The sequence below is a fragment of the Neolamprologus multifasciatus genome, chromosome 18 (genome assembly GCF_963576455.1).
Source record: "Neolamprologus multifasciatus chromosome 18, fNeoMul1.2, whole genome shotgun sequence".
In the NCBI taxonomy this organism is placed as follows: Eukaryota; Metazoa; Chordata; class Actinopteri; order Cichliformes; family Cichlidae; genus Neolamprologus; species Neolamprologus multifasciatus.
Window position 1 is genome coordinate 1,137,366 of NC_140456.1, and position 143,313 is coordinate 1,280,678.

General features: G+C 42.4%; 5 protein-coding genes, 3 long non-coding RNA genes, 1 pseudogene and 1 gene segment (V, D, J or C); 4 read left to right on the forward strand and 6 right to left on the reverse strand.

Moving 5' to 3' along the window:
* iqub (IQ motif and ubiquitin domain containing) overlaps positions 1–9,585 on the reverse strand; it is an 11,138-nt gene extending 1,553 nt beyond the window's left edge. For both annotated transcript variants that reach the window (XR_014870618.1, XM_085140681.1), the window contains exons 1-12: positions 9,451–9,585; positions 9,111–9,245; positions 8,297–8,464; positions 7,857–8,032; positions 6,039–6,194; positions 5,338–5,548; positions 5,076–5,251; positions 3,109–3,279; positions 2,260–2,436; positions 1,931–2,179; positions 1,660–1,845; positions 1–900 (exon numbers count right to left, since the gene is read on the reverse strand). The exon at positions 1–900 is cut by the window's left edge. Coding sequence is in view for 1 of the 2 variants with exons in the window: in XM_085140681.1 (XP_084996807.1) it covers positions 703–900; positions 1,660–1,845; positions 1,931–2,179; positions 2,260–2,436; positions 3,109–3,279; positions 5,076–5,251; positions 5,338–5,548; positions 6,039–6,194; positions 7,857–8,032; positions 8,297–8,464; positions 9,111–9,245; positions 9,451–9,577 (2,130 nt within the window). In the remaining variant the exon portion in view is untranslated. The remainder of the gene's footprint in view (positions 901–1,659; positions 1,846–1,930; positions 2,180–2,259; positions 2,437–3,108; positions 3,280–5,075; positions 5,252–5,337; positions 5,549–6,038; positions 6,195–7,856; positions 8,033–8,296; positions 8,465–9,110; positions 9,246–9,450) is intronic.
* A 2,069-nt stretch (positions 9,586–11,654) lies between these two features.
* On the reverse strand, positions 11,655–14,298 carry LOC146496912 (uncharacterized). The gene is made up of 2 exons (XR_014870743.1): positions 12,321–14,298; positions 11,655–12,167 (listed from the first exon to the last, which is right to left on the reverse strand). It is a non-coding gene; the product is annotated as an uncharacterized LOC146496912 (long non-coding RNA).
* A 13-nt stretch (positions 14,299–14,311) lies between these two features.
* On the forward strand, positions 14,312–25,967 carry LOC146496913 (uncharacterized). Of its 4 annotated transcripts, XM_085140825.1 has the most exons (4): positions 14,312–14,573; positions 15,655–16,053; positions 19,644–19,964; positions 25,363–25,967. In XM_085140825.1, exons 1-4 carry the CDS (start codon positions 14,402–14,404, stop codon positions 25,413–25,415), a joined length of 945 nt encoding a protein of 314 aa, XP_084996951.1. In that variant the 5' UTR covers positions 14,312–14,401; the 3' UTR covers positions 25,416–25,967. The 4 variants fall into 4 exon arrangements, with proteins under 4 accessions (XP_084996951.1, XP_084996947.1, XP_084996948.1 ...); XM_085140821.1 differs by lacking the exon at positions 25,363–25,967 and having other exon boundaries at positions 19,644–23,270; XM_085140822.1 differs by lacking the exon at positions 25,363–25,967 and having other exon boundaries at positions 15,655–15,692; positions 19,673–23,270.
* Positions 25,968–36,830: 10,863 nt separating this feature from the next.
* LOC146496914 (T cell receptor alpha variable 26-1) lies at positions 36,831–45,667 on the reverse strand. The gene is made up of 2 exons (XM_085141060.1): positions 44,935–45,667; positions 36,831–38,546 (listed from the first exon to the last, which is right to left on the reverse strand). Exons 1-2 carry the CDS (start codon positions 44,987–44,989, stop codon positions 38,176–38,178), a joined length of 426 nt encoding a protein of 141 aa, XP_084997186.1. The 5' UTR covers positions 44,990–45,667; the 3' UTR covers positions 36,831–38,175.
* Positions 45,668–47,774: 2,107 nt separating this feature from the next.
* On the reverse strand, positions 47,775–55,352 carry LOC146496915 (T cell receptor alpha variable 3-like). The segment is given in 2 exon segments: positions 47,775–48,630; positions 55,031–55,352. Coding segments are annotated over 2 exon segments (435 nt in total).
* On the reverse strand, positions 51,227–51,919 carry LOC146496916 (uncharacterized). Its single transcript, XR_014870810.1, has 2 exons — positions 51,561–51,919; positions 51,227–51,481 (listed from the first exon to the last, which is right to left on the reverse strand). It is a non-coding gene; the product is annotated as an uncharacterized LOC146496916 (long non-coding RNA).
* A 16,562-nt stretch (positions 55,353–71,914) lies between the features above and the next one.
* LOC146496917 (uncharacterized) lies at positions 71,915–76,360 on the forward strand. Its single transcript, XM_085140936.1, has 2 exons — positions 71,915–73,174; positions 74,749–76,360. The coding sequence occupies exons 1-2, from the start codon at positions 73,003–73,005 to the stop codon at positions 75,531–75,533; spliced, it is 957 nt and encodes a 318-aa protein (XP_084997062.1). The 5' UTR covers positions 71,915–73,002; the 3' UTR covers positions 75,534–76,360.
* A 14,552-nt stretch (positions 76,361–90,912) lies between these two features.
* On the reverse strand, positions 90,913–94,232 carry LOC146496918 (uncharacterized). The gene is made up of 2 exons (XR_014870781.1): positions 94,176–94,232; positions 90,913–94,118 (listed from the first exon to the last, which is right to left on the reverse strand). It is a non-coding gene; the product is annotated as an uncharacterized LOC146496918 (long non-coding RNA).
* Positions 94,233–110,475: 16,243 nt separating this feature from the next.
* On the forward strand, positions 110,476–117,731 carry LOC146496919 (uncharacterized). Of its 2 annotated transcripts, XR_014870627.1 has the most exons (4): positions 110,476–110,947; positions 112,533–112,907; positions 113,838–116,888; positions 116,922–117,731. XR_014870627.1 is itself a non-coding variant. In XM_085140770.1 (3 exons), the coding sequence occupies exons 1-3, from the start codon at positions 110,776–110,778 to the stop codon at positions 114,947–114,949; spliced, it is 1,659 nt and encodes a 552-aa protein (XP_084996896.1). In that variant the 5' UTR covers positions 110,476–110,775; the 3' UTR covers positions 114,950–117,731. The 2 variants fall into 2 exon arrangements, 1 of the variants encoding a protein (XP_084996896.1); XM_085140770.1 differs by having other exon boundaries at positions 113,838–117,731.
* Positions 117,732–136,823: 19,092 nt separating this feature from the next.
* LOC146496920 (uncharacterized) overlaps positions 136,824–143,313 on the forward strand; it is a 35,733-nt pseudogene continuing 29,243 nt past the window's right edge. Inside the window, exon 1 of the transcript XR_014870585.1 lies at positions 136,824–137,664. The product of XR_014870585.1 is annotated as an uncharacterized LOC146496920 (transcript). The remainder of the gene's footprint in view (positions 137,665–143,313) is intronic.

Genomic DNA, 143,313 nt, shown 5'->3' on the forward strand with positions numbered 1-143,313 from the left:
CGAGTATGAGGCTCCAGATGTTCTCAGCTAGTAGAAAGTCTGGACTGCAGGATGGCCAGTTCAGCACATGGACTCTACAAGTACGCTGCTGGTTCCATAGGCACTGAGGCACCACCATTACCTGAGATGCAGGTGTTTGAACTCTGCGCTGATAATGAGCGGGTTGCCCCCCCCCCCCCCCTCCTCTTTAGTCTAATAACACGTCCACATTTGCCAAAAAAAAGTTCAAATTTGAAACAATGGTCCAGAGAAGATTGCTTTGCATGATGGAGCTTTAACCTGCATTTGGACACACAATCTGTAACTGAACAGTTTTTAATTTGTTAAAATCTAAAACCAGTCTGTCCCATATCCCGTCTCCGCTGGGATTCTGCCGTCACTGGTAAGTGTGAGTATCATCATCTAGAAACTGAATGTCTTCTTATGGCGACTTGCGCTGATACTGAATAAGGCCCCACAGTTACCCTGCATACCAGGCCAAACATCAAGCTATGAGTATAAAAGCTTGTTAAGCACATGACTTTTCATAAAGCTGAACATCAAACTCAAAACATCCTTGAGACATTTTAAGATGAGCCTCTCCCTAAAAATCAAATCAGAGAAATAAATGTACAAAAGTCAGAACCAACAAAAGCTTTACTGTAGACTTCAAATGAAAGTTACAAGAAATATCAGGCAGAAGAAATAAAACTGCACAGAGTCTTAATGATCTGAGGTGTGAGTGATGTCTTTGGTATGCTTGACTATTGCCATGGTAATGGCCTTGGAGACAAGTTGGTTGCCAAGGACAGCAGCAGGGTGAGTATCCAGCTGCTCGGACAAAACGGGAACCTGGCTGAAGTGGCGTCGAGCTTTTGCGTGTTTGCGTTCGATCTCGTGGATTAACGTTGTGTCGTATGTCTGAACACACAAACACACACAGGCTTAGAGAATTCATCAAGGTCAAGTCTATTTATACAGCACATTTCCAAACAGTCTTAACAATGTAAAACGCCACCAAAACAAATAAAATGTAAAACAATCAAATGTACATCGGAAAGTATTAGAAAATGTCTTCAATTACAGTGTAAATATGTCAGCTTTGTACAAAACTAAGAACAACATTCTAGCCAGAAACATGAGCAGGTGCCAAAAACCATCTGTAACCGAACGAGTCAACAGCTCTGGTTTGATGGCTTCACGCAAAACGTGTAATAGACACGCCGTCCATCGTGTCCATTTCACACTTCACCTCTCCAAAACATGAAATGGACACGTATGCAGAAGTTGCATTACCAGCAGGGGGAGATAATATATAATATATTTAAAGCCAAGAAGTTGGTAATGAGCAAAAAATGCCAATAAGTACATTCCAAGGTCCTAAATCGTCAGAATCGATTAAGCTAGGGACTAATATGTACTTACATGTAAATGTGTTACTGTCTGTTTAAATTTACATGTTGGCTGGAAACAAAATATCTCCCTTCTGCATGCGTGAACATTTCACGTTTTGGCGAAGCGTGAAATGTCGACGGTGGACTGGACGTGGTAGCATTAAGGAGGTGGATTCAGAAGTGAAACACAGAGTCAGAGTTCCTTCTAGTGGAAACTGAGAGGCAGTCCTAATACAGACTTTCTCTCAACAAAAGATACGTTGATATTGTTCAGACATGCACAGACCGTGTGGACGTCCTCCACCTCTAAGTGGGCTGAGGTCTCTTCTTTGGACAGCAGAATGCAGTTCCAGGGGCTCCAGTCCTTCTGACGATCCCACCGAACAAACACCAGGTTGTAGAGGTCGACGTTGGCGCTGAGGGCCGACCGGGACGCCCACACTGCTTCCACCAAGTACTGCATGTCTTGCACCTGAAATGATGAAGATGGCAGACTTCTGTAGACAAAAGGGTGAAATCAGTGGAGCTGTTCGATATACGCAATGACAGCAGTTCACCTCCAGCAGGAAGGGGATCTGAGCTTCTGCGTTGAGCCTCTGCTCGTCGGCTCTCAGCCTCATCAGGAGGCTTTTGTAAAGGGTGAAGTCATCGCGAGATCTGGCTATGTTGTTGAGTCTGGCGCACTGGTGGCACTGGCGGTTCAGGCTGCCGCTGGCCGACATGATGAAGTCCTTGAGGCGCAGGTAACGGTGACAGTATTGGCAGAGTATCATGTCATTCTTCAGCTGGGAAGGATTCTGGGGAACCTGGGGCACATTTTTAATTTTACACATGAAATCATATTTGAGGTTGTGCTAAACGTGAGATGAGGAGGATGGTTGCTCACCTTCAGCAGCTTGGCCACCTCGGGGTTGAAAGCTGGAGTTTTGATGTACTGAAGTAACAGAGTACAGATCCTCGTCCTCAGGCCCTCCAACTTGGCTGATTTAACCCCTCGAGTCATTAGGTCGACCTCCCTGTCAACCAAATCCACGATGTCCCGGGTCAGCGCACACTCCTGCTCCTGTCCAATGAGCATGGAAGAGAAAAAACTTCAGCGCAACCGCACTGCTCATGTAAAACAGATATTTACAGTATTTTGATGTACGTAAGTATCTCCAGGTCAGTAAAGTTGATGTGTCAAATTATGAACAGGGCAACACCAAGCACAGACTTTTATTCTGAAGGGCACTACTTCATATCGTATATTTGGCATTTTAAGTATTGTTGATTTTGGAGACAGTAAATAGTTTTCTGTTGAATGAGTACACTTCTGTAATAGTCAATGTTTTGGTTATGAAAAGGTTGTTTTATTCTAAAAATAACACTTTTGACCAAGAAGTGAAACTCGTGAGATTCAGAGTGACACGGACCGTTATTATTAACATTATTATTATTATTATTATTATTATATGAAGCTCCCAGAGAAATGAACCCAGTAACCTCTTACTGTGCAGGCAGTGGTCCTTTCCTCTGAGCCTCAGTTTAGGGACTCATTTCTGCTATGAACCGTGCGATTCACTTCCACTTATTTTTAATAAAAACGTAACAGCATGAGCAGCTGACCAACTGCTACAAGTTCCTGTCCCCTCCCCATGACTATGTTACTGAATAAGGCAAAAGGCCCCAAAATAATATAAAACAACAGGACGACATCAGAGTACCGTTAGCTGTGAAAGAACTGTGTGCGTTTTACCTTGACGGTGTGTTTCAGTGTCATGAGGAAGTGGAGCCTCTGCTCCTGGCTGACGGTGGTCAGGCTGATGCTGTTGTACAGATCTCGCAGCTCTCGGGCTCTGATGGTGTTCTGAGTTTCAATCTCAATCAGACGACCGTCCGCTGCTCGCCTTCGATGAGGAGACGCAGACTGGAGCAGATACAGCACAGTGTTAGTAGCTGTGAGACCAAACGCTCCACGGTCACCTGAACCAGCATTTACGGAGAAACCAGAGACTGTATATAAAAGATGGCTGTAGCCACCAGGGTCTGTTTTAAAGTTGAGTGTTTTTGTGATCACGTGTGGGTGGGGATCTGACTCGAAACTGAGGGACCCTCTATTTTCACAAACCATCCTACTTTGGCAAAACATCCTACTGTAAGTCGTTTATGCACATTTCTGCTGTCACAGAGTAATTCCAGCAAATTTACGCAGGTATGACGGTTTGCCACTTAACGTTGCCCATCAGAGTGTGCTTGTAGCCCATAATCATAAAGCCAGGACGGTTTGCCACTTCATTTTACCCGTTAAAGTATGTTTCTAGCTCATATTCACAAGGGTAGGATGGTTTGTCAGGTAGGATGGATTCCCAGAACACCCTCCACTCTTGGACAGTCACTTAGGAAAGAGTGCAAGGTCTCTCCGATTCTAACGAGGATACATTAAATAAAGACTGATCAGGAAAGTCTTTCCTGATCACATGAGCCAAAGGAGTCATTTCTTTAAACTCCTACAGAACTGAACAGAGGAGTCGCCCTCTGCTGGCCATTGGAAAGAATGCAAGATCAGGTTTTCAAACTTAGAAGCTATGCCTCATAACACATGTCAGTACAGCATAAAATATTAGATCTGTGGCCAGAAGTTTGCTTTACATTATGTAACGAAAGCTGAGATTCTTCCGGCACACTTTTAGATTCTGGTTGCAATCGATAATTCACAACGAACAACAAGCTTATTGTCACAGTTGGTGTGAAACACCATAAGAAACCCAAACAAAAACTTTCTTAATCAAGTGAGCCAAAGGATTCATTTCTTTAAACTCCTACAGAACTGAACTTTACAATACATTTTACAACAATTTACAATAATAATAATAATGGATTGGATTTATATAGCGCTTTTCAAGGCACCCAAAGCGCTTTACAATGCCACTATTCATTCACTCTCACATTCACACACTGGTGGAGGCAGCTACGGTTGTAGCCACAGCTGCCCTGGGGCAGACTGACAGAAGTGAGGCTGCCATGTTGCACCATCGGCCCCTCTGGCCATCACCAGTAGGCGGTAGGTGAAGTGTCTTGCCCAAGGACACAACGACCAGGACAGAGAGCCCGGGGATCGAACCGGCGACCTTCCGGTTACAGATACGCTTCCCAACCCCCCTGAGCCACGGTCGCCCTACAAGCAGAGGAGTCGCCCTCTGCTGGCCATTGGAAGGAATGCAAGATCAGGTTTTCAAACTTAGAAGCTATGCCTCATAACACATGTCAGAACAGCATAAAATATTAGATCTGTGGCCAGAAGTTTGCTTTACATTATGTAACGAAAGCTGAGATTCTTCCGGCACACTTTTCACAACAAACAACAAGCTTATTGTCACAGCTGGTGTGAAACACCATAAGAAACCCAAACATTACTGACATCATTAGAATCTCTTTGGAACATTGTGCTACGAAAGCATGTGATGAGTGCTCGTAAGTGTAGCATGCAGCCTTGCACTGACTGAAGTGCCATGAATAAGAATGAAACAGGCTCCGCCTTGTATTAAACATCTAACGAGCAACAAACTGAAGCTGCGTAAAATTCAAATCAAATGAAGATGATGTGACTACACACACTCAACCATGGTTCTCTTTTTGTTTAATGATGACTTTCATTTGCATATAAATGATAAATTATGAAATTGTGTTGAGAGCTGGAGTAGAGGAGGTGGAGCGACCTCTGACCTTGTCCAGGAAGTTCCTGACAGCTTTGTCGTAGTTGTCGCTGTGAACGGCGATGTGATGGCGTCCGATCGCACCGATGAGATCCATCTCCTGGTCCAGCAGCGCGCAGAGAGCTGCTTTCCTCTCAGCTCCTCGCAGGGACGAGCTGATCCTCTGCTCCTCCTCGCTCCTCCACTCTGAGACACACAAAGTTAAAACACGTAACTGCTCTGCTGCATCCACAGACATGAAGAAGAGAACTCCTCCTGCCCCTGAAGCCTACTCTCCAGAGCTTGGTACAGCAGGTTGAAGTCCTCCTGCCTCTTCGGATTCAGCCAGCGGTTTCGGCGGTCTCTCAGCTGCTCCTCTTTCTCCTCGTTCCTCCTCCTTTCCTGCATCTCCAGCCAGGCCAACCGCCGGGCTCGCTCCTTCCTCAGGCGGTCCACCGCCTGCTGGGCCAACCAGCGCCGAGCAAACGTCTGCAGACGGATCACCTGGGTGTGTGACGGGTCATATAATGTTAAAAGCATCACACTGAATTGACTGTGTATATGATAACACAAACTGTTCTTCATCTTCTGTGATGCAGAACGAGACTGAAGACATCGAAACCATTTCAAACACCAAAAATCTGAAAGTTCAAACACCGTGAATCCTCGAGATGACGAAGAAGAGCAAATTTCACTGTAACATCGAGGGCCAGCAGCTTGAAGTTACCAGCCTCAGAAATCTGAGCATGTGTTCCCACCATAAAGCATGCTGAGCTCTAACAGCGCAGCATTGCTGGAACATTTATATTCAGAACTCAAGCCAACACTGAATCATCACTATGAAGCTCAAATGTGTTATTTCCTCGTTTTGATATCTTCAGTTTTGTTCTGCAGAGCTGGAAACAGCATGAAAGAGCAGGTGAGTCCAAACACCTGGTACAGCAGGTCCTCAACAACACTGCACTGTAACCACACATGCTCAGTGTACACTCACAGCGCTCAGCCTCCGGTCGTGGTACTCCTCAGCAGTGGTGTATTTCCCCGGAGTCACCAACCTGTCGTTCATGCAGGAGACGTAGCAGCCGATGCCGGTCATCTGGGTGGAGGCGTTGACCGGACACTGCTGAGCCTGAGACTTCAGCTCTACTGTCTGACACAGAGAAAACCAACTAAATCAGGGGCTGACCGGCTTTAAGAGCACAAACCTATAAACATGCAGCCAAAGTTAAAACCAAAGAATGTGAAAGTTGTGTGATGAGCTTCCAGCCTGCAGACAGTCGTGACTTTGTTTTGTTTGACTCGGCTGCGGAGATGGGCAGTAACGCGTTACTGTAATCTGATTACTTTTTTTCAAGTAACGAGTAAAGTAAGGGATTACTATTGCAAAAACAGTAATTAGATTACTGTTACTTTCCCGTAGGAACGCTGCGTTACTGCGTTACTAAAACCGTGATTTTTTGCGAGAACGTCTCATGACAGTGACGTAAGCGAGTGCGACGTTCGTGACAACAGCTGTGTGCAGATCAACAATGGATCATATATGGAGTGCAGAGAGAGTATGAGCGTGCAGCGTTTAAAGCGTGGAAGTACTGACCTTACTTTGAGTTTGATTCCATAAAAAGTGACAAAAACATTAGTGTCCGTTGTGCGTGGGAAGAAAACTTCTTTTTACAGCGAAAAAACCCTAAACTTCCAAACAAGCACCGAGTAGCTACGACGTAATGGGAAACTCAGAGAAACTCGCGGATTCTTCCACTGACCGCTGCACACCTGCACCAGGGTAACCCTCCGCCTACCCCACTCCTGCTTTACAGGTGAAAATAGAGCAACAGGACCGCTAGTCTTTGACTTTATTTATTTTCTGCTGTGTTTTACTTGCATCTATTTGAAAGACTGAGTGTAAACACACAAAATATTTTATTTTATGTGCTGGAATGTGCAGAAAATAGGTTTAAATGTTAAACTAATTTCTTCAAGTCAGAGAATGTTGCAGATAATTAAATTTTTGCTTGATGCATAAAGTTAAAAGATTAAAACTAATAAAACAAGTTTTAAAAAGAGACTTTTCCATTTGATTACATTTTGTATGATGATTATGCAGAAAAAGTAGAATTGGGCTGAAAGATCTATCACTTTATCACCTATTCAGGTTGTAAATCGTGTTTTTAAAAAGTAACTAAGTAACTAAGTAATTAATTACTTTTGAAAATAAGTAATCAGTAAAGTAACGGGATTACTTTTGGGGGAAGTAATCAGTAATTAGTTACTGATTACTTTTTTCAAGTAACTTGACCAACACTGCTCGGCTGGGTTTTGTTTCAATGTGGTTAATGTAAGTTTTTGATCAAATTCAGTCAAACTAACATTAGACTTGAATAAGATGACTGTAATGTTAATCTCATTGACATTTGGTGTAATAGTACTCAAGTAGTAACTAAATCTGAATTCAAACTGGAACAAATTAAGTATTGACTGTGATGGAATAAATGAAAGGGATAAGAAAAGATCCCCTGTGATGTAAAATTGACAGAAAGCTGCAGCAGTGACCAAATAAAACCTCGAGTGTGGAGAGTTTAAGAGATTTTAACCCAAACAAAAGTAGATGAATGTTTAAATGAGCACATGAGCGCAGCTGAACGCTGTCATCCTCAGAGGTGTTTGTCTCTGTTGGTCCGGGGAGCTCATTTTTAGAATTACATTGTTTCCTTTGAACATGAAGTCTGGGTTTCCTGTGCCGATCTTTTTCATTATTTATGTAAAGACTTATTTAGTCTGATATAAACTGTGGTGCTTTTGAAGCTGTTTTCTGTACCTGTGTGTCGCGGCTGAAGACCGCCACTCCTCTATCAGGTCTCCTCCTGGGCAGCGTCTGGACTGCGGCGTGATGGTACTCCAGCCCCGTCAGCCGATGCCTGTAGCCACCGAGGAAGGCTTTCTGATGGCGTGGGCGCTCAATCTCCACCACCACCTCCTGAAGCACCCCCCCATCTGAGAGACAGTAACTGAAGGTTTTTCAAAGACGGCGTATCTTTGTATGGAAACCTTTAGCTTGGCACCAGGATTAAACCAGGTCTGGCAAACTTGTTGTTTAGCTAAAAGTCGGTTGAAATGAATGCACGTCACATTATGATGATTCTCTCTTATCTTTACAGAGTTATTTACTCTGGAGTCTTATAGTTTTATATAAATCAGATGCAACTCGTGATCTCTTAGTGCTTTCATGTCTAATGGAAGCAGCTTGCGTGTTCGTACCTGCTTCAACTTGGACGGTGATAACATCGGGCATGCTGTCGTGCTCCAGGGGGCGAAGAGGGCGGAGTGGGTGGAAGCTTGGGTCAGTGGAGCTCATTTCCATCCGGGTGGAGCTGTGAGGCCTGACACCGAGCTCCATCAGACTCTTGTGTTCCTCCACCGCTCTGCCTAAAAACACACTGACCCGTTAATCTGTATCCACACAGGCAGCAGCTCGCAGCGACCTGGTGACCAAACATCACAGGAAATGAAAAAAACACTCCTCAACTTGAAGGCAAATAACTGAAGCAAGTCAGGACACTAGTGACTGTCATAGGACAGTAAAGACTTTATAGGGTTATCTAGACAACTGACACCTGTGTCCACTAGTCGTCATCTTCAAAGTGCGACTCTGTAGAAAACTTTATAGCACAACTCAACAACAAGGTGATTCAAAGTGCTTCACAGAGACATTAGAAACAAAAACAAATAAAAAGCAGGATTTAAAATTGATTAAAAAAAAGCAATAGATAAAATCAGGACAGTAGATAAAATCTGATAAAATTTAAGTTTTGAAATTGAATCTTAAAAGTGCAGATTTGGTGTTTTATTCAAATGCAGCTGAGAACAGGTGAGTCTTCAACCTGGATTTAAATAAACTGAGTGTTTCAGCTGATCTGAGGCTTTCTGGGAGTTTGTTCCAGATATAAGGAGCATAAAAGCTGAATGCAGCTTCTCCGTGTCTGGTTCTGACTCTGGGAACTGATAAAAAGCCGGATCCAGATGAGCTGAGGGATCTGGAAGGTTCATACTGGGTCAGGAGAAAGAAACAAACCGTCCAGAGAGATCTGAAGCACGTCTGCTGGGACTCGGAGCTCTGCGGCGAGGTGACGCTTCAGCTCGTGAATGCTGAGCTCGATAGCAAACGCCACCGTCATCACGTGGCCCTCCGGCACCAGCACCACCTTCACTGCAACCACACAGACACAGAGTTAACTATCGAGTCTGGCTGCGCTCAGTCACAATCCAGAAAAACAGCGTTTCAGTATTTCTCCGCTCCAGCGTAATAAAACCTTTGATGTGAGTTGTGCCACACGAGTCTCTGCTGCTGTGGAAAAGATCACATTTATTCCTGAGTATTTATCTGTCAGGAGCTCCAGCCCACCTGGACTCACCTGAAGCCGAGCTGCCGGACCTCCCCTCTTCTCCTCCCGGCTCCCCGCCGTCCTCCTCCGCGGTGTCTCCGCCGGGCTCTGTGTTTGTTTCTTTCTCCTGCTCTTCGTTTCCTCTTTGCGCCGACATGACAGATTTCAGTGACTGAACTAAACTAAACTACAGCTCCTGTTACGAATGAAAATGATACAAAAGCCTTTCAAACGTCAGGTTTTTATAATGTATTTAATGACATTATGTGCGTCCACCTGGAGCTAGCTGCATTAACTGGTTTCCACGCAAAAGCAGTGTTTACATGTTGCTATAGCAACGACTAGCAGTCACTTCCTGTTGGAAGAAGAGTCAGAGGAGTTTGTCCCTCTCATTGGCGCTTGTTTGGGTCAGATAAAAAAAGAGTATACCACAAACCTCATTAAAATAAAAATATGAAACTATTGTCTAAGAAAATGATTCACATCAATCACAATGACTCCTGGTTGTCAATCACAGACCACTAGAATAGAATAGAATAGAATAGAATAGAATAAAATAGAATAATCTTTTAATTGTACCATAAGGGGAAATTTGGTTGTAACAGCAGGAAAAAAAAACCCAAACCAAACACACTTACAAACAAACAGCACACAGAACAGAAACATACACAATGTATTACATATTTACATCATGGACAATAGTTACCAAAAACAGAGTACTGTACAGTTATTAATGTTACATAAAATTAAATACAGATAAGAGGCAAACCCAGGTTGTAGTGTGAGTCAGTTGCAGCGCTGATGTAAACCTCCATGATTGTTGGGAGCAGTTCTGATTGTGCAGTCTTATAGCTGCAGGGAGGAAGGAGCTGCTGAATCACTTCTTCATCCATCGAGGATGCAGCAGTCTGTCACTGAAGGAGCTCTGTAGTTCAGCAACATTTACATGCATGGGGTGGGAGACTCATGTTATTTTGGCCAGAGTCCTTCTGTCTCCCACCACCTGCACTGGGTCCATTCGGTGTGTAACACAAAACAATGCACTATGTAGTTTTCAAAACTGGCAGATCAACTGATGTCTGTCTGAATGGCGTTGAAACACCAGTGTGGCTTTGTAGATATTAGGGAAGTTTTCTGGCGAAAACCTGATTTTGTGAGGGCAGAAGGCATCCAGGTGAGATCTTACTCACCTATAATGTGAGATAGAAGCAAAAAGAGGTGCAGCAACATGTCTTTGGAGTTATTAAAGCCAGACAGACAGCACATGAACAATGTTCTTCCACTGCAGCACAATGACCAACAAATAATGTCATTGGATGAGCTCAACTTCAGTGGGCGGGGCCAGTTTAATAGTTCAGCCAATCAAACAGTTTTGTGTTTCCACAGCAGCTCTGTCTCTGTCTCTGATCTTTACTGCTTCATTTCTCTGTTGTCTTTGTCATCAGTCCAATGACACAAGAATCAGAGGTTTAACAGTGTGTGGCTCCCTCTAGTGGATGTTGTGGAGTATTCTGTTGTCTTTGCTCCAAAGGTTTTTGTACAGAGTTTTGCTGTTTCCTGTCACTGTGGGCCTCACAGCACAGTAGTACACAGCAGAGTCAGTCACTGCAGCAGAGGAGATGTTGAGATCGATTTGTTTTTGATCATCCACAACTTGAACAGACAGTCCAGAGATTTCTTCTTTCATTACTCTTCCTGATCCCAAATGAGAGATCAGGAACTCTGGTGGTTTTCCAGGATATTGTCGATACCAGTAAAACTCGTCACTTCCAGCTGCGTTTTTGGAGTATCTATAGGACAGAGTAGCTGTGCTGCCTTCTACACTGAACACTTCTTTGTTGGTTGGAGTGAGATCTTCACAGCTGACACCTAAAGGAACAGAAACATGTTTTATTCTTTTATAAATCATCACAATTCAAATGTCTTTCTTTAAACACACAGATTGTAACGTACCTGTTAGAATGGTGAGAATCAGTAAAGAAAGTGCAAAATAGTCCAAAGACAACATGTTGAATGAAGGTAAAGTTTATGGTTTGTGTTGAACTCTGTTGAATGTGGAGGTTTCTCTCTCTTCTAGTTCAGTAACAGCTCAGCTCCTCCCTGAATCTCTGCTCCTCCTCTCTGATCTGGATTTGAACTTCTCTCACTTCCTCCTGCTTTACACACTAGTAGCAGCATCTTCACTTTCAGGTGGGAGGAGCTCTAATGTTTTTTTGTAACTTCATCTCAGCCAATCAAACAGTTTTGTGCTTCCACAGCAGCTCTGTCTCTGTCTCTGATCTTTACTGCTTCATTTCTCTGTTGTCTTTGTCATCAGTCCAATGACACAAGAATCAGAGGTTTAACAGTGTGTGGCTCCCTCTAGTGGATGTTGTGGAGTATTCTGTTGTCTTTGCTCCAAAGGTTTTTGTACAGAGTTTTGCTGTTTCCTGTCACTGTGGGCTGCAGAGCACAGTAGTACACAGCAGAGTCAGACAGCTGAAGCTTCTGGATCTTCAGAGGAACTGACTTTTCTGTTTTGTTGATTTTAGCATCAAATCTGTCGTTGTTGAACTCTTCAGATTTATCTGTTGTTTCTGAGAAAGATTTCAGCAAATACTTTGGGTAACTGTTCACTTCTTGTTTGTACCAGAACAAAGTGGGACTGGCTCTTGTTGTTTCATATTTGCAGTGAAGTGTAACTGTGTCTCCTTCAGCAGCAATGACATCTCCTTGTTCCTGGATCACTTTGTCTTCTCCTTTACACTCTGAGGAAGAACAGAACATGCAGAGGAAGACATGGATCAATAAACATGATTGAAGTTATTGAAAAGTTCCACAGTGTAAAATGATGAAATCTCCTCTTTCTGTCCTTGTTGTGAGTCGTGTGCAGAGGAAACATGTTGATGTTTGTATCTCACCAAAGAAAAGAGCAGCAAGAATAATCCACAGCCAATGTTCCATCTGTACAACAAGGTTTAAATCAACAGGAGAAACTAGCTGATGTTCAACATTCAGTCTGAGAATTGTTCTCTTCACAGCAGCACTTATTATTGACACAATGGTTGAACACAGTGCAGAAGGAGAGCACCGCCTACTGGATGATGTCGCCCTCTGTCTCCTCTTTGAGCTTCACTTCTCTCACTTCCTCTTCCTCCTGGTTCACAGACTGTTAGCAGCATTTGAATCACTGTGAGGAGGGAGGATGGAGCACTTTGCACTGTGTGCAAACACAACGAGCCAAATGTTCTCATCACTGAGCTGCTTAATGCTTCTCATGTTCTCTTATGTTTGTTTTAGTATAAGAGCTTTAAGTTTGACATGAACAGCAGAAAGGATTTATCGTGGTTCATACTGGACTGAGACATGAGTCACACGGGGACTTATAAACAACACTATAAAGTAAGATGGCATTTAATGTTTGACAAAACATTAAAAACTGAAAAGAAAGAAGTTGTCAGGAAGTGAAATCATTGGTTTTTATCAAGGAACGTGGTCCCTGGAATTCAAATGCATTAAACCAGATGTTAAATATTTAAGATTTGAATAAACCTGAAATGTAAATTTTTTATCAGTCAAACAACAGATCAAAAATAAATTACTCTCAGCATGCGTGAGATTACAAGGGTCCATGTTTGTGATACATGATTCAGTCTCCAGCCTACAGGTGTATTCACAGTAAACCTGAAGTTTTGTGTTGAATATTTACTCCTAACAGCCAACAGTCTGACACAGCTTATCACGAATAAGAGACGAGGCTGACGATTTGACACCATGTCGAGCTTTGGAAACGCAGATGTTTTGAAACACTCCTGAATACCACGTGACGTTACCGTGGTTAATTGAGGTTTGGTGGCTTACCTGCTGCTTCTAGGCAGGTGAGGCTTGAGAATTGCCTTTTTTTGTGGATCACAGTCATTTGTGCTCTGTCTTGTATTTACTTAACAGATGTTTGATAATACAGCTTATAAATATTACAAGTGGGCACACGTGCATGCTTAAAAGAAACAGTAGCTTCCTTTTTGCTGTTGATTGTGCAAATTGGAATTTTAGCTGTATTTAACAGTCTCAGGGCTTTCACAGGGGTTTCTCCAAATTCACAATAATGAAGTCCTGAGATGGATTTTCTATGTAATCACGCTGTGTGAAAACTTTGCTCTGTGGAAGAAAATATTAACCCGAGTCTGTGGTCTCAGCCGGTGTTGTGCCAAAAACTGATTGCTTGTATTTAAACTGCTATAAATAACTTGTTGATGTGAAACATATGTCAGATGTATCCCTCATTACTGATATCAAGTCATCTTGAGCAACAAACAACATTCCTGTAACAAGGTAGAAGCTGCGATCAGTTTTTGGCAGTGACTTTTATGTGTCCTTTATGTATGCAGTTAAAAAAATTCTTGTTGACTTTAAAGATTTCTCTTTTAAGGGTAATCTGGCCAAGAGGACAGCTGAAATTCCAACAAAAACAAAAATAGTTCTGTAAACATATTTTAAGTGGACAAAAGGGAGCTGATTGATTATAATGTAAGTACAATAACACAGTTACAAAGATACTTGAGAAACAGGTAATTTTTTAATTTTGTATATAACCCCTTTGTAATACCTGTTCACCAAAGTCTATTTAGCAACATACGTAACAATATTACACATAAAAAAAAACACAGGGAAACATTGGAAATCAAGTTTTGGCACAACACCGGCTTATGAAGGTACTGGGTTCAAACTAACAATCTGTTTAAACTGAGAAAACTGATAATTGTAAAGAACCAAAAAGTCAACCAGTTATAAAAACGTTTTGTTTCTGGATGATAGAAAATAAATATGCTCTCCTACTAGAAACTGATTTGAAGCAGAGTGAAATCCTCCGAGATATAAACGGGCGGAACAAAAGGCTCAGTGTTCTTTGTCGGAACTTGAACGTGTAACACCAGGCGGAGGTAAACAAAGGAAACGCGCCAATACTGTTAGCTTTCCTCCTGTGTGAGCTGTGGCAGTAACAATGGCTTCAGTTCAGTATCTGAGAGAGTTTATCAACGAGCGACTAACTGCTGCTGCTGAACAAATATTCTTGGAGTTTGAAAAAACGATCGTCCAGTACGAGGAAGAGATCGACCGTCAGCGCAGACTGCTGGATATCACCTGGAAACCCGAAATCAAGCTGCACAGGACAGGTGAGTGTCCCTCTGAGGGAGGATCCTGATCACAGCTCTGCGGGACGTTTCTGATTGTGAGGACTTTTTGGAGATGTGAGCTAACAAAGAGCAAACAGAGGACAGGACTGCACTGCGCTCCATTCAAACAGCAGGCGCTGAAATCAGCCTGGATTTTAGTGTTCTTCATGTAACAGCAAAAAGTTAGAACTGTGAAGATATTACATTAAAAGTAAATCTATCGTCGAAAATGTAAAGTGTAAATAATCCGGTATATGTGCGTTAAGATGCTGAAGTACAGAGGCAGACGTCTCCCTGTGGGTCTTCTTATATTCTGATTAATCATACAATAAAATGGATGCGTCAGTGTGATTTCAGGTGCAGCTAATGATCGTTTTAATGACAGGTATGATCATTTTCTATTATAACAGATATTATGCTGATCGTGTTCTCAGCTTGGTTTGTTCTGACGGTCTCGGAGCGGCCTTAGCTTTGACCTGCAGTGCAACATTCAGGTGGTTTCTTAGTTACATCATCATCAGGCATCATGACGTTGCAGCCCTCATCATGCATCAGTCAATATACAGTTGAGCAGCTCCAGGCAGGTCCACGTGTCACTGTCGGGTGTTTCATCCACGGGAACAACATCAGCACTGGCAGCACTCATACATCTATTTTTAAAAGACAACCTCTGGATGTGTCTTTGGTCGACCATGGCGACGTTTGTTCTGAACTTGTCCTGTTAAACTGCTGTGTGGTCTTGGCCACTGTGCTGCAGCTCAGTTTAGGGTGTTGGCGATATCGTAAAGCCCAGGACATCTTTATGTACAGTAGAGTAACAAGTCTTTTTTTTTTAATGTCCTCAGAGAATTTGTTGCCATGATGTGCGATTTTAGACTTCCAGTGACCAGTATGAGAGCGAGCAATAACACCAAATTCAACTGTCATATCTTCAATGTTGTCCCATGAAAAGATGTAACAAAATATTTACAAACATGTGAGGAGTGTACTCAGTTTTTTGAGATACTGTATGTACCTACATGTGGTGTTCTGTCATCACCTTAGTTTTCACATTGTTTTTTTTCTCAATTTGTCCCTCCAGACGTCCCACAGCAGCCTGTCTGTGAGGAGGAGGAGGAGGTTCTCCCTGAGCAGCAGCTCTGGAACCAGGAGAGGAGCTCCAGTCTGGAGCAGGAGGAACCAGAACCTCCACAGATTAAAGAGGAAGAGGAGGAACTGTGCAGCAGTCAGGAGGGAGAGCAGCTGGGACTGAAGGAGGAGACGGATACCTTCATGGTGACTGCTGCTGAGGAAGGAGAGCACAGTGAACCAGAAGCAGACAGTGAACAGCTTCCATCTCTCAGCTCTGATAACTTTTTTTATACCAAACCAAAAGACACAGAAAATATTAGAAACAGTTTCCAGTACCAAGAAGAAATCGACCATCAACAAAGGCAGTTGGCTGTCACCTGGAAACCAGAAATAAAGCTCCACAGAACAAGTGAGTCAGTCTCAGGGAGGATCCTATCAGGAGGATCCGAGGAGCAGGTCATTGATCCATGAAGAAACAGTCAAGTGTCTGTAGCTCAGTTGGCAGAGCAGTTCACCTACTAACTGGAAGGTTGTGTCGATCCCCGTCTGGTCCAGTCTCATGCCAAATATCCTTGGGCAAGATACTAACTAAGAACCAGGCCATTTACCAAATGTAATATAATAGGATACTCTCATAGCCTGGGTAATAGGCTATGAGAGTAATGCTACAGAAAACTGTTTATCTTGTAATTTATCATCACAAGCTGCATGCATTTAAACTTTATAGGTTACTCATTGTATTCAGATCTGACATCTGAAATACAGGTCATCTGGAGGGTGGAGCTATATAACTTTTTTTCTAATTTTGGTATTATATCCATCCGTCCATCTATCTTCCTTCTGCTTATCCACGCCCGGGTCGCGGGGGCAGCAGGCTAAGCAGAGAAGCCCAGTCCTCCCTCTTCCCAGCCACCTCCTCTAGTTTGTCTGAGGGAACACCAAGGCGTTCCCAGACTAGCTGAGAGATATAATCCCTCCAGCATTTCCTGGGTCTGCCCTGGAACCTCCCAGTGGGTCATGCCCGGAACACCTCACCCAGGAGGCATCCTTATCAGATGCCCGAACAACCTCACTTGCCACCTTTTGATGTGAAGGAGCAGCGGCTCTGCTCTGGGCACTTCCAGATGGCCGAACTCCTAACCCTATCTCTAAGGGAGAAAGCCGCCACCCTTCTGAGGAAACCCATTAACATTGCTTGTATCCACAATCTCGTTCTATCGGTCACCACCCACAGTTCATGACCATAGAAAGCACCATAGGAAGTGTAGGAACGTAGCTCGACCGGTAAATTGAAAGCCTTGTTTTCACACTCCTCTCTCTCCCAGAGTGGGCATTCCACCCTTTTCCGGCTGAGGACCCTGGCCTCAAATTTGGAGGTGCCGATTCTCATTCCCACCGCTTCACACTTGGCTGCGAACTGGAGGCCATCACCCAATGAAGCCAACAGAACGATGAGATTCTGAGACCACCCAAGTGAAAGCTTTCCACCACTTGGCTACGCCTAGAAATTCTGTCATATTATTACAATGGATTGTAAATAAAACAACTCAGATGCGGTTGAAGTGCAGACTTTCAGCTTTAAATCAGTGGGTTGAACAAAAAGATTGTATAAAAATATGAGGAACTAAAGCATTTTTAACTCAATCCCTTCATTTCAGGGGCTTAAGAAGTAATTGGACAAATTAAACAACTGAAAATAAAATATTTATTTATGTTTTTTATTGAAAACCCTTTGCTAGCATTGGCAACATGAAGTCTTGATCTCATTGACATCACCAGATGTTGGTTTCTCGTTTTTACTGCTCTGCCGGGCCTTTACTGCAGCGGCTTTCAGTTCAGTTGTTTGTTTGTGGGCCTTTCTGGAAGTTTAGTCTTCAACAAGTGAAATGCTCAGTTGGGTTAAGATCAGGTGACTAAGTTGGTCATCCAAGAATATTCAAGTTCTTTGCTTTTATAAACTCCTGGGTGGTTTTGGCTGTATGTTTTTGTCCATCTGTGTTATGAAATGCCACACAACCGATATGACTGCGTTTAGCTGGATTTGAGCAGACAGTATGTCTCTGAACACATCAGAATTCATTCAGCTGCTTCCGTCCTGTGTCACATCATCAGTAAACACTAGTGTCCCAGTGCCACTGGCAGCCGTCCACGTCCAAGCCATCACACTGCCTCTGCCATGTTTTACAGATGATGTCCAGAGATTGAAATCTTTTAGCAAAGTCCAATCTAGCCTTTCTATTCTTGAGGCATTTGAGTAGCTTGCACCTTGCAGTGAACTCTCTGTATTTACTTTCAGTCTTCTCTTTATGATAGACTTGAATATTGATACGCCTCCTGGAGAGTGTTGTTCACTTAGTTGGCTGCTGTGAAGAGGTTTCTCTTCACCATGGAAATTATTCTGCGATCATCCACCACTGTTGTCTTCTGTGGACGTCCAAGTCATTTTTCCTTGCTGAGTTTATCAGTGATTTTTTTCTTTCTCAGCATGTACCAAACTTTTTGCCACTTTTAATATTGTAGCAACTTCTCAGGTGGTTTTTTTTTCTGTTTTGCAGCTTGCAGGCTTGTTTCACCTGCATGGAGAGCTCCTTTGACCGCATGTTGTATGTCCAAATGCAAGCACCACAACTCGGATCAACTCCAGGCCTTTTATCTGCTTAATTGATAATGACATAACAAAAGAATTGCCCATGAAATGGTTTTTGAGTCAAATGTCCAATTACTTTTGGTCCCTTTAAAAAGAGGGTGGCACATGTTAAGGAGCTGAAACTCTTAAACCCTTCATCCAATTATAATTGGAATAAAATGTGTTTCATTTCATCTGACCAGCTCCTTTGCTGATTAAAATGAGAATCTAGGCTTATTTTTACTATTTTCTATCCAGAAAAGAACTCAGGGTGTGACCACTGGATTATCAGACTGGACTGGTGGTACTCTCTTTTAAGAAGGGAGGGTGTGCTCCAGCTGTGTGGGGGATCACACTGCTAAGCCTACCTGGGAAGGTGTACGCTGGAGTACTGGAGAGGAGAATTCATCCATTAGTCAAACATCAGATTGAGGATGTAGAGTGCAGTTTTCATCCTGGTCATCGAACGCTGGCTCTTTATCCTCTTGAGGCTATTCGAGGGTGTGTGGGAGTTTGCCCAACAGTCTACAGTGCTTTGTGGACTTGGAGAACGTATTCGACTGCACTCCTTGGGGTGTCCTGTGAACGGTGCTTTGGAAATATTGGCTATTTTGCCATTGTCAAAGGGCAGTTAGTCCCTGTACAGCTGCCCTGAACTTGGTCCATGTTGGCAACAATAAGTTGGACTCATTCCTGGTGGATGATGGGTTCCAGCAGTGCTGCCCTTCTTCACCAGTTCTACTCTACATTCTACTTTTATATCATCAGGACTTCTTGGTACACCACAGTGGCAGAGAGTCTCAGGTTTGGTGGTCCCAGAATCTTAACTTTGTGTTCAACAGACGACTTGTTTCTTTTGGTGGTGACTTGATGCACTTTGCAGCTGTAAGTCACCTGGTGCAGAGTGTGAAACAGCAGAAATAAGAATTTAGCGTCTCCAAGCACAAGGCTTTTCAGCCGGACAAGGGTGAGGTGGCCAATTCCAGACCAAGGCAGACCCACGACATGATGGCCTGGGAATGCTTCAGTGTCACCTGGAAGAGCTTGAGAAGATGGCCAGAGAGAGGAAGCTCTGTGCTTCTCTGCTACAGCAGTGGATCTGGATACATTAAATTTTTCTGTTCTTAGGTGCATTTAAACATTAATTATACAGCTTACATGTTGAGGAAAACACGATGAGAGGTATAAGTTGGCAACAAATTATGTTCTGCCATCATTAAAAATCTTGATTTCTGTATCTGTTGTTACTCGCACTGATGCAACAAAACGGTTTATGTGAGCAGCATACGCTGTATAATCCATGTGCTTAAGTTTAATTTATTTGTTTATATGTATTTTTATTTCATTGCACTAATTTTCAATTTTTTCTCCAGACACCCAACAAGAGCACGTCTGTGAGGAGGAGGAGGTTCTCCCTGAGCAGCAGCTCTGGAACCAGGAGGAACCAGAAGCTCCACAGATTAAAGAGGAAGAGGAGGAACTGTGCAGCAGTCAGGAGGGAGAGCAGCTGGGACTGAAGGAGGAGACGGATACCTTTATGGTGACTGCTGCTGAGGAAGGAGAGCACAGTGAACCAGGAGGAGACGAGGAGCAGCTCATCACTAACACATCTTGTCTAGCAGTGAGCCATGATCAGGAAGGAAGCACTAACGATGCACAAAACTTTCCACAGAGTCAGTCTAACACTAACACAGGTAAAAAGCCTTTAAAATGTGATGGCTGCAGAAAATCCTTTACACATAAGTCCCACTTTACTTTACATTACAAAATCCACACAGGTGAGAAGCTGTTCCTTTGCACAACCTGTGGGAAAAGATTTAGTCTAAAGGATTCTTTGTTAGATCGTGTGACAGTCCAAGCAGCTAAAACTACACATCTCTGTAAGACCTGTGGTAAAATGTTTTCTTATGCATCACTACTTAAGAAGCATAAAGTTATCCACTCTGATGAGAAGCAGTATTCCTGCAAAACATGTGGGAAAGGTTTTCACTATAAACACCATTTAGTTGACCATTTGAGAGTCCACACAGGGGAAAAGCCATATATTTGTAAAACATGTGATAAAAGGTTTTCAGTATCGTCCTCACTTAAAAAACATTCATGGCGCCACTCGGGTGAGACACCGTACTCTTGCAAAACATGTGGGAAAAGTTTTTCCACCAAATCGTTGCTTAAAATACATTCAAGAAGCCTCTCAGGTGAGAAGCCGTATTCCTGCGAAACATGTGAAAACGGTTTTCCACGACATCATCGCTTAAAATGCATGCAAGACTCCACTCATGTGAGAAACCATATTCCTGCATAACATTTGAAGAGTTTATTTCTAAATCACTTTGAATATCGATACAAGAACTCACACGTGAGAAGTCGTAGTCGTGAACTATTTATAGAGAAGACAAAGTCGAGCTTTTTGACGTCTTCAAACAATCAAGCAGCGATTGTCTGACTTTATTACTTTACTAAGATAATTCTGGTAATACCGGTTTTTCCTTGATGTCAGACTGTAAGGCATGTTAAGACTTTCGAATTCTTCAGTAAAAATATTATGAATCTTATTTTATACTTCTTTTTTTCCAAAATGAAACATTTTCAAATATGTTTTACATTCATTATTAATCATTATTCAGACGCGGTTTGTTTGTTTGTTTGTTTGTTTTGCAGAGATGTCTGCAACAAAAGCTTCTTGTCAGGTATTCTGGTAATTCGAGGTTGATCACTGTGCTATAAACTAAGTTTAGCATGGCCAGACATTTATTACTTCATCAATTCAATTTTATTTATATAGCGCCAAATCACAACAAAAGTCCCCTCAAGGCGCTTCATCAGTGTGTTTCAGCATATCTAAGTGAATGTAACCTTGTAAAATGAGTATTTGTAAAGATGAAACACCTGCCAAAGTTCATGCATTTGTGTCTACACGTATTGATTATTGTAACGCTCTCCTTTCTGGGCTACCAAAGAAAAGTTGTAGAGGTTTACAGATGGTGCAAAATGCAGCTGCTCGTATTTTAATTAAAACTGGAAAACTTGAGCACAGTATCCCTTTACTGAAATCCCTTCATTGGCCACACTGTTAGACCTCTGCCTCACCACTACATATTTCAAATACAACGAAGGCTTCTACAGACAAAAACATGGCTGTGCCATGGGCTCCCCCGTGTCACCTATTGTAGCCAACCTTTACATGGAGGAAGTGGAAAGGAAGGCTCTTGGCTCTTTCAAAGGAAGAGTACCCAGCCACTGGTACAGATATGTAGACGACACCTGGGTCAAAATCAAGACACAAGAAGTGGAATCCTTCACTGCGCACATCAACGCTGTGGATAAAAACATCAAGTTCACCAGGGAAGACACGAAGGATGACTGTTTGCCTTTGCTGGACTGCGCTGTGCACATTGAAGAGAATGGCAACCTCAACATCGAAGTTTACCGGAAGCCCACACACACGGACCAGTACCTCCTGTTTGACTCCCATCACCCTCTGGAACACAAACTTGGAGTAATTAGGACCCTACACCACCGGGCAGAACATGTTCCCTCTAAGCCTGAAGGGAAAAAGAAGGAACACACACATGTAAAGGAAGCACTCAAAACGTGCGGCTATCCTAAATGGGCGTTCTTAAAGTCAGCAAAGAGGCACAGAAAAGAAGATCAGACACCAGCGAGGGAGGATAAGAAGGACAGACGCAACAACATTGTCATCCCCTATGTAGCCGGTGTATCAGAGAAACTCAGGAGGGTTTTCTCCAAGCATGACATCCCGGTGTACTTCAGACCCAGCAACACACTCAGACAAAAACTGGTTCACCCGAAAGACAAAACTCCAAAACACAGACTTAACAATGTGGTGTTTGCTGTACAGTGCAGCGAGGAATGCCCAGACCTCTACATCGGAGAGACCAAACAGCCACTTCACAAGCGCATGGCACAACACAGAAGAGCCACCTCCACAGGACAAGACTCAGCTGTCCATCTGCATCTAAAGGTCAAAGGTCACTCTTTCGAGGATGCCAATGTTCACATTTTGGACAGAGAGGACAGATGGTTTGAAAGAGGAGTGAAAGAAGCATCTATGTCCACTGTGAGCGACCATCTTTGAACAGAGGCGGTGGTTTACGACACCAACTGTCTGCCATCTATAATCCAGTTTTGAGATCCCTCCCCAGACGCCTTAACGCCCACTCACATCCTGGGACATCTGACCTCAGGAAATCACATGATAAGGTGGAGCCAGGTTTCACAATGAACTCACCCGAAACTCTGGCTGATTGTGACCCACACCCAGTTTCACACCTTGGCTCAGGCGATTAGAGGATCATCAGGGGGTCCTTTGTCCCTCTGTGGGGGGAAACTCCCACTAGGTTTAAATCTGGGACTCTCCACCATTTGACCTTAGAACTGAAGAAGCTTCTCGGATGAAGGTGAAACGTCTTCAAGCAACTTAAACAAGTCCAGACACTTTTCTTTCCAAGCTCCTCAGACTTCCCACTCTGAGTGCTGTAACATTCGAGCTGTGAGCCAGCGTTATATTTGTCATCAGTCCATTCAGCCTGTAGACGCATGAAGTAAACCAAACATCTGTTTTCATCTTGAAATACATTCAGATAAATATTCTACAAGATTAAAATATTATTAGGTTAATTTCCTTGACTTGGTAACATTTATTTACTGCAAGTGAATCCATGCAGATGTTTGTGACAGTGCATTTAGTTTGCACTGCTGTAGCTTTAGTGCAGGTCTTTCCTCAGCAGTGTTACTAACAGACTTTAAAATGGGGCAGATAAAGAAAACATTCTTTCAACAGAGACTCTGTATCACACTGTCATTAAAAGTAACTGTGAAAATGTGGTTCTTGTAGCTGAAAGGCTGAACAAAACCAGCTCCAGACCAGGTTATTCAGCAGAAGATGGCGATCAGCCATCTGCTTCTGCAGAATCCTGTGGTTATATATTTATAAGTTAACTAATGAGGCTTTTATTAAAGGTATTTGTGAGTGTGTATTCAGATCCATGTGTCAGATTTGTAAATAAATGTGTGCATAGATATTAATGATTGAAAAGTCTAAACGGTTTGCTTCAAGCACTGAAAATACAGATAAGTCACCAGCCAGCTGTTCAGCTACGTGTCTTTTTACATGACCTTTGCTACATGTGTGCAGTGCGCCCTCAGGCTCACGGCTCAGACTTTGTCCCTCACTCAGTACAGTGTGTACCACCAGGTGGTACTCAATCTTTTTCACTGTGGTTCTGTTGAAGCAATGCAGGTTCAGATGGACAGAACACAGTGGAGTTATCATATGTTTGAAGTACATGTTCATGGTGAAGTAGCTTGTGTTATAATAAATGATATTTGTCACCAGTCTGCCTCTGGGTGAAGTCGGAGGATTTTCTTGAAACTTCTTCTTTTCTGTCTCACCTCCGTCATTTACAAACTGTCATCAATGTCACAAAAACTTGTAGTTTGGTTGTCACAGCAGCTCTGTCTCTGTCTCTGATCTTTACTGCTTCATTTCTCTGTTGTCTTTGTCATCAGTCCAATGACACAAGAATCAGAGGTTTAACAGTGTGTGGCTCCCTCTAGTGGATGTTGTGGAGTATTCTGTTGTCTTTGCTCCAAAGGTTTTTGTACAGAGTTTTGCTGTTTCCTGTCACTGTGGGCCTCACAGCACAGTAGTACACAGCAGAGTCAAACACTGCAGCAGAGGAGATCTGAAGAGTCATCAGTGTTTTGTCTCCACTCACATTAAACGTTAGTCCAGGAACTGGATCTGATATTTTCACTCTTGTTCCTGTGTGAGAGATCAGGAACTCTGGTGGTTTTCCTGGATGTTGCTGATACCAGTAGAAATAATCACTTCCAGTTGCTTCCTTGGAGTATTTGTAGGACAGAGTCACAGTGCTGCGTTCTACACTGAACACTTCTTTGTTGGTTGGAGTGAGATCTTGACAGCAAACAGCTAAAATGAGAGAAATATGCTTTATACAAATGATAAATATTGAAATATATTTATGAATCACTGGAATGAAAAGCAGTTGTTTTTTAAATGTACAGATGTTAGCGTACCTGTTAGAATCATTATAATCAGCAGAGGATGTGTGGAACAGCTGAACGACAGCATGTTGAATAAAGAGGGTTTGTATGGTCTGTATGATGAACTCTGTGTACTGTTCTGTACTTCACCTCAGCTCCTCCCACAGTCTGTGTCTCCTCTTGGTCTTTAGTTCAGGTTCCTGTTACGCTTCCTCAGAATGAAATTCAAAGATCCTGACAGCATGTTAGGTGGCTGCTCAGAACATGTGAAAGGTTCATGGTTCCTTCTGTATGTGAAGGAAACTTCTGATATTGGCATTTTTACAGAGATTTGGAGCTTGCAGTTCAGCTTGTGTGGGAATTTTTCTAATTCTTCTCTGATAGTCTGAAGTTCATGTTCATCAGGTTGAACTGCCAGCGTGCTTCTGTCATCAAATTGCAATAATGTGTACTCTTGGTATCCAACACTTGTCTTTTCTACAGGACGATGCTTACATCACAGCATGTGGATGTGACAGTTTAACCGTAAAGAGATAAACCTCTGTCACTTTATTTTGCTTCAGGTGCTTTTTTGCACCTTCTAACTAATGAAATCTATAAATAATGTTTGTTGTTATAAGTTGTCAGTACATTAAAATTCAGCAGGTGTTGCTTTCCAGTTGCAACAGTTACTTTGTTTCTTCGTGTCTGAACGTTCCTGCAGTTGGTTTGTGGTTGATGTGGATTTGCTGCTCATGTGAATCCTCCCACAGTGTTTCATTAGCAGCTGTAACCACAGTGACTCTGATAAAACAGGAATTAGCAGAATCCATCTGATATGAAGCTGTGCTTTGAATACCACTTCCCTCCTCTTTGAAGAGTAGTCAGATATCTGTGTTCAGGTTTTTGTACAGCCTCTTCTACACTTTGTATCACTGTGTTTGTAGAGCACAGTAGTAGAGAGCTGTGTCTGCCAGGGTTAGGGCTGCTATGGTCAGATTAGTTGATGTAGCTGATGTTTTTGATCCATATCGTTTATCAGGAATATATTGGCGATCACTCCGTGATCTTGCTCCTTTCCAGAGTATAAACTGAGGAGCCTGAAGGTCAGAATGATGTTTGTACCAGTGAAGTAGAGGATAACTTGATGTTGTCTCATAGCTACATGTGAGTTTGACAGATTCTCCTTCTGTTTCAGTGACTTCAGGTTGTTGAGGAGTGATTGAGTCTCCAGCTGTTAGTCCTGGAAAAAGAAAGAAGAAAAGTAGTGAAATGCAGTCTGTATATCTGCTTAATGCAGCAGCTTCAACTAAACTTTAATCCTGTTCTTAAACTCACCTATAATGTGAGATAGAAGCAAAAAGAGGTGCAGCAACATGTCTTTGGAGTTATTAAAGCCAGACAGACAGCACATGAACAATGTTCTTCCACTGCAGCACAATGACCAACAAATAATGTCATTGGATGAGCTCAGGTTCAGTGGGCGGGGCCAGTTTAATAGCTCAGCCAATCAAATAGTTTTGTGCTTCCACAGCAGCTCTGTCTCTGTCTCTGATCTTTACTGCTTCATTTCTCTGTTGTCTTTGTCATCAGTCCAATGACACAAGAATCAGAGGTTTAACAGTGTGTGGCTCCCTCTAGTGGATGTTGTGGAGTATTCTGTTGTCTTTGCTCCAAAGGTTTTTGTACAGAGTTTTGCTGTTTCCTGTCACTGTGGGCTGCAGAGCACAGTAGTACACAGCAGAGTCAGTCACTGCAGCAGAGGAGATCTGAAGGTCCATTTGTCTGTTATTATCAACTGCTTTTACATTTAATCCTGAGACTGGATTTAATATTATCTCTCCTGTCCCTGAGTGAGAGATCAGGAACTCTGGTGGTTTTCCAGGATATTGTCGATACCAGAAGAAATAATCATCATAAACTGCAGCTTTGGAGTATCTATAGGACAGAGTAGCAGTGCTGCCTTCTACACTGAACACTTCTTTGTTGGTTGGAGTGAGATCTTCACAGCTGACACCTAAAGGAACAGAAACATGTTTTATTCTTTTATAAATCATCACAATTCAAATGTCTTTCTTTAAACACACAGATTGTAACGTACCTGTTAGAATGGTGAGAATCAGTAAAGAAAGTGCAAAATAGTCCAAAGACAACATGTTGAATGAAGGTAAAGTTTATGGTTTGTGTTGAACTCTGTTGAATGTGGAGGTTTCTCTCTCTTCTAGTTCAGTAACAGCTCAGCTCCTCCCTGAATCTCTGCTCCTCCTCTCTGATCTGGATTTGAACTTCTCTCACTTCCTCCTGCTTTACACACTAGTAGCAGCATCTTCACTTTCAGGTGGAGCTCATATTTCAGCTCTGTGCTGCTTCAGTCCAAAAATAAGAGAGTCTGCATTGCTGGCAGACTGCAGAGGGCCCGGTGGCGCCAGTGTCCGGCAGCCTCGCCTCTGTCAGTGCGCCCCAGGGCGGCTGTGGCTACAATGTAGCTGCCATCACCAGTGTGTGAATGAATGACTGATTGTAGAGTAAAGCGCTTTGGGGTCCTTAGGGACTAAGTAAAGCGTTATACAAATACAGGCCATTTACCATTACATTCACAACTGTCCCTCCAGCCAAACGGCCACGTCCCTTAGTAGTCACAAGGATTCTGGCAGATTTTCCCTGCCCAGATTCATGCTAATCGCTAAGATTTCACTAAACACCAACACTCTCTCCGTACATCCATTGGTTGATTGTAGAGCACTTCCTGGTTACTCAGCTCAACATTCCCCTGGAACTCCTTCTGGCACCATTACAGGTTTCTGCGCTAAATGGAGCAAAAATCACTAACCAGGCTACTCTCTGGTTCTGTCAGGAAACCATTTTGTTCATCGAGGCTCCTGGTACCCTGTTAGTTCTGGGTCATGCTTCGTTAAAGGTCCATAATCCTAACATTGATTGGGAATGCAATACAATCACCGGTAGGAGTTAGGAGTGGGTTTGGATTATCGATTTATTAAAATCGATTCTGGCTTGGATATCATGATATCGAATCATTAAAATCCTGAATCAATTTTTTTAATATAAATTTATTTCTTTGGACCCGCCGACGGATCAGAATCAGTGAGATGTGACTTTCTCACCCGACGGCACGGACACGGTCGGGGCTGAAAGCGGGTCCTCGCTTTGTGTTTACGCCCTTTTTGCGCTGATTCTAAAGCTGCTACTTTGATGTCACCTGACACCAGGGAATGAACCGCACAATAACATTTTTGCAAGGAGCGTTGTGGTAGCCATCTCTCATGACGGATGTCCGAGAGTCTTCCAGCTCACCACCAACCAGCTTCCTCAGACCTCTTCCAACCCACAGTTCACTTCCAGGTCTGTCAAGAGTTCTGTTCAACCGTTGGCACAAAGTCTGTCTTCCAGTTTACATCCCCAGACAGACGGTCAGACTGAACCAACCAACCAGGAGCTAGAAAACACCCTGTGTTATCTCATCTCTTCCAACCAGATGTTACATCCCCCAGGAGGAAGTCTCTTCTCCCTACTAACCTTTTGTTTTGTCCAGGCTCCACCTCCTCTGTCCTGATTGGATGCTGCGCAGAGTCTGGCTAATTGTTAATCAGCAGAGCACTACTTAAGGCCTGTGGAGCTGTGCTTCTGGGCCCTCTGGCCATTTTGGTTGCCATACCTGTGCAGGCTTGCATGCCTTTGTAACTTGTATGAGCATTGTTGTTTTCATGTTCAGACTGCTTGTAGGGGAGAGCTGCCTTTTGCTTTGAGACCCTGTTTTCTCCTGTTTATGTGTTGTTAGGTAGGTTATGGTTATAGGTTGTATATTTTGTTTCTTTGGAGTTAGGTAAGTTTCTTTTATTTCTACATCAGGGATGTTTTGTTTGTTATGTTGGCTCTCCCTGACGTTACGCCTCAGTATGAACCCATATCTCATCACCAGCATTAAATAAACCTTCTACACTTACCATCTTGGCTCCTCCTTCTCTATCCACCTTTATGTTCGTCCCTTCAACCCCCTAGACTAGCCAGGGGACGTAACACAGACGACCTGGAGCAGCCAGCTCACTTGGATGGAGTCTGCCCGTAACCTCCTCCGCCAAAGGCTACTCTCCATTCGAGACCTCCCTAAAAATACTATAAACCAAAACACATTATATTCATTTATATGATTATAAATATTCAATAACGTGAGCCGTAACAATAATCTTCCAATTCTTTATTTATAGTTCTGTGTCACCTGTCAGAAATTGTCCTTCATACAGGATGTCATTATTTTATAATTGGGTTGCTATTAGTAATGACAACACATCATTAGATGTCTTTAGTAGAGAGACTTTGATCTCGGGTGCTAACAATGAATGTTAAGGTCAAGTGCTTAACCAGCCTCATGTCGTCCCCGGCCTACTATACTATTGTTTAAAGACGATCCATGACACGATGCAGTGTTTACTGATTTACACAGTTGGTGTGACCTTCACCCGATTTTCACCAAAATTAAATCACCTTGAGCTGTTATTGGTAACAACCATCACAGAAAATGTGAAGAGGACATCTTGAAAACTCTGGAAGCTTGACTGCTTGATAACCCAAAACCAGAGAAGTGTAACAGTGTGTGGCTCCCTCTAGTGGATGTTGTGGAGTATTCTGTTGTCTTTGCTCCAAAGGTTTTTGTACAGAGTTTTGCTGTTTCCTGTCACTGTGGGCCTCACAGCACAGTAGTACACAGCAGAGTCAGTCACTGCAGCAGAGGAGATCTGAAGAGTCATCAGTGTTTGATCTTCATTCACATTAAAAGTGATTCCAGGGACTGGGTCGGACATTTTCATTCCTGTTCCCAAGTGAGAGATCAGGAACTCTGGTGGTTTTCCAGGATATTGTCGATACCAGAAGAAATAATCACCTCCAGCTGCTTGTCTGGTGTATCTGTAGGACAGAGTAGCTGTGCTGCCTTCCAAACTGGACTCTTCAGTTTTGCTTGCAGTGAGTTGTTGACAGCTGACACCTAAAGAAACAGAAATCTGTTAAATGCTGTGTTGTATACAAAGAAAGCATCAATAACATGTAAACATTGGGATGAAGCAGTTTTTGACAGATTGTCATGCACCTGTTAGAATCATGATCATTAACAGAGACGTTTCATAACAGTCCAACATCAACATGTTGAATAAAGTGAATCTTCTGAGTGTTGAACTCTGTTGAATGTGGAGGTTTCTCTCTCTCGTCTGTTCTTCAGTAACAGCTCAGCTCCTCCCTGAATCTCTGTGCCTCCTCTTTGGTTTGTAGCTTCACTTCTCTGTTACACCTCCTTCTTTTAAACTTCCTCCTCTTCAATCAGCTTGAAACACAGCAGAGTAGGAGGTGTGGTGGTCAGAAGTTGATATAATCTCATCATGAGCATGAATGTCATGGTAATTCTGGGTCCACCAGGGTGGAATGATTGTTCAACATTCACCTTTATTGACTTTAAAAGACAATAATTGGTTTCACAAGTTTGACTTTATTTTGGATTTTCTCTAATTCACATGGACCCTAAAGTATACAGACAGGCTTAAATAAATAGATTTACATGTAAATATACTAGAGTTGGATGTCTCGAGACCGGTCTTGGTCTCGAGACCGGTCTCGAGACCACTTTTACGTGGTCTTGGTCTCGTCTTGGTCTCGACGGACTTTTGTCTTGGTCTCGGTCTTGGTCTCGCTGTCTCGGTCTTGCGCTCTCAAATCGACATAGTGTTCGGGAGATTTGGAGTCAACCATCAGCGGAGCGGGGGGTGTCTTACTGGGCTTAAGCCCGGGTCATTTTTTCAGAAGCATGGGGTTTTTTGGAGTGTAATTTGTTTGTTAGATGCCTGACTGACAACTGTATAAAACAAAAACAACACACGAAGCACAGAGCGCACCGTCCTAAATTCCCCCTGATTTTGGTATGATCCGAGCTTTGGCACTAGGCGACTGAGCACAGCACCCATGTGAGCGAGGGGGGAGAAGCTGCTGCCTGCGAGTTTGCTGCAGAGGAGAGCTTAAGTTTGACCAGGTACCAACGGAAATCATTCGTACTGAACTAATAATGTAAATATGACGGTGTATCACAAAAGATTGATATCAAACTGATCACTTGGTTGCGTTACTTACTCTTCGAGTGAATCAACAAATGGATAAATAAAAAACCGAACGACAATGCTGATTTTGTTTAGAGAGTCTTAGCTTACATCTCATATTTTCAGTTGTTACCCTCCACGGCTAAACAAACTCTCTAAATCGGTTTCAGTTGTGTACTGATGAACACAACAATGGACATAAGGAGCTTCTTTCAAAGAAAAAACTCAGGTAGATGTTATTTTATATATTATGCTTTGTATGTTGTTGTTGTATGTTCAGTATATCTATGCAAAACAAGAGGAATTTCAATACACAGCAGTATATTCACAGTTGAAACCAGATATTTACACTTTAGGGAGAAAACATAAAACCTTTTTTTTACTGTTAAACATCAATTTAGAGTAAACTTTTGTTTTAGATAAATAAATGTTGCAATGTCTTTTGAATTAGTTAAATGTCAGAATAAAAAGAGGGAGCTGTCTATTTTAATCACTTTCATCAAATGTAGGAGTACATATACACTAAGTTTATTGTTAATTAAGATTAATTAAGAAAACTCCAGATGATTCCATTCTGAGCTTAAGAAGCTTCTGATTGGTTAGTAGAGTCCATGTGGGTAAATTGGTGGCACAGCTGTGGATGCATATGAGGCAAAACACAGAGCCTGTTTCTTTGAAATGGGAAAGTTTCTTTGAAAAATCAAGAGATGTCAACCAAAACACCTGGAAAAGAATTCTGGAAAAGAATTGTGGAGCTCCATAAGTGTGGCTCAATTTTGAATACAATTTGGTGCCATTTACAATTAAGAAATACAGACAGTTTCTCTCTTTACTCTTAAAGTTAACAAATATGTTTTTTATATTTATCAATCTAAAAAAATAAACATTTAGTCTGATTTGATGTTACAATTAAAAAGTGTTTGTGTTTTTATCTGAAGAGTATGTAAATATCTGGTTTCCACTGTATATTTGTGTTTGGCTTGATTGTCAGCACAAAGAGGGAGAGAGAGGAACAGAGAGGGAGAGAGACGACGAAAATGACGACAGAACAGAGATGGAACAAGAGCAGGTGAGACACACATGTTAGTCAAATGGTTGTTTGCCAAAAACTCATCAGAACATGTATCTCGTACCTATTGTATCTTTTTAGATAGCGTTTGTTACTTTTAAAATTCTATATTTATTAAGTTATGCAGGCTTGTTTGCACAACAAGGCTGAATAATTATATAAACTTTTCAGAATCTAAATAGTGTACTTTGGTAGAATTAAAAAATAAGTGTAGTGCAGGTCTAAGATGATTTTTAGTGCTGCTATCATCTAGTTCTGATTCTGGTTCTGTCTTGGCCCGACTTTGTTCTGCCTTGCTGCTTAATTAAAAAACTATATATATATATATATATATATATATATATATATATATATATGAAGTCATTCTTTTTTGAACAAAGCTCAAAACAGAGCCTAATAATCTTTCAGTCATTTCTACCCCCACTTAATTTCCTTTGGCTGCTCAGCTCTCACACAGTGGCTCAGCTACGCTCCAATCCCTCCATATTGTGGCCAATCACATGCGAGGATATAGGATAATATCATTATGTGAAAAACAGAGAGGGTGAGAGACGCAACAGTCAAGTGGAGCATGCGTCAGTCCTCTCAGTGAGTGAGTGAGACAGTAGACAGCGGTGAGGAGGGCTGTGCGAAAGCAAAAACACATAAATATGCCCGAGACCCGTAAACGAAGCAGCATCTGGCTGCAGTTTAAAGACTTTTTTTGTCTCGGTCTTGGTCTTGGTCTTGGTCTCGTCTCGTCTCGGTCTTGGTCTTGGTCTTGTCTTGGTCTCGATACCCTCTGGTCTTGGTCTTGTCTTGGTCTCGGATTAGGCGGTCTTGACTACAAGTCTAAAATATACACATAATAAAGGTCCTGAAGGTTCTACAGTGTCTTTCACTTTGACAAGGCCACAGTTCTCATGAGTGTTTGACTCAAACTGGTAGTTTCTCTTTGCAGCATAAAAAGGATTTGTCAGACAGACCTCATTGGATCCAGAACTTGAACTTTAAACCTCTTAAACAAGACTGAGACCCTCCTGTGTGCTAACAAACCAGAGGTTTAACAGTGTGTGGCTCCCTCTAGTGGATGTTGTGGAGTATTCTGTTGTCTTTGCTCCAAAGGTTTTTGTACAGAGTTTTGCTGTTTCCTGTCACTGTGGGCTGCAGAGCACAGTAGTACACAGCAGAGTCAGACACTGCAGCAGAGGAGATCTCCAGATGAAACTCCTTTTTTTGATCATCATGTATAAACTTCAGCTTTTCTGTTTGCTCTGAATAATCTGCTATGAGAAGCTGTGGATGTGAACCAGACTTCTGATGGTACCAGTAAAGTGAATATACAGAGCCTGAATATTTGCAGGAGAGAGTCACAGTGTCTCCTTCCAAACTCATCACTACATCTTTAGATGGTGTCAGTAAATCCTCAGAGGATCCTGAAAACAACAAAGACATATTTCACCATCATGTTTCTGTATCTTTAAACTTAGTTTATAAAAAGTGAATCAATTCAAACAACATCCAAATATTTTCATGTCCATCATCTCCTTTTACATCTCACTCCATCTTTTGATGACTCACCAGTCTGAAAGGAGACGATCATCATCCAAATGAAAAGCAGCAACATGATTTTCTCTTGGACTGAATGAACAATAGAGAGAACACAGCAGCTCTTCAGCTCCTAAATGAAGCCTTTCATATTCACTGCTGTAGCTCCTCCTCCAAAGGCGGCTTCTTCTGGATCGGCTTGGCCCTGGTTTCTGAGGAGCCTGTAAATAAAGAGAGCTTTGAATATGTGACATATTTAGCAGAATGTAGAATAATCTCACTCATGTATTAAACAGCAGAAGTACACGTGTAAACCAGCATCAACACTGGACTTTAAAGATTCATTTGTAGCTGATTGGTTTCAACAACCTGACACAAGTTTATCATATCAAAGCCTGATTAGAAAAATCCTTTTCCACTGTTTTCTGCACAAAGTGAAGCTTTGGATGTAAAGCATCAGCTGTTGGTAGCTCTTCCTAAATGTCTCATACTTGGCAAGTTATAAATCTGTAGCAGTGAAAATAAATACAGAGTTCAGTATCAGCTCTATTAGATATCACAGGCGTTTCTTTAGACTCAGTAATGATGAAGTTATTGAGTGATGTGCATTACTGGGTAGAAATCATTCTCCAGCTTCCTGAAGGTCTTTCAAAGTTTTCCTTGGACATTGGCTGCTTGTTCACTCATTTTCAGTCCAGTCCTTGTACCTGATCATTTTCAGGGGAATGTTTTTGATTGTCAAGACTCTAAACACTGAGTAATGAATCCTTCAAGCATAAAATGCTCCTAACTCAACACATGAACCAGTGTTTTCTACACAGAACAGAAATAAAGCAAATAACCAGTTTCATGTTGTATATTTGGACTCTTATTTATTCGACTGTGTTACAAAAAAGACAAATATTCACATTTTGTTGGATGAATCTATAAAAAATGCAAAAGATCATCAGTTCAGTTCGACATAATAAAATATTTCTACATCAGTAAGGTGATTCTCAAACAGCTGTTAGCTTGAAATTTGAATTTTATTTAAATATGAGAACAAAGAGTTCTTACTGTTTTTATTTTATACAACATAAATTCTGCAAAAGAATAAAAACTGAGCTGAAGACTTTTAGCTTCATGTGAGAGATTTTAACTTAAAGAGATAAACCTCTGTTACTCTGTTTATTTTGCTTCTGCTGCATTTTTGCATGTCCTCATCCACTAAATATAAAATAGTGTAAATGAGCAGCTTTTGATGTTTGACAGTTTTTATTGTGTCTGAACGTTCCTGCAGTTGGTTTGTGGTTGATGTGGATTTGCTGCTCATGTGAATCCTCCCACAGTGTTTCATTAGCAGCTGTAACCACAGTGACTCTGATAAAACAGGAATTAGCAGAATCCATCTGATATGAAGCTGTGCTTTGAATACCACTTCCCTCCTCTTTGAAGAGTAGTCAGATATCTGTGTTCAGGTTTTTGTACAGCCTCTTCTACACTTTGTATCACTGTGTTTGTAGAGCACAGTAGTAGAGAGCTGTGTCTGCCAGGGTTAGGGCTGCTATGGTCAGATTAGTTGATGTAGCTGATGTTTTTGATCCATATCGTTTATCAGGAATATATTGAGCTGTCTGCTGTTTCCCTCCTTTCCAGAGTATAAACTGAGGAGCCTGAAGGTCAGAATGATGTTTGTACCAGTGAAGTAGAGGATAACTTGATGTTGTCTCATAGCTACATGTGAGTTTGACAGATTCTCCTTCTGTTTCAGTGACTTCAGGTTGTTGAGGAGTGATTGAGTCTCCAGCTGTTAGTCCTGGAAAAAGAAAGAAGAAAAGTAGTGAAATGCAGTCTGTATATCTGCTTAATGCAGCAGCTTCAACTAAACTTTAATCCTGTTCTTAAACTCACCTATAATGTGAGATAGAAGCAAAAAGAGGTGCAGCAACATGTCTTTGGAGTTATTAAAGCCAGACAGACAGCACATGAACAATGTTCTTCCACTGCAGCACAATGACCAACAAATAATGTCATTGGATGAGCTCAACTTCAGTGGGCGGGGCCAGTTTAGTAGCTCAGCCAATCAAATAGTTTTGTGCTTCCACAGCAGCTCTGTCTCTGTCTCTGATCTTTACTGCTTCATTTCTCTGTTGTCTTTGTCATCAGTCCAATGACACAAGAATCAGAGGTTTAACAGTGTGTGGCTCCCTCTAGTGGATGTTGTGGAGTATTCTGTTGTCTTTGCTCCAAAGGTTTTTGTACAGAGTTTTGCTGTTTCCTGTCACTGTGGGCCTCACAGCACAGTAGTACACAGCAGAGTCAGACACTGCAGCAGAGGAGATCTGAAGGTCCATTTGTCTGTTATTATCAACTGCTTTTACATTTAATCCTGAGACTGGATTTAATATTATCTCTCCTGTCCCTGAGTGAGAGATCAGGAACTCTGGTGGTTTTCCAGGATATTGTCGATACCAGAATAAATAATCATTCCCATCAGCAGCTTTGGAGTATCTATAGGACAGAGTAGCAGTGCTGCCTTCTACACTGAACACTTCTTTGTTGGTTGGAGTGAGATCTTCACAGCTGACACCTAAAGGAACAGAAACATGTTTTATTCTTTTATAAATCATCACAATTCAAATGTCTTTCTTTAAACACACAGATTGTAACGTACCTGTTAGAATGGTGAGAATCAGTAAAGAAAGTGCAAAATAGTCCAAAGACAACATGTTGTATGAAGGTAAAGTTTATGGTTTGTGTTGAACTCTGTTGAATGTGGAGGTTTCTCTCTCTTCTAGTTCAGTAACAGCTCAGCTCCTCCCTGAATCTCTGCTCCTCCTCTCTGATCTGGATTTGAACTTCTCTCACTTCCTCCTGCTTTACACACTAGTAGCAGCATCTTCACTTTCAGGTGGAGCTCATATTTCAGCTCTGTGCTGCTTCAGTCCAAAAATAAGAGAGTCTGCATTGCTGGCAGACTGCAGAGGGCCCGGTGGCGCCAGTGTCCGGCAGCCTCGCCTCTGTCAGTGCGCCCCAGGGCGGCTGTGGCTACAATGTAGCTGCCATCACCAGTGTGTGAATGAATGACTGATTGTAGAGTAAAGCGCTTTGGGGTCCTTAGGGACTAAGTAAAGCGTTATACAAATACAGGCCATTTACCATTTAGATTCACAACTGTCCCTCCAGCCAAACGGCCACGTCCCTTAGTAGTCACAAGGATTCTGGCAGATTTTCCCTGCCCAGATTCATGCTATTCGCTAAGATTTCACTAAACACCAACACTCACTCCGTACATCCATTGGTTGATTGTAGAGCACTTCCTGGTTACTCAGCTCAACATTCCCCTGGAACTCCTTCTGGCGCCATTACAGGTTTCCACGCTAAATGGAGCAAAAATCACTAACCAGGCTACTCTCTGGTTCTGTCAGGAAACCATTTTGTTCATGGAGGCTCCTGGTACCCTGTTAGTTCTGGGTCACGCTTCGTTAAAGGTCCATAATCCTTACATTGATTGGGAATGCAATACAATCACTGGTTGGAGTTAGGGGTTGGTTTGGATTATCGATTTATTAAAATCGATTCTGGCTTGGATATCATGATATCGAATCATTAAAATCCTGAATAAATTTTTTTAATATAAATTTATTTCTTTGGACCCGCCGACGGATCAGAATCAGTGAGATGTGACTTTCTCACCCGACGGCACGGACACGGTCGGGGCTGAAAGCGGGTCCTCGCTTTGTGTTTACGCCCTTTTTGCGCTGATTCTAAAGCTGCTAGTTTGATGTCACCTGACACCAGGGAATGAACCGCACAATAACATTTTTGCAAGGAGCGTTGTGGTAGCCATCTCTCATGAGGGTTGTCCGATAGTCTTCCAGCTCACCACCAACCAGCTTCCTCAGACCTCTTCCAACCCACACTTCACTTCCAGGTCTGTCAAGAGTTCTGTTCAACCGTTGGCACAAAGGTGAGTCTGTCTTCCAGTTTACATCCGCAGACAAACGGTCAGACTGAACCAACCAACCAGGAGCTAGAAAACACCCTGTGTTATCTCATCTCTTCCAACCAGATGTTACATCCCCCAGAAGGAAGTCTCTTCTCCCCAATAACCCTTTGTTTTGTCCAGGCTCCACCTCCTCTGTCCTGATTGGATGCTGCGCAGAGTCTGGCTAATTGGTAATCAGCAGAGCACTACTTAAGACCTGTGGAGCTGTGCTTCTGTGCCCTCTGGCCATTTTGGTTGCCATACCTGTGCAGGCTTGCATGCCTTTGTAACTTGTATGAGCATTGTTGTTTTCATGTTCAGACTGCTTGTAGGGGAGAGCTGCCTTTTGCTTTGAGACCCTGTTTTCTCCTGTTTATGTGTTGTTAGGTAGGTTATGGTTATAGGTTGTATATTTTGTTTCTTTGGAGTTAGGTAAGTTTCTTTTATTTCTACATCAGGGATGTTTTGTTTGTTATGTTGGCTCTCCCTGACGTTACGCCTCAGTATGAACCCATATCTCATCACCAGCATTAAATAAACCTTCTACACTTACCATCTTGGCTCCTCCTTCTCTATCCACCTTTATGTTCGTCCCTTCAACCCCCTAGACTAGCCAGGGGACGTAACACAGACGACCTGGAGCAGCCAGCTCACTTGGATGGAGTCTGCCCGTAACCTCCTCCGCCAAAGGCTACTCTCCATTCGAGACCTCCCTAAAAATACTATAAACCAAAACACATTATATTCATTTATATGATTATAAATATTCAATAACGTGAGCCGTAACAATAATCTTCCAATTCTTTATTTATAGTTCTGTGTCACCTGTCAAAAATTGTCCTTCATACAGGATGTCATTATTTTATAATTGGGTTGCTATTAGTAATGACAACACATCATTAGATGCCTTTAGTAGAGAGACTTTGATCTCGGGTGCTAACAATGAATGTTAAGGTCAAGTGCTTCACCAGCCTCATGTCCTCCCCGGCCTACTATACTATTGTTTAAAGACGATCCATGACACGATGCGGTGTTTATTGATTTACACAGTTGGTGTGACCTTCACCCGATTTTCACCAAAATTAAATCACCTTGAGCTGTTATTGGTAACAACCATCACAGAAAATGTGAAGATGACATCTTGAAAACTCTGGAAGCTTGACTGCTAACAGATGGACAACAAACAGAAACAATTACATAACCCAAAACCAGAGAAGTGTAACAGTGTGTGGCTCCCTCTAGTGGATGTTGTGGAGTATTCTGTTGTCTTTGCTCCAAAGGTTTTTGTACAGAGTTTTGCTGTTTCCTGTCACTGTGGGCCTCACAGCACAGTAGTACACAGCAGAGTCAGTCACTGCAGCAGAGGAGATCTGAAGGTTCAGACCATTTCTGTCATCGACCATTCTGACAGAAAGTTTGGAATTTGTTGTGTTTTGTGTTCCCAAATGATAGATCAGGAACTCTGGTGGTTTTCCAGGATATTGTCGATACCAGAAGAAATAATCACCTCCAGCTGCTTGTCTGGAGTATCTGTAGGACAGAGTAGCTGTGCTGCCTTCCAAACTGGACTCTTCAGTTTTGCTTGCAGTGAGTTGTTGACAGCTGACACCTAAAGAAACAGAAATCTGTTAAATGCTGTGTTGTATACAAAGAAAGCATCAATAACATGTAAACATTGGGATGAAGCAGTTTTTGACAGATTGTCATGCACCTGTTAGAATCATGATCATTAACAGAGACGTTTCATAACAGTCCAGCATCAACATGTTGAATAAAGTGAATCTTCTGAGTGTTGAACTCTGTTGAATGTGGAGGTTTCTCTCTCTCGTCTGTTCTTCAGTAACAGCTCAGCTCCTCCCTGAATCTCTGTGCCTCCTCTTTGGTTTGTAGCTTCACTTCTCTGTTACACCTCCTTCTTTTAAACTTCCTCCTCTTCAATCAGCTTGAAACACAGCAGAGTAGGAGGTGTGGTGGTCAGAAGTTGATATAATCTCATCATGAGCATGAATGTCATGGTAATTCTGGGTCCACCAGGGTGGAATGATTGTTCAACATTCACCTTTATTGACTTTAAAAGACAATAATTGGTTTCACAAGTTTGACTTTATTTTGGATTTTCTCTAATTCACATGGACCCTAAAGTATACAGACAGGCTTAAATAAATAGATTTACATGTAAATATACTAGAGTTGGATGTCTCGAGACCGGTCTTGGTCTCGAGACCGGTCTCGAGACCACTTTTACGTGGTCTTGGTCTCGTCTTGGTCTCGACGGACTTTTGTCTTGGTCTCGGTCTTGGTCTCGCTGTCTCGGTCTTGCGCTCTCAAATCGACATAGTGTTCGGGAGATTTGGAGTCAACCATCAGCGGAGCGGGGGGTGTCTTACTGGGCTTAAGCCCGGGTCATTTTTTCAGAAGCATGGGGTTTTTTGGAGTGTAATTTGTTTGTTAGATGCCTGACTGACAACTGTATAAAACAAAAACAACACACGAAGCACAGAGCGCACCGTCCTAAATTCCCCCTGATTTTGGTATGATCCGAGCTTTGGCACTAGGCGACTGAGCACAGCACCCATGTGAGCGAGGGGGGAGAAGCTGCTGCCTGCGAGTTTGCTGCAGAGGAGAGCTTAAGTTTGACCAGGTACCAACGGAAATCATTCGTACTGAACTAATAATGTAAATATGACGGTGTATCACAAAAGATTGATATCAAACTGATCACTTGGTTGCGTTACTTACTCTTCGAGTGAATCAACAAATGGATAAATAAAAAACCGAACGACAATGCTGATTTTGTTTAGAGAGTCTTAGCTTACATCTCATATTTTCAGTTGTTACCCTCCACGGCTAAACAAACTCTCTAAATCGGTTTCAGTTGTGTACTGATGAACACAACAATGGACATAAGGAGCTTCTTTCAAAGAAAAAACTCAGGTAGATGTTATTTTATATATTATGCTTTGTATGTTGTTGTTGTATGTTCAGTATATCTATGCAAAACAAGAGGAATTTCAATACACAGCAGTATATTCACAGTTGAAACCAGATATTTACATACACTTTAGGGAGAAAACATAAAACCTTTTTTTTACTGTTAAACATCAATTTAGAGTAAACTTTTGTTTTAGATAAATAAATGTTGCAATGTCTTTTGAATTAGTTAAATGTCAGAATAAAAAGAGGGAGCTGTCTATTTTAATCACTTTCATCAAATGTAGGAGTACATATACACTAAGTTTATTGTTAATTAAGATTAATTAAGAAAACTCCAGATGATTCCATTCTGAGCTTAAGAAGCTTCTGATTGGTTAGTAGAGTCCATGTGGGTAAATTGGTGGCACAGCTGTGGATGCATATGAGGCAAAACACAGAGCCTGTTTCTTTGAAATGGGAAAGTTTCTTTGAAAAATCAAGAGATGTCAACCAAAACACCTGGAAAAGAATTCTGGAAAAGAATTGTGGAGCTCCATAAGTGTGGCTCAATTTTGAATACAATTTGGTGCCATTTACAATTAAGAAATACAGACAGTTTCTCTCTTTACTCTTAAAGTTAACAAATATGTTTTTTATATTTATCAATCTAAAAAAAAGAAACATTTAGTCTGATTTGATGTTACAATTAAAAAGTGTTTGTGTTTTTATCTGAAGAGTATGTAAATATCTGGTTTCCACTGTATATTTGTGTTTGGCTTGATTGTCAGCACAAAGAGGGAGAGAGAGGAACAGAGAGGGAGAGAGACGACGAAAATGACGACAGAACAGAGATGGAACAAGAGCAGGTGAGACACACAAGTTAGTCAAATGGTTGTTTGCCAAAAACCTATCAGAACATGTATCTCGTACCTATTGTATCTTTTTAGATAGCGTTTGTTACTTTTAAAATTCTATATTTATTAAGTTATGCAGGTTTGTTTGCTCAACAAGGCTGAATAATTATATAAACTTTTCAGAATCTAAATAGTGTACTTTGGTAGAATTAAAAAATAAGTGTAGTGCAGGTCTAAGATGATTTTTAGTGCTGCTATCATCTAGTTCTGATTCTGGTTCTGTCTTGGTTACTGTTGTAGTCCTGTTTTAATTCTGGATCAGTTCTGGGTCTGGTTGAATTGGGGTTTAGTCCCTGTGTCTTGATACAGGCCCGACTTTGTTCTGCCTTGCTGCTTAATTAAAAAACTATATATATATATATATATATATATATGAAGTCATTCTTTTTTGAACAAAGCTCAAAACAGAGCCTAATAATCTTTCAGTCATTTCTACCCCCACTTAATTTCCTTTGGCTGCTCAGCTCTCACACAGTGGCTCAGCTACGCTCCAATCCCTCCATATTGTGGCCAATCACATGCGAGGATATAGGATAATATCATTATGTGAAAAACAGAGAGGGTGAGAGACACAACAGTCAAGTGGAGCATGCGTCAGTCCTCTCAGTGAGTGAGTGAGACAGTAGACAGCGGTGAGGAGGGCTGTGTGAAAGCAAAAACACATAAATATGCCCGAGACCCGTAAACGAAGCAGCATCTGGCTGCAGTTTAAAGACTTTTTTTGTCTCGGTCTTGGTCTTGGTCTTGGTCTTGTCTTGGTCTCGATACCCTCTGGTCTTGGTCTTGTCTTGGTCTCGGATTAGGCGGTCTTGACTACAAGTCTAAAATATACACATAATAAAGGTCCTGAAGGTTCTACAGTGTCTTTCACTTTGACAAGGCCACAGTTCTCATGAGTGTTTGACTCAAACTGGTAGTTTCTCTTTGCAGCATAAAAAGGATTTGTCAGACAGACCTCATTGGATCCAGAACTTGAACTTTAAACCTCTTAAACAAGACTGAGACCCTCCTGTGTGCTAACAAACCAGAGGTTTAACAGTGTGTGGCTCCCTCTAGTGGATGTTGTGGAGTATTCTGTTGTCTTTGCTCCAAAGGTTTTTGTACAGAGTTTTGCTGTTTCCTGTCACTGTGGGCTGCAGAGCACAGTAGTACACAGCAGAGTCAGACACTGCAGCAGAGGAGATCTCCAGATAAAACTCACTTTTGTCTTGATCTTTTCTAAACTTCAGCTTTTCTGTTTTCTCTGAATAATCTGCCATGAGAAGCTGTGGATGTGAACCGGACTTCTGATGGTACCAGAAGAGGTTCCTGACAGAGCCTGAATATTTGCAGGAGAGAGTCACAGTGTCTCCTTCCAAACTCATCACTACATCTTTAGATGGTGTCAGTAAATCCTCAGAGGATCCTGAAAACAACAAAGACATATTTCACCATCATGTTTCTGCATCTTTAAACTTAGTTTATAAAAAGTGAATCAATTCAAACAACATCCAAATATTTTCATGTCCATCATCTCCTTTTACATCTCACTCCATCTTTTGATGACTCACCAGTCTGAAAGGAGACGATCATCATCCAAATGAAAAGCAGCAACATGATTTTCTCTTGGACTGAATGAACAATAGAGAGAACACAGCAGCTCTTCAGCTCCTAAATGAAGCCTTTCATATTCACTGCTGTAGCTCCTCCTCCAAAGGCGGCTTCTTCTGGATCGGCTTGGCCCTGGTTTCTGAGGAGCCTGTAAATAAAGAGAGCTTTGAATATGTGACATATTTAGCAGAATGTAGAATAATCTCACTCATGTATTAAACAGCAGAAGTACACGTGTAAACCAGCATCAACACTGGACTTTAAAGATTCATTTGTAGCTGATTGGTTTCAACAACCTGACACAAGTTTATCATATCAAAGCCTGATTAGAAAAATCCTTTTCCACTGTTTTCTGCACAAAGTGAAGCTTTGGATGTAAAGCATCAGCTGTTGGTAGCTCTTCCTAAATGTCTCATACTTGGCAAGTTATAAATCTGTAGCAGTGAAAATAAATACAGAGTTCAGTATCAGCTCTATTAGATATCACAGGCGTTTCTTTAGACTCAGTAATGATGAAGTTATTGAGTGATGTGCATTACTGGGTAGAAATCATTCTCCAGCTTCCTGAAGGTCTTTCAAAGTTTTCCTTGGACATTGGCTGCTTGTTCACTCATTTTCAGTCCAGTCCTTGTACCTGATCATTTTCAGGGGAATGTTTTTGATTGTCAAGACTCTAAACACTGAGTAATGAATCCTTCAAGCATAAAATGCTCCTAACTCAACACATGAACCAGTGTTTTCTACACAGAACAGAAATAAAGCAAATAACCAGTTTCATGTTGTATATTTGGACTCTTATTTATTCGACTGTGTTACAAAAAAGACAAATATTCACATTTTGTTGGATGAATCTATAAAAAATGCAAAAGATCATCAGTTCAGTTCGACATAATAAAATATTTCTACATCAGTAAGGTGATTCTCAAACAGCTGTTAGCTTGAAATTTGAATTTTATTTAAATATGAGAACAAAGAGTTCTTACTGTTTTTATTTTATACAACATAAATTCTGCAAAAGAATAAAAACTGAGCTGAAGACTTTTAGCTTCATGTGAGAGATTTTAACTTAAAGAGATAAACCTCTGTTACTCTGTTTATTTTGCTTCTGCTGCATTTTTGCATGTCCTCATCCACTAAATATAAAATAGTGTAAATGAGCAGCTTTTGATGTTTGACAGTTTTTATTGTGTCTGAACGTTCCTGCAGTTGGTTTGTGGTTGATGTGGATTTGCTGCTCATGTGAATCCTCCCACAGTGTTTCATTAGCAGCTGTAACCACAGTGACTCTGATAAAACAGGAATTAGCAGAATCCATCTGATATGAAGCTGTGCTTTGAATACCACTTCCCTCCTCTTTGAAGAGTAGTCAGATATCTGTGTTCAGGTTTTTGTACAGCCTCTTCTACACTTTGTATCACTGTGTTTGTAGAGCACAGTAGTAGAGAGCTGTGTCTGCCAGGGTTAGGGCTGCTATGGTCAGATTAGTTGATCGATCTGATGTTTCTGAGTCAAATCTTCTATCAGGGATATATTGACCTGCAGTTCCTTTTCCTTTTTTCCAGAGTATAAACTGAGGAGCCTGAAGGTCAGAATCATGTCTGTACCAATAAAGGTTAGCATAATCCGATGTTGTCTCATAGTCACATGTGAGTGTGACAGATTCTCCTTCTGTTTCAGTGACTTCAGGTTGTTGAGGAGTGATTGAGTCTCCAGCTGTTAGTCCTGGAAAAAGAAAGAAGAAAAGTAGTGAAATGCAGTCTGTATATCTGCTTAATGCAGCAGCTTCAACTAAACTTTAATCCTGTTCTTAAACTCACCTATAATGTGAGATAGAAGCAAAAAGAGGTGCAGCAACATGTCTTTGGAGTTATTAAAGCCAGACAGACAGCACATGAACAATGTTCTTCCACTGCAGCACAATGACCAACAAATAATGTCATTGGATGAGCTCAACTTCAGTGGGCGGGGCCAGTTTAGTAGCTCAGCCAATCAAATAGTTTTGTGCTTCCACAGCAGCTCTGTCTCTGTCTCTGATCTTTACTGCTTCATTTCTCTGTTGTCTTTGTCATCAGTCCAATGACACAAGAATCAGAGGTTTAACAGTGTGTGGCTCCCTCTAGTGGATGTTGTGGAGTATTCTGTTGTCTTTGCTCCAAAGGTTTTTGTACAGAGTTTTGCTGTTTCCTGTCACTGTGGGCCTCACAGCACAGTAGTACACAGCAGAGTCAGTCACTGCAGCAGAGGAGATCTGAAGGTCCATTTGTCTGTTATTATCAACTGCTTTTACATTTAATCCTGAGACTGGATTTAATATTATCTCTCCTGTCCCTGAGTGAGAGATCAGGAACTCTGGTGGTTTTCCAGGATATTGTCGATACCAGAAGAAATAATCATCATAAACTGCAGCTTTGGAGTATCTATAGGACAGAGTAGCAGTGCTGCCTTCTACACTGAACACTTCTTTGTTGGTTGGAGTGAGATCTTCACAGCTGACACCTAAAGGAACAGAAACATGTTTTATTCTTTTATAAATCATCACAATTCAAATGTCTTTCTTTAAACACACAGATTGTAACGTACCTGTTAGAATGGTGAGAATCAGTAAAGAAAGTGCAAAATAGTCCAAAGACAACATGTTGAATGAAGGTAAAGTTTATGGTTTGTGTTGAACTCTGTTGAATGTGGAGGTTTCTCTCTCTTCTAGTTCAGTAACAGCTCAGCTCCTCCCTGAATCTCTGCTCCTCCTCTCTGATCTGGATTTGAACTTCTCTCACTTCCTCCTGCTTTACACACTAGTAGCAGCATCTTCACTTTCAGGTGGAGCTCATATTTCAGCTCTGTGCTGCTTCAGTCCAAAAATAAGAGAGTCTGCATTGCTGGCAGACTGCAGAGGGCCCGGTGGCGCCAGTGTCCGGCAGCCTCGCCTCTGTCAGTGCAGCTGTGGCTGCAATGTAGCTGCCATCACCAGTGTGTGAATGAATGACTGATTGTAGAGTAAAGCGCTTTGGGGTCCTTAGGGACTAAGTAAAGCGTTATACAAATACAGGCCATTTACCATTTAGATTCACAACTGTCCCTCCAGCCAAACGGCCACGTCCCTTAGTAGTCACAAGGATTCTGGCAGATTTTCCCTGCCCAGATTCATGCTATTCACTAAGATTTCACTAAACACCAACACTCACTCCGTACATCCATTGGTTGATTGTAGAGCACTTCCTGGTTACTCAGCTCAACATTCCCCTGGAACTCCTTCTGGCGCCATTACAGGTTTCTGCGCTAAATGGAGCAAAAATCACTAACCAGGCTACTCTCTGGTTCTGTCAGGAAACCTTTTGTTCATCGAGGCTCCTGGTACCCTGTTAGTTCTGGGTCACGCTTCGTTAAAGGTCCATAATCCTAACATTGATTGGGAATGCAATACAATCACCGGTTGGAGTTAGGGGTGGGTTTGGATTATCGATTTATTAAAATCGATTCTGGCTTGGATAACATGATATCGAATCATTAAAATCCTGAATCAATTTTTTTAATATAAATTTATTTCTTTGGACCCGCCGACGGATCAGAATCAGTGAGATGTGACTTTCTCACCCGACGGCACGGACATGGTTGGGGCTGAAAGCGGGTCCTCGCTTTGTGTTTACGCCCTTTTTGTGCTGATTCTAAAGCTGCTAGTTTGATGTCACCTGACACCAGGGAATGAACCGCACAATAACATTTTTGCAAGGAGCGTTGTGGTAACCATCTCTCATGACGGATGTCCGAGAGTCTTCCAGCTCACCACCAACCAGCTTCCTCAGACCTCTTCCAACCCACACTTCACTTCCCAGGTCTGTCAAGAGTTCTGTTCAACCGTTGGCACAAAGGTGCGTCTGTCTTCCAGTTTACATCCCCAGACAGACGGTCAGACTGAACCAACCAACCAGGAGCTAGAAAACACCCTGTGTTATCTCATCTCTTCCAAGCAGACGACCTGGAGCAGCCATCTTACTTGGATGGAGTCTGCCCATAACCTCCTCCGCCAAAGGCTACTCTCCATTCGAGACCTCCCTAAAAATACTATAAACCAAAACACCATCCATCCATCTTCCTCCGCTTTATCCGAGGCCGGGTCGCGGGGGCAGCAGCCTAAGCAAAGAGGCCCAGACCTCCCTCTCCCCAGCCACCTCCTCCAGCTTATCCGGGGGAACACCAAGGCGCTCCCAGGCCAGCCGAGAGATATAATCTCTCCAGCGTGTCCTGGGTCTGCCCTGGGGCCTCCTCCTGGTGGGACATGCCTGGAACACCTCACCCAGGAGGCGCCCAGGAGGCATCCTTGTCAGATGCCCGAACCACCTCAGCTGGCTCCTTTCGATGTGGAGCAGCAGCGGCTCTACTCTGAGCCCCTCCCGGATGGCCGAACTTCTCACCCTATCTCTAAGGGAGAGGCCAGCCACCCTTCTGATGAAGCTCATTTCCGCCGCTTGTATCCGCGATCTCGTCCTTTCGGTCACTACCCACAGCTCGTGGCCATAGGTGAGGGTAGGGACGTAGATCGACCGGTAAATTGAGAGCTTCGCTTTTACACTCAGCTCCCTCTTCACCACGACGGACCGGTGCAGCGTCTGCATTACTGCAGCTGCAGCCCCAATCCGTCTGTCGATCTCCGGCTCCCTTCTCCCATCACTCGCGAACAAGACCCCGAGATACTTGAACTCCTCCACTTGGGGCAGGAACTCATCCCCGACCCGGAGTGGGCACTCCACCCTTTTCCGGCTGAGAACCATGGCCTTAGATTTGTAGGTGCTGATCCTCATTCCAGCTGCTTCACACTCGGCTGCGAACCGTTCCAGTGCGAGCTGGAGGCCCTCACCCGATGAAGCCAACAGAACCACATCATCCGCAAAAATCATAGATGAGATCCTGAGGCCACCAAAGCGAAAGCCCTCTGCCACTTGGCTGCGCCTAGAAATCCTGTCCATAAAAATTATGAACAGAACCGGTGACAAAGGGCAGCCCTGGCAGAGCCCATCACCCACCGGGAACGAGTCCGACTTATTGCCGGCAATGCGAACCAAGCTCTTGCAACGGTTGTATAGGGACTGAATGGCCCATAGCAATGGGCCAGACACCCCAAACTCCCGCAACACCTCCCACAGGACAGCCCGAGGGACACGGTCGAATGCCTTCTCCAAGTCCACAAAACACATGTAGACTGGTTGGGCAAACTCCCATGCACCCTCAAGTATCCTCGAGAGGATGAAGAGCTGGTCCAGTGTTCCACAACCAGGACGAAAACCGCATTGTTCCTCCTGTATCCGAGGTTCGACTAGCGGACGAACTCTCCTTTCCAGCACCCTGGCATAGACTTTCCCAGGGAGGCTGGGAAAGTCTCCCAGGGAACCAAAACACATTATATTTTATATATTTATAGGATTATAAATATTCAATAACGTGAGTCGTAACAATAATCTTCCAATTCTTTATTTATAGTTCTGTGTCACCTGTCAAAAATTGTGCTTCATACAGGATGTCATTATTTTATAATTGGGTTGCTATTAGTAATGACAACACATCATTAGATGCCTTTAGTAGAGAGACTTTGATCTCGGGTGCTAACAATGAATGTTAAGGTCAAGTGCTTAACCAGCCTCATGTCGTCCCCGGCCTACTATACTATTGTTTAAAGACGATCCATGACACGTTGCGGTGTTTACTGATTTACACAGTTGGTGTGACCTTCACCCGATTTTCACCAAAATTAAATCACCTTGAGCTGTTATTGGTAACAACCATCACAGAAAATGTGAAGATGACATCTTGAAAACTCTGGAAGCTTGACTGCTAACAGATGGACAACAAACAGAAACAATTACATAACCCAAAACCAGAGAAGTGTAACAGTGTGTGGCTCCCTCTAGTGGATGTTGTGGAGTATTCTGTTGTCTTTGCTCCAAAGGTTTTTGTACAGAGTTTTGCTGTTTCCTGTCACTGTGGACGGCACAGCACAGTAGTACACAGCAGAGTCAGACACTGCAGCAGAGGAGATCTGAAGAGTCATCAGTGTTTGATCTTCATTCACATTAAAAGTGATTCCAGGGACTGGGTCGGACATTTTCATTCCTGTTCCCAAGTGAGAGATCAGGAACTCTGGTGGTTTTCCAGGATATTGTCGATACCAGAAGAAATAATCACCTCCAGCTGCTTGTCTGGAGTATCTGTAGGACAGAGTAGCTGTGCTGCCTTCCAAACTGGACTCTTCAGTTTTGCTTGCAGTGAGTTGTTGACAGCTGACACCTAAAGAAACAGAAATCTGTTAAATGCTGTGTTGTATACAAAGAAAGCATCAATAACATGTAAACATTGGGATGAAGCAGTTTTTGACAGATTGTCATGCACCTGTTAGAATCATGATCATTAACAGAGACGTTTCATAACAGTCCAGCATCAACATGTTGAATAAAGTGAATCTTCTGAGTGTTGAACTCTGTTGAATGTGGAGGTTTCTCTCTCTCGTCTGTTCTTCAGTAACAGCTCAGCTCCTCCCTGAATCTCTGTGCCTCCTCTTTGGTTTGTAGCTTCACTTCTCTGTTACACCTCCTTCTTTTAAACTTCCTCCTCTTCAATCAGCTTGAAACACAGCAGAGTAGGAGGTGTGGTGGTCAGAAGTTGATATAATCTCATCATGAGCATGAATGTCATGGTAATTCTGGGTCCACCAGGGTGGAATGATTGTTCAACATTCACCTTTATTGACTTTAAAAGACAATAATTGGTTTCACAAGTTTGACTTTATTTTGGATTTTCTCTAATTCACATGGACCCTAAAGTATACAGACAGGCTTAAATAAATAGATTTACATGTAAATATACTAGAGTTGGATGTCTCGAGACCGGTCTTGGTCTCAAGACCGGTCTCGAGACCACTTTTACGTGGTCTTGGTCTCGTCTTGGTCTCGACGGACTTTTATCTTGGTCTCGGTCTTGGTCTCGACGGACTTTTGTCTTGGTCTCGGTCTTGGTCTCGCTGTCTCGGTCTTGCGCTCTCAAATCGACATAGTGTTCGGGAGATTTGGAGTCAACCATCAGCGGAGCGGGGGGTGTCTTACTGGGCTTAAGCCCGGGTCATTTTTTCAGAAGCATGGGGTTTTTTGGAGTGTAATTTGTTTGTTAGATGCCTGACTGACAACTGTATAAAACAAAAACAACACACGAAGCACAGAGCGCACCGTCCTAAATTCCCCCTGATTTTGGTATGATCCGAGCTTTGGCACTAGGCGACTGAGCACAGCACCCATGTGAGCGAGGGGGGAGAAGCTGCTGCCTGCGAGTTTGCTGCAGAGGAGAGCTTAAGTTTGACCAGGTACCAACGGAAATCATTCGTACTGAACTAATAATGTAAATATGACGGTGTATCACAAAAGATTGATATCAAACTGATCACTTGGTTGCGTTACTTACTCTTCGAGTGAATCAACAAATGGATAAATAAAAAGCCGAACGACAATGCTGATTTTGTTTAGAGAGTCTTAGCTTACATCTCATATTTTCAGTTGTTACCCTCCACGGCTAAACAAACTCTCTAAATCGGTTTCAGTTGTGTACTGATGAACACAACAATGGACATAAGGAGCTTCTTTCAAAGAAAAAACTCAGGTAGATGTTATTTTATATATTATGCTTTGTATGTTGTTGTTGTATGTTCAGTATATCTATGCAAAACAAGAGGAATTTCAATACACAGCAGTATATTCACAGTTGAAACCAGATATTTACATACACTTTAGGGAGAAAACATAAAACCTTTTTTTTACTGTTAAACATCAATTTAGAGTAAACTTTTGTTTTAGATAAATAAATGTTGCAATGTCTTTTGAATTAGTTAAATGTCAGAATAAAAAGAGGGAGCTGTCTATTTAATCACTTTCATCAAATGTAGGAGTACATATACACTAAGTTTATTGTTAATTAAGATTAATTAAGAAAACTCCAGATGATTCCATTCTGAGCTTAAGAAGCTTCTGATTGGTTAGTAGAGTCCATGTGGGTAAATTGGTGGCACAGCTGTGGATGCATATAAGGCAAAACACAGAGCCTGTTTCTTTGAAATGGGAAAGTTTCTTTGAAAAATCAAGAGATGTCAACCAAAACACCTGGAAAAGAATTCTGGAAAAGAATTGTGGAGCTCCATAAGTGTGGCTCAATTTTGAATACAATTTGGTGCCATTTACAATTAAGAAATACAGACAGTTTCTCTCTTTACTCTTAAAGTTAACAAATATGTTTTTTATATTTATCAATCTAAAAAAAAGAAACATTTAGTCTGATTTGATGTTACAATTAAAAAGTGTTTGTGTTTTTATCTGAAGAGTATGTAAATATCTGGTTTCCACTGTATATTTGTGTTTGGCTTGATTGTCAGCACAAAGAGGGAGAGAGGAACAGAGAGGGAGAGAGACGACGAAAATGACGACAGAACAGAGATGGAACAAGAGCAGGTGAGACACACAAGTTAGTCAAATGGTTGTTTGCCAAAAACCTATCAGAACATGTATCTCGTACCTATTGTATCTTTTTAGATAGCGTTTGTTACTTTTAAAATTCTATATTTATTAAGTTATGCAGGCTTGTTTGCTCAACAAGGATAAATAATTATATAAACTTTTCAGAATCTAAATAGTGTACTTTGGTAGAATTAAAAAATAAGTGTAGTGCAGGTCTAAGATGATTTTTAGTGCTGCTATCATCTAGTTCTGATTCTGGTTCTGTCTTGGTTACTGTCCTGTTTTAATTCTGGATCAGTTCTGGGTCTGGTTGAATTGGGGTTTAGTCCCTGTGTCTTGATACAGGCCCGACTTTGTTCTGCCTTGCTGCTTAATTAAAAAACTATATATATATATATATATATATATATATATATATGAAGTCATTCTTTTTTGAACAAAGCTCAAAACAGAGCCTAATAATCTTTCAGTCATTTCTACCCTCACTTAATTTCCTTTGGCTGCTCAGCTCTCACACAGTGGCTCAGCTACGCTCCAATCCCTCCATATTGTGGCCAATCACATGCGAGGATATAGGATAATATCATTATGTGAAAAACAGAGAGGGTGAGAGACGCAACAGTCAAGTGGAGCATGCGTCAGTCCTCTCAGTGAGTGAGTGAGACAGTAGACAGCGGTGAGGAGGGCTGTGTGAAAGCAAAAACACATAAATATGCCCGAGACCCGTAAACGAAGCAGCATCTGGCTGCAGTTTAAAGACTTTTTTTGTCTCGGTCTTGGTCTTGGTCTCGTCTCGTCTCGTCTCGGTCTTGGTCTTGTCTTGGTCTCGGATTAGGCGGTCTTGACTACAAGTCTAAAATATACACATAATAAAGGTCCTGAAGGTTCTACAGTGTCTTTCACTTTGACACGGCCACAGTTCTCATGAGTGTTTGACTCAAACTGGTAGTTTCTCTTTGCAGCATAAAAAGGATTTGTCAGACAGACCTCATTGGATCCAGAACTTGAACTTTAAACCTCTTAAACAAGACTGAGACCCTCCTGTGTGCTAACAAACCAGAGGTTTAACAGTGTGTGGCTCCCTCTAGTGGATGTTGTGGAGTATTCTGTTGTCTTTGCTCCAAAGGTTTTTGTACAGAGTTTTGCTGTTTCCTGTCACTGTGGGCTGCAGAGCACAGTAGTACACAGCAGAGTCAGACACTGCAGCAGAGGAGATCTCCAGATGAAACTCCTGTTTTTCTTTCTCGTGTATTAACTTCAGCTTTTCTGTTTGCTTTGAATAATCTGCCATGAGAAGCTGTGGATGTGAACCAGACTTCTGATGGTACCAGTAAAGTGAATATACAGAGCCTGAATATTTGCAGGAGAGAGTCACAGTGTCTCCTTCCAAACTCATCACTACATCTTTAGATGGTGTCAGTAAATCCTCAGAGGATCCTGAAAACAACAAAGACATATTTCACCATCATGTTTCTGTATCTTTAAACTTAGTTTATAAAAAGTGAATCAATTCAAACAACATCCAAATATTTTCATGTCCATCATCTCCTTTTACATCTCACTCCATCTTTTGATGACTCACCAGTCTGAAAGGAGACGATCATCATCCAAATGAAAAGCAGCAACATGATTTTCTCTTGGACTGAATGAACAATAGAGAGAACACAGCAGCTCTTCAGCTCCTAAATGAAGCCTTTCATATTCACTGCTGTAGCTCCTCCTCCAAAGGCGGCTTCTTCTGGATAGGCTTGGCCCTGGTTTCTGAGGAGCCTGTAAATAAAGAGAGCTTTGAATATGTGACATATAGCAGAATGTAGAATAATCTCACTCATGTATTAAACAGCAGAAGTACACGTGTAAACCAGCATCAACACTGGACTTTAAAGATTCATTTGTAGCTGATTGGTTTCAACAACCTGACACAAGTTTATCATATCAAAGCCTGATTAGAAAAATCCTTTTCCACTGTTTTCTGCACAAAGTGAAGCTTTGGATGTAAAGCATCAGCTGTTGGTAGCTCTTCCTAAATGTCTCATACTTGGCAAGTTCTAAATCTGTAGCAGTGAAAATAAATACAGAGTTCAGTATCAGCTCTATTAGATATCACAGGCGTTTCTTTAGACTCAGTAATGATGAAGTTATTGAGTGATGTGCATTACTGGGTAGAAATCATTCTCCAGCTTCCTGAAGGTCTTTCAAAGTTTTCCTTGGACATTGGCTGCTTGTTCACTCATTTTCAGTCCAGTCCTTGTACCTGATCATTTTCAGGGGAATGTTTTTGATTGTCAAGACTCTAAACACTGAGTAATGAATCCTTCAAGCATAAAATGCTCCTAACTCAACACATGAACCAGTGTTTTCTACACAGAACAGAAATAAAGCAAATAACCAGTTTCATGTTGTATATTTGGACTCTTATTTATTCGACTGTGTTACAAAAAAGACAAATATTCACATTTTGTTGGATGAATCTATAAAAAATGCAAAAGATCATCAGTTCAGTTCGACATAATAAAATATTTCTACATCAGTAAGGTGATTCTCAAACAGCTGTTAGCTTGAAATTTGAATTTTATTTAAATATGAGAACAAAGAGTTCTTACTGTTTTTATTTTATACAACATAAATTCTGCAAAAGAATAAAAACTGAGCTGAAGACTTTTAGCTTCATGTGAGAGATTTTAACTTAAAGAGATAAACCTCTGTTACTCTGTTTATTTTGCTTCTGCTGCATTTTTGCATGTCCTCATCCACTAAATATAAAATAGTGTAAATGAGCAGCTTTTGATGTTTGACAGTTTTTATTGTGTCTGAACGTTCCTGCAGTTGGTTTGTGGTTGATGTGGATTTGCTGCTCATGTGAATCCTCCCACAGTGTTTCATTAGCAGCTGTAACCACAGTGACTCTGATAAAACAGGAATTAGCAGAATCCATCTGATATGAAGCTGTGCTTTGAATACCACTTCCCTCCTCTTTGAAGAGTAGTCAGATATCTGTGTTCAGGTTTTTGTACAGCCTCTTCTACACTTTGTATCACTGTGTTTGTAGAGCACAGTAGTAGAGAGCTGTGTCTGCCAGGGTTAGGGCTGCTATGGTCAGATTAGTTGATGTAGGTGATGTTTCTGATTTATATCGATCATCAGGAATATATTGAGCTGTCTCCCGTTTCCCTCCTTTCCAGAGTATAAACTGAGGAGCCTGAAGGTCAGAATGATGTTTGTACCAGTAAAGCTCTGGATATGTATCACTTGTCTCATAGTCACATGTGAGTTTGACAGATTCTCCTTCTGTTTCAGTGACTTCAGGTTGTTGAGGAGTGATTGAGTCTCCAGCTGTTAGTCCTGGAAAAAGAAAGAAGAAAAGTAGTGAAATGCAGTCTGTATATCTGCTTAATGCAGCAGCTTCAACTAAACTTTAATCCTGTTCTTAAACTCACCTATAATGTGAGATAGAAGCAAAAAGAGGTGCAGCAACATGTCTTTGGAGTTATTAAAGCCAGACAGACAGCACATGAACAATGTTCTTCCACTGCAGCACAATGACCAACAAATAATGTCATTGCTAAACTTCAGTGGGCGGGGCCAGTTTAATAGCTCAGCCAATCAGATAGTTTTGTGCTTCACAGCAGCTCTGTCTCTGTCTCTGATCTTTACTGCTTCATTTCTCTGTTGTCTTTGTCATCAGTCCAATGACACAAGAATCAGAGGTTTAACAGTGTGTGGCTCCCTCTAGTGGATGTTGTGGAGTATTCTGTTGTCTTTGCTCCAAAGGTTTTTGTACAGAGTTTTGCTGTTTCCTGTCACTGTGGGCCTCACAGCACAGTAGTACACAGCAGAGTCAGACACTGCAGCAGAGGAGATCTGAAGGTCCATTTGTCTGTTATTATCAACTGCTTTTACATTTAATCCTGAGACTGGATTTAATATTATCTCTCCTGTCCCTGAGTGAGAGATCAGGAACTCTGGTGGTTTTCCAGGATATTGTCGATACCAGAAGAAGGAATCTCTACCATCAGCAGCTTTGGAGTATCTATAGGACAGAGTAGCAGTGCTGCCTTCTACACTGAACACTTCTTTGTTGGTTGGAGTGAGATCTTCACAGCTGACACCTAAAGGAACAGAAACATGTTTTATTCTTTTATAAATCATCACAATTCAAATGTCTTTCTTTAAACACACAGATTGTAACGTACCTGTTAGAATGGTGAGAATCAGTAAAGAAAGTGCAGAATAGTCCAAAGACAACATGTTGAATGAAGGTAAAGTTTATGGTTTGTGTTGAACTCTGTTGAATGTGGAGGTTTCTCTCTCTTCTAGTTCAGTAACAGCTCAGCTCCTCCCTGAATCTCTGCTCCTCCTCTCTGATCTGGATTTGAACTTCTCTCACTTCCTCCTGCTTTACACACTAGTAGCAGCATCTTCACTTTCAGGTGGAGCTCATATTTCAGCTCTGTGCTGCTTCAGTCCAAAAATAAGAGAGTCTGCATTGCTGGCAGACTGCAGAGGGCCCGGTGGCGCCAGTGTCCGGCAGCCTCGCCTGTCAGTGCAGCTGTGGCTGCAATGTAGCTGCCATCACCAGTGTGTGAATGAATGACTGATTGTAGAGTAAAGCGCTTTGGGGTCCTTAGGGACTAAGTAAAGCGTTATACAAATACAGGCCATTTAAAATTACATTCACAACTGTCCCTCCAGCCAAACGGCCACGTCCCTTAGTAGTCACGAGGATTCTGGCAGATTTTCCCTGCCCAGATTCATGCTATTCGCTAAGATTTCACTAAACACCAACACTCACTCCGTACATCCATTGGTTGATTGTAGAGCACTCCCTGGTTACTCAGCTCAACATTCCCCTGGAACTCCTTCTGGCACCATTACAGGTTTCCACGCTAAATGGAGCAAAAATCACTAACCAGGCTACTCTCTGGTTCTGTCAGGAAACCATTTTGTTCATGGAGGCTCCTGGTACCCTGTTAGTTCTGGGTCACGCTTCGTTAAAGGTCCATAATCCTAACATTGATTGGGAATGCAATACAATCACCGGTTGGAGTTAGGGGTTGGTTTTGATTATCGATTTATTAAAATCGATTCTGGCTTGGATATCATGATATCGAATCATTAAAATCCTGAATCAATTTTTTTAATATAAATTTATTTCTTTGGACCCGCCGACGGATCAGAATCAGTGAGATGTGACTTTCTCACCCGACAGCACGGACACGGTCGGGGCTGAAAGCGGGTCCTCGCTTTGTGTTTACGCCCTTTTTGTGCTGATTCTAAAGCTGCTAGTTTGATGTCACCTGACACCAGGGAATGAACCGCACAATAACATTTTTGCAAGGAGCGTTGTGGTAGCCATCTCTCATGACGGATGTCCGAGAGTCTTCCAGCTCACCACCAACCAGCTTCCTCAGACCTCTTCCAACCCACACTTCACTTCCAGGTCTGTCAAGAGTTCTGTTCAACCGTTGGCACAAAGTCTGTCTTCCAGTTTACATCCCCAGACAGACGGTCAGACTGAACCAACCAACCAGGAGCTAGAAAACACCCTGTGTTATCTCATCTCTTCCAACCAGATGTTACATCCCCCAGGAGGAAGTCTCTTCTCCCTACTAACCTTTTGTTTTGTCCAGGCTCCACCTCCTCTGTCCTGATTGGATGCTGCGCAGAGTCTGGCTAATTGGTAATCAGCAGAGCACTACTTAAGGCCTGTGGAGCTGTGCTTCTGGGCCCTCTGGCCATTTTGGTTGCCATACCTGTGCAGGCTTGCATGCCTTTGTAACTTGTATGAGCATTGTTGTTTTCATGTTCAGACTGCTTGTAGGGAGAGCTGCCTTTTGCTTTGACACCCTGTTTTCTCCTGGTTATGTGTTGTTAGGTAGGTTATGGTTATAGGTTGTATATTTTGTTTCTTTGGAGTTAGGTAAGTTTCTTTTATTTCTACATCAGGGATGTTTTGTTTGTTATGTTGGCTCTCCCTGACGTTACACCTCAGTCTGAACCCAAATCTCATCACCAGCATTAAATAAACCTTCTACACTTACCATCTTGGCTCCTCCTTCTCTATCCACCTTTATGTTCGTCCCTTCAACCCCCTAGACTAGCCAGGGGACGTAACACAGACGACCTGGAGCAGCCAGCTCACTTGGATGGAGTCTGCCCGTAACCTCCTCCACCAAAGGCTACTCTCCATTCGAGACCTCCCTAAAAATACTATAAACCAAAACACATTATATTCATTTATATGATTATAAATATTCAATAACGTGAGCCGTAACAATAATCTTCCAATTCTTTATTTATAGTTCTGTGTCACCTGTCAAAAATTGTCCTTCATACAGGATGTCATTATTTTATAATTGGGTTGCTATTAGTAATGACAACACATCATTAGATGCCTTTAGTAGAGAGACTTTGATCTCGGGTGCTAACAATGAATGTTAAGGTCAAGTGCTTCACCAGCCTCATGTCCTCCCCGGCCTACTATACTATTGTTTAAAGACGATCCATGACACGATGCAGTGTTTATTGATTTACACAGTTGGTGTGACCTTCACCCGATTTTCACCAAAATTAAATCACCTTGAGCTGTTATTGGTAACAACCATCACAGAAAATGTGAAGATGACAACTTGAAAACTCTGGAAGCTTGACTGCTAACAGATGGACAACAAACAGAAACGATTACATAACCCAAAACCAGAGAAGTGTAACAGTGTGTGGCTCCCTCTAGTGGATGTTGTGGAGTATTCTGTTGTCTTTGCTCCAAAGGTTTTTGTACAGAGTTTTGCTGTTTCCTGTCACTGTGGGCCTCACAGCACAGTAGTACACAGCAGAGTCAGTCACTGCAGCAGAGGAGATCTGAAGAGTCATCAGTGTTTGATCTTCATTCACATTAAAAGTGATTCCAGGGACTGGGTCGGACATTTTCATTCCTGTTCCCAAGTGAGAGATCAGGAACTCTGGTGGTTTTCCAGGATATTGTCGATACCAGAAGAAATAATCACCTCCAGCTGCTTGTCTGGAGTATCTGTAGGACAGAGTAGCTGTGCTGCCTTCCAAACTGGACTCTTCAGTTTTGCTTGCAGTGAGTTGTTGACAGCTGACACCTAAAGGAACAGAAATCTGTTAAATGCTGTGTTGTATACAAAGAAAGCATCAATAACATGTAAACATTGGGATGAAGCAGTTTTTGACAGATTGTCATGCACCTGTTAGAATCATGATCATTAACAGAGACGTTTCATAACAGTCCAGCATCAACATGTTGAATAAAGTGAATCTTCTGAGTGTTGAACTCTGTTGAATGTGGAGGTTTCTCTCTCTCGTCTGTTCTTCAGTAACAGCTCAGCTCCTCCCTGAATCTCTGTGCCTCCTCTTTGGTTTGTAGCTTCACTTCTCTGTTACACCTCCTTCTTTTAAACTTCCTCCTCTTCAATCAGCTTGAAACACAGCAGAGTAGGAGGTGTGGTGGTCAGAAGTTGATATAATCTCATCATGAGCATGAAAGTCATGGTAATTCTGGGTCCACCAGGGTGGAATGATTGTTCAACATTCACCTTTATTGACTTTAAAAGACAATAATTGGCTTCACAAGTTTGACTTTATTTTGGATTTTCTCTAATTCACATGGACCCTAAAGTATACAGACAGGCTTAAATAAATAGATTTACATGTAAATATACACATAATAAAGGTCCTGAAGGTTCTACAGTGTCTTTCACTTTGACAAGGCCACAGTTCTCATGAGTGTTTGACTCAAACTGGTAGTTTCTCTTTGCAGCATAAAAAGGATTTGTCAGACAGACCTCATTGGATCCACCAATACTCAGAACGCTACAGATGAACAGATTCAACTTTCTGAGATTTCCTTACCTGGATGATTGAGCGTGCATCAAGACAACCTAATGGATTCTTTTTAAGTCATGAAGAACTTTGTGCTTTATTGTGAAAAATCTTTCACTTGTTTCAGTTTCAGACAAATCAAAACTTCTGTGATGCTTTAGTGTCTGAAATCAGGCTTCACTCATCAACAGTTTTAAAATATCCTCAAACTGATGTGTATTTTTTTTTTCAAAGTGACCATAGTGAAGAGCTTGAACTTTAAACCTCTTAAACAAGACTGAGACCCTCCTGTGTGCTAACAAACCAGAGGTTTAACAGTGTGTGGCTCCCTCTAGTGGATGTTGTGGAGTATTCTGTTGTCTTTGCTCCAAAGGTTTTTGTACAGAGTTTTGCTGTTTCCTGTCACTGTGGGCGTCACAGCACAGTAGTACACAGCAGAGTCAGACACTGCAGCAGAGGAGATCTCCAGATAAAACTCACTTTTGTCTTGATCTTTTCTAAACTTCAGCTTTTCTGTTTGCTCTGAATAGTAGGCGATGAGAAACTCTGGATGTGAACCAGACTTCTGATGGTACCAGAAGAAGAAAGTGTCAGAGCCTGAATATTTGCAGGAGAGAGTCACAGTGTCTCCTTCCAAACTCATCACTACATCTTTAGATGGTGTCAGTAAATCCTCAGAGGATCCTGAAAACAACAAAGACATATTTCACCATCATGTTTCTGCATCTTTAAACTTAGTTTATAAAAAGTGAATCAATTCAAACAACATCCAAATATTTTCATGTCCATCATCTCCTTTTACATCTCACTCCATCTTTTGATGACTCACCAGTCTGAAAGGAGACGATCATCATCCAAATGAAAAGCAGCAACATGATTTTCTCTTGGACTGAATGAACAATAGAGAGAACACAGCAGCTCTTCAGCTCCTAAATGAAGCCTTTCATATTCACTGCTGTAGCTCCTCCTCCAAAGGCGGCTTCTTCTGGATAGGCTTGGCCCTGGTTTCTGTGGAGCCTGTAAATAAAGAGAGCTTTGAATATGTGACATATTTAGCAGAATGTAGAATAATCTCACTCATGTATTAAACAGCAGAAGTACACGTGTAAACCAGCATCAACACTGGACTTTAAAGATTCATTTGTAGCTGATTGGTTTCAACAACCTGACACAAGTTTATCATATCAAAGAGAATAAATGGAACAAGCATGAGATGGTCTTCCTGGTTGGACTTTTATCTTCATGTGAGAGATTTTAACTTAAAGAGATAAACCTCTGTTACTCTGTTTATTTTGCTTCTGCTGCATTTTTGCATGTCCTCATCCACTAAATATAAAATAGTGTAAATGAGCAGCTTTTGATGTTTGACAGTTTTTATTGTGTCTGAACGTTCCTGCAGTTGGTTTGTGGTTGATGTGGATTTGCTGCTCATGTGAATCCTCCCACAGTGTTTCATTAGCAGCTGTAACCACAGTGACTCTGATAAAACAGGAATTAGCAGAATCCATCTGATATGAAGCTGTGCTTTGAATACCACTTCCCTCCTCTTTGAAGAGTAGTCAGATATCTGTGTTCAGGTTTTTGTACAGCCTCTTCTACACTTTGTATCACTGTGTTTGTAGAGCACAGTAGTAGAGAGCTGTGTCTGCCAGGGTTAGGGCTGCTATGGTCAGATTAGTTGTTGTTTTTGATGTTTGGGTTTTGTAATGTTTATTAGGTATGTATTCACCACTCCATGATCCTTCTGCTTTCCATAGTATAAACTGAGGAGCCTGAAGGTCAGAATGATGTTTGTACCAGTGAAGGTAAACTATGTCATTACTTGTCTCATAGCTACATGTGAGTTTGACAGATTCTCCTTCTGTTTCAGTGACTTCAGGTTGTTGAGGAGTGATTGAGTCTCCAGCTGTTAGTCCTGGAAAAAGAAAGAAGAAAAGTAGTGAAATGCAGTCTGTATATCTGCTTAATGCAGCAGCTTCAACTAAACTTTAATCCTGTTCTTAAACTCACCTATAATGTGAGATAGAAGCAAAAAGAGGTGCAGCAACATGTCTTTGGAGTTATTAAAGCCAGACAGACAGCACATGAACAATGTTCTTCCACTGCAGCACAATGACCAACAAATAATGTCATTGGATGAGCTCAACCTAAGTGGGCGGGGCCAGTTTAGTAGCTGAGCCAATCAAATAGTTTTGTGCTTCCACAGCAGCTCTGTCTCTGTCTCTGATCTTTACTGCTTCATTTCTCTGTTGTCTTTGTCATCAGTCCAATGACACAAGAATCAGAGGTTTAACAGTGTGTGGCTCCCTCTAGTGGATGTTGTGGAGTATTCTGTTGTCTTTGCTCCAAAGGTTTTTGTACAGAGTTTTGCTGTTTCCTGTCACTGTGGGCCTCACAGCACAGTAGTACACAGCAGAGTCTGTCACTGCAGCAGAGGAGATCTGAAGGTCCATTTGTCTGTTATTATCAACTGCTTTTACATTTAATCCTGAGACTGGATTTAATATTATCTCTCCTGTCCCTGAGTGAGAGATCAGGAACTCTGGTGGTTTTCCAGGATATTGTCGATACCAGAATAAATAATCATTCCCATCTGCAGCTTTGGAGTATCTATAGGACAGAGTAGCAGTGCTGCCTTCTACACTGAACACTTCTTTGTTGGTTGGAGTGAGATCTTCACAGCTGACACCTAAAGGAACAGAAACATGTTTTATTCTTTTATAAATCATCACAATTCAAATGTCTTTCTTTAAACACACAGATTGTAACGTACCTGTTAGAATGGTGAGAATCAGTAAAGAAAGTGCAGAATAGTCCAAAGACAACATGTTGAATGAAGGTAAAGTTTATGGTTTGTGTTGAACTCTGTTGAATGTGGAGGTTTCTCTCTCTTCTAGTTCAGTAACAGCTCAGCTCCTCCCTGAATCTCTGCTCCTCCTCTCTGATCTGGATTTGAACTTCTCTCACTTCCTCCTGCTTTACACACTAGTAGCAGCATCTTCACTTTCAGGTGGAGCTCATATTTCAGCTCTGTGCTGCTTCAGTCCAAAAATAAGAGAGTCTGCATTGCTGGCAGACTGCAGAGGGCCCGGTGGCGCCAGTGTCCGGCAGCCTCGCCTCTGTCAGTGCGCCCCAGGGCGGCTGTGGCTACAATGTAGCTGCCATCACCAGTGTGTGAATGAATGACTGATTGTAGAGTAAAGCGCTTTGGGGTCCTTAGGGACTAAGTAAAGCGTTATACAAATACAGGCCATTTACCATTTAGATTCACAACTGTCCCTCCAGCCAAACGGCCACGTCCCTTAGTAGTCACGAGGATTCTGGCAGATTTTCCCTGCCCAGATTCATGCTATTCGCTAAGATTTCACTAAACACCAACACTCACTCCGTACATCCATTGGTTGACTGTAGAGCACTCCCTGGTTACTCAGCTCAACATTCCCCTGGAACTCCTTCTGGCACCATTACAGGTTTCTGCGCTAAATGGAGCAAAAATCACTAACCAGGCTACTCTCTGGTTCTGTCAGGAAACCATTTTGTTCATGGAGGCTCCTGGTACCCTGTTAGTTCTGGGTCACGCTTCGTTAAAGGTCCATAATCCTAACATTGATTGGGAATGCAATACAATCACCGGTTGGAGTTAGGGGTTGGTTTGGATTATCGATTTATTAAAATCGATTCTGGCTTGGATATCATGATATCGAATCATTAAAATCCTGAATCAATTTTTTTAATATAAATTTATTTTTTTGGACCCGCCGACGGATCAGAATCAGTGAGATGTGACTTTCTCACCCGACGGCACGGACACGGTCGGGGCTGAAAGCGGGTCCTCGCTTTGTGTTTACGCCCTTTTTGCGCTGATTCTAAAGCTGCTAGTTTGATGTCACCTGACACCAGGGAATGAACCGCACAATAACATTTTTGCAAGGAGCGTTGTGGTAGCCATCTCTCATGAGGGTTGTCCGAGAGTCTTCCAGCTCACCACCAACCAGCTTCCTCAGACCTCTTCCAACCCACAGTTCACTTCCCAGGTTCTGTTCAACCGTTGGCACAAAGGTGCGTCTGTCTTCCAGTTTACATCCCCAGACAGACGGTCAGACTGAACCAACCAACCAGGAGCTAGAAAACACCCTGTGTTATCTCATCTCTTCCAAGCAGACGACCTGGTGCAGCCATCTTACTTGGATGGAGTCTGCCCATAACCTCCTCCGCCAAAGGCTACTCTCCATTCGAGACCTCCCTAAAAATACTATAAACCAAAACACCATCCATCCATCTTCCTCCGCTTTATCCGAGGCCGGGTCGCGGGGGCAGCAGCCTAAGCAAAGAGGCCCAGACCTCCTTCTCCCCAGCCACCTCCTCCAGCTTATCCGGGGGAACACCAAGGCGTTCCCAGGCCAGCCGAGAGATAGAATCTCTCCAGCGTGTCCTGGGTCTGCCCCGGGGGCCTCCTCCCGGTGGGACATGCCCGGAAAACCTCACCCAGGAGGCGCCCAGGGGGCATCCTTGTCAGATTCCCGAACCACCTCAGCTGGCTCCTTTCGATGTGGAGCAGCAGCAGCTCTACTCTGAGCCCCTCCCGGATGGCCGAACTTCTCACTCTATCTCTAAGGGAGAGGCCAGCCACCCTTCGGAGGAAGCTCATTTCCGCCGCTTGTATCCGCGATCTCGTTCTTTCGGTCACTACCCACAGCTCGTGGCCATAGGTGAGGGTAGGGACGTAGATCGACCGGTAAATTGAGAGCTTCGCTTTTACACTCAGCTCCCTCTTCACCACGACGGACCGGTGCAGCGTCTGCATTACTGCAGCTGCAGCCCCAATCCGTCTGTCGATCTCCGGCTCCCTTCTCCCATCACTCGCGAACAAGACCCCAAGATACTTGAACTCCTCCACTTGGGGCAGGAACTCATCCCCGACCCGGAGTGGGCACTCCACCCTTTCCGGCTGAGAACCATGGCCTCAGATTTGTAGGTGTTGATCCTCATTCCCGCTGCTTCACACTCGGCTGCGAACCGTTCCATTGCGAGCTGGAGGCCCTCACCCGATGAAGCCAACAGAACCACATCATCCGCAAAAATCATAGATGAGATTCTGAGGCCACCAAAGTGAAAGCCCTCCGCCACTTGGCTGCGCCTAGAAATCCTGTCCATAAAAATTATGAACAGAACCGGTGACAAAGGGCAGCCCTGGCAGAGCCCATCACCCACCGGGAACGAGTCCGACTTATTGCCGGCAATGCGAACCAAGCTCTTGCAACGGTTGTATAGGGATCGAATGGCCCGTAGCAATGGGCCAGAGACCCCATACTCCCGCAACACCTCCCACAGGACACCCCGAGGGACACGGTCGAATGCCTTCTCCAAGTCCACAAAACACATGTAGACTGGTTGGGCAAACTCCCATGCACCCTCAAGTATCCTCGAGAGGATGAAGAGCTGGTCCAGTGTTCCACAACCAGGACGAAAACCGCATTGTTCCTCCTGTATCAGAGGTTCGACTAGCGGACGAACTCTCCTTTCCAGCACCCTGGCATAGACTTTCCCAGGGAGGCTGAGGAAGTCTCCCAGGGAACCAAAACACATTATATTTTATATATTTATAGGATTATAAATATTCAATAACGTGAGCCGTAACAATAATCTTCCAATTCTTTATTTATAGTTCTGTGTCACCTGTCAAAAATTGTGCTTCATACAGGATGTCATTATTTTATAATTGGGTTGCTATTAGTAATGACAACACATCATTAGATGCCTTTAGTAGAGAGACTTTGATCTTGGGTGCTAACAATGAATGTTAAGGTCAAGTGCTTAACCAGCCTCATGTCGTCCCCGGCCTACTATACTATTGTTTAAAGACGATCCATGACACGTTGCAGTGTTTACTGATTTACACAGTTGGTGTGACCTTCACCCGATTTTCACCTAAATTAAATCACCTTAAGCTGTTATTGGTAACAACCATCACAGAAAATGTGAAGATGACATCTTGAAAACTCTGGAAGCTTGACTGCTAACAGATGGACAACAAACAGAAACGATTACATAACCCAAAACCAGAGGTTTAACAGTGTGTGGCTCCCTCTAGTGGATGTTGTGGAGTATTCTGTTGTCTTTGCTCCAAAGGTTTTTGTACAGAGTTTTGCTGTTTCCTGTCACTGTGGGCTGCAGAGCACAGTAGTACACAGCAGAGTCAGACACTGCAGCAGAGGAGATCTCCAGATGAAACTCCTGTTTTTCTTTCTCGTGTATTAACTTCAGCTTTTCTGTTTGCTTTGAATAATCTGCTATGAGAAGCTGTGGATGTGAACCAGACTTCTGATGGTACCAGTAAAGTGAATATACAGAGCCTGAATATTTGCAGGAGAGAGTCACAGTGTCTCCTTCCAAACTCATCACTACATCTTTAGATGGTGTCAGTAAATCCTCAGAGGATCCTGAAAACAACAAAGACATATTTCACCATCATGTTTCTGCATCTTTAAACTTAGTTTATAAAAAGTGAATCAATTCAAACAACATCCAAATATTTTCATGTCCATCATCTCCTTTTACATCTCACTCCATCTTTTGATGACTCACCAGTCTGAAAGGAGACGATCATCATCCAAATGAAAAGCAGCAACATGATTTTCTCTTGGACTGAATGAACAATAGAGAGAACACAGCAGCTCTTCAGCTCCTAAATGAAGCCTTTCATATTCACTGCTGTAGCTCCTCCTCCAAAGGCGGCTTCTTCTGGATCGGCTTGGCCCTGGTTTCTGAGGAGCCTGTAAATAAAGAGAGCTTTGAATATTTGAAATATTTAGCAGAATGTAGAATAATCTCACTCATGTATTAAACAGCAGAAGTACACGTGTAAACCAGCATCAACACTGGACTTTAAAGATTCATTTGTAGCTGATTGGTTTCAACAACCTGACACAAGTTTATCATATCAAAGCCTGATTAGAAAAATCCTTTTCCACTGTTTTCTGCACAAAGTGAAGCTTTGGATGTAAAGCATCAGCTGTTGGTAGCTCTTCCTAAATGTCTCATACTTGGCAAGTTATAAATCTGTAGCAGTGAAAATAAATACAGAGTTCAGTATCAGCTCTATTAGATATCACAGGCGTTTCTTTAGACTCAGTAATGATGAAGTTATTGAGTGATGTGCATTACTGGGTAGAAATCATTCTCCAGCTTCCTGAAGGTCTTTCAAAGTTTTCCTTGGACATTGGCTGCTTGTTCACTCATTTTCAGTCCAGTCCTTGTACCTGATCATTTTCAGGGGAATGTTTTTGATTGTCAAGACTCTAAACACTGAGTAATGAATCCTTCAAGCATAAAATGCTCCTAACTCAACACATGAACCAGTGTTTTCTACACAGAACAGAAATAAAGCAAATAACCAGTTTCATGTTGTATATTTGGACTCTTATTTATTCGACTGTGTTACAAAAAAGACAAATATTCACATTTTGTTGGATGAATCTATAAAAAATGCAAAAGATCATCAGTTCAGTTCGACATAATAAAATATTTCTACATCAGTAAGGTGATTCTCAAACAGCTGTTAGCTTGAAATTTGAATTTTATTTAAATATGAGAACAAAGAGTTCTTACTGTTTTTATTTTATACAACATAAATTCTGCAAAAGAATAAAAACTGAGCTGAAGACTTTTAGCTTCATGTGAGAGATTTTAACTTAAAGAGATAAACCTCTGTTACTCTGTTTATTTTGCTTCTGCTGCATTTTTGCATGTCCTCATCCACTAAATATAAAATAATGTAAATGAGCAGCTTTTGATGTTTGACAGTTTTTATTGTGTCTGAACGTTCCTGCAGTTGGTTTGTGGTTGATGTGGATTTGCTGCTCATGTGAATCCTCCCACAGTGTTTCATTAGCAGCTGTAACCACAGTGACTCTGATAAAACAGGAATTAGCAGAATCCATCTGATATGAAGCTGTGCTTTGAATACCACTTCCCTCCTCTTTGAAGAGTAGTCAGATATCTGTGTTCAGGTTTTTGTACAGCCTCTTCTACACTTTGTATCACTGTGTTTGTAGAGCACAGTAGTAGAGAGCTGTGTCTGCCAGGGTTAGGGCTGCTATGGTCAGATTAGTTGATCGATCTGAAGTTTCTGATCCATATCGTTTATCAGGAATATATTGAGCTGTCTGCTGTTTCCCTCCTTTCCAGAGTATAAACTGAGGAGCCTGAAGGTCAGAATGATGTTTGTACCAATAAAGGTCAGCATACTCTGATGTTGTCTCATAGCTACATGTGAGTTTGACAGATTCTCCTTCTGTTTCAGTGACTTCAGGTTGTTGAGGAGTGATTGAGTCTCCAGCTGTTAGTCCTGGAAAAAGAAAGAAGAAAAGTAGTGAAATGCAGTCTGTATATCTGCTTAATGCAGCAGCTTCAACTAAACTTTAATCCTGTTCTTAAACTCACCTATAATGTGAGATAGAAGCAAAAAGAGGTGCAGCAACATGTCTTTGGAGTTATTAAAGCCAGACAGACAGCACATGAACAATGTTCTTCCACTGCAGCACAATGACCAACAAATAATGTCATTGGATGAGCTCAACTTCAGTGGGCGGGGCCAGTTTAGTAGCTGAGCCAATCAAATAGTTTTGTGCTTCCACAGCAGCTCTGTCTCTGTCTCTGATCTTTACTGCTTCATTTCTCTGTTGTCTTTGTCATCAGTCCAATGACACAAGAATCAGAGGTTTAACAGTGTGTGGCTCCCTCTAGTGGATGTTGTGGAGTATTCTGTTGTCTTTGCTCCAAAGGTTTTTGTACAGAGTTTTGCTGTTTCCTGTCACTGTGGGCTGCAGAGCACAGTAGTACACAGCAGAGTCAGTCACTGCAGCAGAGGAGATCTGAAGGTCCATTTGTCTGTTATTATCAACTGCTTTTACATTTAATCCTGAGACTGGATTTAATATTATCTCTCCTGTCCCTGAGTGAGAGATCAGGAACTCTGGTGGTTTTCCAGGATATTGTCGATACCAGAAGAAGGAATCTGTACCATCAGCAGCTTTGGAGTATCTATAGGACAGAGTAGCAGTGCTGCCTTCTACACTGAACACTTCTTTGTTGGTTGGAGTGAGATCTTCACAGCTGACACCTAAAGGAACAGAAACATGTTTTATTCTTTTATAAATCATCACAATTCAAATGTCTTTCTTTAAACACACAGATTGTAACGTACCTGTTAGAATGGTGAGAATCAGTAAAGAAAGTGCAAAATAGTCCAAAGACAACATGTTGAATGAAGGTAAAGTTTATGGTTTGTGTTGAACTCTGTTGAATGTGGAGGTTTCTCTCTCTTCTAGTTCAGTAACAGCTCAGCTCCTCCCTGAATCTCTGCTCCTCCTCTCTGATCTGGATTTGAACTTCTCTCACTTCCTCCTGCTTTACACACTAGTAGCAGCATCTTCACTTTCAGGTGGAGCTCATATTTCAGCTCTGTGCTGCTTCAGTCCAAAAATAAGAGAGTCTGCATTGCTGGCAGACTGCAGAGGGCCCGGTGGCGCCAGTGTCCGGCAGCCTCGCCTCTGTCAGTGCGCCCCAGGGCGGCTGTGGCTACAATGTAGCTGCCATCACCAGTGTGTGAATGAATGACTGATTGTAGAGTAAAGCGCTTTGGGGTCCTTAGGGACTAAGTAAAGCGTTATACAAATACAGGCCATTTAAAATTACATTCACAACTGTCCCTCCAGCCAAACGGCCACGTCCCTTAGTAGTCACGAGGATTCTGGCAGATTTTCCCTGCCCAGATTCATGCTATTCACTAAGATTTCACTAAACACCAACACTCACTCCGTACATCCATTGGTTGACTGTAGAGCACTCCCTGGTTACTCAGCTCAACATTCCCCTGGAACTCCTTCTGGCACCATTACAGGTTTCCACGCTAAATGGAGCAAAAATCACTAACCAGGCTACTCTCTGGTTCTGTCAGGAAACCATTTTGTTCATGGAGGCTCCTGGTACCCTGTTAGTTCTGGGTCATGCTTCGTTAAAGGTCCATAATCCTAACATTGATTGGGAATGCAATACAATCACCGGTTGGAGTTAGGGGTGGGTTTGGATTATCGATTTATTAAAATCGATTCTGGCTTGGATATCATGATATCGAATCATTAAAATCCTGAATCAATTTTTTTAATATAAATTTATTTCTTTGGACCCGCCGACGGATCAGAATCAGTGAGATGTGACTTTCTCACCCGACGGCACGGACACGGTCGGGGCTGAAAGCGGGTCCTCGCTTTGTGTTTACGCCCTTTTTGCGCTGATTCTAAAGCTGCTAGTTTGATGTCACCTGACACCAGGGAATGAACCGCACAATAACATTTTTGCAAGGAGCGTTGTGGTAGCCATCTCTCATGACGGATGTCCGAGAGTCTTCCAGCTCACCACCAACCAGCTTCCTCAGACCTCTTCCAACCCACAGTTCACTTCCAGGTCTGTCAAGAGTTCTGTTCAACCGTTGGCACAAAGGTGAGTCTGTCTTCCAGTTTACATCCCCAGACAGACGGTCAGACTGAACCAACCAACCAGGAGCTAGAAAACACCCTGTGTTATCTCATCTCTTCCAACCAGATGTTACATCCCCCAGGAGGAAGTCTCTTCTCCCTACTAACCTTTTGTTTTGTCCAGGCTCCACCTCCTCTGTCCTGATTGGATGCTGCGCAGAGTCTGGCTAATTGGTAATCAGCAGAGCACTACTTAAGACCTGTGGAGCTGTGCTTCTGGGCCCTCTGGCCATTTTGGTTGCCATACCTGTGCAGGCTTGCATGCCTTTGTAACTTGTATGAGCATTGTTGTTTTCATGTTCAGACTGCTTGTAGGGGAGAGCTGCCTTTTGCTTTGACACCCTGTTTTCTCCTGGTTATGTGTTGTTAGGTAGGTTATGGTTATAGGTTGTATATTTTGTTTCTTTGGAGTTAGGTAAGTTTCTTTTATTTCTACATCAGGGATGTTTTGTTTGTTATGTTGGCTCTCCCTGACGTTATACCTCAGTCTGAACCCAAATCTCATCACCAGCATTAAATAAACCTTCTACACTTACCATCTTGGCTCCTCCTTCTCTATCCACCTTTATGTTCGTCCCTTCAACCCCCTAGACTAGCCAGGGGACGTAACACAGACGACCTGGAGCAGCCAGCTCACTTGGATGGAGTCTGCCCGTAACCTCCTCCACCAAAGGCTACTCTCCATTCGAGACCTCCCTAAAAATACTATAAACCAAAACACATTATATTCATTTATATGATTATAAATATTCAATAACGTGAGCCGTAACAATAATCTTCCAATTCTTTATTTATAGTTCTGTGTCACCTGTCAAAAATTGTGCTTCATACAGGATGTCATTATTTTATAATTGGGTTGCTATTAGTAATGACAACACATCATTAGATGCCTTTAGTAGAGAGACTTTGATCTCGGGTGCTAACAATGAATGTTAAGGTCAAGTGCTTCACCAGCCTCATGTCCTCCCCGGCCTACTATACTATTGTTTAAAGACGATCCATGACACGATGCAGTGTTTATTGATTTACACAGTTGGTGTGACCTTCACCCGATTTTCACCAAAATTAAATCACCTTGAGCTGTTATTGGTAACAACCATCACAGAAAATGTGAAGATGACATCTTGAAAACTCTGGAAGCTTGACTGCTAACAGATGGACAACAAACAGAAACGATTACATAACCCAAAACCAGAGAAGTGTAACTGTGTGTGGCTCCCTCTAGTGGATGTTGTGGAGTATTCTGTTGTCTTTGCTCCAAAGGTTTTTGTACAGAGTTTTGCTGTTTCCTGTCACTGTGGGCTGCACAGCACAGTAGTACACAGCAGAGTCTGTCACTGCAGCAGAGGAGATCTCCAGATAAAACTCCTTTTTTTGATCGTCATGTATAAACTTCAGCTTTTCTGTTTTCTCTGAATAGTAGGCGATGAGAAACTCTGGATGTGAATTAGGTTTCTGTTTGTACCAGAAGAAGTAAGTGTCAGAGCCTGAATATTTGCAGGAGAGAGTCACAGTGTCTCCTTCCAAACTCATCACTACATCTTTAGATGGTGTCAGTAAATCCTCAGAGGATCCTGAAAACAACAAAGACATATTTCACCATCATGTTTCTGCATCTTTAAACTTAGTTTATAAAAAGTGAATCAATTCAAACAACATCCAAATATTTTCATGTCCATCATCTCCTTTTACATCTCACTCCATCTTTTGATGACTCACCAGTCTGAAAGGAGACGATCATCATCCAAATGAAAAGCAGCAACATGATTTTCTCTTGGACTGAATGAACAATAGAGAGAACACAGCAGCTCTTCAGCTCCTAAATGAAGCCTTTCATATTCACTGCTGTAGCTCCTCCTCCAAAGGCGGCTTCTTCTGGATCGGCTTGGCCCTGGTTTCTGTGGAGCCTGTAAATAAAGAGAGCTTTGAATATGTGACATATTTAGCAGAATGTAGAATAATCTCACTCATGTATTAAACAGCAGAAGTACACGTGTAAACCAGCATCAACACTGGACTTTAAAGATTCATTTGTAGCTGATTGGTTTCAACAACCTGACACAAGTTTATCATATCAAAGAGAATAAATGGAACAAGCATGAGATGGTCTTCCTGGTTGGACTTTTAGCTTCATGTGAGAGATTTTAACTTAAAGAGATAAACCTCTGTTACTCTGTTTATTTTGCTTTTGCTGCATTTTTGCATGTCCTCATCCACTAAATATAAAATAGTGTAAATGAGCAGCTTTTGATGTTTGACAGTTTTTATTGTGTCTGAACGTTCCTGCAGTTGGTTTGTGGTTGATGTGGATTTGCTGCTCATGTGAATCCTCCCACAGTGTTTCATTAGCAGCTGTAACCACAGTGACTCTGATAAAACAGGAATTAGCAGAATCCATCTGATATGAAGCTGTGCTTTGAATACCACTTCCCTCCTCTTTGAAGAGTAGTCAGATATCTGTGTTCAGGTTTTGTACAGCCTCTTCTACACTTTGTATCACTGTGTTTGTAGAGCACAGTAGTAGAGAGCTGTGTCTGCCAGGGTTAGGGCTGCTATGGTCAGATTAGTTGATGTTGGTGATGTTTGGGATCCATATCGATTATCAGGAATATATTCAGATGTTCCCCCCTTTCCTCTTTTCCAGAGTATAAACTGAGGAGCCTGAAGGTCAGAATGATGTCTGTACCAATAAAGGTCAGCATACTCTGATGTTGTCTCATAGCTACATGTGAGTGTGACAGATTCTCCTTCTGTTTCAGTGACTTCAGGTTGTTGAGGAGTGATTGAGTCTCCAGCTGTTAGTCCTGGAAAAAGAAAGAAGAAAAGTAGTGAAATGCAGTCTGTATATCTGCTTAATGCAGCAGCTTCAACTAAACTTTAATCCTGTTCTTAAACTCACCTATAATGTGAGATAGAAGCAAAAAGAGGTGCAGCAACATGTCTTTGGAGTTATTAAAGCCAGACAGACAGCACATGAACAATGTTCTTCCACTGCAGCACAATGACCAAGGTTCAGTGGGCGGGGCCAATTACATTTTGACAGTTTCAGTTCATCTCAGCCAATCAAATAGTTTTGTGCCTCCACAGCAGCTCCTGTTTCCTGCTTCTTTTCTCTTTCATCTTTGTCATCAACCCAATGACACAAAAACATATGTGAACTGCTTCAGTCTTTCCAGTCATGTCAAGGCTTCCGAGGTCTTCAGTGAAATGATGACTGCTGTATCTTACACCATCCATTGATCGGTTTAAGGAGGCAGTGGATTCAAGATAGGAATCGTGGTAAAGTTCAATGTAAGAAAACCATTCAGATAATTTAAAAACAGAAAAGCAAAATTCAAATGATAATATTTGTGATTTTCTTGTTTTTCATGGATGTAGAAAAAACATTGTTTTCAGCTAAAACTGATTTGAAACAGAGAGGAATCTTCGACAGCGGAACAGTTAAAGGTAAATGCTCTCTGCCGGAACAACAACCGTGTGACACCAAGCGGAAATAAAGAAAGGAAAGGCGCGTGTGTGAACAGAGCCGAGAGTGTGGGACCGAAAAAAGTCAGCACATCACTGTGGTGTTAGCGGCTTTGCAGACTCCCCGAGCTCTCTGTAATACTTTACATTCATTAATAAGAGAGAGAGAGAGGGAGGTGCGTTAACAGTCCCGCTCTGGCGGAGCTTTATCACGTAACACCAGGCGGAAGTAAACAAAAAAGGCGCTAAAACTGTTAGCTATCCTCTTGTGTGCCTGAGCAGAGATTCTTCTGTTGTGTTGTGTGTGAGCTGTGTCAGCAACAATGCCTTCAGTTCAGTATCTGAGAGAGTTTATCAACGAGCGACTAACTGCTGCTGCTGAACAAATATTCTTGGAGTTTGAAAAAACGATCGTCCAGTACGAGGAAGAGATCGACCGTCAGCGCAGACTGCTGGATATCACCTGGAAACCCGAAATCAAGCTGCACAGGACAGGTGAGTGTCCCTCTGAGGGAGGATCCTGATCACAGCTCTGCGGGACGTTTCTGATTGTGAGGGTTAATAAAAACTCGACTGCATCTTTTGCAGTCTGGTGACGATCAATGTTGGGTTCATTTAGAGAGAAAAGAAAAATATGCTCAGAGTGGATTTTCTTAAATTTATTAAGCAGTTGAAGGCTCAAGTTAAAAAAATAAATAAAACAAAACAACTGCTTCCCAAACAATCCAGCCTTGTGGGGATTTGAACAGCCGGTTCCGCTTTGATAAGTCAGGGCCAAGCCAGCTCCAATCAGCAACAACCCTGTTACCATGGTTCCGAATAGGTAGATATCTTCAGCACTGAGGCCCAGACTTCTCGTTGAGAAAAGGGAGTCAATTGCATTTAGGGACCAGTTGATCAAATCCGTAAATCCTCTTTTAGGTTTTAGAGAACAGACTGTGAGAGAGTGTTCAGGGAAAAGTAATACAAAAAACACGAGACTAGACAAGGACACAGGAGGCTAAGCAGGGAAGCTAAGGGAGAGGAGGAGGAGAGGAGAAAAGTGCGACCGCCTTCGTCAAGAGCAAAGAGAAGTTGATAGAGCCAGAGCCGGATGTTTGTCAGAAGGTAATCTGACTCTATCAACTTCATGCACTATGGCACTTGGCCACAGGTGGCGCTAGTTGACTTGCCTACGTTTGAGTGCACACAAAGTAAACTGCACGTTTCAGTTGTGTGGTGAAGACGCTGAAATAGAAGTAGTAAAACATACGAGGGGAATGATAACGAAGACAAGATTCTCCAGTAACTTAGTTTGCTGTTTCAGAAAGCTGCTGATCTCAGACATGCACAGCTTCAGCTGCATGAAGAGCACATGAGATTTTCTCTGACAGCATTAAATTAAACCCGATTAAGGTCAAAGGTAATCGTTTATATGTTGAACTAAAGGCTTCAATCTAGAATTTCTCCAATATCTACAATATTGTATTATTTACCATAAAGTACTTGAGAGTCATTCATACCAGAGTAACCAGAGAGGATGTATATTTAACCCTCTGGGTCCACGGAATAATTGGCCATTTTAACTACTTTTGATTTTTCCTCTACATTTCACTGTTAAGAAAAAAGAAAAAGTTTACTTTGCTTTGTTTGGTATCTTCTTTTTTTTTTTAGCCTCAGGCCTGACAGCCGGAGGTGTATCACTCCACCTGGAGACAGCGTTTGCTCTGTAATCTGCCTTTGGTGGCTTTTTGGCAGCAACTGTAACATTCAGCAGTTGCATCATTGTTTCAACACACACAACAAAGCTATTGACTACACTACACACTAACTACACGCTCCAAATATCATAAATCTCTCACATCACAATGTGCATGCTAGCGGCTAATGTAGCTAACAAATTACCAACATAGTGCTGTTAGATGTTGTAGAAATATAACATTTTTTGTTTGTTTGGGGGGTTTGGGTTTTTGTTTTTTTGTTTTTATAAATAGGAGCAATGTGGTTGTATTTACCTTAATTTAATGAGTCATTAGTGGGAGCAGCCGGGCTACATAAAAACTAAAGGTCGGCGATTTTTGTCCTGCCAGAACTCCCACAGCAGCCTGTCTGTAAGGACGAGGAGGTTCTCCCTGAGCCGCAGCTCTGGAGCCAGGAGAGGAACTCTCTGCACCAGGAGGAACCAGAACTTCCACATATTAAAGAGGAACAGGAGGAACTCTGCACCAGTCAGGAGGGTGAGCAGGTTGGACTGAAGGAGGAGATTGATACCTTTATTGTGACTGCTGCTGAGGAAAGAGACCACCATGAACCAGAAGCAAACAGTAACCAGCTCCCTTCTCAAACCTCTCCTATAGATGAGAGCCAAAATCACAGAGGAAGTAGGAATTTAGACTCAGGGACAAATAGTAACTTAGAAAGTCAGAGTAATTCTGACACAGGTAAAGAGTCTATAACATGTAATCTTTGTGGAAAATCATTTAAGTACAAGTACAGAATGACTCGACATCAGTTAATCCACACAGGTGAGAAACCATATTCTTGTAAAATATGTGGGAAAAGTTTTACGCGAAGCAGTGCTGTGACCATACACATGAGAATGCATACAGGTGAGAGACCGTACCATTGTAAAACATGCAGGAAAGTGTTCTCAAGTAGTAGTCATTTATCGGCACACAGTAGAACGCACACAGTTGAGAGACCGTATAATTGTAAAACATGTGGGAAGATGTTCAAATCTAGCAGTCATATATGGCGCCACATGAAAACGCACACGGGTGAGAGACCGTATCATTGCACAACATGTGGGAAAATGTTCACATCTAGCAGTCATTTATGGCGCCACATGAAAATTCACACAGGTGAGAAATCGTAGTCTTGAAACATTTAGAGAACAATGTCCGAGAAGCCAAGCGTGGAAGAATATTTGAGAATTTATACAGGTTCACATGAGTACTTTCAGAGTTTAGATACCTTTAAATACCATGTTTATCATGTATAAGGCAGATTTAACCCTGTAAGACCCAATCCATCAATTCTAAAAAAAAAAAAAAAAATTTTTGGCGGGGGGCAGAGATGTTTAATAACCCTTATAACAAAATCCACATTTTTAATGTCATGTTGTTTATGATATATAATAGAAATATACTTTTTGTTTCACTTTTGATACATTTGATGTTTTTGTTTTGATGAGATAGATCTTAGAAACTAATGTAGCAAATATGATACTGAGGGTGTTATAGGGTTAATCTGTTCTCATCAAATGTGTCAATGAAAATATGGTGACTGTCAAAAAATGAATTTTAGCTGTTTTATTTATTGATATATTTCTCTGTGGCAAAGTTGAAACTCAATTTGAAGTACAACATTCTGGAACGGCCATCTCAGTCCCTAGACCTGAATATTATTGAAATCTGTGGTGTGAGTTAAAGAGAGCTGTCCATGCTCAGAAGCCATCAAATCTGAATGAACTAGAGATGTTCTGTAAAGAGGAACAGTCCAAAATACCTCCAACCACAATCCAGACTCTCATTGGAACCTACAGGAAGCGTTTAGAGGCTGGAATTTCTGCAAAAGGCGGATCTACTAAATATTGATTTCATATCTTTTTTTGTGGAGCCAAATTTATGCACCTGCCTGATTTTGTTTAAACAATTCTTGCACACTTTCTGTAAATCCAATAAACTTAACTCACTTCTCAAATATCACTGTGTGTGTCTCCTATATGATGTATTTAACTGACATTTTTTTATTGTAACAACCAATGATTTATACAGGAAAATAATGACTATTAACAAGGTTGCCCAAACTTTTGCGTCTCACTGTATCACTTTTGGTTATTCCATTCATTAAGGATGACATATTTTTTCATTTTTGTTTTTTGTCGTTTTTTAACTTTTGAGTTTTGTAAGAATGTAGGCGTGTTGTGCTAATGGGATCATCAGGTTGGGTAGGCAGGACCAGCATGGGGGAGGGTCTTTGTTTTGTTGTGTTTTATGTACACGGCAGTAACTAATGGATGAATATTTTGACAGTAGTAAAGCAGAAAGTTTCGAGGGGATGATTGTGTCCCTTGGAATCTTCGAGCCTTGCTCAAAGACCTCGTTCCTGTAGCTGCACAGGTGTTTCTCTGCTCGTCAGCACAGTGTGTGGAAAAGGTGTTTTCCCTGCATCATGGGGACCTTCCAGAGCTCATCTTTTATCCAGCACCACTTTACAAGAGAGGGTTTAAAAAATTGACTAAAATAGACTAGGGTTAAATGAAGATAATGGTTTACTTGCGTTGTACTTGTATCCTTTCTAACCGTTGAATAGATTTTTATAGGTTATTTCTGTTAGCTTCTGCATGCATTAAATTGAAGCCCACCTGCCATTACTCTATTTCATTACTCGGACTCCTCCCACCTGAATGCGGTCATTATAAAGCCACTTGAGCTCGGTCCTTAAGATGTTTCAGATTGGGGATGGGCGATATGGCCAAAATTCATATCTCGATATTCTGGAACCTGATTGGCTCAAAGAAGGTGGGGGAGAAGCTGACTGGACTAACATGATGATGTCAGCAAAGAGACTGACCGTGTGGGAAAGTGGCAGTAATGTCTGAAATGCAGATTAGCGATTACAGACCTTCCCAAACAAACTTACACATAAGCGTCATACTAATGAAGGAGAGAAAATACCTGAAAACGACAAGAGGTCTTGAATAATTCCTAATAATGGAAGCTTTCCGCTGGAATTTTCAAACCGAATCTGTGATGATCACATGGGATGTTGTTTTTAGATAGAATACATGTATTTAAATAAGCCGGTTTTGCATTTTAGCTGTATTCATGTTTTTTCTTTGCACGTACTATGAATCCCAGTTCCCTCCTCTTTGAAGAGTAGTCCGATATCTGTGACCTGTGACCAATCCTGCAGCAGCTCTCCCCCCACTTCAGGACACCTACACCAGGAGATGCCGGACTAGAGCAGCGCAGATACTGAAGGACCGTCCCATCCTGGCAACGAACTGTTCCAACTTCTGCAATCCGGAATGCTCTTTCTCTAACCCCGCCCCTTTTTTCTTTGCACAAGTTGAGGAGCATGTCAGGTTACATTTCACTGTGTGTTATACTTGTATAACTATGCATGTGACAAATAAAGAATCTTGAACCTTGAACAAACAAATAAACCCAGGTGTTCGTGGCAGTTTTTTACAGCTCAGGAGCATTTCTAAACGCAAAACTTTCTTGTGATCTAAAGATCTGAAAGAGAGTATTACTTTGATACTTGGCTGCCAGCTAAATACAGAATCTACCTCAAGGTTCTATTATTTGTTTAAACAAATAATGAATAGTGAAGTGTAACCTTGGGCCAAGGTTGGCGCAATGTTACACTTCAGATCTCCTTCAGATCTCCTCAAGCCTATAGTGTTGTAAATGACCTACTAATTTTATTCAGGTCTGTTGCAGCAGGGACACATGGAAAAGTTTCAGGACATCTTGCTCACTTGTCTCGACTTGAATCAGTTGTTTAACAGTGTGTGGCTCCCTCTAGTGGATGTTGTGGAGTATTCTGTTGTCTTTGCTCCAAAGGTTTTTGTACAGAGTTTTGCTGTTTCCTGTCACTGTGGGCTGCAGAGCACAGTAGTACACAGCAGAGTCTGTCACTGCAGCAGAGGAGATCTGAAGAGTCATCAGTGTTTTGTCTCCACTCACATTAAAAGTTATTCCAGGGACTGGATCTGACAGTTTCACTCCTGTTCCTAAGTGAGAGATCAGGAACTCTGGTGGTTTTCCAGGATATTGTCGATACCAGAATAAATAATCATTCCCATCAGCAGCTTTGGAGTATTTATAGGACAGAGTAGCAGTGCTGCCTTCTACACTGAACACTTCTTTGTTGGTTGGAGTGAGATCTTCACAGCTGACACCTAAAGGAACAGAAACATGTTTTATTCTTTTATAAATCATCACAATTCAAATGTCTTTCTTTAAACACACAGATTGTAACGTACCTGTTAGAATGGTGAGAATCAGTAAAGAAAGTGCAAAATAGTCCAAAGACAACATGTTGAATGAAGGTAAAGTTTATGGTTTGTGTTGAACTCTGTTGAATGTGGAGGTTTCTCTCTCTTCTAGTTCAGTAACAGCTCAGCTCCTCCCTGAATCTCTGCTCCTCCTCTCTGATCTGGATTTGAACTTCTCTCACTTCCTCCTGCTTTACACACTAGTAGCAGCATCTTCACTTTCAGGTGGAGCTCATATTTCATTAGGCTCCAGCTTCCCTGCATCACTGAATTGGATAAGCTGAAAATGGATGTATCAGAATCAGAATACTTTATTGATCCCTGGGGGAAATTATTTAATGGATAATTAATTATTCACTGTTAAGTCGAAACAAAAACACTTTCAGAACAAAAAATCTTCAGAAAACTGGAGAACTATTCTTCATGACCACGTTGAAAATCACGATGAGGTCTGTCTGCTTGGAAGCTGAAGTAGAAAAAGGTCTACCTCGTCACTTTTACACAGAGCTGATTGTCTCACATGAACCTGATCTCCAGGTCATATTTTCCTTTCTTCCTGCTTTATTCTGATTTACTAACCAGTCGTTTCACTTTAGTGTTTCCCCTGACTGATCCATTTCTGCTGGTAAACATTGTTTCAATTGTGTGGTTGGCAGGAAGTGGACCCAAACGCAGGACTCAGGAGAGAAGACTTGAACTCAAAAACCTGCTTCAATGCTGATTATTCACAGGAATAACAAGAGACCAAAAGCTCCTGCAGGGACGAGGAATCAGAGTAGACACGTCTAAGGAAACCACAGAGCAGAAAAACACAAAGCTTTGAGTCAGCATGATAATGATCAGAGGGAGACTGTGACAATACAGACATGTGGGATAACAAGGGGATTTCTCTGCTCTGCCTCTTGACGAAGGCGGTCACACTTTTCTGCTCCCCCTCTCCCTTAGCTTCCCTGCTTAGCCTCTTGTGTCCCTGTCTAGTCTTGTGTTTTTTGTATTACTTTCCCTGAACAGTCTCTCACAGTCTGTTCTCTAAAACCTAAAAGAAGAATTATGGATTTGATCAACATGTCCCTGAATGCTACTGACACCCTTTTCTCAACGAGAAGTCTGGGCTCGGGTGAGCCTGAGTGTCCTGGAGGTGCTTTCCCTGCCGGATACACGATGGACGGGTGGCAGAATTGGAGGGTCGTGTGCCTGGCGGGACTGTCGATCGAGGACGCTGAAGATATCGACCTATTCGGAACCATGGTAACAGGGTTCTTGCTGATCGGAGCTGGCTTGGCCCTGACTTATCGGAGAATTAAGAAAGCGAAACCGGCTGTTCAAAGCCCCACAAGGCTGCTGTGGTGTGAATAAGGCATGGCAGGACCAAAGATCATAATTTAGAGCCATTTTATTGATTTCACATCACACCACAACACACCCAAACCCCTGAGTCCCCGTGTTTTTAACTAGGCGGGCGTGATTAAGGATGCCGTGCAGGTGCGTCCGCCCTCCCTGCGCGGCACCACAGACCACACCCCACCACAGCTGCCCGCTGGGATTGAAACGATGGGACGAGGCGCGACGTCTCAGAATGGGCTCATTGAGTGCAGCACAGATCGAATCTTGGAGAAGCTTACGGCTGCCATGAACACTCAGAATAAGACCTCTGAGTGCAAATTGGATCACATCTTGGAGAAGCTCACTGCGGTCGTGAGTTCTCAGAATCGGCTCTTTGAGCACAAGAATGACAACATCATGGAGCGTAAGGTTGATAACATCATGGAGAAGCTCGCGGCTCTCCAACGGGAGATTGAGAGACCAGTGTTGGTCTGTTAGAACAGCTTTGAAATTCATATGAGTTGTTCGCACTAAAGTAAAAACCACCATCACTTCATGCGGATATGCCTTCAGCACTGTGGTCTCAAGGCTGGAGCTGAACAACAACACCCTGATAACGACTGTGTTGAGACTGTTCTTCCTATCTCATGCAAGGCCACCTGGGTTGGCTGGAAGACTGTTTACTTAGCCTGGCAGGGCGAAGGACACTGTCTCAGCTGAACTCTGGACACACACACACATATATACACATGCAGATATACACTCATCCCCCCTCCAAACGCCTTCGACGCTTATTCCCTTCCGCTCAAGAAGACCAGCGCACAGGATGTGCTGTCTACACTGGCTGTCTCTCACCCTTTACCCCCCCCGGCTGCTTGTCATGTGTTTCTTTGGTGTATTAAGAGTTTTTCATGTGCAGAGGTGTTTTTTCTGTTCTCTGATCTCCCTGTTGGAGCTCAGTCTGGGGGGAGTTATTTTTTCTCCTTATCTTTCCTCATGTGGTGCATTTTAGCCACAGCCACCCTGGGGCGCACTGACAGAGGTGAGGCTGCCGGACACTGGCGCCACCGGGCCCTCTGACCACCACCAGTAGTCAACGGGTGAAGTGTCTTGCCCAAGACGACCGAGACTGTCCGAGCTGGGGCTCAAACCGGCAACCTTCAGATTACAAGACGAACTCCCAACTCTTGAGCCACGATCGCCCCATCAGGTGAGAGGAAGTCAAACTAAATACAAGACACAGAGGGCAGTCACCAAAATGAAACAGGAAGAGGAACATAACAGAATGTGGAGACAAGATTAACTTCACAACTAAACAGGGAAACAATGGAGACAGGACACAGAGAGACAGACACGGGGACGAGACTGAGGAAACAGAAAGGGAACAGGAAAACAATCAACCTGAAGTCCTCTATCACTAACCTGAGACACAAATACCACAACAGAGAACCAACAAAAGGATCAGGAAAACTCAAAAGCACAAAGAAACCAAAACATTATGAACAGAAACGAGGAGCATAAATTATTAAAAACCAAAAACAAATAATGAAATTACAAAACTCAAAATCCTGATGACTCAGGGACCCTGACAGTTTCCTTATACAGAGAAATGAGGCTGTGTCAGTGTGTCAGAGCTCATTTACAGTGATTTAGATTCAGTAACATACATGTGGTGGCACAAAACAAACTGTGTTTTTCACAACTGAGACCAGAGAGAAGAAGAAGTTTCAGTCACAGTAACAGAATCAGAGGTTTAACAGTGTGTGGCTCCCTCTAGTGGATGTTGTGGAGTATTCTGTTGTCTTTGCTCCAAAGGTTTTTGTACAGAGTTTTGCTGTTTCCTGTCACTGTGGGCCTCACAGCACAGTAGTACACAGCAGAGTCAGACACTGCAGCAGAGGAGATCTGAAGAGTCATCAGTGTTTTGTCTCCACTCACATTAAAAGTGATTCCAGGGACTGGATCTGACAGTTTCCCTCCTGCTCCTAAGTGAGAGATCACGAACTCTGGTGGTTTTCCAGGATATTGTCGATACCAGAAGAAATAATCATTCCCATCAGCAGCTTTGGAGTATTTAAAGGACAGAGTAGCAGTGCTGCCTTCTACACTGAACACTTCTTTGTTGGTTGGAGTGAGATCTTCACAGCTGACACCTAAAGGAACAGAAACATGTTTTATTCTTTTATAAATCATCACAATTCAAATGTCTTTCTTTAAACACACAGATTGTAACGTACCTGTTAGAATGGTGAGAATCAGTAAAGAAAGTGCAAAATAGTCCAAAGACAACATGTTGAATGAAGGTAAAGTTTATGGTTTGTGTTGAACTCTGTTGAATGTGGAGGTTTCTCTCTCTTCTAGTTCAGTAACAGCTCAGCTCCTCCCTGAATCTCTGCTCCTCCTCTCTGATCTGGATTTGAACTTCTCTCACTTCCTCCTGCTTTACACACTAGTAGCAGCATCTTCACTTTCAGGTGGAGCTCATATTTCATTAGGCTCCAGCTTCCCTGCATCACTGAATTGGATAAGCTGCAAATGGATGGATCAGAATCAGAATACTTTATTGATCCCTGGGGGAAATTATTTAATGGATAATTAATTATTCAGTGTTAAGTCGAAACAAAAACACTTTCTGAACAAAAAACCTTCAGAAAACTGGAGAACTATTCTTCATGACCACGTTGAAAATGACGATGAGGTCTGTCTGCTTGGAAGCTGAAGTAGAAAAAGGTGTACCTCGTCACTTTTACACAGAGCTGATTGTCTCACATGAACCTGATCTCCAGGTCATATTTTCCTTTCTTCCTGCTTTATTTTGATTTACTAACCAGTCGTTTCACTTTAGTGTTTCCCCTGACTGATCCATTTCTGCTGGTAAACATTGTTTCAGTTGTGTGGTTGGCAGGAAGTGGACCCAAACGCAGGACTCAGGAGAGAAGACTTGAACTCAAAAACCTGCTTCAATGCTGATTATTCACAGGAATAACAAGAGACCAAAAGCTCCTGCAGGAACGAGGAATCAGAGTAGACACATCTAAGGAAACCACAGAGCAGAAAAACACAAAGCTTTGAGTCAGCATGATAATGATCGGAGGGAGACTGTGACAATACAGACATGTGTGATAACAAGGGGATTTCTCTGCTCTGCCTCTTGACGAAGGCGGTCGCACTTTTCTCCTCCTCCTCTCCCTTAGCTTCCCTGCTTAGCCTCTTGTGTCCTTGTCTAGTCTTGTGTTTTTTGTATTACTTTCCCTGAACACTCTCTCACAGTCTGTTCTCTAAAACCTAAAAGAAGAATTATGGATTTGATCAACATGTCCCTGAATGCAATTGACTCCCTTTTCTCAACGAGAAGTTTGGACTCGGGTGAGCCTGAGTGTCCTGGAGGTGCTTTCCCTGCCGGATACACGATGGACGGGTGGCAGAATTGGAGGGTCGTGTGCCTGGCGGGACTGTCGATCGAGGACGCTGAAGATATCTACCTATTCGGAACCATGGTAACAGGGTTCTTGCTGATCGGAGCTGGCTTGTCCCTGACTTATCGGAGAATTAAGAAAGCGAAACCGGCTGTTCAAAGCCCCACAAGGCTGCTGTGGTGTGAATAAGGCATGGCAGGACCAAAGATCATAATTTAGAGCCATTTTATTGATTTCACATCACACCACAACACACCCAAACCCCTGAGTCCCCGTGTTTTTAACTAGGCGGGCGTGATTAAGGATGCCGTGCAGGTGCGTCCGCCCTCCCTGCGCAGCACCGCAGACCACACCCCACCACAGCTGCCTGCTGGGATTGAAACGATGGGACGAGGCGCGACTTCTCAGAATGGGCTCATTGAGTGCAGCACAGATCGAATCTTGGAGAAGCTTACGGCTGCCATGAACACTCAGAATAAGACCTCTGAGCGCAAATTGGATCACATCTTGGAGAAGCTCACTGCGGTCGTGAGTTCTCAGAATCGGCTCTTTGAGCACAAGAATGACAACATCATGGAGCGTAAGGTTGATAACATCATGGAGAAGCTCGCGGCTCTCCAACGGGAGATTGAGAGACCAGTGTTGGTCTGTTAGAACAGCTTTGAAATTCACATGAGTTGTTCGCACTAAAGTAAAAACCACCATCACTTCATGCAGATACCCCTTCGGCACTGTGGTCTCAAGGCTGGAGCTGAACAACAACACCCTGATAACGACTGTGTTGAGACTGTTCTTCCTATCTCATGCAAGGCCACCTGGGTTGGCTGGAAGACTGTTTACTTAGCCTGGCAGGGCGAAGGACACTGTCTCAGCTGAACTCTGGACACACACACACATATATACACATGCAGATATACACTCATCCCCCCTCCAAACGCCTTCGACGCTTATTCCCTTCCGCTCAAGAAGACCAGCGCACAGGATGTGCTGTCTACACTGGCTGTCTCTCACCCTTTACCCCCCCCGGCTGCTTGTCATGTGTTTCTTTGGTGTATTAAGAGTTTTTCATGTGCAGAGGTGTTTTTTCTGTTCTCTGATCTCCCTGTTGGAGCTCAGTCTGGGGGGAGTTATTTTTTCTCCTTATCTTTCCTCATGTGGTGCATTTTAGCCACAGCCACCCTGGGGCGCACTGACAGAGGTGAGGCTGCCGGACACTGGCGCCACCGGGCCCTCTGACCACCACCAGTAGTCAACGGGTGAAGTGTCTTGCCCAAGACGACCGAGACTGTCCGAGCTGGGGCTCGAACCGGCAACCTTCAGATTACAAGACGAACTCCCAACTCTTGAGCCACGATCGCCCCATCAGGTGAGAGGAAGTCAAACTAAATACAAGACACAGAGGGCAGTCACCAAAATGAAACAGGAAGAGGAACATAACAGAATGTGGAGACAAGATTAACTTCACAACTAAACAGGGAAACAATGGAGACAGGACACAGAGAGACAGACACGGGGACGAGACTGAGGAAACAGAAAGGGAACAGGAAAGGAATCAACCTGAAGTCCTCTATCACTAACCTGAGACACAAATACCACAACAGAGAACCAACAAAAGGATCAGGAAAACTCAAAAGCACAAAGAAACCAAAACATTATGAACAGAAACGAGGAGCATAAATTACTAAAAACCAAAAACAAATAATGAAATTAGAAAACTCAAAATCCTGATGACTCAGGGACCCTGACAGTTTCCTTATACAGAGAAATGAGGCTGTGTCAGTGTGTCAGAGCTCATTTACAGTGATTTAGATTCAGTAACATACATGTGGTGGCACAAAACAAACTGTGTCACAGTAACAGAATCAGAGGTTTAACAGTGTGTGGCTCCCTCTAGTGGATGTTGTGGAGTATTCTGTTGTCTTTGCTCCAAAGGTTTTTGTACAGAGTTTTGCTGTTTCCTGTCACTGTGGGCCTCACAGCACAGTAGTACACAGCAGAGTCAGACACTGCAGCAGAGGAGATCTGAAGAGTCATCAGTGTTTTGTCTCCACTCACATTAAAAGTGATTCCAGGGACTGGATCTGATATTTTCCCTCCTGTTCCAAAGTGAGAGATCAGGAACTCTGGTGGTTTTCCAGGATATTGTCGATACCAGAATAAATAATCATTCCCATCAGCAGCTTTGGAGTATTTATAGGACAGAGTAGCAGTGCTGCCTTCTACACTGAACACTTCTTTGTTGGTTGGAGTGAGATCTTCACAGCTGACACCTAAAGGAACAGAAACATGTTTTATTCTTTTATAAATCATCACAATTCAAATGTCTTTCTTTAAACACACAGATTGTAACGTACCTGTTAGAATGGTGAGAATCAGTAAAGAAAGTGCAAAATAGTCCAAAGACAACATGTTGAATGAAGGTAAAGTTTATGGTTTGTGTTGAACTCTGTTGAATGTGGAGGTTTCTCTCTCTGCTAGTTCAGTAACAGCTCAGCTCCTCCCTGAATCTCTGCTCCTCCTCTCTGATCTGGATTTGAACTTCTCTCACTTCCTCCTGCTTTACACACTAGTAGCAGCATCTTCACTTTCAGGTGGAGCTCATATTTCATTAGGCTCCAGCTTCCCTGCATCACTGAATTGGATAAGCTGAAAATGGATGGATCAGAATCAGAATACTTTATTGATCCCTGGGGGAAATTATTTAATGGATAATTAATTATTCACTGTTAAGTTGAAACAAAAACACTTTCTGAACAAAAAATCTTCAGAAAACTGGAGAACTATTCTTCATGACCACGTTGAAAATCACGATGAGGTCTGTCTGCTTGGAAGCTGAAGTAGAAAAAGGTGTACCTCGTCACTTTTACACAGAGCTGATTGTCTCACATGAACCTGATCTCCAGGTCATATTTTCCTTTCTTCCTGCTTTATTTTGATTTACTAACCAGTCGTTTCACTTTAGTGTTTCCCCTGACTGATCCATTTCTGCTGGTAAACATTGTTTCAGTTGTGTGGTTGTCAGGAAGTGGACACAAACACAGGACTCAGGAGAGAAGAATTGAACTCAAAAACCTGCTTCAATGCTGATTATTCACAGGAATAACAAGAGACCAAAAGCTCCTGCAGGAACGAGGAATCAGAGTAGACACGTCTAAGGAAACCACAGAGTAGAAAAACACAAAGCTTTGAGTCAGCATGATAATGATCAGAGGGAGACTGTGACAATACAGACATGTGGGATAACAAGGGGATTTCTCTGCTCTGCCTCTTGACGAAGGCAGTCGCACTTTTCTCCTCCTCCTCTCCCTTAGCTTCCCTGCTTAGCCTCTTGTGTCCTTGTCTAGTCTCGTGTTTTTTGTATTACTTTCCCTGAACAGTCTCTCACAGTCTGTTCTCTAAAACCTAAAAGAAGAATTATGGATTTGATCAACTGGTCCCTGAATGCTATTGACACCCTTTTCTCAACGAGAAGTCTGGACTCGGGTGAGCCTGAGTGTCCTGGAGGTGCTTTCCCTGCCGGATACACGATGGACGGGTGGCAGAATTGGAGGGTCGTGTGCCTGGCGGGACTGTCGATCAAAGACGCTGAAGATATCGACCTATTCGGAACCATGGTAACAGGGTTGTTGCTGATCGGAGCTGGCTTGGCCCTGACTTATCGAAGAATTAAGAAAGCGGAACCGGCTGTTCAAACCCCCACAAGGCTGCTGTGGTGTGAATAAGGCACGGCGGGACCAAAGATCATAATTTAGAGTTTCACATCACACCACAACAAAAGAGTCCCCATGTTTTTAACTAGGCGGGCGTGATTAAGGATGCCGTGCAGGTGCGTCCGCCCTCCCTGCGTGGCACCGCAGACCACGCCCCACCACAGCTGCCTGCTGGGATTGAAACGATGGGACGAGGCGCAACTTCTCAGAATGGGCTCATTGAGTGCAGCACAGATCGAATCTTGGAGAAGCTTACGGCTGCCGTGAACACTCAGAATAAGACCTCTGAGTGCAAATTGGATCACATCTTGAAGAAGCTCACTGCGGTCGTGAGTTCTCAGGATCGGCTCTTTGAGCACAAGAATGACAACATCACGGAGCGTAAGGTTGATAACATCATAGAAGCTCGCGGCTCTCCAACGGGAGATTGAGAGACCAGTGTTGGTCTGTTAGAACAGCATTGAAATTCATATGAGTTGTTCGCACTAAAGTAAAAACCATCATCACTTCATGCAGATACCCCTTCGGCACTGCGGTCTCAAGGCTGGAGCTGAACAAAAACACCCTGATAACGACTGTGTTGAGACTGTTCTTCCTATCCCACGTGAGGCCACCTGGGTTGGCTGGAAGACTGTTTACTTAGCCTGGCAGGGCGAAGGACCTCTGGACACGCACACACGTACATATACACTGATATGCACACACTCATCCTCCCTCCAAATGCCTTCGACGCTTATTCCCTTCCGATGCTGACGGTGGATCAAGGAGACCAGCGCACAGGCTGCAGGCCCGGATGTGCTGTCTACACTGGCTGTCTCTCACCCTTTACCCCCCCCCCCCCCCCCCCCCCCCCCCCCCGCTGCTTGTCATGTGTTTCTTTGGTGTATTAAGAGTTTTTCATGTGCAGAGGTGTTTTTTCTGTTCTCAAACTGATCTCCCTGTTGGAGCTCAGTCTGGGGGGAGTTATTTTTTCTCCTTGTCTTTCCTCATGTGGTACATTTTCCATTGTTAGACCTCTCTGACCTGTCTTCCCCATGTGATGTTTGTATGGTCGGACGGTAAGATGGCGCCGCCATTGCGTGCAATAGGTCGGCAGCCTTATGAAATTTCCCCTTGTGGGACTAATAAATGTATCTTATCTTGTCTTAAAAGAAACAAATGGGAACACAGCTGATGGCAACTAACACAATGATGGCCTGTATTTGTATAGCGCTTTACTAGTCCCTAAGGACCCCAAAGCCTTTACACATCCACCCATTCCACTGGTGATGGCAGCTACATTTTAGCCACAGCCACCCTGGGGCGCACTGACAGAGGCGAGGCTGCCGGACACTGGTGCCACCGGGCCCTCTGACCACCACCAGTAGTCAACGGGTGAAGTGTCTTGCCCAAGGACACAACGACCGAGACTGTCCGAGCCGGGGCTCGAACCAGCAACCTTCCAATTACAAGACGAACTCCCAACTCTTGAGCCACGATCGCCCCATCAGGTGAGAGGAAGTCAAACTAAATACAAGACACAGAGGGCAGTCACCAAAATGAAACAGGAAGAGGAACATAACAGAATGTGGAGACAAGATTAACTTGACACAACTAAACAGGGAAACAATGGAGACAGGACACAGAGAGACAGACACGGGGACGAGACTGAGGAAACAGAAAGGGAACAGGAAAGGAATCAATCTGAAGTCCTCTATCACTAACCTGAGACACAAATACCACAACAGAGAACCAACAAAAGGATCAGGAAAACTCATAAGCACAAAGAAACCAAAACATTATGAACAGAAACGAGGAGCATAAATTACTTCTAAAACCCAAAAACAAATAATGAAATTAGAAAACTCAAAATCCTGATGACTCAGGGACCCTGACAGTTTCCTTATACAGAGAAATGAGGCTGTGTCAGTGTGTCAGAGCTCATTTACAGTGATTTAGATTCAGTAACATACATGTGGTGGCACAAAACAAACTGTGTCACAGTAACAGAATCAGAGGTTTAACAGTGTGTGGCTCCCTCTAGTGGATGTTGTGAGTATTCTGTTGTCTTTGCTCCAAAGGTTTTTGTACAGAGTTTTGCTGTTTCCTGTCACTGTGGGCCTCACAGCACAGTAGTACACAGCAGAGTCAGTCACTGCAGCAGAGGAGATCTGAAGAGTCATCAGTGTTTTGTCTCCACTCACATTAAAAGTGATTCCAGGGACTGGATCTGACATTTTCCCTCCTGTTCCCGAGTGAGAGATCAGGAACTCTGGTGGTTTTCCAGGATATTGTCGATACCAGTAAAACTCGTCACCTGCAGCTGCTTGTTTGGAGTATCTGTAGGACAGAGTAGCTGTGCTGCCTTCCAAACTGGACTCTTCAGTTTTGTTTGCAGTGAGTTGTTGACAGCTGACACCTAAAGGAACAGAAATCTGTTAAATGCTGTGTTGTATACAAAGAAAGCATCAATAACATGTAAACATTGGGATGAAGCAGTTTTTGACAGGTTGTCATGCACCTGTTAGAATCATGATCATTAACAGAGACGTTTCATAACAGTCCAGCATCAACATGTTGAATAAAGTGAATCTTCTGAGTGTTGAACTCTGTTGAATGTGGAGGTTTCTCTCTCTCGTCTGTTCTTCAGTAACAGCTCAGCTCCTCCCTGAATCTCTGTGCCTCCTCTTTGGTTTGTAGCTTCACTTCTCTGTTACACCTCCTTCTTTTAAACTTCCTCCTCTTCAATCAGCTTGAAACACAGCAGAGTAGGAGGTGTGGTGGTCAGAAGCAATGTTCCCTCTAAGATGCGCGCGTGCACAATTGTGCACTGCTTGCACGATCTCTGCGACTGCTGAGTGTTACAGGTGTTACAGCAGTGATACATCTGCTGCTGTCAGGCCTGCAGGTATCAGGCTGTTGTTCTCCTTCATCTCATAGTGGACAGAAATTATTTTTGGAGTGGCACAAATAATTTGTGTGGCATCAGATTTGATGCAGAACAGCTGATTGTTCTGGAAATAGTTTGAAATGTTTGTTTAAAAAACGCCTTGGCTGCATTTTTAGGTAAACAACTGCAAAACTTTGTTTGCAAAACTCAGTTACTTTTTTGAAGAAGTAACTATATGATTAATTGCCCAACATTGGTCATTATTTACTGTATTTGCAGACAGAGTTACTGACTCTCTCCCAGACCACAGACTCATAATACAGACAGAAAGTTGTGTTTTCAAAATTGGAGTTCAAGTTATTTTAACTTCCAATAGTGTTAACATACTACACAGGTCATGAACAAGATTTTTTAAATTTTCATTGTAAGTGGGCAAAAGCAGTTAATTAAAAGTAGTCTAACATAAATGCTGTAATTTGATTATTTTAATAAACATGGAACTTGGATGATTCGATGCTGGCGTGACCACAGTGCACACATCTGCTGTTGCTCACAGTGGTCCAAGAGACACTCAGGGAGTTTGTGTGTTCGCTCCAGGGCTGCCACGATTAGTCGACTATTAAAATCGTCGACGACTAATTTAATAGTCGACGCAAAAGACGCAGGAATAAGTAGTAGGATTTAAGAGTGTAATAACGGACTGAAACAGAAGATGGCAGCACTGCATGTACAAGGATGCCAGCTGCCGTTAAACCCCGAAGAAGAAGAAGCTGTGTCCCAGAATTCATAGCGCGGCCCAGCTCAGTTGTATCACCAACAATGGTGGCAGCTAGTTTTTTTTTGTTTTGTTTTTTTTTAACCTTTATTTAAACATCAGTACAATACAAAATGGAATTAAACAGTACCACAATAATGGTGTTGTACTTACAAAAGAATTGTATGTATAGATAAACAAATACAAGAACAGTATTCAAAAACAACAATATAAATATGCTAGGGGGAAAGTAACTGATCAAGCCAAAGAATAAAGTGATTGAAAGATTTGGATTTTTTCACAAACACCAATAGTTTTTATAGCTTTTGGGTTAGTGGAGTTCTTAATTGAGTTAAAATACTGTACAAGTTCAAAGGAGAATACATAAAAAGAGGGATGTCTTCCTAAACATTTGGACTTATGAATATGAAATTTAGCCATTAAAATTAACAAGTTAATCATATATCTGTTATCAAAGTTGAATTGTTTTTGGTTTTTGTGCAGACCAAACAAAACATATTTCCAAAACAGTACAAATCCTTTAAATATATTTTCTGAAATAAAAACACATAAACTCAAAAATCTTGTACAAGGTTACAAAACCAAAAAAGATGTGTAGTAGATTCCTTGGAAGTTTTACAAAAGCTACAGCTTGTATCAATGTCTAATTTGAATTTGCTTTGAAGATCATCTTTAGAAGGATAAATTCTGTGTATTAACTTATAAGAAATATCTTTAATTTTGTTGGTAATTAAAAACTGATTAGGGAGTCTCCAAACTTCGTTCCACATAAAACCATCTGACAGCCGGTTCCAGAAAAAAATGACATATGGTAGCGTGGTTATGGTACTCTGAAATAAAGCTCTGATTGATTTATTGTTGTTTTTAGATTGCTTAGAAAAGCAAATCTTGCCAACAAAAGTTTGTATGGGAGATGCCAACGGCCTGTGGAATGAAGTGATATTAGGTTGATTCTTAAACAGCATACAAACCCCTGATGGTATTGATCCAAATACTTTTGTATAATCATCACGATTTATAGCTAAATTGAAAAGTAAACAAAATTCTTCATAGGAGAAAAGCGTACCATTTGAATCAAATAATTGGTTGACTAAAACAATGTTATTCCTAAACCAACGATCTAAGAAGAGAGATTTTCTTTTAAATAAAACATCCTTGTTATTCCAGATATAATAATTGTGTGGACTAAAGTTATGCTTGTAAATAAGAGTCCATGCTAAAAAAGCTTGACGATGAAAAGCAGAGATTTTTAAAGGGATTTTATCAATATCAAAATTACAAGTAAGGAAAAATTCCGTGCCACCTAACTTAGAAAACATAAACACAGGTATAGTATTCCAAATGGAAGTAGGATTAGTAATTAGATTCTTTAACCAATTTATTTTGAATGTGTTATTTAAAGTGTTAAAATCTAACACATTAAGTCCTCCATTGACATAGGAGTTCATAAGAACTGTTTTTTTAGTTGTGTGTCCTATTTTTCCAGATAAAGTTGAAAAGTAACTTTTCAACCTCTTTTATGAGTTTTTTATCAAGGTGCAATGCCAATGCAGCGTATGTAAGACGAGAGATGCCTTCTGCTTTCGTTATTAATACTCTGCCTTTTAACGACAAATCTCTTAAGAGCCACTGATTAAATCTGTTTTTGAGTTTCTCTAGAATAGGATAGAAATTTTGAGTGATTCTACTTTCCTGATTTTTGGTTATTATAATACCTAAATAACGAATTTCTTGTTTTATTGGAATGTTACACAAAGCTGTTTTCGAACATTCTTTTATCGCCATAAGTTCACATTTAGGAATATTCAAGTACAATCCAGAAGCTTTGGAAAATATGGAGATTGTTTCAATAGCAATAGAGATTTGATCTTCATCTTTTAGGAATAATGTAGTGTCATCCGCTAACTGTGTTATGAGTAAATCTTTGCCAATTAACGATATACCTTTTACATTGCTTGATTTCATATGGTTAGACAATAGTTGGGCAATTAACAAAAACAGGTATGGAGAAATGGGACAGTCTTGTCTTATCCCTCTTTGTATGTTAAATCTGGGTGAAGTACCGTTTGTTAATTTAATACTGCTGTTACTGTTATGGTATAATGTTTTAATCACTGTAGAGAAGTAAGAGCCAAAACCATACTTATCCAGAGCTTGAAATATAAATTCATGCTCCACCGTATCGAAGGCCTTGTAGAAGTCTAAAAATAAAATGAAACCACTGCAATTTATGAGGTCAGAATAATCCAGAATATCTAAAACCAATCTGATATTGTTAGTTATGTGTCTTTTAGGCATAAAGCCAGATTGTGTTTCATCAATAACAGAGTCAAGAACCATCTTAAGTCTGTTAGCTATAATTAGAGCAAATACTTTATAATCATTATTTAGGAAGCTAATTGGTCTCCAATTATCAATCATTAATAGGTCCTTATTAGGCTTCGGAATCAACGTGGTCAAACCTTGATTCATCGTAGTGGGAAGTTGTTGGTTTCTTATGCTTTCTGCAAATACCTCAAGAAGAAAGGGAGACAACTCTTCAGAAAAAGTTTTATATAATTCAGCAGTAAGACCATCCGTACCTGGAGATTTATTATTTTTTAATAGTCCAATTGCATCTTTGACTTCTTCTAATGAGATGGGTTGATCACATAATATAGAGTCTTCTTGGCTGATAGATTTAACATTCAGCGATTCTAAGAGGTGATCTGTAGCTTCCTGAGAAAATGTAGAGCTATAAAGTTCCTTATAGAAATGACTACAATGTTTAGAGATTAATCTGTAATCCTCTGTTATAACCCCATTTAACATTAATTTGCTAATATTATTTATGCTTGAGTGTTTCTTTCTAAACTAAAGAAATAATGGGAATTACGCTCACCTTCTTCAAGCCATTTAGATCTTGATCTGATAAAAGCTCCTTTTGCTTTGTCTGTGTATAAACGATCTAATTTATCTTGTAATTTAACAAGGTTCAATTTATCCTCTTCAGTTAAAGTGTCAATTTGTTTATTAGATAACTGTGTGATTTGAGAGATTATATTTTCTTCCTCTAATCTTCTGGATTTTGCATTAAGGCTGCCAACCTTCCTTAAATATTTGCCAATTTCAAATTTTAATAATTCCCAGTTATTTCTATACTTTAAATCTTCTTGAGCTATAGACCAAAAGTTTGAGATGAGTTCTTTAAGCTCCTTTTTCACATTGTCTTTTTGTAATAATGAGCTGTTGAGTTTCCAGTATGTAAATTTAACAACAGAAGAATTAGATAGAGAAGTTAGATTTATTTTAATATATATGGCTTTATGATCTGTTGCTGGAGAAGGCCAAGCACCTACATCTATGCTATTGCTGTCAAAGCTCTCCGAAACTAACCAAAAGTCTATCCTTGAATGTCTCGAGTTAGAATTGTTGCACCAAGTAAACATTTTGGACTGAGGATATTTGAATCTCCAAATGTCTGTGAGTTTAAGACGTACCATAACAGCCTTCAATGTGGTATTAATTCTGTTCGAATGTCCTGGAGGAAATTTATCTAATTCAGCATCCATAATACAGTTAAAGTCTCCACCTAGTAATAATTTCGCATTTGGAAATTTATTTAACCAGCTAGATTTTTTTTTTTCAATTGTCAAAAATAAATGATCATTTTCTAGCTTCGTGTTAAACCCGTATATGTTAGTTACAATTAAGACTAAATCATTACATTTTATGACTTGACATATGTAATGACCTGCAGAATCACATTCTGTATGTAAAACATCCCCATTATATCTGTTTTTTAGGATTGATACCCCTGCTGATCGTTCAGTTCCATGAGATAACCAGATAGAATTTCCCCATTGAGATCGCCAAAAATTAACATCGTTGATAGTAGAGTGAGATTCTTGTAAAAACACAAAGTCAGATTTAAGTTGCTTTGCATAAAGAAAAGTGGCTTTACGTTTTAAGTTGTTACGAAGACCCCTAGCATTAATAGAAACAAAAAACAAAGAACACAAATTGACAAAGAAAAGATATGTATTAAAATGTAAATCGAAGGTAAACTTTTTAACCTAACACTGAGATCAGCACTAGAATATGAAAATGTTCACAGTATACAGTATATATATAAATAAACTTTAGACGCCTAAAAAAAGCGTAGCAAAAAAAAAAAAAAAGGCTTTACCTATTTAACAGTAAGTTTGCTTTTTGCTAACATCAAAGAGCAATTTAGAAAGTCAAACATTAATATCTACAGATATCAGGCACATCAATATAAAAAACACCTTGTAAACAAACCTGAGAAGAACTGAGGGTCAGGGAATACCGAATAGATTATGTGTGAATTTCAGCACCATTTACGAAGCCTCGACCTCCAACAAAGTAAGCAGATTTCCCTTCTTCACGTGCTTTCTTTATAATGGGCCACAGCTTCAGTCTGTTCTCTTTGTCCTCTCTCGTCAGGTCTTCAGTGAACCGCAGATGATTATTTTGAAGGAAAGTATTGTTCTTGGCAGCTTTCCACACCGCATCACGAATTCTCCTTGAGATGAACCGGATGATGATCCCTCTGGGTCTCGGGTCATTTTGTTTTGGTTTCCCCACTCGATGAGCGATGTCTAAAACCTCTGAAAACTTTTCCTTTTCCGCAGGCAGAACCGTTTGGCATATCCCAATCGCCTTTTCGCGCACATCTTCTTTCTCCAACTCCGCTACCCCATACAGTCTCAGATTCCAACGGCGGTTGTAGCGTTCAACTTCAGAGATGCGTTCATCACATTTCTGTGTAAGCGCTTCATTTTTCTCAACCCTCTTCTCAATGACCATAATCTTATCACTTATGTCCTTTAAATCCGTACGAACTGTTCCTACCATTTCTTCAATGGCATCACTTCTGGTGTTGATCAGATTAATCAAAGTGTTGACCGCATCAGCTTTCAGGGAGTCGCCATCAGAGTGACTGGTAGACAATGTTGGTTTTTTAGCCACTGGAGGCTTGGAAGGCGTAACTGGTAGAGGTGGAAATTCTTCTTCAACCATCTGCTGACACTCTATTTCTTTCATGTAGCTATGGTCGCTAGCTAGCATGCTAGTTGCATGTGTTTTGCCCGAGTTACTCAGCCTTTTCTGAGCAGATTTCGACATGTTGTTGTTATTGAATTTGGTTTCAAATTTAGCAGGTTTAGTGCGTTGATCTTCAAAAAAGTCTTGAAAGTTAGAAAGACGTCAAATAGGTGTTGTAAAAGTGCTTTATATCTTTCTAGTGCTGAGAGCTCGAAAAAACACTTCTCTTCACGCCGCCATCTTGCTCGGCCCGGTACTGGTGGCAGCTAGTTAGTTTTAATGTTACTCTTATTATTCTTTCTGGGTCACAAAATAAACGTTTAACATATTTTCAGGCGAGAATGTAGCTGTGTAAACCTCAAATATCTGCTCAGTTTATCAAGACACCACATATTTTCAAAAGCGCTCCGACGTTTTCGGAGACGTCTGTTACCCACTAGCTCGATAGCTAGCCGGGGGCTAGGCTCACTAGAGCCGTGAGAACACCGGACTCCCGCAAATCGTTTTCAAACCCACCGCCGTCTTTCGCTACTCAGGTTAAACATGATATATAAGTCACTTAGATAACTTAAAAATGTTATTGTTTGGCTTTTTTCAGTATTTTATTTGTTCCTGAGTAAATCGGTTTGGCTGAGATTAAAGTTATAGTTTTAACACAGCTGAATATACGTCAAGCAGACAGCTGATTATCAGAAGTGTGAGATGCTGGAGAATTTACTCCGGTGTCCTGTTATATTTTAGATAGCAAGGAGTTTATTAAACTTCACCGAAACAATCTGCAAATGTCATTAACATTTAATAAACTATCATCTTGTCTTTATTTTTAGTTAGCACATACCTTAAACACTTAAAGCTGTAAGCTAATGATAGTTATATAAGAGCAGATGCTGCTGGTGCAATAAGCTGTACGTTTTATGGATGATGATCTGATTAGTCGACTATCAAAATAATCGTTTGTGGCAGCTCTAGTTCACTCAGACACATGAAACATTAGAGGGAACATTGGTCAGAAGAAGAAGAAGATGTCATGGTAATTCTGGGTTTTAATGATTTGTTTGAAGTGTTCCAGGGTGGAATGATTGTTCAACATTCACCTTTATTGACTGTAAAAAACAATAATTGGCTTCACAAGTTTGACTTTATTTTGGATTTTCTCTAATTCACATAGATTCTAAAGTATACAGACAGGCTTAAATAAATAGATTTACATGTAAATATACACATAATAAAGGTCCTGAAGGTTCTACAGTGTCTTTCACTTTGACAAGGCCACAGTTCTCATGAGTGTTTGACTCAAACTGGTAGTTTCTCTTTGCAGCATAAAAAGGATTTGTCAGACAGACCTCATTGGATCCAGAACTTGAACTTTAAACCTCTTAAACAAGACTGAGACCCTCCTGTGTGCTAACAAACCAGAGGTTTAACAGTGTGTGGCTCCCTCTAGTGGATGTTGTGAGTATTCTGTTGTCTTTGCTCCAAAGGTTTTTGTACAGAGTTTTGCTGTTTCCTGTCACTGTGGGCCTCACAGCACAGTAGTACACAGCAGAGTCAGTCACTGCAGCAGAGGAGATCTGAAGAGTCATCAGTGTTTTGTCTTCAGTCACATTAAAAGTGATTCCAGGGACTGGCTCTAATATTTCCACTCCTGTTCCCGAGTGAGAGATCAGGAACTCTGGTGGTTTTCCAGGATATTGTCGATACCAGAAGAAATAATCATCTCCAGCTGCTTGTTTGGAGTATCTGTAGGACAGAGTAGCTTTGCTGCCTTCCAAGCTGGACTCTTCAGTTTTGTTTGCAGTGAGTTGTTGACAGCTGACACCTAAAGGAACAGAAATCTGTTAAATGCTGTGTTGTATACAAAGAAAGCATCAATAACATGTAAACATTGGGATGAAGCAGTTTTTGACAGATTGTCATGCACCTGTTAGAATCATGATCATTAACAGAGACGTTTCATAACAGTCCAGCATCAACATGTTGAATAAAGTGAATCTTCTGAGTGTTGAACTCTGTTGAATGTGGAGGTTTCTCTCTCTCGTCTGTTCTTCAGTAACAGCTCAGCTCCTCCCTGAATCTCTGTGTCTCCTCTTTGGTTTGTAGCTTCACTTCTCTGTTACACCTCCTTCTTTTAAACTTCCTCCTCTTCAATCAGCTTGAAACACAGCAGAGTAGGAGGTGTGGTGGTCAGAAGCAATGTTCCCTCTAAGATGCGCGCGTGCACAATTGTGCACTGATTGCACGATCTCTGCGACTGCTGAGTGTTACAGGTGTTACAGCAGTGATACATCTGCTGCTGTCAGGCCTGCAGGTATCAGGCTGTTGTTCTCCTTCATCTCATAGTGGACAGAAATTATTTTTGGAGTGGCACAAATAATTTGTGTGGCATCAGATTTGATGCAGAACAGGTGATTGATCTGTAAATAGTTTGAAATGTTTGTTTAAAAACTCCTTGGCTGCATTTTTAGGTAAACAGCTGCAAAAAACTTTGTTTGCAAAACTCAGTTACTTTTTTGAAGAAGTAACTATATGATTAATTGCCCAACATTGGTCATTATTTACTGTATTTGCAGACAGAGTTACAGACTCTCTAACAGACCACAGACTCATAATACAAGTCAGAGCTTTATAAAAAAAAAAAGGAAAAAAAAGAAAAAAAAGAAAGTTGTGTTTTCAAAATTGGAGTTGAAGTTATTTTAACTTCCAATAGTGTTAACAAACTACACAGGTCATGAACAAGATTTTTTAAATTTTCATTGTAAGTGGGCTAAAGCAGTTAATTAAAGATAGTCTAACATAAATGCTGTAATTTGATTATTTTAATAAACATGGAACTTGGATGATTCGATGCTGGCGTGACCACAGTGCACACGTCTGCTGTTGCTCACAGTGGTCCAAGCTCAGGGAGTTTGTGTGTTCGCTCCAGGGCTGCCACGATTAGTCGACTAGTCACGATTACGTCGACTATTAAAATCGTTGATGACTAATTTAATAGTCGACGCAAAAGATGCAGGAATAAGTAGTAGGATTTAAGAGTGTAATAACGGACTGAAACAGAAGATGGCAGCACTGCATGTACAAGGATGCCAGCTGCCGTTTAACCCCGAAAAAGAAGCTGTGTCCCAGAATTCATAGCGCGGCCCAGCTCAGTTTCCAACAATGGCGGCAGCTAGTTAGTTTTAATATTACTCTTATTATTCTTTCTGGGTCACAAAATAAACGTTTAACATATTTTCAGGCGAGAATGTAGCTGTGTAAACCTCAAATATCTGCTCAGTTTATCAAGACACCACATATTTTCAAAAGCGCTCCGACATTTTCGGAGACGTCTGTTAGCCACTAGCTCGATAGCTAGCCGGGGGCTAGGCTAACTAGAGCGGTGAGAACACCGGACTCCCGCAAATTGTTTTCAAACCCACCGCAGTCTTTCGCTACTCAGGTTAAACATGATATATAAGTCACTTAGATAACTTAAAAATGTTATTGTTTGGCTTTTTTCAGTATTTTATTTGTTCCTGAGTAAATCGGTTTGGCTGAGATTAAAGTTATAGTTTTTACACAGCTGAATATACGTCAAGCAGACAGCTGATTATCAGAAGTGTGAGATGCTCGAGAATTTACTCCGGTGTCCTGTTATATTTTAGATAGCAAGGAGTTTATTAAACTTCACTGAAACAATCTGCAAATTTCATTAAAATGTAATAAACTATCATCTTGTCTTTATTTTTAGTTAGCACATACCTTAAACACTTAAAGCTGTAAGCTAATGATAGTTATATAAGAGCAGATGCTGCTGGTGCAATAAGCTGTACGTTTTATGGATGATGATCTGATTAGTCGACTATCAAAATAATCGTTTGTGGCAGCTCTAGTTCACTCAGACACATGAAACATTAGAGGGAACATTGGTCAGAAGAAGAAGAAGATGTCGTGGTAATTCTGGGTTTTAATGATTTGTTTGAAGTGTTCCAGGGTGGAATGATTGTTCAACATTCACCTTTATTGACTGTAAAAAACAATAATTGGCTTCACAAGTTTGACTTTATTTTGGATTTTCTCTAATTCACATGGACCCTAAAGTATACAGACAGGCTTAAATAAATAGATTTACATGTAAATATACACATAATAAAGGTCCTGAAGGTTCTACAGTGTCTTTCACTTTGACAAGGCCACAGTTCTCATGAGTGTTTGACTCAAACTGGTAGTTTCTCTTTGCAGCATAAAAAGGATTTGTTAGACAGACCTCATTGGATCCAGAACTTGAACTTTAAACCTCTTAAACAAGACTGAGACCCTCCTGTGTGCTAACAAACCAGAGGTTTAACAGTGTGTGGCTCCCTCTAGTGGATGTTGTGAGTATTCTGTTGTCTTTGCTCCAAAGGTTTTTGTACAGAGTTTTGCTGTTTCCTGTCACTGTGGGCCTCACAGCACAGTAGTACACAGCAGAGTCAGACACTGCAGCAGAGGAGATCTGAAGAGTCATCAGTGTTTTGTCTTCAGTCACATTAAAAGTGATTCCAGGGACTGGGTCAGACATTTTCATTCCTGTTCCCGAGTGAGAGATCAGGAACTCTGGTGGTTTTCCAGGATATTGTCGATACCAGTAAAACTCGTCACCTGCAGCTGCTTGTTTGGAGTATCTGTAGGACAGAGTAGCTGTGCTGCCTTCCAAGCTGGACTCTTCAGTTTTGTTTGCAGTGAGTTGTTGACAGCTGACACCTAAAGGAACAGAAATCTGTTAAATGCTGTGTTGTATACAAAGAAAGCATCAATAACATGTAAACATTGGGATGAAGCAGTTTTTGACAGATTGTCATGCACCTGTTAGAATCATGATCATTAACAGAGACGTTTCATAACAGTCCAGCATCAACATGTTGAATAAAGTGAATCTTCTGAGTGTTGAACTCTGTTGAATGTGGAGGTTTCTCTCTCTCGTCTGTTCTTCAGTAACAGCTCAGCTCCTCCCTGAATCTCTGTGTCTCCTCTTTGGTTTGTAGCTTCACTTCTCTGTTACACCTCCTTCTTTTAAACTTCCTCCTCTTCAATCAGCTTGAAACACAGCAGAGTAGGAGGTGTGGTGGTCAGAAGCAATGTTCCCTCTAAGATGCTCACGTGCGTAATTGTGCACTGCTTGCACGATCTCTGCGACTGCTGAGTGTTACAGGTGTTACAGCAGTGATACATCTGCTGCTGTCAGGCCTGCAGGTATCAGGCTGTTGTTCTCCTTCATCTCATAGTGGACAGAAATTATTTTTGGAGTGGCACAAAAAATTTGTGTGGCATCAGATTTGATGCAGAACAGCTGATTGTTCTGGAAATAGTTTGAAATGTTTGTTTAAAAAACGCCTTGGCTGCATTTTTAGGTAAACAGCTGCAAAAAACTTTGTTGTTTGCATAAGTCAGTTACTTTTTTGAAGAAGTAACTATATGATTAATTACCCAACATTGGTCATTATTTACTGTATTTGCAGACAGAGTTACAGACTCTCTCCCAGACCACAGACTCATAATACAGACAGAAAGTTGTGTTTTCAAAATTGGAGTTGAAGTTATTTTAACTTCCAGTAGTGTTAACATACTACACAGGTCATGAACAAGATTTCTTTTAAATGTTCATTGTAAGTGGGCTAAAGCAGTTAATTAAAAGTAGTCTAACATAAATGCTGTAATTTGATTATTTTAATAAACATGGAACTTGGATGATTCGATGCTGGCGTGACCACAGTGCACACGTCTGCTGTTGCTCACAGTGGTCCAAGGGACGCTCAGGGAGTTTGTGTGTTCACTCTAGGGCTGCCACGATTAGTCGACTATTAAAATTGTCGACGACTAATTTAATGGTCGACGCAAAAGACGCAGGAATAAGTAGTAGGATTTAAGAGTGTAATAACGGACTGAAACAGAAGATGGCAGCACTGCATGTACAAGGATGCCAGCTGCCGTTAAACCCCGAAGAAGAAGAAGCTGTGTCCCAGAATTCATAGCGCAGCCCAGCTCAGTTTCCAACAATGGCGGCAGCTAGTTAGTTTTAATATTACTCTTATTATTCTTTCTGGGTCACAAAATAAACGTTTAACATATTTTCAGGCGAGAATGTAGCTGTGTAAGCCTCAAATATCTGTGTAAGGACAAGAAAGACATTGTGGACAAAACAGGACACCCCCCATAATCTTTAGTTACAATATTATAGTTAGTTAAATGGTCTGATTGTTCAAATATGTATTTTCTTTGATTGTGGTAAAATAAGGTGTGCCCCAGTCTCCAAAAATGACGTAGTGCAGAAAGGGTAGTTATTCCTCCGTTACACCACAAGAGGGAGTATCCCCTAAAATGAGCAGCTCTAGCGGGAGTAAATAAGCCCAGCCACTACCCATAAGGCAGTGCGCCTATAAGAGTTGTGTGAGACTGCAAAAGTGTGCAACGTTGTGCTATGTTAATGTATATATTTGCAGGTAAGCAGATACAAGATGGTAAATAACTTAAAATGTACCTACAGATGAGTACACGGGGTTGCAGAGAATGTGGGAAAGTTGGCCGTTAATCCCCACTATGTGTCATTAGTATATAAGTTATTGGTAGCGATGTGAATTAGCCGTGACGCTAACGATTAGCAGCTCGATCTAATTCATTAGTTTGTGCGGAACCCTCGTGGCACTTTCGTGGATTTATACCTGTACCGAGCTGTAATCACAGCAGATATAGACTGGTGGATCACACTATCTTTTGTTTATGTTTATTTCATTGTTGCACTGTGAGAAATATTAGTGATTTGAGTTTAAAGACTAACCATAAGGCAGTGCGCCTATAAGAGTTGTGTGAGACTGCAAAAGTGTGTAACGTTGTGCTATGTTAATGTATATATTTGCAGATGCAGTAAAGGCGAACTCACAAAGCCACACTGGTTTTAATTCATTTTAATCCAAGTGTGCAACATCTGCTCAGTTTATCAAGACACCACATATTTTCAAAAGCGCTCCGACGTTTTCGGAGACGTCTGTTACCCACTAGCTCGATAGCTAGCCGGGGGCTAGGCTAACTAGAGCCGTGAGAACACCGGACTCCCGGCTAATCGTTTTCAAACCCACCGCCGTCTTTCGCTACTCAGGTTAAACATGATATATAAGTCACTTAGATAACTTAAAAATGTTATTGTTTGGCTTTTTTCAGTATTTTATTTGTTCCTGAGTAAATCGGTTTGGCTGAGATTAAAGTTATAGTTTTTACACAGCTGAATAAACATCAAGCAGACAGCTGATTATCAGAAGTGTGAGATGCTCGAGAATTTACTCCGGTGTCCTGTTATATTTTAGATAGCAAGGAGTTTATTAAACTTCACCGAAACAATCTGCAAATGTCATTAAAATTTAATAAACTATCATCTTGTCTTTATTTTTAGTTAGCACCTTAAACACTTAAAGCTGTAAGCTAATGATAGTTATATAAGAGCAGATGCTGCTGGTGCAATTAAGCTGTACGTTTTATGGATGATGATCTGATTAGTCGACTATCAAAATAATCGTTTGTGGCAGCTCTAGTTCACTCAGACACATGAAACATTAGAGGGAACATTGGTCAGAAGAAGAAGAAGATGTCATGGTAATTCTGGGTTTTAATGATTTGTTTGAAGTGTTCCAGGGTGGAATGATTGTTCAACATTCACCTTTATTGACTGTAAAAAACAATAATTGGCTTCACAAGTTTGACTTTATTTTGGATTTTCTCTAATTCACATGGACCCTAAAGTATACAGACAGGCTTAAATAAATAGATTTACATGTAAATATACACATAATAAAGGTCCTGAAGGTTCTACAGTGTCTTTCACTTTGACACAGCCACAGTTCTCATGAGTGTTTGACTCAAACTGGTAGTTTCTCTTTGCAGCATAAAAAGGATTTGTTAGACAGACCTCATTGGATCCAGAACTTGAACTTTAAACCTCTTAAACAAGACTGAGACCCTCCTGTGTGCTAACAAACCAGAGGTTTAACAGTGTGTGGCTCCCTCTAGTGGATGTTGTGGAGTATTCTGTTGTCTTTGCTCCAAAGGTTTTTGTACAGAGTTTTGCTGTTTCCTGTCACTGTGGGCTGCAGAGCACAGTAGTACACAGCAGAGTCAGTCACTGCAGCAGAGGAGATCTCCAGATAAAACTCACTTTTGTCTTGATCTTTTCTAAACTTCAGCTTTTCTGTTTTCTCTGAATAATCTGCCATGAGAAGCTGTGGATGTGAACCGGACTTCTGATGGTACCAGTAGAGGTTCCTGACAGAGCCTGAATATTTGCAGGAGAGAGTCACAGTGTCTCCTTCCAAACTCATCACTACATCTTTAGATGGTGTCAGTAAATCCTCAGAGGATCCTGAAAACAACAAAGACATATTTCACCATCATGTTTCTGTATCTTTAAACTTAGTTTATAAAAAGTGAATCAATTCAAACAACATCCAAATATTTTCATGTCCATCATCTCCTTTTACATCTCACTCCATCTTTTGATGACTCACCAGTCTGAAAGGAGACGATCATCATCCAAATGAAAAGCAGCAACATGATTTTCTCTTGGACTGAATGAACAATAGAGAGAACACAGCAGCTCTTCAGCTCCTAAATGAAGCCTTTCATATTCACTGCTGTAGCTCCTCCTCCAAAGGCGGCTTCTTCTGGATCGGCTTGGCCCTGGTTTCTGTGGAGCCTGTAAATAAAGAGAGCTTTGAATATTTGAAATGTGTGTGGACAGCACATGAACAATGTTCTTCCACTGCAGCACAATGACCAACAAATAATGTCATTGGATGAGCTCAACTTCAGTGGGCGGGGCCAGTTTAATAGCTCAGCCAATCAAATAGTTTTGTGCTTCACAGCAGCTCTGTCTCTGTCTCTGATCTTTACTGCTTCATTTCTCTGTTGTCTTTGTCATCAGTCCAATGACACAAGAATCAGAGGTTTAACAGTGTGTGGCTCCCTCTAGTGGATGTTGTGGAGTATTCTGTTGTCTTTGCTCCAAAGGTTTTTGTACAGAGTTTTGCTGTTTCCTGTCACTGTGGGCCTCACAGCACAGTAGTACACAGCAGAGTCAGACACTGCAGCAGAGGAGATGCTCATCTTGATTTCTTTTCCCTCCACTTTAATCTTCAGTCCAGGAATTTTTTCTACTCCTACTATTTCTGAAGCAGAGTGTGAGATCAGGAACTCTGGAGGTTTTCCTGGATGTTGTCGATACCAGAAGAAATAATCACCAGGTGACACTTTGTAAGTGTAGGTCAGAGTAACTGTGCTGCCTTCTAAACTGGACTCTTCATCTTTGACTGGAGTGAGCTGATCACATGTGACACCTGAAGGAAGAGAGAACGTTTTCAATCAATAATTGACGTTAATGGATCATTTGAATTGAACATAGTTTCCTGTGTAGGTGAGCAGACCTGTGAGAGTGAGAAGAATCAGAGGAAACACACAGTGATGTAATGACAGCATGTTGAGGAACATAAAGTTTGTTTTGTGTTGAACTCTGTTGAATGTGGAGGTTTTTCTCTCTTCTATAGTTCAGTAACAGCTCAGCTCCTCCCTGAATCTCTGCTCCTCCTCTCTGCTCTCAGTCACTCCTCCTCCTGTGGTTCACACACTTTATAACCAAAATGATTTAAGGGAGCCGTGTGACACGTCACACAAGCAGAAGTCACATTAACGATGTCGACAGAGTCAGAGAGTCGCTGATACTCACACAGTTAAAAAGTCTGAAACTTGAAGTCCTGAATTCAAGAAACATCTCAGAATAGTTTGTGTATGTTGGGAAGGATTTTTGTTCACAACTGTTTGTTCAAATGAAGCTTCGTCTTATTTGATTTGATCTTCAAACACAAACCTGAGAGACGTCATGTCTGTGGACACGACATGCAGGAGTGTTGTGGTGCAGCAGCAGTCCCAGTTACAGCTGACGCTTTTGGACACAACATCTGTTTCACTTTGTGGCTCTTTGGTCAGTTTGATGTGAAGTAAAATGTATTCATATAACACTTTTTAAGACAAAGTGCTTTACAGGGAATATAAAAACGTATCAGACACAAAACAACATATTACACAAGAACATCACCCAAATGTCGCTCTAAAACGAGGAGTTTTTAGCTGTTATTTTAAAGGATGAAGCGCTTCGACAGGCTCGTCATGAGGCACATTAAGACCCGGCTGCCACCCACACTGGACCCACTGCAGTTCGCCCCCAACTGGTCAAAAGAAGACGCCATCACCACCACCCTACATCTCGCCCTCACCCACCTGGACAATAAGGACACATATGTACGAATGCTGTTCGTAGACTTCAGCTCAGCATTCAACACAATCATCCTCAGCACCTGATTGGAAACCTGAGCCTGCTGGGCCTGAACACCTCCCTCTGCAACTGGATCCTGGACTTTCTGACGGAGCGGCCTCAGACAGTCGGTAGCAGCACCTCCAACACCACCACACTGAGCGCTGGAGCCCCTCAGGGCTGAGTGCTCAGCCCACTGCTGTTCACTCTGCTGACTTCACTGTTCGAACCTCATCATCACGTTTGCTGACGACACGACTGTGGTGGGTCTCATCAGCAAGAACGACGAGTCAGCAAACAGAGAGTTGCAACAGCTGACGGACTGGTGTCGAGTCAACCTGTCTCTGGATGTGACAAAAAGGTGTCATTTCTGTGTATTTGGGTTTGGACGTTTTAGTTCTTAGGGTTTTGGTTCTGTGCTTCCTGTTTTGTCCTGCCCGTATGTTCCCTCTGTTCTCTGTCTGTACCGTGTCTCTGAGTCCAGTCTGTGCATTTCCTGTTTTACTTTGAAGGTCCGTGTTTGATGTCAGTGTGTTCAGTTTTAAATCCTCCCTGTTTCGTCACGTTAATTAGCTTCAGCCGTGTCTCCCTACTGTGTGTAGTTTCCTCGTTTGTGTATTTATAGTGTGTGTCCTCTCGTCGCTGTGTTGTCTCCCTGTTTCCTCCGTACCTTTAAGGTTTCAGGTCTGTTTTGTTAGCTTCCCAGTACAGGTTATCCTTAGCGTCCTGAGCAGCTGCATCACTGTCTGGTATGGTAACTGCACTGTACTGGACCACAATACTCACAACGGATAGTGAGAGCAGCTGAGAAGATCATTGGAGCTTCTCTTCCCTCCATCACCGACACTTACAGGACCCACTGCATCTGCAAAGCCACCAGCATTGTGGACGACCCCACACACCCCTCACACACACTCGTCACCCTGCTGCCTTCTGGAAAGAGGTACCCGGTACAAAGTACTTGCCAATAAATCTGCTTTTCCCTTCAGTTACAGCTACTCTACTATTCTTATCAAGAATTGGATAACTCCAGTCTCTTCTTTCTCCCCCCATTTTCCTGATCATCCCCCACACTTCCCCTATTTGAGTATTACTATTGTATTACAGAAATCTCTCCAGTACGTTCTCTTTGTTCTTCTTATTGTACTTCTGACTTTCGCCTTTTTTTTGTAGTTAATTAAGTGTTAATGCTCCAACTTAAATGCTCCATTTCTTTCTCTAACTGCTAACTGACATTCGTCATTCCACCATGGGACTGCTCTCCTCCTTTCCCTGTTGTCTTTGCCTCCTCAGCAGCGCTTAGAATACTTTGACTGATTTCCTGATTCATACTTTCGACGCTCAAATGATTTTGAACTTGTTAAACCTTCCTCTCACAAACCCTACTAAACTTCCCCCAATTCGCCTTCCCAAACACCCACTTCCCTCCTAATGTTCCAGGTACCTGTATCACCTGATCACTACCAAATGACTTATTGTTTGCTTGCCATTCACACAAAGGTGCCAGAGAACTAGAAACAAAAGGTAAGTCTAATATGGATTCCTTACCAGAGCTAATATCAAACCGTGTCGTCTTCCCATTATTCAAACATACAAGATTTTCATTGTCAAGAAATTCCTCTAACAATTCCCCTTGTAGCCTGTTTTCTCACTCCCCCATAACGGATGGTGAGCATTAAAATCCCCACAGCAAATAATATTTCCTTTCATGTCCCCCAGCTTATTTAACTCTAACTTTTTACAAGGATTATAAAAATTAACAACCACAATCATGTTTTTCTGGCTGCTCGTATATAAACTGTTTAAAATCTTGACCATTTGACAAGAGCCTCCTGGCTTTCCACTGTAGGATTAATATGGTTATAAGAACTAACCACCACATTATCCCTCTTGACTCGTCTGACTACTTCGTCCACCTCTTATATCCTCCCACCTGATATTCTTCATGTCTAAACGATGACACGCTGCCTTCACAATAATCTGGATCCTCTCCGTCTTGGACTTCACCTCTGAGGTTGCATTTATTACTCCCGCAATGAATGTCTCCATCTTCTTTTCTCTTCTTCTATTTTCCTTTCAACCATTTCCATAACCTTAACCATTACTTGTTTGGGAAACACAGGGTAGAGGACAATCTCTCTCTCGCTCCACCATTTTACATACCTCTGCATACGTCACTCTCTGCAGTACCCTCGTTTTTTGAAGAACTGTCTGCTGCCTCAACACTTCACATCCCCACAAAGCAACACTGTGCTCCCCTCCACAATTACAGCATTTAGGTTTAACTCCCACACCACACTTCCTATACTCATGGTCTCCAGGACATCGAGCACATCTCCTCTTCCCTAGGATCTAGGATGATCATGAAGTTACAGCGCAGTCAGAAACACACTGACAGCATCTCTCAAACAAAGAGAACCTGATCAAAGATCACTCACAGCTCGAGTTTCATTCATTAATTATTGTTTGTATAGTTTTTTGTTTGTTTATCAAATCTTACTGGGCAGTCCTTACCCTTAATCTCACCTCTCTTCTTCCTCTGCTTTCCTTCTTACATCTTTCTCTCAGTCACATCACACAGCAGCTGGACCTTTATCTGGCAGACACAAACACGAGTGTTTGCTGACATTCGTTGAGCAGTTAGAAACGTTAGAAAATGTTCTTCCCTTCATGCTCATTCCTCGTCAAGATGCTGAAGTCCTGACTGCCAGGTCTTAACCTTAAATTGAGTTTCACATTTGTACGACCCACTTTAACCACTGAGTATACAGGTCACAGTAGGCCACGGACATATGCATAAAATATAACACATCAAATTTATGCTGTAAATAACAAATTTTTAACATATAATTTAATATTTACCTGTTTTTTGTGATAAGCAATCTTGGTCAAGTTACTTGAAAAAAGTAATCAGTAACTAATTACTGATTACTTCCCAAAAAAAGTAATCCTGTTACTTTACTTATTACATATTTTCTAAAGTAATTAATTACTTAGTTACTTAGTTACTTTTTAAAAACACAATTTACAACCTGAATAGGTGATAAAGTGATAGATCTTTCAGCCCAATTCTACTTTTTCTACATAATCCATCATATAAAATGTAATCAAATGGAAAAGTCTCTTTTTAAAACTTGTTTTATTAGTTTTAATCTTTAAAATGTAAAAATTTAATTATCTGCACCATTCTCTGACTGGAAGAAATTTGTTTAATATTTAAACCTATTTTCTGCACATTCCAGCTCATAAAATAAAATATTTTTTGTGTTTACACTCAGTCTTTCAAATAGATGCAAGTAAAACACAGCAGAAAATAAATAAAGTCAAAGACTAGCGGTCCTGTTGCTCTATTTTCACCTGTAAAGCAGGAGTGGGGTAGGCGGAGGTTTACCCTGGTGCAGGTGTGCAGCGGTCAGTGGAAGAATCCGCGAGTTTCTCTGTGAGTTTCCCATTACGTCGTAGCTACTCGGTGCTTGTTTGGAAGTTTAGGGTTTTTTTTCGCTGTAAAAAGAAGTTTTCTTCCCACGCACAACGGACACTAATGTTTTTGTCACTTTTTATGGAATCAAACTCAAAGTAAGGTCAGTACTTCCACGCTTTAAACGCTTTTACTAGGACTAAGGACCCCAAAGCGCTTTACACATCCACCTTACTTGAAAAAAGTAATCGGATTACAGTAATGCGTTACTGCCCATCTGTGATGATAAGTGATTACACCAATAGGATTTTCATTATCTGTTATTGTTTCCTTTATTTGGGTTCAGATCAGTGTGAAGTTTGAACACACACTCTTTATTTTCTTGTTTGTTTTGTTTTTGAGTCATAAAGAAATAATTTCCCAACAGAAAAGCTGTATAACAATGACCCCAGGAAGTGTTTCAGTGGGAGAAAAGTTTTGTCACTAATTCAGTTGACTCGTTCAGTCTCAGCTGACTGCAGGCTTCCAGCCTTTAAACTGTACCTTTGCACAGCGACTGACACCAGCAGCACTGACCAGCAACGAGCTGTGAGGTCAGTTTCATGATCATTAATATGCAAACTCTCTTCACCATTGATCAGTGGTGATGGCAGTGATTGAGAAGACATGTACAATAATGTCATTATTATTATTATTATTATTATTATTATTATTATTATTATTATTATTATTATTACTACTACTAAGCAAAGAAAGCAAGCAGACAAATGTATTTATATGTGAGTGTTGTCACTGATTGGAGTCGTGCAAAAACCAGTATTAGTGAATTATAACATTATTGCAGCCAAACAGACCCAAAAAGAATTTAATGCCAAACTTTAAAATAGAGGGCTGGGCATCTATTTATGGTAGTCATGGTAACGTTTTGTGTTGTGGGTACAACAGTCGCTGAACCCGGAGGAACCATGAAGGCAGACGTGCCTGGTGCCATCTGTGGGTCCGTCTGCTGTGTCGTCACTTTGTGAATGTAATCATTGTTCAGATCAAACATGAAGTTTTCTGTGAGAGCGACGTGACAGCAGCGGAACGAAAGTTCGCCGCCCTCCACCGCCGGAACTTTGCTATGTGACACCAGGTGGAAGTTAGCAGCAACAAGCTGAAGTAGCCTTAACTTTCCACAGGTGTTGGGGTCAGTAAAGTTTGAAGGTAGCAGAGTGTATAGTTGTGTGTGAGCTGTGTCAGCAACAATGCCTTCCGTTCAGTATCTGAGAGAGTTTATCAACGAGCGACTAACTGCTGCTGCTGAACAAATATTCTTGGAGTTTGAAAAAACGATCGTCCAGTACGAGGAAGAGATCGACCGTCAGCGCAGACTGCTGGATATCACCTGGAAACCCGAAATCAAGCTTCGGAGGACAGGTGAGTGTCCCTCTGGTGGGCTGGATTCAGTCACACAAACCGATGTTCTTCCGTGGACCACAAACAGCGCACTTTGACCTTCAGTGGGCCGGACCGTTAAACTTTCCAGGGCGTCGTCCTGCCTCTGGAAAGTTTAACTACGCATTTAATCCCGGAGAAATCCGCATATGAGAGAAAAAACAAAGAAGCTCAGTTTTAACCGCGTGTCTGGTTTTCTCAGCTCAACTCTTTGTTGTGTAAAGTTGTAGAAAAGCTTCTGGCAGCTCTTTGTCCAGACTGTCGTCATTATGAAGCAAGAGAGTTTCAGTAATTTCATTCGTATCCCAGCTACACCCTGGGCAGGCCGTTCACACAGAGAGACACACAACCGTTCACACTCAGGTACACACTTAGGAGCAATTTAGAATCACCAGTTAACCTAACCCCACTAAGTGCACGTGTTTGGACTGGGAGGAATCCAGAGAACCCACTCAAACACGGGGAGAACATGCTAACTCCACACAGGGCCGTGAGCAGGTGGTGGATTCAAACTCAGGAGCGTCTTGCTGTGAGGCAACAGTGCTAACCACCACAGCACCGTGCTGCCCTGGATCACAGTCGGTGTTTCTGCTGTGGATTGTTGGATGCACTCAAAGTGTCGAATCACAGTTTGTCTCTGTGACGTAAATGCTGACCAATCAGAAGGAGTTTCTGTTCTGTGTTGTACATTAGTGGCTGTGTTTTGGGGTTTGTTTTAAAGACATTGGTGCTTAAGTTTTAATCGTATGTACTAACACACTCACTCATTTAGCTGAGACAACAACAACGCCTCCTTCCTGCTCCGTCCACACAGGACAACAGATGACCTTTTCTCTCTTTTTTCCAAAACACTTTCTAGTATGACGGAATATTTGCTCCAGGAGAAATTTTCCCTCTTTCCACCAAACCTCCTCCTTCTCTCTCCTCTGTACAGATACACAATATGTACTATACACAAACCCTCCCTGAGAGTTTCCCTCAGCATGTCAGCTGTGCTTTCCAGTCTTCTGGGAACTCTTCCCTGCCACTCGGAGTCTGTCTCAGCTCCTCCTGAGCTTCTCTCACTTCCTCTTATTGATTTCCAAAGTGCAGACTTCCATCTGATGCCCCCAGCTGTGTCTCCTTCAGATTTCACCTTCTGTATAAGCTGAAGCTGTGTGCACCTTCCTCCAGTCTCACACATCCCTCTGTGTTCCTCCCTCTTGTTAAAGTTCAACACAACCTTTTCTATCCTTTCTTTAAAGGCACTCCTACCCAGCGCCTCCTCATCACCTCTCCTCCCTTCACTTACATGTTTGTTGAACTCTCTCTCCCCCTGCAGACACTCAGTACCACTTCATCCAACTTACTCCAGAATTCCTCTTTTTCTTCTACATAACCTACCCGTGTTATCCACATGTGTACATCGTGCAGTATAGACACGATTAACAGCCTCAGTACGTGTGTGTGTTCTCTGTTTTGGCTTTTCTCCATGTAGTAACTTTGAAAGTGTGTGTGTGCGTGTATCGGAGTATTTGCCTTTTTATAATATTATTTATTTCTTTTTTGTGTCCTTTTCTACTTCCAGACCTTCCACTGCGACTCCTCTGCAGAGAGGAGGAGGTTCTCCCTGAGCAGCAGCTCTGTGACCAGGAGAGGAGCTCCAGTGTGGAGGAACCAGAACCTCCTCAGAGTACAGAGGAACAGGAGGAACTGTGCAGCAGTCAGGAGGGAGAGCAGCTGGGACTGGAGGAGGAGACGGATACCTTCATGGTGACTGCTACTTACAAGGAAAGCGACCTCAGTAACGCCACTCACTCTGACTCCAGTGTGTTTGTTGGGACTGAATCCAGAGAAGCATTCAAGGTTTTAAATAATTCTTCCCAGATCAGGAAAGACATCAACCATCAGCCCAGAGAGCTGGATGTCACCTCCAGTGCTGAGACAGATGTGCACAGAACAGGTGAGTCTCCCTCTGATGGTCTGGTCCTAATCAGCTCTGTTACACAATTTATAATGCAGCTGCAGTTATTTTTCAGGAAGAAATACCATGAAGTATTGTTATAATTAAAAAGTTTCAGCATTAGACTCAAAGTATGTATAAATGTATAAAACGAGTGGATCCATGTCAGCTGCAAACCTACGAGTGTTGTTTGGTTAATTTTGTTGGCTTGGTGCTTAAAGACACGCTTTTGTTGTCATTCAGTGTACAGCAAGTGTACAAGGCACACAGTTTCATTACAGTTGGCTCGACACAGGATGAAAATATAGAAAAGCTATAGTACATATAGTAAAATGTGTATATATGACGTCACTGAGAGTTACAAACGGTCTAAAGACTTTGGGCGATATGAGGAAGATCTAATATCAGGATATGTTTATATACATGATATATATGTTTGGATACTTGTACACTCATTCAAAGCAACCATTCAGTATTTTTATCTACGTTGAATACCAAAAATCTGAATGAATTGAAATGTTTTATTTTAACAATTTTTTAAACATCAGTTGCTCACAGAGGTTTTTCACCAATACAACACAAACTGAAGTCAAGACGGTGACGATAAAACCGACTGACGTCGAACAGTCACGGTTATCACACCTGGTTAATTTCATGTTTTCTTTGGTGTGTGGGGAGACATTCACGTGCTGGGGGGCATCTGAGCACAGCCCAAAGAAATCAGATGAATCCACCGTGCTTTGGGCCCATCACCCACAGCACAGCACCTGAGATCTCTAACAGTTACTACATCATATAAAAGCATATATGATACATTTACAAATACTAGATAAAGCAAACTTGGATCTTATTGTCATAAATCTTTACAGATTAAAGGAACAATGTATTTCACTGCTTTTCTTTTTCTGGTTTCTCCTATTGTCCCTGCAGACCTCCCTCAGCAGCAGCTCAGGAACCAGGACAGGAGCTCCAGATTGGACCAGGGGGAACCAGAACCTCCAGAGCGCACAGAGGAACAGAACAAACTCTGCAGCAGTCAGGAGGGAGAGCAGTCCGTAGTGACAGAGACGACAACTTCTACGGTGACTTCTGCTCACAGCAAAAGTGACCACAGTGAATCAGAAGCAAACCGTGACCAGCTCCTCACTCACGGCTCTGCTGCAGCTGAGAGCCGAGATCAGGAAGGAGGGAAGAACGGAGATTCAGACTCTGGAAATCCAGACTCTGGAAATCCAGACTCTGGAAATCCAGACTCTGGAAATCCAGAGTCAAATCTTCATGTAAACAGAAGTCAGAGCAACAATTCTGAAGAATTCCCGCCATCAGCGAGTCGGTGTAACACTGACACGGGTCGAAAATCTCTCCAGTGTGACATTTGTGGAAAGTCTTTTAAGAAAAAGTGCCAAATAAAGGAGCATTACAAAATCCACACAGGTGAGAAACCATTCACCTGTAATACATGTGAGAAAAGTTTTGCTCAGAAGAGCACTTTGCTGCGCCACATGACTGTCCACACAGGAGAGAGGTTGTTTTCCTGCCACATATGTGGCAAAACTTTTAGGCAACGCGGGAATCTGACGATCCACCTGAGAATCCACACCGGTGAGAGGCCGTATTCCTGCACAGTGTGTGAAAAGACTTTCAGTCAGAGTAGTCATTTGTTGGGCCACATGCGAAGCCACAGAGGAGAGAAGCTGCACCTGTGCGATGACTGTGGGAAATGTTTTTCCGAATCATCGTCACTTAAATTACACAAAGGGATCCACACAGGAGAGAGGCCTCATTCTTGCCAGTTATGTGGGAAAACTTTCATTAAACGCAGTAACCTGCTGCGCCACATGAGAACGCACACAGGAGAGAAACCGTATGTTTGTGAGACCTGCGGGGAAAGATTTACTCTGTCAACGTCGCTAAAAAGCCACAACGCGATCCACACAGGAGAGAAGCCGTATCACTGTAAAACCTGTGGGAAAATGTTCCGCCAGAGTCATCATTTGTTGTTTCACATGAAAACCCACAAACAGCAGAAGCTGCAGTGCTGAATGTTTTGTGGAGAAAACAAGTATCTAACAAGTATTTAGATGTTGTCACGTATAAAACTGTGTTCTTCATTTTATTTTTATTTTCCGTTCTGCGATGAAGCTTTTTCTCTAATGCAGGGACGTGGAATATTATTTAATCTTTAAAAAAATTTGAGACTTCCTGCGTACCACATTTTAAGAACCACTGCCCTAATGAAAACATAACGCATCTTTTAGAATATATTACATGTTAGATTTCTTTTCCATCAGGACTGAGTTCATCCATCCATCTTCTGCTGCTGGGTTTGGGACAGTAGCCTGAGCAGAGAAGCTCAGACCTCCTTCAGGGGAACACTCAGGTATTCCCAAGTCAGGCGAGAGGTGTAATTGTTCTGGATCTGCCTCGGGGCCGCATCCTGTGATTTTGTTCTTTTCTTTTTTTTTAATCCTAATTTCTTGTTTTGGGAGATTTCTTTGACACTCTGGAAAAGGACTTTAACTTTTCTAATAGCATTATATCGACCTCTCAGAGATTCCAGTTATTTGTAAGTTCGACACATTTTCAGTGGTTTTCTACAGCAGCTTTTGGATCATTTTATGACATTTTAAATTTATAATGGTGGTGTAAATATTAAAGTGGAGAAGTAGTTTTTCACCTGGTGTCATCCATCTGCAGTTTTCGAACAGCAGCTGTAACAGTCACACAAACCTTTTCATCGTTACTTTGGTTTCTGTGTGCGTCTGAGTGTCACTTAAACCAGCAGGTACGAGACAATCTCTCACTGATAGAAATGTTTGTTGTTCTTGTTTTTCCGTCTCGTGGTTATTTGTGAATTGTGGGTTCAGATTTTGGAGCGTTGAAAGTGTTACAAAGAATTTAATTTCTTTAAAACAGCTTTAATTTTTCCTTTCTTTTTTTTTTTAACTGTTTGAGTTTTAAAGGAGACACGAACAAACTGCAGATGTTCAAAACTGTTAGAAACATTTTGTTATAAATAAAGGGTTTTTTCTTCAAATAGTTTTGTGCTTCCACAGCAGCTCTGTCTCTGTCTCTGATCTTTACTGCTTCATTTCTCTGTTGTCTTTGTCATCAGTCCAATGACACAAGAATCAGAGGTTTAACAGTGTGTGGCTCCCTCTAGTGGATGTTGTGGAGTATTCTGTTGTCTTTGCTCCAAAGGTTTTTGTACAGAGTATTGCTGTTTCCTGTCACTGTGGGCCGCAGAGCACAGTAGTACACAGCAGAGTCAGACAGCTGAAGCTTCTGGATCTTCAGAGAAACTGATGTCTTGTTGAGTTCAGCATCAAATCTGTGTTTTGGGAACTCTTGAGCGTTTTGTGTTCCAGAAGGATCTCGCCGTAAAACATATTTCAGATAGTCGTTCACGTCCTGTTTGTACCAGAACAAATATGGAAATGCAGAAGTTGTTTCATATTTGCAGTCAAGTGTAACTGTGTCTCCTTCAGCAGCAATGACATCTCCTTGTTCCTGGATCACTTTGTCTTCTCCTTTACACTCTGAGGAAGAACAGAACATGCAGAGGAAGACATGGATCAATAAAGATGGTTAAAAACTCACCATTAATCAGACAAACACATTTATTTAAACAGAGGAAACATGTTGTTGTTTGTATCTCACCAAAGAAAAGAGCAGCAAGAATAATCCACAGCCAATGTTCCATCTGTACAACAAGGTTTAAATCAACAGGAGAAACTAGCTGATGTTCAACATTCAGTCTGAGAATTGTTCTCTTCACAGCAGCACTTATTATTGACACAATGGTTGAACACAGTGCAGAAGGAGAGCACCGCCTACTGGATGATGTCGACCTCTGTCTCCTCTTTGAGCTTCACTTCTCTCACTTCCTCTTCCTCCTGGTTCACAGACTGTTAGCAGCATTTGAATCACTGTGAGGAGGGAGGATGGAGCACTTTGCACTGTGTGCACAACGAGCCTAATGTTCTCCATCACTCAGCTAAAAGTGAGACTCAGAGTCAGATATGTTTCCAGATTAGATGAGCTATCAATGTGGAGACACCAGAAGAATTCACAGAACCCGATTCCTGGTGATATATACATATGGTTTATTGTTTAGCATGGCTTTAGCATTATGAATCCATGTTTCACAAAGTCAGTACACAGGAATTACAACACAATACATGAAGAAAGACTTAAAAACTAGCAATAAAAAGTAAAATGAGTTATTCGTATTTATGTGTGTGGAGCAGCAGATTTGCAAACAAGCTGGTAGGTTTGAATTGACTGAAGGATTAAACTCTGTGGTGAAACAGCGTGTGACACCTGTCAGTTCAAATGTCCATCAAAACATTGTTAAAAAAAATCTTCCTAATTTGTCTTTTTAATTATAAAAGAAAAATAGAAAATGGAACCAGCTGGGCCAAATGGACAATGACTTCTTATATGCAATTAAATATATAACCAAGTTTTATCCTTAGCATCAACAAAGTGCGGTAGTTATGGCAACAACGCTTATAGTTTGGTGTTAAGCATGATAACAGCAGCAGGTATAAAAGACACTGTCTCTTACTCTTCACACGACAGAGGCTTCCTTCCTCAGCACCTGCCTGAAATCTGACGAGTCACTTTAACCAGGTTACCAAGTCTGATCACCAAACCAAGCAATGATACAAAACATTAAAACAGATTCAATCAAACTCATATATCCCACATATGAGGATATTTGTTTAAAATTTCGATAGAACAGTGGCAGTATAATGTCCTTGTAAGTAGGGATGGGTATTGATAAGATTTTCACGATTCCGATTCCAGTTTCGATTCTTTATCGATTCTTTTAAAAATGAAGAACACTAAGGTCGATTAGCTCAGAACTTTGTTTTATATCTTCTCTTTGAACAAGATAGAAATTTAGGAGTAACATGGCCTTTGTTACGCCCCTAGTCTAGGCGTGTAGAGACGCACATAAGGTTGAAGGAGAGAGAGACAAATACCCGCCCTGGTTCCCAAGCCAAACATCCGAAACAGTTGTGAGTAAAAAAGGTGATTTTATTGAAGATAATGAAGCACAGCTCCAGGGTGAACCCAGGCCAAAATAATAAACAAAACCAACTAAGTCCCACCAGAGAAAACTAACTAAACCCTACGAAAGAAAACAGAACAAACAAATGACAATACTAGCCCTCGCTCCCTAACCCGGAAAACAGGAGAAAACTGTTCCCAAAGGAAAAGGCGGCTCACCCCTTCCGCTTCAGCCTAAGGGTGCCTAAGCACTAAGTTAACACAGCAGGAGCGGCTCTCACAGAGCACGCTCACACAAATGTACAGCAAAAGTATAGGTTGGTAAAATCAAAGACATCTCCTTTGTAGATGTTTTGAACAGTTATGTTTAGAGGAAGGCACGGGATAGAGCACCCGCCAACACATTCTCGGTGCCCTTTTTATGGTGGATTTCCAAGTTGAAATCCTGCACCAGGAGAGACCATCTCATCAGCCTTTGGTTCGAGTTCTGCATTCGCATTAGGAATACCAGGGGATTGTGGTCGGTATAAATGATCACAGGCGAGGGGCTGGAACCGACGTACACCTCAAAATGCTGCAATGCGAACAGCAGAGAGAGGGCCTCTTTCTCAATCGTGCTGTACCCTCACTGATGGACATTGAATTTTTTTGAGAAATAGCCGATTGGGTGATCCACACCATGATGGTCTTCCTGTAGCAATACGGCACCTGCTCCGTTTGCACTAGCATCTACCTCTAATTTAAAAGGGCGTGCAAAATCAGGGGCAGCCAGCACTGGCGCACTGCACAGGAGAGTCTTAACAGCCAGGAACGCACTCTGACACGCAGAGGACCACGCAAAATGTTTCAACACACTAGTGAGGCTAGTGAGGGGTGCGACCACTTCCGCGAAATTTTTACAGAAACCCCGGTAGTAGCCCACCATACCGAGAAAACGGCGAAGCTCACGCCTAGTCCGAGGGGCAGGAAAGTCCAGTATGGCCTGGATTTTGGCCAAGATAGGGCGCACTTGTCCCTGACCCACTTGTTTCCCCAAGTACGTCACCATGGCTTTACCGGATGCCTTTTCCAGGCGATGGAACACATCAGTGAGTGTCTCCATATGCTCTGGCCAGGTGTCTGAATAGACGACAATATCATCTAAATACACCTCACACTTGCAGATGCCTCCCAGCACGATATTCATGAGCCGTTGGAATGTGGCGGGAGCGTTACACAACCCGAAAGGCATGACAGTGTACTGAAGAAAATGGTCAGGAGTAACAAAGGCAGAGATTTCGGCCGCACGTGATGTTAGAGGAACTTGCCAATAGCCCTTTAACAAGTCCAGCTTGGTAACAAACTTCGCAGAACCGACCCTATCGACACAATCTTCCATTCTGGGAAGAGGATAGGAGTCAGGTTTGGTCACGCAAAATCGTGATCGGCACCCGATCCTCCTCTTTTCCGTTTAAAGAAACAAATCCTTCCGACACAAAGGGACGGTAGCCGTCATCAAAGCTTTCACCTCCCACTTCATTGCTAGGTGAAGTGGAAGCAGACATAGAACGAACGAAACCCACACTTTTCGGCTTCCTTACCGTGTGGGCCTGCTCCCTGCGCTGTAGTGATGGGCAAACAGCGACATCATGACAATAAAAACACTTGCGATCTGACACAGGAATAGCAGCAGAACGTGTCTGGCGCTTAGGGGAAACCCTATAACTTTTAGCAGGATGAGTTGCGGAAGTGTACTCACGGCGCGCCGTCGAAAGTGCGGCACGATGAGTTAACACAAATTCATCGGCAAGGACAGCGGCTTTAGACAATAACCCCACCTTCTGTTCGTTAAGGTACACCACAATATTTTCAGGGAGACATGTCTTAAACTCCTCCAGCAGGATCAACTCTTTCAGCTGAGTAAAGTTCTCTGCTTTACTGGCAGCCAACCACTTGTCAAATAAGACAGCTTTCTCACGTGCAAACTCCACAAACGTTTGACTGTCGGACTTGCTACAGGCACGAAACACCTGCCGATATGCCTCCAGGACTAATTCATAAGCCCGCAAAATAGTGGATTTGACAACCTCATAATCCAGGCTGTCAGCAATGGAAAGACTCGCACAGACCTCCTGCGCTCTTCCTACTAATTTACATTGTAACAACAAACTCCAGACATCCTTTGGCCATTTTAAAGTGGTTGCGATGCGCTCAAAAGCAGTGAAATAGGAATCAACCTCTCCCTCCCTAAAAGGAGGTACCAAAACAATCTGCTTGCTAGCGTTAAACTGGTCTACGATGGAAGTGTCGGGGAGTGTACTCACACGGACGGGAACAGAGTCTTTCGCTCGAGAAGGATCCAGCTCCATAGCTCGTATGCGGAGATGCATGAGCTCGACTTCCTTAGCCTTAGCCTCCAGCTCCACCTCCTTCAAGCGAAGGGCAAGCTTGAGATCTTCCGTCACCAAACCCGCCGCAGCCTGGCCAGTCGGGTCAAATTTAGGAGATTGAACGGCGACAGGAGCTTCTGCCCCCGACGCCACCCGCCCCTTGGGAGGTTTCGGGACGGCCCCAGCAGCTTCCGCCCCCATTGCTGTCTCCAAACCCCCAGACCCACTCGGCGAGGATTTCTTTTTTTTTTTTTTTTTTTTTTTTTTTTTTTTTTTTTTTTTCTGCCTGTCCCGTTTGGTTCTTTTGCCATCAGAATTATTGTCTAAAGGCGAAGAAAGATGCCCAACGGATTTTCTTTACCAAATTGACCATCCCAGCTTTGCCGTAATGGTCCATTTGATTCACCTTTTATTCTTTATTTTATTTTCACTTGCTGAATACGGGACAGACTTGACTGGGGGAAAGAAAAGGGAGAAAGAAAGAGGGGAAGAAAAACAGTTGAGAAGAGGGACGGGGGAGAAGGGCAAAAAACAAAAACCAACAGAATAAGCAGAAGAAAAAAAAAAAAAAAAAAAAAAAAAAAATACATATATCGATCACCTGGATCACCTGTTGAGAAAGAAAAAAGAAAACAAGCAGAAGAAAACGAGAGTAATACAATAAACCACATCACAATGATATATGGGAATATGACAGTAAATACTAAATATTAAACATTATTGTGCAGCACGTAAGATCGACAGCACAGTGTGCATTGAGGTAGGAGCCAAAAAGGGTGTAGTTTGTGTGTGTGATCACCCGTGTGTACACCTGTGAGCATGGACGCGCTTGTTTTCTTAAAAGGTTCCCTCATGTAATGATCTGCTAGAGGGTGTGGGGGGCCACTGCCCCGTCCTCCAGGGCATGAAGCAGGTATGGAGGAGATCAAAACCCCAGACATCCAGAGGCCCCCAGAACACAAGAGACCAAGGAAGACCAACAGAGGGGCAGCCGCGCCACTGTCCCAGAAAGAGCTGAGGAGAGTCCCAGATGAGGGGTCACCCAGCAGCCACGGAGCAGAAGCCAGGGGGGGCTGCAGTGACGTGCCCGTGAGCTCCGCCGGCAGCCAGCTGTGCCTGAGTGACCGAGCCCCAGGCCGAGAGGCCGGGGGCACCCCACCTCCGAAGTGGCCCAAGCGAGCCCCAGGCTCCAGGCCCCGATAAGCAGCCGCCAAGGAGTGAGCCGGTGTGTACCCGGACGCCCACCCCCGGACACAAAGAACCACCAACGCACCGACGTCTGAGGGAGTCCGCCCCCGGCAGGGGAAGTGGTGGGGGGAGATAGGCCTCCAAACCTTGGAGGGCCTGAGCTGTCCTCAGAGAGGTGGCATCTGATACCCAACCTGACATATAGACACAGACATACAGGCACACACAGATACAAACATCCATTCCCACCCTCATGCTCTCATATGCACTTACTCCACACTCAACCAACGTGGAGACAGACATAAAGAGACGCTGTACACACAATCACACTCCCCAAGCGTACTCTACGAACCGGGTCTAGGTACCCTTGCCCCTGGAGGGGGGAACTGCACCCAGACCCAGGTTGTGTTACCCTTTTCCCTGCAGTGGGGAGAAGCAGACCGCCCCGACTCCGCAGCAGCAGGGAGGCCCCACACTCCGGACCCCAGTCGGACGGCCAACTCCTCCTCCTAGCCCCCCTGCTCCAGGAGAAAGCAGAGAACGAGGGTGAGAGAAGACTCCTATCCTCCCTCCACCCGCTCATTGTAGTGTTGATGTATGTGTGTTCTAAGGTGCGTTTAAAACCCAGGAGGGCATGGAGCTACCTGCCAGAGAGCAGCAGGTAAGCGCATAGTCCCTCCTGCTAGCCCTCAATGTCTACGTGTATTTAAAATTGAGAGGTGGGCAACGACGCCGGGGGTGAGGTGTACACCCTGATGGTAATTGGGATTCCGTGTAGCGTGCCCACCCCCAAGATCCTATATTTATGTGTAATGAGAATGTGAGTAATGTGAATGTCTAAGTTGCGGGATAAAATTGAGGCAGAGGCAGCCAGAAGGGGACAGAGGGGGGGGGGGGGTTACCTCCTCTGCACCCTGGTGACACACCCCCACTCCAAGGCCCTGCATGTGTGGGTGGTTGTGGTGGAGCGGGAAGAGGGAGGCAGCTGGAGATGGGGAGGGAAGGAAGGGAGGAGCAAGTGACCCCTCCCTGGGGCCAGCTCCCCCGCTGACCCCAGTAGGCACCCCCATACTCCGCGACCCACCAGGGAAGGGGGGCCCAGGCCCATCCGAACCGGGGCCCAGCGCAGCGGCGCCGCCCGGCCCCACAGAGCCCGGGGCAGTCCACTCAACCCCACAACAGAGAAAACTGCACCCACCCCATCATCCACTCATCTTCCAGACTACATAAGACAATAGACGCCCAGGCTGAGATCTTCCTCCACCTCTCCTGTATCTCCCCCTCTTGCAGAGAGAGTTCCTGAGAGAGGAAAGCCCCTGCAAGATGTGACAACCCCCCCCCCACCAGTTGAAGAGCCCCCCAGCTGGCTCGGCGCACCGGCGGCACCCTGCGCCAGTGGCGGGCCCCCATATACCCACCGGCCCACAACCCCGGCAACACACCAACCAGGACCCAGGCCCCCGAGGCCCGGCCAGGGCCCCAGGCCAGAGCCGGAGCGCCCCCAGAACCTCACGCCCGTCCCGGACCCACCCAGGGGCAGCCAGGCTACCAGGTCAGTAACCCCCGTCCGTCAGCACAGACCCTCCCCTAGCCCCGCTGCACGTAGCCACGAGGAAGCCGTCACCTAAGAGCCAACAGAGCCCCTAATTGGCCATGACCGCTACCCCGGGTTGAGCCCCCCAAGGAAGATGCTCCTGGGGAACCCCCCGACGCCCCAAGCCTGACCCTACCCCCACACCAATCACAACAGTGAAGGCGAGACCAAAATATGACCCCCCACCCCCACTAGGTGATGGAGCTGATCAGAGGAGCCCAGAGCGATTGATCTGATGTGGTGGCAGAGGCTGTATCAAGACTAATGTAATCTAATAGATAATTTCTATATTGGTTAGAATTAAGATTGTTTTTATTTTTCCAGTTCATGAGGACTGTTTTCTTGGCTATGCATAGAGCAGTGAAAACCATATGGGCTATATTCTTTTCTGAAGTGACATTATCTAAGCTGCCCAACAAACACACTAAGGGGGAAGTTGGAATGTTACATTTCAGACACTTTGATAAGTCTTCACATATCTCGCGCCAAAACTTCTGAACTGGTGGACAGAACCAAAGAGCGTGGATATAATTGTCCGGTGAATTGGTTTGGCAGTGTGAGCAGTTGTTGGTAGATGCAAAGCCCATCTTGAACATCCGATGACCTGTATAGTGCACTCTATGTAGTATTTTGTATTGAATTAATTGAAGACTGGGATTTCTGATTAGATGAAAGGTTTTTAAGCAAATCTGAGACCAGAAGTTTTGGTCTAAGTTAACTGATAAATCCGCTTCCCATTTTGCAATAGGAAGTGATATTGATTCATCTGTTTTAGAAAGCATTCTGTATATTTTGGATAGTAATTTGGGGGTTTTAAGAGTAAAAAGTTGAACCACACTTGGTGGTGTTTGTAGTTCAACTTGACCCAGTTTAAATTTCTTTTTTATTATGGATTTAATTTGTTGATATTCTAAAAATCTTTTCTTGTTGATCCCATATTGTGTAACTAGTCTGTCAAATGAAATAAATTCTGTTCCTTCTAGTATATGTTCTACATATTTGATTCCTTTACCATTCCAATCTGAAAAGTTTATCATATTATTGTTTTGTAATATGTCAGGGTTGTTCCAGATAGGTGTACGTTTGCATGGGATTAATGAAGACTCTGTCAACTTCAGAAACTCCCACCATGCTGTCAGAGAAGAGCTGATGTTGATGCTTTTGAAGCATTCATGTCGTTGGATGTTTGAGCTGATAAATGGTAGATCTGAAATCTCTAGATTATTGCAAAGTGCTTGTTCTACATCTAGCCAAGGTTCATCTAAGAGGGTATGTTTTAGCCATCCTGAGATAAACTGAAGCCTGTTGGCTAAGAAGTAGTGCTGAAAGTTAGGTAGTTCTAATCCTCCTTTATCCTTGGTCTTTTGTAGTGTTTTTAAGCTTATACGTGGGGGCTTATTTTTCCAAAGGAATTTGGACATATATGAATCTAGAGATCTGAACCAATCTTGCGGCGGTTTAGTTGGGATCATTGAGAATAAATAATTTATTTTTGGTAATACCATCATTTTTATAGCAGCAACCCTTCCCATGAGTGATATGGGTAGACATTTCCATCTAGCCAGATCACCTTCTACTTTCTTTAAAAGTGGGGTATGGTTTAATTTAGTTAGATCTGCAAGCTTGGGAGAAATATTAATACCTAAATATTTTATATTTCCCGATTGCAGTGGAGTAGAAGAGGAATTATGGAAGCAGCAATTAATAGGAAGGACTGTAGATTTTGACCAGTTAATTGAGTAATCTGATATTCTTGCAAAAGAGTTTATCAATTCAATCACCCCAGTGATATTGGTTTGTGAATTTTGGAGAAAGAGTAACACATCATCAGCATAAAGGCTGATTTTATGTTCTACGTTCTTGCATTTTATGCCCTTAATTGCTGAATTCTGTCTAATTGCTGCTGCTAGTGGTTCGATAAAAATTGCAAACAGTGAAGGGGAGAGTGGGCATCCCTGCCTGGTGCCCCTCAGGAGACATAAGCTGGAGGATGTCTGGTCATTTGTTCTGACACAAGCTGTTGGGGAATTATATAATATTTTTAACCAGTTGATGAAAGAAGATCCAAAACCAAATTTGTGTAAAGTTGCAAATAGAAATTTCCAGTTAACTCTGTCAAACGCTTTTTCTGCATCTAAGGAAAATATTGTAGTTTCAAGGTTTTTACTATATGAGTAGTCTATCAAATTAAGTAATCTACGTGTATTTGTTGATGAGTGCCTACCTTTTATGAAACCAGTTTGGTCAGGATGAATTAAGAGGGGGGTTATTTTCTCTAGTCTCTTCGAGAGAGCTTTGCAGATTATTTTGAGGTCTACATTAATAAGGGATATTGGACGATAGCTTGAGGGATATACAGGGTCTTTGCCTGGTTTTAGCAGGAGATTAATGTTTGCAGAATTCATATTTGATGGAAGTCTGCCCTTTTCTTTGATTTCTAACAACGTTCTGTAAAAAACTGGTGCTAGAATCGTCCAGAATTCTTTGTAGAATTCTGCAGGAAAGCCGTCTGGACCTGGAGCCTTATTATTGGACATATTTATCAGGGCTTCCTGGAGTTCACCTGATGTCAGTGGCGAATCCAGTGCCATTGCTTGAGTCTAATAATTTTGGGAGAGTTATGTTGTCTAAAAATTGATCAATTTCCTTTTTAGATGGGTTTATTTGTGGTGAATACAACGTTTTATAGAAATCCCTGAAAATGTTGTTTATTTGTTTCGGTTCATATATTGTGTTCCCAGATGAATCTTGAACAGCACATATAGTTGTTTTTTCTTTATTTATTTTTAACTGGTTTGCTAGAAATTTACCGGATTTATTACTATGTTCATAATTTTGTAAGCGTAGTCTTTGTACTAAGAATTTTGTTTTTCTATCAATTATCTCATTTAATTCTAGTTTTGTTTTGCGTATTTTGTTCAATGTTTCCTGATCTTGGTGGGACGCGTAGGCTTCTTCTAGTGATTTGATGTTTTTTTCTAATTCCTGAATATTTTTGTTTTCTTTTTTTCTTTTTATGTGATGAGAAAGAAATTATTTTACCTCTCATCACAGCTTTCCCTGCTTCCCATAAAACAGAAGCTGATGTTCCGGGAGTGTCATTAAAGTCTAAATATGAAGTCCACTCTTTTTTAAAATATTTAATAAAGTCTTCATCATTAAGCAGTGATGTATTAAATCTCCAGTTTTTACTTGGCATAGTATTATTCTTGTGCATTAGTGTTAGAGATACAGGAGCATGATCGCTGACAGCTATAGGATGAATCTCAATGTCTGAAATGTCGCTCAGCAGTGAGCTGCTGACCAAAAAATAATCCAGACGAGAGTAGGAGTGATAAACATGTGAGAAAAAAGTATATTCCTTACTGGTGGGGTGAAGGGAGCGCCATGCATCGCAAAGACCAAAGTCGCTCATATACTGTTTGATTATATTTGTGGACTGCCAATTACGCTGAGTTCCTGCTGTATTGAGCCTATCCATTTCTTCATTCAGTCCAAGGTTGAGGTCGCCTCCAAGCACAAGTGTGCCATCTAAGTGTTCAGAGAGTGCACTGAAAAAACCGTGAAAGAATGAGGGATCATCAACATTTGGACCATATACACTTACAATACATAGATTTTTATCAAGTATAGATAGTTTAATGATTAAGAATCTGCCCTCTGGATCTATAACTGTATCGAGTACTGTGAAATTAATTTTTTTATGAATTAAAATTGCTACTCCCCTTTGTCTAGAATTATAACAGGCTGAGAACACATTAGGAAACTCAGGTGTTTTAAGTTCATTCGAACCTCTAAGAGGTCTGTGGGTCTCTTGTAAAAGGACAACATCTGCCTGTAGTTTTTTGAGTTGGTTAAATATTTTTAACCTCTTTTCTCTGGAGCCAGCTCCATTTACATTCCATGTAACGAATCTTAGTGCACCCATAGATGTCTGTGCATAACTAGGGGTGTACTCTGTGTGTGTCGCTTAGACAGGTGGAGAGAATATATCACTTGTTCATAAATAAGGAGAGGGAGAGAGAGAAAAAATGTGTGGCGAGATGCTCCCCGAGTCTGACTATGTGTTTGCATATTTACTAATATGAGTATGCTTGGCTTAAGTGTGTGTATCCTGTAGGTCTGTGTGCGCTGTCTGACTGATGTAAATGTGCTGCCGTTGAGCGCATGACTGTGCGTGATCGTGCAGTGAGTAAGTGTCGAAATAAATGATGTTGTTTGTGGAAGAGTGTGGAAGCAGGTGATCGAAGCAGTGAAAGAAATAAAGAAAGAAACCAAGGACGAGGGTGAGCAGCATAAAAACAAGAGGGGGAAAAGAGAGGAAAAAAAAAAAAAACGAGAAGAGAGAAAAGAAAACGTAAACATTCCAATTAAATCACTGACGGAGAGTGACGGTGTTAATATCGGCGAGGATTTCTGCCTCCCAAACACTCCCCTGTCCACCAGTTTCTCTATCAAACATTGTTTAATTTCTGCCCTTTTGGAATGCAACGGAACATCCACATTGAATAAATTAGCCACTACTAACAAATCTGCTTTTGTGCACCGCTCCAACTTTTCAATGGAGGGCTGTTGCGCAAAATCATCCATGTCAAACGACATCACGAGCAAAGCAAAAAATGAAAACACAACTCTGCAGACAACTAACCGCATCTGCACACTCCAGAGCAGGGCCGTGCAGAGAGGTTTAAAGGGGCGGGTGCTCAAAGTTAAAAAGGGACACATTGAACCAGGCTGAATAACAACAACACACATTCATCAAGAATCTAATATGGGAAGGGCAGGGCTGTGTTGATCTGAGACTGTAGACAGTAAAAAGTCCACAGGAGAGATGGTAGCTGATTAAACAAGTGTCATGAGATAATAACAAAATGCAAAGATTGGTGACAGCGCTTGGAACCATAAAGCAACAAAAAACTGTGAGAAATAAACTCGGCTCTGCCTGTGAATCACTCTTTGCTTCTCTTCTTCCTTCCATCCCATCAATTCATATATCACTCTCCACTTGCTGTCTATCTGAGAACAAGGCACAACTTGCTATTGCAATAAACTATAATCTAATTATCCACACCTAACAACTCTTGCACTTAATCTATAATAAAATGATGACAGAAAAATGTTATAGCACTGCCTTTAGTAGCCTCACACAGCTCCAACTGTTTCCTCCTCATGTCCTTACCAGGCATGTCTGGACAATGTTATATCATGAGTAATAATTTTTTTTTAATCCATCTAAATAAAACACACACATGCACGCACACACAGTGACATTTTAGACCTTCTTCAGAATACTGTATATACTATGGGCATCACGGTGCTGATCCAGAATCCTTACATTATTATTTATTACTAGAGCTACAATAATAAAGCAATGAGGAGGGGGAAGTAATAAATATGAAATAATGTATTTATGATTATTCCATTTGTTTCACGATCCACTCTGTGCAGGGGCAAAGCTTATTACATTTTTAAACTGTAGAGATACAATCATTTTACTGCTGTAAAATCCAAATTTTGTCTTATTTAAAATATAAATCTAATATAATATAATATAATCTGGGTGAGGGACCAGACAAAGAGCGATTCAAAAGACCCTTATGAAAAAAACACCGAGGGAACAGTTTACCCTGCCCGGGATAGGGTTACCGGGGCCCCGCCCTGGAGCCAGGCCCAGGGAGGGTGCCCGAGGGCGAGCGTCTGGTGGCCGGGCCTTAGTCCATGGGGCCCGGCCGGGCACAGCCCGAAGAGGAGACATGGGCCCATCCTCCCGCAGGCCCACCACCCGCAGGAGGCGCCATAGGGGTCGGGTGCATTGTGTGCCGGGTGGCGGCCAGGAGCGGAGGCCCTGGCGGACTGACCCCCGGCTGCCAAGACTGGCAATAGGGACATGGAATGTCACCTCTCTGGTGGGGAAGGAGCCTGAGTTAGTGCGTGAGGTTGAGAGGTACCGGCTAGATATAGTCGGGCTCAGCTCTACGCACGGATTGGGCTCTGGAACCAGTCTCCTGGAGAGGGGCTGGACTCTGTCTCAGTCTGGAGTTGCCCCTGGTGAGAGGCGGCGGGCTGGGGTGGGTATTCTAATATCCCCTCGGCTTGCTGCCGGTACGTTGGGGTTTTTCCTGGTGGACGAGAGGGTTTGTTCCCTGCGCCTTAGGGTCGGGGAACGGGTCCTGGGAGACTTCAATGCTCACGTGGGTAACGACAGCGAGACCTGGAGGGGCGTGATTGGGAGGAACGGCCTCCCTGATCTGAACCCGAGCGGTGCTTTGTTATTGGACTTCTGTGCTAATCACAGTTTGGCCATAACGAACACCTTGTTCGAACATGGGCCGTAGGTCGATGATCGATTTTGTAATCGTATCACCAGACCTGCGACCATATGTTCTGGACACTCGGGTAAAGAGAGGGGCTGAGCTGTCAACTGATCACCACCTGGTGGTGAGTTGGATCAGGTGGCGGGGGAGGACGCTGGACAGACCCGGTGCACCTAAACGCGTAGTGAGGGTGTGTTGGGAACGACTAGCAGAGGCCCCAGTCCGCGAGATCTTCAACGCACACCTCCGGCAGAGCTTCAACAGCATTCCGAGGGAGGCGGGGGACATTGAGTCCGAATGGACCATGTTCAGCGCCTCCATTGCCGAAGCTGCTGCATTGAGCTGCGGCCGCAAGGTGGTTGGTGCCTGCCGTGGTGGTAATCCCCGAACCAAATGGTGGACACCAGAGGTGAAGGGAGCCACCAGGCTGAAGAAGGAGTCCTATCGGGCTTGGTTAGCCTGCGGGACTCCGGAGGCAGCCGACAGGTATCGACAGGCCAAGCGGAATGCGGCTCGGGCAGTGGCTGAAGCAAAAACTCGGGTGTGGGAGGAGTTCAGAGAGGCCATGGAAAAAGACTTTCGGACTGCCTCGAAGAGGTTCTGGCAAACCGTCAGGCGTCTCAGGAGGGGAAAGCGGTGCTCTACCTGCACGGTGTATAGTGCTGGCGGAGCGCTGCTGACGTCGACTGAGAAAATTGTCAGGCGGTGGAAGGAATACTTCGAGGACCTCCTTAATCCCACTGACGCGTCTTCCGAGGAGGAAGCAGAGTCTGGGGATGAGGGGAATGACCCGCCAATTTCCGGGGGCGAGGTCACTGAGGCAGTTAAACAACTCCTTGGTGGCAGAGCCCCTGGTGTTGATGAGGTCCGCCCCGAGTTCCTGATGGCTCTGGACATTGTAGGGCTGTCCTGGCTGACACGCCTCTGCAATGTTGCGTGGAGATCAGGGGCAGTACCCGTGGATTGGCAGACCGGGGTGGTGGTCCCCATCTTTAAGAAGGGGGACCGGAGGGTGTGTTCCAACTACAGGGGGATCACACTCCTCAGCCTCCCCGGGAAAGTCTATGCCAGGGTGCTGGAAAGGAGAGTTCGTCCGCTAGTCGAACCTCTGATGCAGGAGGAACAATGCGGTTTTCGTCCTGGTCGCGGAACACTGGACCAGCTCTTCATCCTCTCGAGGATACTTGAGGGTGCATGGGAGTTTGCCCAACCAGTCTACATGTGTTTTGTGGACTTGGAGAAGGCATTCGACCGTGTCCCTCGGGGTGTCCTGTGGGAGGTGTTGCGGGAGTATGGGGTGTCTGGCCCATTGCTACGGGCCATTCGATCCCTATACAACCGTTGCAAGAGCTTGGTTCGCATTGCCGGCAATAAGTCGGACGCGTTCCCGGTGGGTGATGGGCTCCGCCAGGGCTGCCCTTTGTCACCGGTTCTGTTCATAATTTTTATGGACAGGATTTCTAGGCGCAGCCAAGTGGCGGAGGGCTTTCGCTTTGGTGGCCTCAGGATCTCATCTCTGATTTTTGCGGATGATGTGGTTCTGTTGGCTTCATCGGGTGAGGGCCTCCAGCTCGCACTGGAACGGTTCGCAGCCGAGTGTGAAGCAGCGGGAATGAGGATCAGCACCTCCAAATCTGAGGCCATGGTTCTCAGCCGGAAAAGGGTGGAGTGCCCACTCCGGGTCGGAGATGAGTTCCTGCCCCAAGTGGAGGAGTTCAAGTATCTCGGGGTCTTGTTCGCGAGTGATGGGAGAAGGGAGCCGGAGATCGACAGACGGATTGGGGCTGCAGCTGCAGTAATGCAGACGCTGCACCGGTCCGTCGTGGTGAAGAGGGAGCTGAGTGTATAAGCGAAGCTCTCAATTTACCGGTCGATCTACGTCCCTACCCTCACCTATGGCCACGAGCTGTGGGTAGTGACCGAAAGAACGAGATCGCGGATACAAGCGGCGGAAATGAGCTTCCTCCGAAGGGTGGCTGGCATCTCCCTTAGAGATAGGGTGAGAAGTTCGGCAATCCGGGAGGGGCTCAGAGTAGAGCCGCTGCTGCTCCACATCGAAAGGAGCCAGCTGAGGTGGTTTGGGCATCTGACAAGGATGCCCCCTGGGCGCCTCCTGGGTGAGGTGTTCCAGGCATGTCCCACCGGGAGGAGGCCCCGGGGCAGACCCAGGACACGCTGGAGAGATTATATCTCTCGGCTGGCCTGGGAACGCCTTGGTGTTCCCCCGGATGAGCTGGAGGAGGTGGCTGGGGAGAGGGAGGTCTGGGCCTCTTTGCTTAGGCTGCTGCCCCCGCGACCCGGCCCCGGATAAAGCGGATGAAGATGGATGGATGGATGGATGGATATAATCTGCTTCTTAATGTATGTTCTTTAAAATACAGCATGTGTTTTTTAATATATTATAATTATAATACTGCATAATTATGTGGACATGCATATTAGATCGTTTTTTAGTGAAATATAATCCCTCCAGAAAGGCAGGAAAAGCCCGGAAACTTACTTTAAAACTAAATATGTTCCCTAAAACGGTGACAGAGCTACAGACCCATGACAGCCTTACACAGGTAGCCAGCAGCTATGACCAGCACTACTTAGCAGTTAATAAAAGGACAGGTAATGTTCGTCACGCTGTTGCACACACAGCACGCTCATTTGTTTCAGTTCGTCAGTTGCAACAAGACAGCTTACCAACGTGTACATAATAAGCTAATACTCCTCGGTGCTATACACTACAGTGTACGCTGTACACCTACTTACTGGTTTTGTCGCATCAGTCTGTGTCTCTGAGTTAACTTGTGTTTCTCCTGCAGCTCCGGAACGCAAAAAATGCGCGTGCTCTTTGTGAGCTCGTTCCCGGCTCGTAACCAGCGCGTTCTGCCGTCAAGGGCGATCATTGGTTAAATGTGATCATGTGACTGATGCAAGCCAGATCCTTTTATTTAGCAAAACTGTGATTAATAGTTAAATATTATTGTTGAGGGGCACAGAAAGGACTCCGCACACACACACACAAAAAAATATAATAATATTTTTTTTAAAAAGTTGCCTCAACAAAAGGGCACTTTGGGCACCCATCAGGAAAGGGGCGGGTGCTCAAGCCCCTCTAGCCCCCCCCCCCCCCCCCCCCTGCACGTGCCTGCTCCAGAGCCGCAAAACTCCCACCTACCGCATAGACGAATGAAACTCCCCGCCTTCCCACACCCTCCACAACGTCTCCCCCCCACCGCAAACGCAAAAAGGAAACGAACCAATCACACGAACAAAAAGGGACGAGCCCCCATTTATGTTACGCCCCTAGTCTAGGCGTGTAGAGACGCACATAAGGTTGGAGGAGAGAGACAAATACCCGCCCTGGTTCCCAAGCCAAACATCCGAAACCAGTTGTGAGTAAAAAAAGGTGATTTTATTGAAGGTAATGAAGCACAGCTCCAGGGTGAACCCTGGCCAAAATAATAAACAAAACCAACCAAGTCCCACCAGAGAAAAACTAAACCCTCCAATTGGTTCACCCCAGCGCAAAGCTTCTTGAAGCTTCATTTGCTCTAGTAGGACACCTACTGGACGTAAAAATATTAGTTGGCATGAATTTGAAGAGTGTGGCCTTTTGCACACAGCCTGTAAATGTCAACAACAAAAGGAGTGTGTAAAACATCTATATTGTAGTGATGGCAGCATACTGTGTATATTTATACTGGCAGTATGGAAAATGATTATTTGGAAATGCTTAAAATGGAAATGATCATTTACTGTGAGGTGAGGTGAGGTTGGGGTGTGGACAGTGGTTGTGCTTTTGTAACGTTGAGGTATGGACAGCTACACACTGAGGCTTTGAGCCTCAGTCCTGCCTGTTCACATTTTATTCTGTAAAAACTAAATTTTCACTGCTTTTATGACCTTTTTAGTGGGGAGAACATAGCTAGGATTTAATGATTTAACAAATCTTTTAAATCCTTTGTCCTCCACAATGCTAAATGGCTGGGAGTCCTCAATCAACATGCTAACCAGGTCTTCATCCATTTGAGATTGTTCTCCTGAGGAAAGACAACAAAAACAAAGCACAAATATAAATATCACACACGTAACTTATTACAGTTGCATAATATTGTTATATCATTTAGTAGCATTACTGCATGCTATATTATCATGGCATTTGATGGCTCACCTGGTCTTGCTCCACAATCGGTGTTCCCCTTATTCTCATGCAAAGCTCTGTAGTGCCTAAGCATGTGTGACCAAGTGGTCGGCGGGGTTAGATAAAAAGTAATAAAATGACAACGCCACCTAGGGGAATTTCACCCCCAGGAAATATATTTAAGAAAAATAGATAAAAAGAATAAAAGTAGGGCGCACAGATTCAAGGATGCACACTGAGGCAGGTTGGCTCCAATATTAAAACAGTTTTATTTATAGTAAAAATAAATAAAATATTAAAACCCAAGATGTAGCGTCATTGTTGACAGTGTCCTAAAGTGAAAATAAAACAATCAGGGAACTTGGACTTACCAGCAGCCGTGGACCCAAAAGAAAATCACACAAAAAGAAAATCACTGCAGCCCACCCGGTGCTGTACAAAAGAAAGTGTGAAAACGACCCACCACCTGAGGTCCCAAGGCCACTGGCACGTCCTCCGTTCACTGAAATAAACACAGAAATATATGTTAAAAGAATAAAAGGACACTGAGCGTCAGGCTCGTTGCCACACACACACACACACACACACACACACACACACACACACACACACACACACACACACACACACACACACACACACACACACACACACACACACACACACACACACACACACACACACGGTAAGCCTACTTAATAAAAACAAGATAAGACAAGACAGCAGGCTCCACCGAGGAGGAGTCCTCACAACAGCGGCTGGGAAGGCGTTTCACTCTTCCGGTTTAGGTTGGGCGATTTGCCACGGAGAGGCGAATACAGCAGTCAAACCCTAAAACAGATAAATGTAACCTTAGACTCTCATAGCTATGAATGCTAATAAAAGTTGTTTTAACGGCTTACCCCAGAACCGGAGGCGCTATACTCTCACTGGTGGGGATAACACGAGCACCTCTCTCCGCAACGCCGCTGTTATGCCAAAAAGTGATTGCCTGCCAAAAACCGATTTCCAATGTTTCCGTGTATTTTTTTATGTGTAATATCTTTATGTATGTTGGTAAATAGACTTCGATGAACAGCGTTTACAAAGGGGTTATATATAGAATTAAAAAATATCTGTTTTTTCAAGTATCTTTACAGCTCTGTGTTATTGTACTTACATTATAACCAATCCGGTCCTTTATCCTCGTCCTGCTGTTCTCTTGGCCAACTTACTCTTACAAAAGACATTTTTAATGTTAATGAGATTTTTTTTAACTGCATAAATAAAGGTTATATAAAAGTCACTGCCAAAGACTGATTGCGGCTTCTATCTTGTTACACGAATGTTGTTTGTGGCTCAAGATGACTTTATGTCATCCATGAGGGATGCATTTAACATATGTTTCACATATTATAGCCCAACAAGTTACTTATAGCAGTTTAAATACGAGCAATCAGTTTTTGGCACAACACCGGAATAAAACAAACTGCCGCGCTACAACAGGCCGCAAAAACTATTAACACAAATTCCAGCGCTCGGAGGGAATCTGAGGTTAAGTGAGAGCACACCTGTAGCTGTCATATGATTGACTCCTGCTGATCAGTCCGTCGCAGTGGGCCAGCATTTACTGCTGCCTTGTGCCGAATGCACGGGAGGAATGATCCAACAAAAACACCGGCTTGCTTTATACGGGCTAACGCCACCCTGCAATCAATATGCAGGTGGGCTACCAATCAACCTAGCTGCGCGGCGAAGAGAGCGAGCGCAGGAGAGAGCGAGCGAGAGAGAAAAAGAAAGGCGAGTAGCCCATCTGGCTACACATGGATGAGGTGTTGTTGTTATATCTCCCTGGCACATAGCAAACACTTCACCTTGTACAAAAGTAAAGACAGCTTAACATAAATTGTATTGCACCATCAGTATTATGAAAATACATCTTCTGTAGAAATTTACATACCTTGTTGGGAGGAATAAGATCACAATGTTCCCACACAGGGGAGGACATCCTCCTCTTCTTAGCTGGCTCCATTCTCTCCTGACTTTCTCTCCTCACTCTCATAAACCTCCAAACTCTCTCCAAACTCTCACTAACCGCAACTCTCACCCACATTTTGAATGAAGTATGAGGGGTTTATATCGCTGTCATAGCTCGCTGTCATAGCTCTACTACCGGTAGACTGCAGCGAGACCTGCCAGCATCTGAGCCAGACTCTCTCTCATCATGGTCACCTAAATGCACAGTAATAGCAGGTTTTGTAATAAGGCAGATCGCGCTAACATAATATGCATTGTTAGTTGATTATTTACTGCTGGGTTGAGATTCACGAGTCCGGAGCGGAATTAAAAACACGACATTTATTTAAGGTCATCGTGTGTTTTGTGATCAAATGCTTTTGCATATTCGTCGTGTTTCCTCCCTTAAATGAAATATCTACTTTGCAAGTATTGCAAGTTGCCCTGTTGTCATCTGTTCTCGTAAAGTATGACCAAACTTTTGAGCGTTTGAGCCGCTTAGGCGCCGTGTTTCCTGCCAGGTAAATGACGCTCCGCAACGTGGTGACGTCATTCAGGGCGACTGGAATCAACAAGGAAATCGTTTGTAAAAATGGCAAACAATTCCAAGGAATTGTTTCCAAGAAACAGTGGGAACCGGTTCTTGTTGAGAACCGGTTCCCACTGTTTCTTGGAAACAATTGTTTCCAAGAAACAGTGGGATGGGTGGGTATCGAAAACCGGTTCTTGTTGAGAACCGGTTCCCACTGTTTCTTGGAAACAATTCCTTGGAATTGTTTCCAACCCATCCCTACTCGTAAGCGGATGTCAGGCCCTTGTAGAGCAACATTGAGTATTTTGGTCTAAATAACCCAAAATGTGACGTCCACATATGTGGACGCCAGGTCCTAGGACTTTAAAGATGTGGTTTCAAAGGCTAAAAATCACATCATCAGCTCCTTTAATCAGCAGCTCACTGATAAGGTTTTTAGAAACCTGGGTGGAAACAACAGTACCATCTGTGACCCACTTAATGAACAAATATAAGGAACAACTGGATAATTAATTCAGACACAGTTTATTTCAAAACTTTAATTTCTAGTGTCCAACAAATGAAAACAGCAAGGTGATGGAGATCATCCGGGACCCTCAGAAAACTAATCCAGCAGCTTCTGGCACTGCAGCAGCACCAATTCTGCCCAAAGTTAAACAGATGACAGTTCAAATTCCTGGTTTTCCATGTACCTGGAATAATTCCTGTGGATTCCTGTAGACTCTGGAACGTTTTTTGTTTGTTTGTTTGATTTTTGTTTTTTAGGGGTGGGGGGGGTTCAGTGTAAACCGCTGTTTGATTTTTTTTTTTATTGTGTCCATTCTGATAATATACACTTATAATAATAATGATAATAACAAGACGAAGAAGAATTAGAAGAAAAAAGAAGAAGAAAAAAGAAGTAGGAATCCCGTGTGTGGGGCAAAACCTCAGTCCACCCAGTCAGAGAAGCACAGCAGTCATAGATCCTGCTGCTGCCTGTGAAGTAAAAAACACAGATAAAAGCAAAATACAATAAACAGGCTGATTTTTATTTAATTATTTTTACTTTTCTCCTTTATAATAAGCAAAAATAGCTCGTTCAGTACCAGTGGAATTTTAGCCAATTTGATTGTGGTCTCTAACTTTCTGCTTGTTTATTTGTTTATTTCTGCTTTTGGTGGAAATTTGACCGGATACACTCTGCATGGACCCTCACAGCAACGGAGAAAAACAAAAACTGAAAACTTATGGTGGTTATAAAAAGTGTTTGGGGATAAAGAGAAACAGACACGTTCGAGCATTACGAAGCGGAACGAAAAGGCAACTCTCCTCTTCGGCCGGAACTTCACCGTGTGGCACCAGGCGGAAGTAAACGGGGGAGAGACGTTAATCAGCAGGAGGTCGGTTGTGTTGTGTTGTGTTGTGTCGTGTTGTGTTGTGTGTGAGCTGTGTCAGCAACAATGCCTTCAGTTCAGTATCTGAGAGAGTTTATCAACGAGCGACTAACTGCTGCTGCTGAACAAATATTCTTGGAGTTTGAAAAAACGATCGTCCAGTACGAGGAAGAGATCGACCGTCAGCGCAGACTGCTGGATATCACCTGGAAACCCGAAATCAAGCTGCACAGGACAGGTGAGTTTTTTTTTCTAACTTTATTTAACAAACAATGAGTATACAACATACGAACAGATGAAGTATACAAAACAACAGAACATAAACACAAAAAGCCAGGGGTAAAAGAAAAAAGTAACAATTATAAGAATACACGCAAAAATTCACATACATATATTGTTTTGAGAGCCTTTTTGTTGGTGGAGTCTGATATTGATTGTATGTACATTTCCACATCCTTAAAAAAATGACAGAAATATGGTGTTTTGTTAGTAAACTTACATTTATGGATAAAAAATGTAGCTAAAAGTATTAACAAATTTATCATAAAAAAACATTTATCATACTTCTTGGGGAACTTAAAGAAACAGAATAAAACATTTTCCCATCGTAAAGAAAACTCCCTTAAAATATGGACAATAACAAACCTGCTAAATTCCTTCCAGAATCTCTGTGTAAAAGAACAGCACCAAAAAAGATGTGTCACAGTTTCTGGATGATCCCCACAGAAAGTACAATTAGTATTTACGTCCCTTTTAAATTTTACCATGTAGTGACTGGCTGGATAACATTTATGTAGAATTTTAAATGAGACTTCCTTCACCTTATTTACAATCAGATATTTATGGGGGATTGTTACGGCTGTGGCCATAGGAACACTGTGTGGGCTGTTCTGTTCTGTGTCTCTTTACTGTGCTTCAGACTCTTTGCAGTTCCAACCTATACTTTTGCTGTACATTTGTGTGAGCGTGCTCTGTGAGAGCCGCTCCTGCTGTGTTAACTTAGTGCTTAGGCACCCTTAGGCTGAAGCGGAAGGGCTGAGTCGCCTTTTCCTTTGGGAACAGTTTTCTCCTGTTTTCCGGGTTAGGGAGCGAGGGCTAGTATTGTCATTTGTTTGTTCTGTTTTCTTTCGTAGGGTTTAGTTTTCTCTGGTGGGACTTAGTTGGTTTTGTTTATTATTTTGGCCTGGGTTCACCCTGGAGCTATGCTTCATTACCTTCAATAAAATCACCTTTTTTACTCACAACTGTTTCGGATGTTTGGCTTGGGAACCAGGGCGGGTATTTGTCTCTCTCTCTTCCAACCTTATGTGCGTCTCTACACGCCTAGACTAGGGGCGTAACATAAATGGGGGCTCGTCCCTTTTCGTTCGTGTGGTTGGTTCGTTTCCTTTTGCGTTTGCGGTGGGGGGAAGACGTTGTGGAGGGTGTGGGAAGGCGGAGAGTTTCGTTCGTCTATGCGGTAGGTGCGAGTTTTGCGGCTCTGGAGTTGTGTTTTTCTTTTTTGCTTTGCTCGTGATGTCGTTTGACATGGATGATTTTGCGCAACAGCCCTCCATTGAAAAGTTGGAGCGGTGCACAAAAGCAGATTTGTTAGTAGTGGCTAATTTGTTCAATGTGGATGTTCCGTTGCATTCTAAAAAGGCGGCTCACCCCTTCCGCTTCAGCCTAAGGGTGCCTAAGCACTAAGTTAACACAGCAGGAGCGGCTCTCACAGAGCACGCTCACACAAATGTACAGCAAAAGTATAGGTTGGTAACCAGGGTCAGGACCGCGTCGGCTGTCAAGCTACTCGCTCGCTCCACTCTCTCTCTCTCTCCGGCGGGAGCTGTCAGAGCGGCTTTTTGAACACTGTCACGTGTTCCACGGTCCGATCAGCTGCTCACTACTCGTCATTAGGGGAGGGACCTGCAAAGAGTCTGAAGCACAGTAAAGAGACACAGAACAGAACAGCTCACACAGTGTTCCTATGGCCACAGCCGTAACACCCCCCTTCCCAAAATCAAAGACATCTCCTTTGTAGATGTTTTGAACAGTTATGTTTAGAGGAAGACACGGGATAGGGCACCCGCCAACAGGACAGGTGAGTCTGTAGCAGTGTCCCTGTCACTACCCGATCCGTACCGGAAACCCGATCGGTACCCCGCATGCGCGAAAGGTGTCTAATTCCGGTCGTAGCGTTTTACGATAGTTATGGGTCAGAGTATCGGTTAAGATGTTAAGAATAAGTATATCGTAAAATGTTTGCAATAGTGAAGCATTTCAGTACAATGTAGACAAAAACGAAAAATAAAAAGATAGTTATGGATCGGGACTCCCCGATCCTTACTGCGCATGTGCAAAGTCGGACCGTACAAATCGGGTCTACCCGATCCGTACCGCGCATGTGCAGATGTTTTCTTCTTCTTCTGTTTGTTTAATGGCAGTGTACTCCCCAGTGTACGAGGATACCGCCACCTGCTGACCGAGCGAATGAACCCTATTGTAAACTGAATTGGCGTCATTACAAACACGTGTTAAATTTGATTTAGTGATAGTCGAGTGTGTTTATGCTCGTCTGTGTGGAGAGGATTGACTGGAATAGTGATGATGATGTCCGCTATCACTGTCAGTTGTCAGTAAACACTTAATCTGGCTGATGAATCTTCACGTGACACATTGCTAAATCAATATTATTAAGTCTGTAATAAGGCGCCATTCTTCTTATTTTACGGCGCTGTTGTTCAATCGGGAAACGCTCTCTGTTGAGGAGAAAAGCATGAATTTGTTTGTATACGGATTATCCATTGTTTAAATGTCCCCGCCAGTCGAAAAGGAGGCAGAACTGTTGAGAAATGCTAGGAGCTAACTGGGCGCTAACCGTATCGTTCAAATATATTGAATGTCACAATGTTGGCAAAGAGAGGAAGTGACGTAAGATTTGCGCATGCGGGGTACGGATTGGGTTTCCGGTACGGATCGGGTAGTGACAGTCCCAAATCAGGGTCTGCACGCTTGAAGTACACATTTTAAGTGCGATTACGTCACCGCCACGCGACGGCGACTGTCCCAATTCGAAGTGTACTTCAAATGCATACTCCAAATGCTCCGTCGATTTCCCCAAATATATATATATAATTTATTTATTTTATTTTATTTTTTTAAATGGCAGGAATTTATTTTGAAAATCTGACACTTTTTTTTTTAACATGAACTTTATTTAGAACAATAACAATGACAATCTCAAAGAGACAAGCAACATATTGAATCATTCAGAACAGAATCACACCTCCTTTTTCTTTTCTCCCAATTAGAGGAATACACATCACTGCCACAGTGCAGTTGGTATACCACAATGAAATCGACAATAACTGAAAGTAAACATACAAACATACATATATATACATACATGTATATATATATATATATATATGCATATACACATGCATACGCACACATCTATACACACACATCTACATAATAATAATAATAATAATATAAAAAGATGAATAACCAATACAAAAATAAATAAATAACAATAAAAAAGAATGAAAAACAAGGAACAGAAATAAAGGGGACAAGGGGATCATAAAATCTCTAAAAGTGAGGTTCCATAAACAAGACACATAACTTAAATAAGGGGCTAAGAAAAATCAAACTCTTCTAAAAATCTATGCAATTTGATTGCTTGGGGCTTATTTATGAGCTTAAGAGATTTACGGAACAGAGAGAGTTCGTTTTTAAGAGCAGGCCATGAAGGGGGGGGATTTAGCATATCGGCATTTATGAATGTAATACTTTGTTAACTAAAACCTCACTACTTTTATCCTTAAGGATTACTCCAATTTGAGTATTTTGAAAAGACCAAAAATCAATATTTCCATACTGGGACAATATTAGGACATGGAGAGATTTCCATAAATCCTGGATTGTCACACACCCATAGAACATGTGCTCTGTTGTTTCCGAAATTGTTTTACAAATATAACAGTTGTCTAACACAAATTTAAATCTGTCTCTCATAAATTCATTGGAGGGGTAAATATTTTTTGTAGTTCTAAAATGGACTTCTTTAAATTTGGGGGGAATTGGAAATTTTAAATATTTGGTTCTGATCAACGAGATCTCAGATTTGTTATAATCTTTAAAGATGAGTGAATGTTTTGTCCTACCTGCATATAAGGTAGGGGCGATCGTGGCTCAAGAGTTGGGAGTTCGCCTTGTAATCGGAAGGTTGCCAGTTCGAGCCCCGGCTCGGACAGTCTCGGTCGTTGTGTCCTTGGGCAAGACACTTCACCTACCGCCTACTGGTGTTGGCCAGAAGGGCCGATGGCGCAATATGGCAGCCTCGCTTCTGTCAGTCTGCCCCAGGGCAGCTGTGGCTACAACTGTAGCTTGCCTCCACCAGTGTGTGAATGTGAGAGTGAATGGGTGGATGACTGGACGTGTAAAGCGCTTTGGGGTCTCTAGGCGGGACTAGTAAAAGCGCTATACAAATACAGGCCATTTACCATTTACCATTTACCATAAGGTGTTAACTAAATACCTCCTCAAAAACTGATTATTGCATTTTTCATTAACCAAGTCAAGACCATCTAGTTTAAATTTGGAGTCGGTATATTTGAAAAATTGTTCTGTATCGTATTTACAAGGACTATTGGGATATTCTGTGAAACCTTTTTATAGAGCTCGAGCAAGCAACTCATGTCATATTTCTCATTAAGCCTGTTTAATTCAAGTATATCTCCATTTTCATCCATTATATGTGCCACAGACCAAATTTGTTTTGTCATCCATTCTTCCACAAACATAGATTTCCCCCGATTCAATATCACCCTATTATTCCACAGTGGAACGTTGTGGGGACTACATTAATTTCCAATTTAACAAAACTTGTTGATGAAATTTGGAAAGTTTTATGGGTAGTTTAGAAATTTCAAAATCACATACTAAAAGAAATTGGATCCCCCCAACTTTGTTGAAAATAAGAGATGGTATCAAGAACCAGATCTCATGATCATTTTTTAAGAAAGATCGGAGCCAATTAATCTTTAAAATGCCATTCATTATTTCAAAATCGATTGCTTTTAAACCCCCCTCTTCATAGTCTTTTATCAAGTCCCTGTTACTGATATAATGATGTTTATTTTTCCCTATGAAATTAAAATTCACCTTATTCAATTCTTGGTGGGATGGCTAGGGAATAAGCTGGATAGATTAATCTGGACAAAGATTCAACCTTGGTCAAAATTATCCTGCCGAACAACGTTAAATCTCTCTGTAGCCAGTGGTTTAAAGTTTTTTTGCATTTGTCAATTGTATTCTGAATATTCTTTTCTTCACTATCAGCCATGCATTTAGTAATCCAGATTCCAAGATATTTGATTTCATTTTTGACAGGTATATTGTACAAAGAAGAGTGAGAACAATTGTGGATACTCATGAGTTCACATTTGTCCAGGTTCAGGCGTAGTCCAGAAGCACCAGAAAAGACCTTTATTGTATCTAAGGCCAATGGAATTTGTTCTTTATTTTTTAGAAAGATTGTTGTATCATCAGCAAGCTGACTTATTATTAATTTGTGGTTATTTATGTCTAATCCTTTGATGTTTGAATTTATGACAGTAATAGCAAGTAATTCAGTGGCTACAATGAATAAAAGAGGTGAGATGCTGCAGCCCTGCCTGATACCTCTCTCCACCCTGAACCTGGGACATGTGCCTTCTGAAAGAGAAACACAACTATTAATATCAGTGTATAACATAGTGATCATATCCAGAAATGCATCTCCAAACCCAAAATGTTTAAATGTCTTAATAATAAAAGTGTGTTCGATAGAATCAAATGCTTTATGGAAGTCCAAGAACAACATAAAACCATCATCCTTAATTAGGTAATTGTAATCGATAAG

Bases quoted from the DNA above. Each gene is read 5' to 3' on its own strand.
- LOC146496913 (XM_085140821.1), top strand. From the start codon at position 14,402: ATGGCTTCAGTTCAGTATCTGAGAGAGTTTATCAACGAGCGACTAACT. The intron at 14,574-15,654 runs GTGAGTGTCCCT...TTGTCCCTCCAG, and splicing joins AATCAAGCTGCACAGGACAG to ACGTCCCACAGCAGCCTGTC. The intron at 16,054-19,643 runs GTGAGTCAGTCT...TTTTTTCTCCAG, and splicing joins AATAAAGCTCCACAGAACAA to ACACCCAACAAGAGCACGTC.
- LOC146496914 (XM_085141060.1), bottom strand. From the start codon at position 44,989: ATGTTGTCTTTGGACTATTTTGCACTTTCTTTACTGATTCTCACCATT. The intron at 38,547-44,934 runs GTACGTTACAAT...CTGTTTCTTTAG, and splicing joins GATTCTCACCATTCTAACAG to GTGTCAGCTGTCAACAACTC.
- LOC146496917 (XM_085140936.1), top strand. From the start codon at position 73,003: ATGCCTTCAGTTCAGTATCTGAGAGAGTTTATCAACGAGCGACTAACT. The intron at 73,175-74,748 runs GTGAGTGTCCCT...TTGTCCTGCCAG, and splicing joins AATCAAGCTGCACAGGACAG to AACTCCCACAGCAGCCTGTC.
- LOC146496919 (XM_085140770.1), top strand. From the start codon at position 110,776: ATGCCTTCCGTTCAGTATCTGAGAGAGTTTATCAACGAGCGACTAACT. The intron at 110,948-112,532 runs GTGAGTGTCCCT...TTCTACTTCCAG, and splicing joins AATCAAGCTTCGGAGGACAG to ACCTTCCACTGCGACTCCTC. The intron at 112,908-113,837 runs GTGAGTCTCCCT...TTGTCCCTGCAG, and splicing joins GACAGATGTGCACAGAACAG to ACCTCCCTCAGCAGCAGCTC.